The following is a 144,179-nucleotide window of genomic DNA, read 5'->3' on the forward strand; positions in this document are numbered from 1 at the left end:
CGGAATGCCTAAGACAATTGGAAGATAGGCATGCATATTTGCCCCTACAGGAAGACCCTACTGAAGATCTCATGAGACGGATAAAAATTTTGGTAGAGGAAGACTTAGCGGAGGGTTGGATCACCCCCAAGGAGGGGTCCTTCTTGATAACTGAATTTCCTGTAATGCCTTATTTTTACCTTCTCCCGAAGGTACATAAACCTCAGAGACCCCCCCTGGGAGACCCATTATTTCTGGGTTGGGTTCAGCTTTAGAACCCTTGTCCACGTTTGTGGATTTCTTTTTGAGGCCAATTGTGCAGAAGATGCCGACTTACCTCCAAGATACTAAGGATTTACTGAGGGTACTTCCAGAGAATGATTTCGACCCGGAGAGAGACCTATTGGTCTCCTTTGACGTCGAGTCACTATATACTTCGATCCCCCAGGATGAAACTCTTGAAGTTGTAACATCCATCCTGGGGGATAACATTTGTGAAACTATCACACCGATAGCTTTCATTATGGCTCTAGCGACACTGGCCATGAAAGATAACTTTTTCCGTTTCGAGGACCAAATATATCTACAGACCTCTGGAACGAGCATGGGCAGTGTTTTCGCACCGAGCCTAGCGAACTTATATGTGCATCAATTCGAGCAACAGCACATACTCACACCTACCAACCGGTTTCGATCATCGATTAAATGGTGGAAACGCTATATCGATGACGTGCTGGTAGTGTGGCAAGGGAGCCCTGAATCTGTGAGTGATTTCCATCTTTGGCTGAACAGCCGCAATCCATTTTTGAAGTTCACATATGAGGCCCACAAGGAGAGGTTTTCCTTTTTGGATCTCTCCATTTTTGTGACACCTACAGGCCTGCACAGTGAACTGTAAAGGAAGCCAATGGCGAGAAACTCATTACTTTTATACGAGAGTCATCACCCTAAATCCCTACGGGATAATTTACCCTACGGCCAGTTCCTCAGAGTTCGGAGGAATTGTTCCAGGGTAGAAGGCTTTAAGATCCATGCCAAAAATGTGTCTTCCCAATTAATGGAGCGACACTACCCGTGACCGTTGATTAAGCGTTCCCTTAAGCGCGCTTATAACAACAATCGCGAGGCACTCCTTGAATTACCCGTTCCAAAAACTCCCACCGACAGACTAGCGCTTGTGAGTACCTTCAACACAAGGAGTAACAGCTTACAGAAAATCATCCGGAAACATTGGCGCATCCTTAATCATGGTAATGATAAAATTGCACCACCTCTTTTTGCCTTTAAGAGATCAAACAGCATCCGGGATCGCCTAGTACATACACGTCCCAAGGAGACACCGAAAAGATTGCTGGGTACTTTGTGGGATTTACCACCTGTGGTTGGGCACCATCCATGCGGTAGTTGCTCGTTTGCCCCCAAACTAAACATTCCACTGAAATAAACATAGGCACTGGCAGGCCTTGGCTACAAACTCACTTTACGAATTGTAATAGTGAGAATCTCATCTATCTGTTGACCTGCCCATGCTCTTGTCAATATGTGGGTATGACTACCCGCAAGGTGCGAGTACGTATGCTTGAGCATAAGAGCTCGATTCATTGTAAAAAGTCTTTGACGCACCTAACCAGACATTTCCTTGAGAAACATCATGGGGAATCTGATTTTGCATGGACGGTTCTTGAGAAACCGTTTATACCATCCCATGTCAGTAATGCTTCCAGATTTCTATTTTTGAGGGAGCAAAAATGGATCTTTAAGCTTTCCTCTGACATAGTTGGATTGAATGACCAGATACCTTGGAATGCTCTTTAGTCACCTGTTGAGTTACTCCAACGTAAATATCATTGTTTGACTACTTTACCCTGACAGGATTCCTTGAGGGACTTGCGAATGTAGTAGGTATTCAATTCTAACTTCATATCTACCATCACGTGTCGTTTCTGGAGCATGACATATTACTATTGTAAATTTCCAAACATTAACCCCCACTATGAGAGAATCTTGCAAACTTCACCAAGCAAGTCATTTTTGACATTACACACAATTTTGAGTGAATTTATAAATTTTGCACAGTAGTCTACTCATTTTCTGTGCCAATCTACTGGGTATTAAGTATGACACATGAATCATAGTGTTCTGTTTAAACTACAAAGATGGCCGACTTTTGGTCATTCTGTAGTTCTAGTGGTACATCGTTTATACTAATATGGATCATTCAGTAATATTGTAGTTTGCAGCATATAACTACCCATTATCCTCTAGTTATAATATCAATGAGAAAATGTTTGGTTCATAGCAACATCAATGTTTTACGCGAGGCGAGTGCCATCTACTGGGTATTAAGTATGACACATGAATCATAATGTTCTTTTAAACTACAAAGATGGCCGCTTTTTGGTCATTCTGTAGTTCTGGCGGTACATCAATTATACTAATAGGGATCATTCAGTAATATTGTAGTTTTCAGCATAGAACTACCCACTATCCTCTAGTTATAATACCAATGACAAAACGTTTGGTTCACAGCAACATCGATGTTTTACGCGAGGCGAGTGCCGTCGGAACTACAAGCATGGCCGCGATGACGTCATGTTGTAGTTCCGGCGGAAGGATTTGGTCGCTCATTTTTTAATGTCAGTTAGAACAAGCCTGATCACAACTGGCAGTAAGTAAACTCAGAACCACCTCACATAAGGCAATCAAACACACGAATAACCATGGAAGCATACTGTCTCACCTGTCCGTCGGTGCCACCAAAGTCTCCTGAGGCTTGGGGGAGGCATTGGTGCGGTGGAAAGTAAGGGTATAAATACACTGATACATGGGGGACTACTTTTCTTTCATCCTGCCCTCATCTGTGTAAGCTCATATAAGGATTGTTTAATGAAGCTCAGTGGGGCCCTATTTGAAGTTGTAATGCCCTCAATACATAACTGAATTTCCTGTAATGCCTTATGTTTACCTTCTCCTGAAGGTACATAAACCTCAGAGACCCCCCCCTGGGAGACCCATTATTTCTGGGTTGGGTTCAGCTTTAGAACCCTTGTCCACGTTTGTGGATTTCTTTTTGATGTCAATAGTGCAGAAGATGCCGACTTACCTCCAAGATACTAAGGATGTACTGAGGGTAATTCCAGAGATTGATTTCGACCCGGAGAGAGACCTATTGGTCTCCTTTGACGTCGAGTCACTATATACTTCGATCCCCCAGGATGAAACTCTTGAAGTTGTAACATCCATCCTGGGGGATAACATTTGTGAAACTATCACACCAATAGCTTTCATTATGACTCTAGCGACACTGGCCATGAAAGATAACTTTTTCCGTTTCGAGGACCAAATATACCTACAGACCTCTGGAACGAGCATGGGCAGTGTTTTCGCGCCGAGCCTAGCGAACTTATATGTGCATCAATTCGAGCAACAGCACATACTCACACCTACCAACCTGTTTTGATAATCGATTAAATGGTGGAAACGCTATATCGATGACGTGCTGGTAGTGTGGCAAGGGAGCCCTGAATCTGTGAGTGATTTCCATCTTTGGCTGAACAGCCGCAATCCATTTTTGAAGTTTACATATGAGGCCCACAAGGAGAGGTTGTCCTTTTTGGATCTCTCCAATTTTGTGACACCTAAAGGCCTGCACAGTGAACTGTACAGGAAGCCAATGGCGAGAAACTCGTTACTTTTATACGAGAGTCATCACCCTAAATCCCTACTGGATAATTTACCCTACGGCCAGTTCCTCAGAGTTCGGAGGAATTGTTCCAGGGTAGAAGACTTTAAGATCCATGCCAAAAATGTGTCTTCCCAATTAATGGAGCGACACTACCCGCGACCGTTGATTAAGTATTCCCTTAAGCGTGCTTATAACAACAATCACGAGGCACTCCTTGAATTACCCGTTCCAAAAACTCCCACCGACAGACTAGCGCTTGTGAGTACCTTGAACACAAGGAGTAACAGCTTACAGAAAATCATCCGGAAACATTGGCGCATCCTTAATCATGGTAATGAAAAAATTGCATCACCTCTTTTTGCCTTTAAGAGATCAAACAGCCTCCGGGATCGCCTAGTACATACACGTCCCAAGGAGACACCGAAAAGATTGCTGGGTACTCTGTGGGATTTACCACCTGTGGTTGGGCACCATCCATGCGGTAGTTGCTCGGTTTGCCCCCAAACTAAACATTCCACTGAAATAAACATAGGCACTGGCAGGCCTTGGCTACAAACTCACTTTCCGAATTGTAATAGTGAGAATCTCATCTATCTGTTGACCTGCCCATGCTCTTGTCAATATGTGGGTATGACTACCCGCAAGGTGCGAGTACGTATGCTCGAGCATAAGAGCTCAATTCATTGTAAAAAGTCTTTGACGCACCTAACCAGACATTTCCTTGAGAAACATCATGGGGAATCTGATTTTGCATGGACGGTTCTTGAGAAACCGTTTATACCGTCCCATGTCAGTAATATTTCCAGATTTCTATTTTTGAGGGAGCAAAAATGGATCTTTAAGCTTTCCTCTGACATAGTTGAATTGAATGACCAGATACCTTGGAATGCTCTTTAGTTACCTGTTGAGTTACTCCAAAGTAAATATCATTGTTTGACTACTTTACCCTGACAGGATTCCTTGAGGGGCTTGCGAGTGTAGTAGGTATTCAATTCTAACTTCATATCTACCATCACTTGTTGTTTCTGGAGCATGAGATATTACTATTGTAAATTTCCAAACATTAACCCCCACTATGAGAGAATCTTGCAAACTTCACCAAGCAAGTCATTTTTGACATTACACACAATTTTGAGTGAATTTGTGAATTTTGCACAGTAGTCTACACATTTTCTGTGCCATCTACTGGGTATTAATTATGACACATGAATCATAGTGTTCTGTTTAAACTACAAAGATGGCCAACTTTTGGTCATTCTGTAGTTCTAGCGGTACATAGTTTATACTAATATGGATCATTCAGTAATATTGTAGTTTGCAGCATATAACTACCCATTATCCTCTAGTTATAATATCAATGAGAAAATGTTTGGTTCATAGCAACATCGATGTTTTACGCGAGGCGAGTGCCATCTACTGGGTATTAAGTATGACACATGAATCATAATGTTCTGTTTAAACTACAAAGATGGCCGCTTTTTGGTCATTCTGTAGTTCTGGCGGTACATCGTTTATACTAATAGGGATCATTCAGTAATATTGTAGTTTGCAGCTTAATACCAATGAGAAAACGTTTGGATCACAGCAACATCGATGTTTTACGCGAGGCGAGTGCCGTCGGAACTACAAGCATGGCCGCGATGACATCATGTTGTAGTTCCGGCGGAAGGATCTGGTCGCTCGTTTTTATGAGTATCTGAGTTGCCACGGCCCTGCCAGTAGATTCATTTCAGCGATCGAATATCGCAGGGAGCATGTATTGAGGGCATTACAACTTCAAATAGGGCCCCACTGAGCTTCATTAAACAATCCTTATATGAGCTTACACAGATGAGGGCAGGACGAAAGAAAAGTAGTCCCCCCATGTATCAGTGTATTTACATCCTTACTTTCCACCGCACCAATGCCTCCCCAAGCCTCAGGAGACTTTGGTGGCACCGACGGACAGGTGAGACAGTATGCTTACATGGTTATTCGTGTGTTGATAGCCTTATGTGAGGTGGTTCTGAGTTTACTTACTACCAGTTGTGATCAGGCTTGTTCTAACTGACTTTAAATAGGGGTATTAATTGAACAGTACTGTTTCACCAAGTATTAGTGATATAACATGGTTGTCCTTGAGTAAGTGTGTGCCTTTGAATTATTAGGCAGGCTTACCTGTTATGCCAGTCTAAGGGTTGGCGACCAGGTCGTTGGGGTCGCTCTTTTTACACTGAATAAAGTAGTGGTATAATGGGATACATATAGCAGGGAAGAGAGATAAGCACCATTAGATTCCACAGGAAGAGTGGAGTTTTGATGCTGTCCCCTGTTTGTACTCCTTTTTGTTCCACAGCGCGGGGCCTCGTATACCTGAGCACGGTCCAGGTGAGGTGAGGTCCAGTCCCCTGTCATTCTGGGTAAGCAATAAATCACAAATATTTTCAGATTTATGCATGAGATATTGTGAGCACATGTGTCTGTTTATGTACCAATATGAGTAACAGATGTATATCTTCCTTAGATCACGCTGAGTATCCAAGTGACAAGGAGGATGAGTATTAAACTGTAGGCACAGGTTGTTTTGTTCCTACGCCTATTATTACATTATTTCCTTTTCTTTCTCTTCACTGATTAGTTTGGTGTAATATACACTTGATATACACATTTATTTCTCTCAGATTTGTTACAGTAGCAACATTTAAGAACAGCGGCCCTGATGAAAGCCAAGGGACGTTTTGCCCGTTAGTCAGAAACATGTTGGCCCTTATGCGACAGTCATTCTTTCCATACTGTTGATTGCACTGTTCCTGTTCTTTTAATTAGGGGATGTGCCTTGTTTTCATTAAAGAGTTGTTTAGACATATCACCCTTTTTTAGACTCACCACATTTTTTGTCATGTTGCACTGTGTTTTCACCACTTCTAACCATCATTAACTGGCCAACAATTGGTGGTTCATAATGTACTGTGGACCTGATCCAGCATCACTGTAAGGCATTGGGTCTTGATGATCTAAGGACCCGCCTGGTCACAGTATGGACGGCCAGATGATATGATGGATCACTTGGTTTGTTTGATGGTTATCCATAATAAGCTGTTCTGGATCTTGCTGGCCTGTTTTTGATTATAGATTTTTGAATGTGCATTTCTTACACATGTGACTCATGCTCTCTTCTTTCTGGTTAGGAATTCTCCTTAAGGTGACTGTAGCACCTACTGACATAGTGTACCACATGCCAGTTGGGCCAATATATTTGGCTGATAGACCTCACAAGTTCTTAGCTATTGTCCTACTCACCCCTCCCGGGATAGGCTTTCCCTGAAAGGGCCGGTACCTACAGGTAACCACTTGCGGTAAGTATAGGCCATCCAGTTTACATTTGTCAACGGCACCTTAAGCCGCTCAGCCAGCTCATACCTCTCTTCCTTAGACCCTTCTTTGGACTGCATCTCCCTGTGAAGTAGCTTCAACATTTCAACGTATTCCCCCCTCCACACGCACTCTTTTGTGGCCAACATCAAATGCGCACCCAGGGGCTTCGCTACACAACTTTAGCTCTTTACTCTGTAAGGCTCTTTACCTGGCACCTCCGTCCAGTATTCATGCCACTCTCCACTTTAGTGCCAGATGCCACCACCTCACCAGTCCCCACACCTCCGTCTCTAACATATTTACCCATGTGGAGCTTACCACCCGGCTCCTCCCATACATCTTCACCCTTTGTCTCCACCGACACCATTTTTGGTTTGGCCCGTGGAACAGCCCTCTCACCTTGCTTTTTAACAGATTCACCTTTATGGAGTTTACCACCCAGTTCCTCCCAAAAAGACTTCACCCTCTATCTGTAGAGGATCCATCAAAAACCCACACTGCGGGCCTTAGCCAACCCAACGTTGCCTACACCAGCCCTAGCGGCCCATGAAAGTACTCCTGGTGGGGGAGCCGGCTGTACCCGCCGGTACTCTCCCCTGCGGTGACTGTCTGCAGCGTTCCTGTCCAGTGGCCTTGCTGACTCAGTCCTGTTTTACGTTGGGGCCAGCGAGGTCGCGCCTGACCTTCGTATGCTGGCCACGCCGATCTCCCCCGACGATACGGAATGTGCCGCTCAAGGCTCCACCCTCCCTTCTCCTCGTTGCATTGGGGCCGCACTTCACCCTGCTGACTGAGTCCTGTTTTCCGTTGGGGCCAGCGAGGTCGCGCCTGACCTTCGTGTGCTGGCCGCGCCGGGCTCCCCCGCCGGTATGGAATGTGCCCCGCAAGGCTCCACCCTCCCTTCTCCTCGGTGCATTGGGGCCGCACTTCGCCCTACCGAGTCTGCTGACACGAGGCGCTCCCCAACCTGTGAAAACCAAGTTTGGACTGGAGTGCTGAGAGCCCCCCAAAAATTTACTGGCCTATCTTCTCCCCTGGTCGAAGGACATCCTCCGAAAACCGATCAACACCCTGCCCCGCAGCGTCAGAACTCACCGTACTTACCCGGGGGGTGGCGAAGGGTCCCCTTCCGCCTCAACCCCACTCCCCTCAAACCTCACGTACGAACCAGGCGCTGGGGGAGGGTGCCACGAACGGCGCCTCCCCTCTTCCCTCTCCGGCCCCAACAGACCCAACCCCGCCTCCTCATCACCCCTTTGACTAAATTGCGCCCCATAAAGAGGTCTCACACCGATGGTACTGATCTAAACCCTCCCATGCTTGCACCCCTGCCGCAGTAACCAATTCCACTTCTTGAAAATCCTGTAAACAAAACGGCAAGTGGAGCGCGTTCAACGGTTCCAAAACCCCCTTTCCTCTCCCCCACCGCCTCCGCAGCCGATATATCGCCTGAAGAGAGGTAGCGCGCCGCTTGCCGCACTGACCCCCCCCCACGCTTTCCTTTCTGCGTGCAGAAACAGCCCGCTGCCCAATAACCAAGAGGGGCATCACCACTAAAGGCATTGCCGCGCTCCCCCCTGCCACACTCCTCCCGCCCTCCAGCAGTGCACCGCCTACCTGTCCCATGCTGCCCTCGCCGCTGGCCACGACGCGCCGAACCGGGCCGCTCTTCTAGCACGTAGGCGACCCCGCTCCAAAACCGGGGTCATTCTCAGTCGTTTTGTCAGCGAACAAGCAGCCCCAGCTGCTACGCCTGCCGACGCCTGCCGCACAGGCCGCGCGCGGCCCAGCCACGTCGCCAATTACGAAATCCATGCGACCTGCTGTTCGGAAACCTAAGCGATTCCCGCCCCTTACAATCACCTAATACCTAATTACGAAATCCACTTGGAAATTCTACCACAACAAACTAAAAATACCCAAAAATTACCCTAACTAAATGCTCACAAAAAATTCCCTGACTAAATGCTCCCAGCCACCAGGTCACCAAAGACAAAAAGGTGGCTGGGAGCAGTAGCCCAACGACTTTATACGTTGGGCTACAATTGGGCTGGAAACAAGGAGACCAAACACAAAATGCCCGCCAGTGTTCAGCAAACCCCGCCCCCCCTGCCCCACCCAAACCGCCCGGGGGGACCTCCGTGCGGTCTTCCACCCCCCCATGCCCCCCTTCTGCAGCCCACATAGAAAGAAGAAAATGTCTCACAGGATTGTTTGGTGCAGGAAGCAGCGGTGGTCGGTGCAGGTAAGCACGGTGAGGCGGGGCGGGGCGAGGGGGATGTCAACAGATGACGCAACAGGGAAAAATAAATAAATAAATAATTCCTATTCCGTCATCTGTCGAAATCCCTCCCCGCCCCATAGCGCTTACCGCTGCAGGAAGGAAGGTGCCGCTTCTGTCACTAAAACAATCCTGGCTGTAATGCAGGCACAATTGTGCCATGGCGCAAGTGTGCCTTCATGGGCGTTAGCCAGTAAGTAGTGCACAAGCGCAGGGAGAGCGCGGGAATGCGCCATATCTTTATAGATACGGCGCATTCCTGCTCTCCCTGTCATGCAGCTCAGCGCAGTGCACCAAGTTTACTTGCTGCATTGCTTTGCGTGACTTTATGATAAATATACCACTAGGTTTGTTTTTCGGTATCCTATTGGCATATGATGAAGAGTTTTGCATCCTAGGTCACATACAGCTGCGGGCACCAAGGAGGTGAATCTTGATGACTTCTGCCTTTCACCGTCTTAAAACAGATGAAAATAGGTGGCGTTGCTCGCAGCGTAAGCTAGAAAAGACATCTTTCCTGCGGGGGTAGATGTGTGTCCATACACCACCATGTACGACGCTGGCAATGGGAGGGACCCAGCGCTGATCCTCTGGCTATAGTCTGCCCACTTCCTCTATCCTGACAGTGACAAGCCAGGTGCAGTCAACAAGCACACTGTGCAGTCTCACACAAGGTATGTGCGATGCCCAATGACGTCACTAATTCACTGGTTCAGGGCCTGAGACATGCAGAGGGCTCAAATTGTAGAGGATCACCTAAGCCACAAGGCTTATATAATGCCCACTGTCATCCGATACCTCAGTGGGTTGAGCACTTGCCGTTGAGCTCTGCGATGCCGCTGCCCTCATAGAAGGCAAGGCAAGCAGAGTAAAGAAGCCGCACACTCACACAAAGCATGTATGATGCCACTGGTGTTCAAATAATCTAAATTAGAGAGTTGAGTTATGAACTTTGGAATTGGGGAACAATGTTCGAGTCCCGGTGTCCTGTGATTCTGGGCAAATCACTTAGGGCCATATGTAGGTAAATGGAGAATACCGAATCCTTAATACCGAATTTTACCGAATCGGTATTAAGGAATCGGTAAACGCGATGTAGATAAAATTTCGTTAAAGTTTACCGATTCGTTAAGATTCGGTATTAAATACCGAATCAGAACAAATCAGTAAAAAATTACAATCTGAAGAAAGGCAAATACCGAATCGGTGTTACAGAATCCATTACCGAATCGGAAATACCGATTCGGTAATTCAAAAAATCGTAATTTGTTGAATCAGCCAATCCTGAATCATCCAATTACCTCCCAAACAGGAAGTGGCCACACCCAGCCAGGTGCACAGGACCTGGAGCTCACAGTGAGGAAGGCAGGCAGGCAGGTGAGCTGAGGAGCCAGCAGCAACACAGCCACACAGCCACAAGCAGGACTGAAAAGCTACAACAAGCATTGAAATGGCAAGCCAGGACAGGGAGAAGGAGGGAGGCGACAGAAAGAGAAAACTCAAGTTCAGTGACAAGGAGCTGTAGGTCCTGATCCAGGATGTCAGCCAAGAGCACCACAAGCTATTTGGAGCCCAGTCCCACCAAGTGTCAGAGTCACAGAATAGGCAAATCTGGAGTGGCATCAGGGACAAAATCAATGCCATAGGTGTGACCCAGCGCACCATAGAGGACATCAGGAAGAGGTGGTACGACCTCAGGAAGACAGCAAAGCTGAGAATGGCAGAGAGACAGAGGCAGGCTGGCAAAACTGGAGGAGGGAAAAACCGAGCCCCAGCACCAACACCACTAGAACTGATGGTTGAGTCCACCATCCAGCCGGAGAGTGTGAGCGGCGTGGGAGACGCCGACAGCTCCGCCAGAGCAGCTAGAAAACAAGGTAAGAAGCATGCCCAGCATGCTGTGCTACCCCCTCCCCAACCCCAATCCCCATAGTGGCAAAGGGGCTCCCACTCCACCCCATGTCTTACTGGTTACTTGCAATGCATTATGGGTGATGTAGTCAGAGGGAACTCATGAATAGGACAGTCAGGCTAGCAAACACAATAGCATGGTAAAGTAATTGGCTACGTCAGGACAACCACTGTGCTCTGTAGGCATGTTGTTTAATGTAATTCCATAGCAGACAGAGCAGTGAGTATATCTACATTTGTGTCATTACAGGCGAGTCATCTCGCAGTGCAGCAGAGAGCAGCCGAGCTAAGTCAGCCAGGCCAGAGGGGAGGCAAAATTAAGACGTCAGCATGCCTACAGGGAACACAAGCTCTATTTATCGGCATAGATGTAGACTAGTATCTCACTCCATCACCACGGTATCAATTTATTTGGAGGTTAAAATCCTTTGGCACTCTATTTCAAATCACTGAGACACTGCACGACGTTACAGGAGAGTAAGCTAATATTAAACCTGATTATGTTTACCCCTTTTTCTCCCTACAGGTCTCTTTTTCACTCTTTCACCTGCTCACTTATTTTACTGAGCAGTATATACCACTGGCCGTTTTGCCAGTAGGTACACAGGGGATCAAGGAACGGGTGTGCTTTTTAGGGAGCACACACCCCCTGTCAACCTGTTTTTCCGGTCCTGACGAATACCGGGCAATCGCCCTTAAGGTAGAAACATGTTGACCACTCAACATAAACACATATAGAGATCCCTTGGTCGTAACTCCCCTACCAGGATCTCGCCCTCTTATTTTTAAACATTGTTCAGTTGCTCTATAATTAAAGTTATATTTTTTAGTACAACCAGGACAATTTTTAACATTTGATTTTTTCACACCCACAGTCACAACCCGCTCCACTGTAGTACAGGTGTCGTAGCACACCCTGGTGTCGCTAGGACGCCAGGGTGGACCCCGATGATGAAGCATGTCACCACTAGGCTGGTGAGTGAGGGGTTTTAAACAAAAGGATGAATATTCTCCTTCTTGCCAAAAAACCTGCCCTCCAGATACGTCTGTCCTTTATCTTCATAGGGGATACTCCTCTCTTTGTTTTGATATAATTCCTCCCAGGGGAATAGGAGTGATCTCAAGTCCACATTTGAGTGAACAAACTCCCTTACTCTCTCGTTTGATTGTAGCAACACAAGCTCTGCGTCATCACAGCCATCTATTCCTCGACCACAGCCATCACCACAGCGCCAGGGAAGTCCGCAATCCCCTCTCACACAGTCCCCACTGCGCAGATCACCAACACCCCCTCCAGCAGATGGAGGAGTCAGAGGAGGAGGGCAGAGGGGGCGAACAAAGTGTCATAGGAGAAAGATCCAACAGGGAGAGGTCTGGTTCTGCATCCGAGGGTGCCCACATCTCATCCAGACGCCGCAGGGCAAGGCCGGACAGTCCAGAAGCAGCCGAGCAGGGTGACAGTGTGTTTGCTGGACTGGAAGGCAACATGCTGAAGGTCCAGCGCCTGCAATGGAGAGAGATGAAGTCAATGCACAGGGAGGTGGCACACATAAACAAGCATATGCACAGGATGGAGAAGGGCATCAGTGCTATGGGGGAGAACTTGTGTGCAGGAATGGAGAGAGTAGCTACTTCCGTGGACAACCTCTGCAGCCAGCTTGAGCAGGACCGTCTAGCCAGGCGCAGGGAGAGACAGAGGCTCCAGGCCTATACCAAGTCGGTGAACCGGCTGGCCACTGCAACATCACTGATGTGTCGCAGGTCCATCGCCATGCAGGAGGAGATGGCGCATTGCAGCAGGGATGTGGCCAGGGGGATGGTGTCCATGACCTCAGTGCTAGAGCAAATGCAGAATGCTAAGGCGGCCACAATGGAAGGGGGGGGACAGTGAGGAGGCCACCAGCCGTGGTAGCATCACGCCCTCACCCACCGAGTGCAGAAGGCGTAGTGAACGTAACGTGCCTTCACAGGAACAGTCCAACACACCGGAGAGTGTTGATAGGGAACGGTCACGGGCAGCGCGTGGCCGCAGGAAGTAAGGACCTATGGCTGTTACCATGAATGAGACGGGTGATGTAACCCATGTCCAATTGGACATTGCTCACAATACTGGGGGTGTGACTAATAAACACCTTAAAATGTAACTGTAACTGGCTCTGTGTCGTTACTCACTCAGAAGTAGTTTGCCGTTATCTCTGCCCGTCTCTGTCTCCCATCATGTTCAATAGCAACACCTGCTGCGCAGGGCTCTGGCTGAGGGTTGTCCTCGTCCTCGTCATCTGAGTCAGTCAGTTCCACTGCTGTTCCTTTTTTTGTGGCCAGATTGTGTATCATTGCACATGTAGCAATTATCTTGCAACATTTGATGGGGCTGTACAGACGTGCACCTCCAGTTTTGTGGAGGCAACGGAATCTGCTTTTGAGCAATCCAAATGTGCGCTCCACCACGTTGCGTGTGCTCTTATGTGCCACATTGTATCTCCTCTCCCTTGGGGTGGTTGGGTTGAAATATGGTGTGAGTAGATAAGGCCGGAGGGCATATGCGCTGTCACCTATGTACAGGTGTAAGTGGCATTAATTTGTGTGACCAACTGCTTTAGCCAGGGTGTACATCAGGGTGTGTCACATTTACTTACCTAGTATGTATCCGTCTCCAAATTCACCTGCAAGCAGACGTGTATGGATGCCACTGTTCCGGAAGATGTACGCGTCGTGGCTACTCCTGGGGAATTTGGCCACGATGTCAGTAATTATATACTTGGCATTACATGTCACCTGTACATTGATGGAGTGGGTGGATTTGCGGTTCCTGTATATGTATTCACTTGCTGCAGGTGGGCAGATGGGTATATGGGTGCCATCGATGCAGCCGATGACGTGTGGAAAGTGTGCTATTTGGTAAAACTCCAGCTTGATCCTCTGCAGCTCCGCCTGTGTACTGGGGAAGGAAATGTAGTGTTCCATTCTGTCCATCATGGCATCTAGGAAGGTGTTGAAGAAACGGGATAGACAGCTCTGTGACACTCCACCCACTGCAGCTATCACACCCTGGAACCTTCCTGATGCAAGGAGGTGCATGCAGCAGAGTATCTGGACATGGGTGGGGACAGCGTGGGCCCTTGGTGTCTGATGCTCCAGATAGGGTTTTAAGTCCTGTATTAGGTCCAGGATGGTATCAGGGTGCAGTCTGTATCTTTCATGGATTTCTGCTTCTGTCAATTGGAACAATGTGATGCGCAATCTGTACACCTGCTCTTCCCGTCTCCAGATCCTCACTCCTGCTGCTCTCAAGCGTAGCCGCCTTGCAATGAGGTAGAGGCCCGCCATTGTGTTCACACAGATGCATTTTGGGCCTGTTTTTATGCACTGCACCTGATTACCACCTGCTCTGGAAAAGTGGTAAATACCGATTCGTTATTACCGAATCTGGTCATATTCGGTATTACCGAGGTTTGCTACATCGCTTTTTTGGGGATTATTCCGATTCGTTATTTCCGATTCGGTATTCTTTGTTTCGGTAATTTTAAATCGGTAAATAAGGAAACGGTAATTTTTTACCGATTCCTTATTATCGATTCAATTCGGTATTACGTACATCTCACATGGCTAAATACCGGTCGGTAACACCGAAAACTGGCCTTTTTCGGTGTTACCGACCGGTATTTGGCGACCTACATATGGCCCTTAATCTCTCCTTGCCTAAAAATTAATGTGACCTTAATAGTAATGTACCTGGGGCTGTATTACTGAGGCATATGTGCCCGTTTTGCTTGCCCCCGGGGCACTTTGGTATTGCAGAAATGGGCACAGAGGCAAAGACACTCTCAGGAAGCGCACTGTCAGTGCACCCCCTGAGATCAGGTCTCTGGAGGGTGGAAAGGGGGGCATTGGATCCTCCAGACATCCCCTTGCAGGTGGGTGCAGTCACTGACTACACCCATCTGCAAGGGGATCTCTAATTCCCTTTAAAATTGCAGGCGGATTGCTGCCTGCACTGTGGAACACGGAGCAGCTGCTTCAAAGCCACTCTGAATTTCACTTGAAGACCCTGCCCCCAGGGCAGAACGAGTTTGCAGCTGCCCTGGGGGCAGGGCATTCTATGTAATAGGGCGCACTTTCTCTGTTTGTGCCCGGTGCACCTGTCTTAAGCAGCCGCGGCCGGTAGTGAAAGTACCTGCTGGGCGGTGATGTGGGGAGTGGGAGGGGCAGGGAGGGGGTAGTAATGTATGGATTATGGAGTTTAACAGGTAACTAAACATATAAATAAATAAAACGAATTTCGTTGCGTGCACTACATCCCATTTGGTTATGCAGTGCACGCAACGAAATTCGTTTTATTTATGTATATGTTTACTTACTTGTTAAGCTCCGTAATCCATTCATTACTACCAACCACCCTGCCCCTCCCCCTCCCCATGTCACCACCCGCCCGGCAGGTACTCCCACTACCGGCCGCGGCTGGTCTTAAGGTGTGCCAGGGGCAAACAGGGAAAGTGCGCTCTAATACATAATATGCCCCTTGGTGTTTATGTAAAGCACTCCAATACCTTTGGGTCGAGTTCTTGCTATAAAAACTGCAAAAAAATGTACAGGAAAAGTGGAACTGCTCACGACTTGTTGAACTGACAGTATTTTTTTTCAGTTTTATATAGGGATTTATTTACAGGAAATACAATGTGTAATTGAGATTAGTGAAGAAACGCGCAATACTGTGCTCAATTTTGTGATGGATTGTTTTCACATATTCCTAAAATAAAGTCTAGACAACAAATCAGACATGACCTCTTTCAATGTCCTGACCTTAAATTGGAAATGTTCGCGATCGCACCGTAACTGTGCAAATACAGGTACTTTAGATTGTAAATATCACAGAAAGAGACCTGTCTGCAAATGCAACAAAATATGTACACTAATGATAAACAGTGCCATAAAGATGATGTGTACCTATTGTAAATTACAGACAGAAAGGGACATATTTACAAGGGCATTGCACCAATGGAGGGTCACTTTTTCCGATGCTACGGTGGCACAATTCCCTGCTCCATATTTACAAAGCGGTGCTAAGCTACTTTGGTGGCTTAACGAAGCTTTGTAAATGTCGTACCCTTTGACGCAGGTTTCTGTGTGACAAGGGCGTGCAATGGGTGTTTCTGTGGGGGTTCCACCGCAATACACATACAGCCTGATTCATGTACGGGCCGTTTTGCGTGGCCCTAATAGCGAATCATAGCGACTCGCTATTGAGGACACGCAAAACGGTATTCATGTAGGAATTGCTAAATAAATAGCGATTCCTACATGTTCTCTATTTGCGAGTAGCAATTTGCTACTCGCAAAAAAAGGAATAACTCCCTATTCATTCCTATGGACCAAAAGGCCCATAGGAATGAATAGGGAGTATCCCTTATTTGCGAGTAGCAATTTGCTACTCGCAAATCAGATAGCGATTTAAAGGGTGCCAGGGGTGTCCAAAGGACATCCTGTAGCACCCCTTAAATGCACATTTGAACAGGTGTTGCGCACACACATGTCCAAAGGACATGTGTGTGTGTAACATGCAAAAGAAAAAAATGCACTAAAGTGCTTTTTACACTATTTACGCAATTTACCACCAAGTCAGACCTGGTGGTAAATTGAGACCAAATATAGCGATTTCGCTATTTCTATTTGGTTGATGAATTGCATTTAAGGAATCTCTATTAGAGATTCCTTAAATCCAATTCCTCGCAAATATGCGAATTCTTAAATAGCGATTTTTGCATTTCGGATGATGAATACCAAATGCAAAAATCGCACTCGCAAAGGGCCAGATTCTCAGAATCTGGCCCTTTGCGAGTGCAATTTAGCTTCATGAATCAGGCTGATGGCGTTTTGATGCTACCCCAGATTTACAAGGATCTAAATCTGAGGCAGCGCCAAAAACGAACGCCATTGAAAAGCAAGCGTTAGAGTGGTGCAATGAGGCAAAATACTTTTATTTCTCCTTGTTTTTCGTTCTTTCTTTGTGTGCTGCAGGCAGCACACATAGATGGATCAAATCACTTTAATGATTGTTTCTGTGCAGGAAGGTATCCCTTTCTGCACATAAACAATCATCCCTGCAATGCAGGCATCCTTGCACCATGGTACAAGGCTGTCTGTGTTGACAATAGGCAGCATTTTTAGCACCGGCACAAAGAAAAACACAGGGGTGCACCATATTCTTGTAAATACGGTGCATCCCTGCGTTTTTGAAATGACACAGCGCGGTGCAGCTAAATTGCTTGCAGTACTACGCCATTTCTTTGCAATTATACCCCAAGTGTGAAGAGAGAATTACACACGGTCCGAGTTATAGACACTAATAACGAGCTTCAATACCTTAGGGTCGGGTTGGTGCTAAATAAAAATGTCCAAAAAGAGAAGAAATAGTACCTCAATCATAACCCGAAGAGCCGATGCCCACTAATAAAAATTAAATCAATCTGTACTTGGTTCGTACGCCACAGAAACAAAAGGAAGTGACGCCTCGCACGCACTACCGAATTAGAAGGAAGCCAAGAAAAGAGCTAATGATGCCAATGAATGGTAATTACTGGGCAGACTAAAAGCACCTGTTTGGAGTTTTTTTTCTTTAGACATAATAGGTCGCCAAGCGACAGCGCATACGCACTTCATGCAGACTCGACCTAAAAACTACGATACTTGTTTGAAAAACGAATATTTTTGTGCTACTGAAACTAAATTGCTGCTTGAAATGTTTTACATTAGTAGTTAAAACAAAATGAACCCTTGAACTTTGAGAGTGAATGTGCTAAAGATGAATACAGTTATGGTTATTATTAGGAACAATATTACTGTAAGTGTCTTGTTTTGAGTAAGAGTTGGAATTAGGGTGATATTTTATCTTATTTAAATGTAGTCTGCAAATATGGTGGCCTTAGCTCACATTGAAATCTAGGGGTATATTTACAAAGAAATGACGCAGCGAGGCACTGTAAGCAATTCAGCAGTGCTTCGTCATTTAAAATCCATTGCATGCCCCTTTCACACAAAGTAATGAGTGAAAGGGGGCCGTCTTTATAAGGCCATGAAAAGCCGTGCAGGCCAACTTTGCACAGACTTGTAAATATGGGCCAGCACTGAGTACCAACAGAAGCGTACAAAAAAGTGACACTCAGGTGGTGCTAGGGGCTTGTAAATAATAATATGCCCATTTCTTTTTTAATCCCTTTGCTGCCAGGATTTTTTCCCACCCTGTGCTAAACCTTTTTTGGCTATATATAGTATTTCATGCTTAGACCCCCATAACATTTTGTCCACGTAAGATATCCATTACAAATTTGCGTTCATTTTTTCCAATATCCTGAGGATTATAAAGATATTCAGGGTTTGTGGATTCCCTTGGAGGGGAATGAGAAATTAGCCAAAATGTAGCTACGTTTGGTTTTTTTGGGGAAACAAGTGCTGCAGCACCTGATTTTTCCCTGCAAATTGCATCAATGAAGGGTTTGTGGTGCTAAAATTCCCATCTTCCTAGCTTTCAGGAACAAGCAGAATTGAATCAGGAAAACAAATCTTTCAACACAGTTTGGCATTATACTAGGCCATAGGCCATTTTTCCACATTTTTGTGTGTTCAACATCCTTCCAGTTAGTGGTAGAATTGGCTGTGAAAGCCATGGTAGATCCCAGAAAGCTATACAATTCTGAAAAGTAGATATAATTTCAAATTTAACCTGGGGGTCATATGTATAGATCTTTCAAGGTTTCCTGTTGAAATAAAAATATATTGAAAAACCAGCCATTTATGTCTAAGTTTTCATCTGTAACTTTTTCTAAACATTACATATTTATGAAAGCAATATACTGTTTCGTTCACTTGGCCCTTCTGGTTGCAAGCATATATGGGGCTTGTGTGTTCTCCAAGAACCCGATCAACCCAGAGCCAATAACTGAGATGCACCTTGCAATGGTTTTTAATCGTGTACAGGGTATACAGCAATTGAGTTGGCAAAATATAAAAAGTGAAAAAATGGTATCAAGGGAACCTATGTATTTTTGAAATGAGCACAAGATATGGAGTTTATTTAAGTTGCTCGCCCTGCTTGTCTAGTAACATTTTTATGTTTTTTGAAGGCTTGCGGAGGACGAAGACCAGGGCGGGAACGCCCGCCCCAGGGCCCGTCCAAAGCTTTTGAACCCAGCCACGCAGGGGAAGCCTCCCTGGGCTTATCCCAGCAACCAGATGGCAGAGGACCCTAATTTTCGTTATGAACCCTCATGGCAGTTTGGTAATCAGGACCCCTTATTATACCTTAGATGCCATTTCTGTAGCTCCCAGAAGCAATTTCTAACCTCTAGGCGCCTGTTTCTGTTTTAGTAACATATGTAACATTTTAAGTTGTTCATGTTCAAGGATACAAAGTCACTTCTTCAAAGGAACTCTGAGTCGGGTAAGATTTTATGTTTTTCCCTTTGCTGGAGGTGAGGGGAAAAAACATAATCCAAAGAGTACATAAACCCCTTCACAGTATCTGATCTGAATCTTCACAGTCTTTGGCCCATTTCTAGCCCCCAGCATCTGTTTTAGAATATATTTGTGTCATTTTAAGCTGTCCAGCTTTAAGGGGACAAAGTCACTTCTTCTACCCAGTGCTATGGAGCTTCGAGTCGGGTAAGGTTTCAGTTTTTTTCCCTTGGCTGGACGTGTAGGAAAGAAAAACTTCATCCAAAAGGTAGATAAACCCCTTCACAGTATCAGACCTGAGCCTAAAGCATCTCTGACCCATTTATAGCCCCCAGGAACCAGCTTTAGTAATATTTGTGACATTTTGTGTTGTACAGATTCAAGGGGACAAAGTCATTCCTTAAAACCCAGTACTGTGGAGCTATGAGTCATGTAAGATTTTAGGTTTTTCCCTTAGCTGGAGGTGAAAAATAACTGCACATAGTTCAAAAAACCCTTCACCGTGTCAGATCTAAGCTTTCTAACAAGTGTATTTAGGTCTGAACACGCCCAAGCAGGGAAAGCTTCCCCATGTGCTTTACTGCACAGTCAAGGCCGGTGAAGGGAGCCCAGGGCACTGCTGGGCTGCAGCCCTGGGCCTTCTGGTTTCCTGACCCATGCGCAAGCCTGTCTTGCATGCTCTGTGTGCTTCAGAAACCCTGACTGGGGCATGGTAAGGTGTTTCCAACAAATCAGCCCAGAGCTGCCAAATGGGCTTCAATTCTGCTAGAAACCCAGTGGACAGCCACCTGGAAGCCTTCCCAGCCAACGTGGAGCCAGTTGCAGTGCACCACCATGGAGGAAATGCATCCTTTGGGGGCGGGGTATGCCTGGGCTGTGGGCATAGGAGGGAATCCGCCCTCCTGGGTGACCGACCTTCCTATCGTGTTGAATCCTCTGGGCGGAATGCACAGACCCCACCTGTTTACCTCCCATTGGTTTCATGCCCTCTTGAACTCTATTTTCAATGTTCTTTTCAACTTTCCCTTACAGTACTTGTTGGCTATCGGTCTTGCACCCATATATTTAGCTGTAGATTAAGTTTACCACCCACTTTGGGCTACAATCCCAAGTAACCCGACTCTAATAAGACCTGATCCCGGCACGCCATGGGTCGCTACTGGCCTAACACCGTCCAGGGGGTGAGCCTCAATCAGAAGGGCTTGGTCCCCTGAGGCATGCCAGGGAATCGGTCTTCTGTATGCCACATTCCCTGCGCCCTCTGCCTTCACTTATCATTACTGAGGGAATCCTGTTTAGTTTCTTCTCCTCCACTTAGTAATATGCCTTCAGCTTAGTCCAGAATGAGTGTAAGGCAACTTGTTTTACCAGTACTTAATCTTATAGTGTAGCTTAAGTAAAAAAAGAACCACAAGTGTAGTTATAAAAATATGTATTTATTATAAACACTCACTAACACATTGCAATATCTCCTACCCAGATATATGACACAATACAAACAATACTTTATAATAGAACACATACGTAGGCACAAATACACAGTTGTATCCAGGGGGAGACCAAACCATATACTAAAATAGTGGAATGCGAACCACAACCTAAGTTGCGACTGGACCCAGAAGACGTAGAAGAGCCGGGGACCCAAGGACCACCCAAGTTAAGTATCTTGGAACCCCAAAGAGGTTGTGTGCAGAGTGGGAACATGACTGCATGCTCAAAACAAGTCACTGGGTAAGTCGCTGGTGCAATTTTTTAGTAGATGACTCCTTCCCAGTTGCCACTGAAGAAACTGAAGAAAATGGAAGGTTGGAGAGTCACCCCACCTGTGGATTCCTCAGGAACCAGGATACCTACACCAAGGAAGCCGGGTGCATAGGTGCGAAGTGACGTCGGAAACCGCCATAGACCATAATTGAGGACATCAGTGAAGATGCCACTGGCGAAGAAGGTGAAAGAGTCCGGTGGAACCCGAAGGTATATTCAAGATGAGAGGTACTTGCAAGCAGAGGGGACAGAGTCTATGTCACTCAGGAGTGACCAGGAAGCACGGAAGACGAATGCCCACTGATGTCGGAGATGCAGGAGAGTTGATGGTGCCCATGAAGCTGCAGCTGTGCGGACCTGGCGATGCTGTGGAAAACCAGGAGCTGTTTACGAGCTGTCATAAGTTGGATGTCACGAGCCAGGGGGTCAGTGTCGATCGGGAGCACCAACAAGCCTTGGCAACAGCAACAAATGTACTATGTGAAAAAGTGCAATGTCAGGAACAGCAAGGTCCAAGTGACTCACCACGAGCAGATAAGTCAGAGCAGGCCAGAGCAAGCAGGGGAGACCACTGGAGCCAAAGAAGTCGCTAAAGAGGACCAATGGGCTGAAGGTACAGGATTTGCAAAAAGACCTTGAGTAGCTCACAAAGGTTGAAGGCCCACGGTGCAGAGGATGTGGCTCAGGCAAAGATCTTGGTTGCAGGAGAATGCTTGAGGCTGGAGCTTCTCAGAGCCTGAAGATCTCTGGTGAAGACAGTCAACAAGTCTTGGCAATGGCAAGTTGATGCGGTACACAGGGGTACTGCTCCTGGGATTCTGATGAAGCATACTGGCTTCAAACTTGCTGTGAAGATAGTGCAGGCCCCAAGGGAGTTGCAGAACCACCAACTGTGTTGCTGAACCTTTTGGAGTCTGTGGGAGTTCAGGAATAGCAAACTGGTCAGTTTCCTTGCGGTGCCTGCAGATGCAGGAAGTCATTCCTTCACATCAAGCGTGATTCCTTCAGGTGGCTTGGATATACACAGGCCTGTAGAAGACCTGTATTGACCACAGGCACAGATGACGCAGAAGACTGGCAGGGCGATGAGACCAGGAGCAACAGGAGTCTACCCTGTTGCATTCTCGGTTCCCAAAGCGATGTCCAGTGAATTTTAAAGTACCCAGATGTTTGAATATGAAGTGGTTTTGGATCTGAATCTTGCGCCATGATAAATCTAAGGGACCACCAATACATGTAAGCCCTTAAATACCCTAAGGAAAGGGTTGGGGAGATTCAGGGGTCCTTCTCACAGGAGGGGCTGGACAGTGGGGAGGATACTCCCATGTCCTTTGTCCAGTTTCATGCCACAGCGGGAGCCAATGGCTCCCTGAACTGTTTCCAACTGTAGCATGAAAGGAGGGCACAAAATGTGCCATTCAAATCAGTCTAGTGATGCTGGCAGGCACCCCCACACTGTCCCAATACACTAAGTCTTGTCTAGGAGGTGGGCAGACCTCCCTGTGACATGAATCCTATTGTCCTGCCTTCCCCTGCTTGAGCTTGGCTCAGCAGCAGGAGAGCAGAATGGTGTCTCTGGTCGACAGCAGCCATAGTTTGCGGTCTGTGTCTAGAAGACTGGTACCGGGAGCACTGGGGGCCTCCCATTAGAGTTTTACGGGGAATGGAACCATACCTCCAACACCGTTTATGGTGTTGTGGTATAATTTCCAATAGGTTGGATGCCAAACACAACAAGGTTTGTTACAGCCAGTTTAGAGTTAGCCATAGCATAGTGATGCATGGCCACTCTATGAATCGTTAGGGCTAATGCACTTACAGCCCAGGAGAAAAGACTCCGTGGATTGTAGGGGTGTCTTGCTCATGCAGGGGCACCCTCACACTTATAACCAAGCACCTTGCCTTCAGGATCGAAAGGCCTGCCTTAGGGGTGACTTATAGGTTTTAAGTAATGTGACCTCGGATATAAGGATACTTATATCTGCCGTAAGTGGTGTTAGCACCAGCTTTCACATGCTGCAATGGCAGGCCTGTAGTCAACATTTGATTGGTCTCCCATGGGTGGCATAATACATTCTTCAGCCCATGGGGGACCCCTGGTGTAACTATGCCCTGGGTACCTTAGTACCATATACTGGGGACTTACAAGGGTACACCAGTAGCCAATCTGGGGTGCACCTAAATACTTACCATGTCCAATTTAGGGAAGAAGCACAGAGACTGGGGTCCTGATTAGAAGGGTCCCAATCAGACTAGTCAGAAAAACATAATAACACCAGCAAAAAGTGAGGGTAACCATCAAAGCAGATTCTACTTTCCTACAGTCATCATGTCTGATCTGAGGTCGTAGTCGAATGCCTAAGGGTTGGGGAGCTGGGGAACAGGGGCACCTGGGCTGCAGGGGCCAGGGTTGCAGCAGCAAACTCTTTTTCCCGTATCGGAGACAGAGGCCCGCAGGGCCAGACAAGCACCTGCAGGCCTGGCAAGGGGGTGGCCCTCTCCAGAACCTGGCCGCAGAAGTGGGCCCCAGAAGCGGTATGTGCTGGAAGCCATGGGACACCACAGACAGCAACAAGCGACATGCATCCATGTGCCCCGGGACGTGCCTGGGGTGGACCAGTGTGCAGCATGCCCCCTACTGAGGTGAGAGAGAAGGCTAGGTGCACCAGTGGCATACCTCAGCCACTGGACCGGGGAGGAAGGAATATTGAGACGGGTGATAGGGGGTCTGACCTTGTGGGTAGGTCAAAGGGAGCAGAGCTACTCTGCGACAGCCTTGCCACGCCCTAGGGAAGCACAGGGATGCTTGACGATCGAGCAACCTTCAGACAGACGTAGTCCCAGAGGAACCTGTGGCCTCAAGGTGCTTTTAAATTGTCAATGATCAATGTGTCCTGCATTTCATTCAAATTCTTGCACTTAGCTGCCTTCTTCGTTGGCGAGCAAGCCAAGTTATCCACCGTTAGGAGTCACAGGCAACTTTTTACAATGTTTGCCCACCTGCGGGGGCAGGGGAGGCAAAAAGAAGGCAGCGCCATCCTTCCGTCCACCGCCCACATGGCAAGAAGGCCCGGCGCCCCGCCACGGCTTCCCCTCCGGGAGTCGGCCTTGACGATTTCAAGAGCATTTCCAGGTGCTTGGCCCAGGAGCTCCCGGTCCCCCCACAGGCGAAGGGGGCTCCCGGAGTGAGAGAAGCAGGCAGCCCCACCGCTGCTGGTCCATCCCAGAGGACCGGGAGGGACTGCATGAGCCTAAACGCTCAGCTGGGCTGCATGGGACTGGCATAAACCAGGTACCTGTCAATGAAGGAGGGTTGCCTCACCTGCACGTTAGACATCCGCCACCAGACTCAACCCCTGCAGCATCGAGAGATGGTGGGTAGCCCACCCGTTGCCCTGGTCAGAGGCATTGGAAGGGAAAAGCCAGGTGTCTCCCCATCCAACACACCACCCGTTGAGAGGAGCTGGGTCCCCTAGCGGCCTCAGCTACTTCTCTTCCAGGCTGCCTTGCTGCCCGAGAAGGGCCACTCACAGTTGCCCTAAGTCTGGCTAGGATCAGCAAGGGAGGGCCAGAGGTGGCAGGACCTTCAGAGGCGCTTCCAGCCCAGGGAGGCAATGCCATTCAGTTTATCCCCATGGGGTCATGCTGGGTGAGGTTGGTATACATTTCGGAAGGGCCTACAATTGTGCCTCTCCTGGAGGGCGAAAGCCATCCCCTGTCCCTCACGCATCTGTTGTTCAGGTCCTCCCAAGTTGGAAAAGCCTGCCCAACACCCGGTCCTCACCCAAGCTCCCGGTGGCGCCCGCTTCACCGTCCTGGTCATGTGAGGGCTAGGTCCTGAGTCTATGGTGTGTTCTGTCTGTGAGTTGGCAGAGTGTTTCGGACTGGCGCTGTGAGTCACTCAGGTCATTCCACTGTTAATGATCCTTCCGCAGGTTCACCTACGGAAACCCTGTTACGACTTTTACTTACTCTAGATAGTTAAGTTTGATTGTCTTCTCAGCTCTTCACCAGGGCCTTTGCCGACCCCAGCGAGGCTTATCCGAAGACCTCACTAAACCATCCAACTGGTAGTAGCAACGGGAGGTGTGTACAAAGGGCAGGGACTTAATCAACATGAGCTTATGGCCCTCATTTACTGGGAATTCTTTGTTCATGGGAAATAATTGTAATCCCCCAATCCCTATCATGAACGGGGTTCAGCAGGTTGCCTCTACCTGTTGGCGAAGGGTAGACACACGCTGAGCCATTCAGTCTAGCATGCATGCAGCCCCTGACATCTAAGGGCATCACATACCTGTTATTACTCGATAGTAGCTGAACGCCACTTGTCCCTCTAAGAAGATGGATGTTGACCGCTGGGTGTCGCATAACTAGTGAGCATGGAGGAGTCTCGTTTGTTATCCAGACAAATCGTTCCACCAACTAAGAACGGCCATGCACCACTACCCACAGAATCGGGAAAGAGCTATCAACCTGTCAATCCTTTCCGTGTCAGGGCCGGGTGAGGTTTCATATGTTGAGTTACATTAAGCCACAAGCTCCTCTCCTGGTGGTGCCCTTCTGTCAATTCCTTTCAGTTTCAGCTTTGTAACCATACTACCCCACGAAACCCAAAGGCTTTGGTTTCCCGGAAGCTGCTCTGTGGATCATGGTAATAACACCGCCGGATCACCAGTCAGCACCGTTTATGGTCGGAACTACGACTGTATTTTATCATCTTCGAACCTCCATTCTTTAATAATGAAAACATTCTTGGCAAATGCTTTCTCTTTGGTCTGTCCATCTCTTGTGGAACTATACAAATCTCCCCTGGCCCTCTTTCAGGCACAGATACCTCCACTTTTTACCTGGCTTCAGTGTGTTTTGCTTGTTGTTCACTGGGATTCTGCTAACCAGGAACTAATTGGCAGTGTTCTCTCCTCTAAATTTCCAGCTAAGTAATTTGAACCCCCCCACAATTGGTATACTGGTGTACCACTGTAAGTCCCTAGTATATGGTACTGCGGTATCTAGAGCATTGGTACCCAAGGAGTCTCCTATCAGCTGGAGCATGTATTGTGCCACCCATGGGAGCCCATCAAACTGTGTCTGCAGAGCTGCTATCGCTTTCTGCGTGAAATAGTGCATGCACCTTTCACTTTAGATATACGGCTGTCCTTATATCCCGGTCACTGCACTTTACATCTATAAGTCACCCCTAAGGTGAGCCCTACAGACCAAGGGCAATGTGCATGGTTCTAAGTGTGAGGGTACCCCTGAATGAGCAGGGGGCACCCCTAAAAACTTGAGATTCCATTCTCTGGTCTTTGTAAGTGTGGGCAGCCATTTTAAGGTATGTAGAGGACACTGGCAAGTAAAGATGTCCAGCTACCTAATGGCTACCCCAAACCTGGTCATGTTTTGGTATCAAACATGTGGTAATCATGCAACCACATTGATTCCAGTGTTAATTGCACTATACCATGTACTGGGGGGCTTCTTCGAGGACAACCCAATACCTACCTGTGTAGCCTTACAGTGTCGGCCTGCCAACCCGAACTGCTGCCGACCCCAGAAACTGTTCTGCCCCCTTGCTGATGCTAACTCAGGCAGGGGAAGGTGAATAAATGATTTCCTGCAAACGATAGGTGTAACCACCTTTCCTTAAGAATTAGGTAGGGTGGGGGTACTTCCAAACACCACCAGACTGCACCGACCAGTTTTGCCCAGTTGAGGAGCCCTTGCCTCAAACTCTGGCGTAAAACTACACAAAGGACAGGGGAGTGTCAATCTCCCTGTCAAGCTCCTCCATAGGGAGGTGCCCAGAGCTTCTCCAGGTGGCCACTTGGTTCTGCCATCTTGAATCTCGGCCCCTGGGAGCATCTGACTGGCTAGGCCAGCTGAGTAGCGTCCCTGACCTCCCCAGATAGGTGTATCACCGCAGAAGATGTCCTTTTAGGAAGGTGGATCCTTAGATTCATCATGGACTTTGTCAAGATTTGTCAAGACCTGTCTGAAGACACTTCTGCTGTTGGACACTGGAACTCTGCTGCTGGAATGAGCTAGGACCAAAGACAAGACTGCTCATGGTGGGAAGACTCCTGCTGCAACTATGTCTCCACGCTCTTCCAAATTTCTGCAACTATGTGATTGTGCATTTTCCGAGTCAGCAAGCACTCTGCATGCTTCCAAGCAAGAAGGAATCTCCCTTGGAGTGAAGGAGGGTTAGTTCCCTGCACCTGTAAGCACCTCAATGATGATGACCAGTCTGCTGATCCTGCTGTCCCACGGACACTCCCTGACTCTACAACACAGGTGGTGATTTGTTGGCTCCCCAGAGGCCTGACCAATCTTCCCTGCAACTTGGGAGACTATAATCCCTCTCCAGCTGACCTGAACCACATCCCTGTGCACCTCCTCTGTTTGCCGTTACCAAGGCTTCTTGACTCTCCTCACTAAAGATCTTCGAGCTCCATGAAACCCCAGCCTCAAGCATCACACACCTTCAAGGATGACGTGCATCCTCTGATGTGCTGCTGAGGCTTTCCTACGTCTCACTGTGCCTGCTTCCAGAAGTTCCTCGAGGGGGCTCCAATGATTCTTGCTGGCTCTCATGCATGATGAGGGCTGGCCCTGACTTACCATTGCTGGGTTAGTCCCACAGACCGTGCTGGTCTGCAACAAAGCATATTTTCTTTTGACCCGACTGTTGTAGTTGCCACAGCTTGTTGGTAGTCCTGCTGGCCACTGACCCTCCTGCATCCTTCATCTGTCGTAAGAAAACTTCTGGATCACTCTTAGGTTCCTGTATTGTCGTCTGGGCTCCACAGATGCTTCATCAACACAGTTGTGCTACAGCAAGTACCTCCTACAAGGGGTGGCATTGTGTTCCGGCTCCTACTAACCACCCCCGGGTGGTTTGGACTCTGTCCCCTCTGCTTTCAGGTACTTGTCATCCAGAATCTATGTTTTGGTTCCACCGTCCTAGCCCATGAGTCGTTGTAGCCGCCGGACTTCAGAGATCCTCCATTGGCTCGCCATGGGCGGTTTCGACACCACTTCGCACTCATGCACCCGGGCTCCCTGTGTAGGTGTCCTGGTTCCCTGGGTATCCACAAGTGGGTGGCTCTCCAACCTCTCTTGTTCCAATTGGTGTTCTTGGGGCCCTTTGGGAAGGGTCCTGAAACAAGAAAATGCCAACCACGACATACCCTGTGTTATCCTATGGACATGTGACCTGTTGTATCCACCACTCTGCGCATGGGCGCCTAGGGGTCCCTAGCTACCTAGCTTTGGTGGTTCTGTGCATCCCCTGGGCTTCTCCATCCTTCGGTATCAGACCCCTGGGGGGGCACAAACTGCCAAGCCTGCTCGACCTTTCCTCTGCTGTGTAAGGCCTCTGGAAATGGCACGACTTTGAGTCGGGTAGTCCCTGGCGAGGTGGAAGCTCTTTGCTTGGAACAACAGCTGAGGCTGGCGGCCAAGCAGTCCATTCCTAAATAGAACAAACATGCCCAATCAATAAGACCATACTGCGCTGGCCAGACCACTGTGCACTGAAATGTTGGATTTGTGACCCTGCCTGCTCTCAGGGAAGGCAGGCTCGAAGGAAAGGCTCACTGGGAAGGTCTGTGAGGAAGGCACAAACCCATGCCCCTAGGGAACACGCACTGACAGCACCCGGATGATGACCGCTGGACCTCAAGAGGGTCAGGAGTACCAGGTCCCTAATAATCAAGAGGAAGGCTACCACCCTTTCTTGTAATCTGTGTGCACAGAGTGACAGAGGGAACCACCAGCATGAACATTCCCAACCTCCTAGAGCCCTGCCTGGGCTTGAGGAAGCGAATGAGCCCTCATTGAGACCTTAAGGGCAGCTGGGATGTCGGCTTCATGTCCATGCCTGCTCTCAGGGAAGGCAGACTTGGAAGGGGCTGGGAGGTAGGTGCAGACCCAGTCTCATGGGGAATCGGGCAGGTCTGCCCGGGCCTTGGCGCCACCTTCTTGGGAACCGCTGGACCACATGGGGGACCGGAGTACCCTATCCCTAGTAATCCGGAGGAAAGCTACCTCCTTTCTTGTAATCCATGTGTACTAAGTTACAGAGGTGACCAAAGGCCCAATCACACAGTCCCCTGGAGCCCTGACTGGGTTCAAGGAAGCAAATGAGCCCTTATTGGGATTTTCAGGGACGCTGGGCCATCTGGGTGCGCCATTGGAAAGCATTGCGCACAACCAGATGGCTGAGGAACAGCCATCGGTTTGTGCTATTCTGTAACAAAAGGGCTTCTGTTTGTCATCGGAGGGGGCGGGTAATCTGCCGCCTAGGTGCTCGGAGCCCTGGTTGGGTCTCAGGCACGGGGCTGTAAGGGGGCCCCTGATGGACCTTTGACCTGGGGCCCAGTCAGAGCCTGAGGACAGGGCCCAGGATGGGGACCCCCCCATCAAGGGCCCACTGGGGCCCGGTCAAACCTTTTGAATCCGGCCAAGCAGACAAAGCCTCCCTGGGCCTGATGGACCCCCGTCCAAGGCCCTTGACAGTGCAGCAAAACTGAGGGTGGGAGCACCTGCCCTGGGGCCCAGCCAGGCCTCAGTCAGAGCTCCTGGACCCAGCCATGCACTTGAGGCCTTCCCAGACTTGCAGGACCCTATCCAGGGTGCTTTGCCACACAGCTGGCCTCAGGACGGGGCTCAGGATGTGGGCCCCACGCAATGGCCCACCAGGATCTGGCCAGATATCCTGACCCATCCATGGAGCCCAGGACAGGGGGGACCAACCCCAGAGCCAACCAGGGCCGGCCAGGGCCCCTGTCAGAGCTTCTCAACCCGGCCAAACAGGGGAAGCCTCTCGGGGTCCAATGGACACCAACGCCCAGGCCCTTGGCAGCATGGCAGGCCAGGGGACAGAGCCCAGTTCAGGAGTGCTCGCTCCGGGGCTTGACCGGGAAAGTCATGACTTCTGGACCCAGCTGTGTACGGGAGGCCTCCCCAGGCTCGCGGGACCCCATCCCAGTGGCTTGGCCATGCGGTGTACCACAAGACAGAGCTCAAGACAGGGGTCACTGATGCCAATCAGGGTATTCCCAGACGTGGGTCCCTTGCTCACTTTGCCACTGGATTCTAGCTAAGAAACCGGTCCCAGGATGCTTGTTTCCGGTCCAGGGAAGACATGGCTTGGCAGTTCGGGCTGGACTGTTCCCATGAGGCACAGGGTCAAGACGGATTTGCATATAGCTGTGCCTGAACTGGGGTGACGAAGTGAGCTAAAGAACGATGATGGACTCAACCCAGATCTGTGACTGGGGGTGAGTGTCTGAAAAGTTTCAGCTTTCCGTCCATCATCTCCTTCTGTTCACTGATCCCAGGGCCCGTCAAGGCCCGATCAGAGCTTTTGTATCCAGCCAAGCAAGAGACTCTCCCCGGGCCTGATGGGCCCCGTTCCGGGCCCTTGGTGGTGCAGCAGGCTAGAGGATGGAGCCTGGGGTTGAAGCACCCGCCTGGGGACCTGGGGGGCCCGGTCAGAACTCCTGGTCCCCACTGCATGCAGGGGAAGCCTCCCTGGGTCTGGACAATTGATCACAACTGCTCTACCATTTTTGTTCCCCTAGATTTTGGACCCTATCTCAGCCAGCACCTAGGGAAACTATGCCAACCTAATGCTATCCAGGATGTGCTGACTTGCATGGCTCTCATCACGTTTTATTACCCAGAACTCCTTCTAAACCTCAAAACTTTGACAATAAAAACACATTTTCCTCACATTTCTGTCAAGGAGAGTTCTGGAATCTGCAGGGAGCCACAAACTTCCTTCCACCCTGCCCCTCCAAGTTTCCTGCTACAAATGGTACCGCACTTGTGAGGGTAGACCTAGTGTGCGCAACAGGAAATTGATCCAATCTCAATGAGTCGATCGGCTCATTTCACTTTCAATGTAATGACGGCAGCGTGCCATGGGCGACGATCGTCATTACACTAAAAGAAAAAAATGCCACTGGTGGAAGCTCTTCCACTGCTCCTGAGGCTGAAATAGAAAAAAAAGAAGTCCCTCTGCTGTAAACAACAGACAGAGGGTTTTCCTGGACGTGTGCAGAGGATATAACAGTTACATCCTCAGCTCATGAACACAGCAACTGTGGCGGAAGACGTAGCCATTACATCCTTGTCACAGAAAACGTTAAAATATGAGTGACAGTGAATGAATAATTAGAGTTATGTAATGCATGGTGTGGCGCTTTCCTGTCCAAATATGTATTCTTTCAAATGTTTGTTTATTTGGTTGCTTTTTTACTCTTTCGAGGATCTACATTGTCTTATTTAGTGGTGTCCAAAATGTACTATTTTTTGTGAAATGACATCCGTTATATGGCCGCCAATAACTTTTCTCCCTGATAGTATTCCTAGCACAGAAAAGTAATGAAATACAAGTAAGAGGCTGGTTTGAGGAGACAATGTCTCGTTTGTAAAGATTTTCTACTCCATACAGTTTGCCATTCAAAAGTCATGCAAAAAGGGCAACATTTTCACACAGTTCACATTGGGTGAAATGTGAGATTGATACAAGATTACACTATCATAATATTTTTTTTACAGAATTCTACTTTTCATGATCCTCTCACATTGTAGCTGTTAAGGTACATTGCTTGATCCAAAAATAAACTTGGATGACTATTGCACATTCATTCGAACGAATGTACATTCTTTGGAATAAATGTGCATTTATTTGATCAAAAGTACATTCTTTCGAACTAAACACATTGGGCCCGATTCACAGAACTAACTTAAGATGAAATCCTAAACTTACTACCATTTTGGTATTCACAGAAGGCACTTACTCATTTTGGTATTCACAGAAGGCACTTCCTCATCAATGAGCAAGGGCCTCCTGTGAATACCAACATGAGTAAGTTACTAAAAATGAGTAAATTACTCATTTTGGTATTCACAGAAGGCACTTACTCATCAATGAGTAAGTGTCTTCTGTTAATACCAAAATGAGTATCAGCCTGATTCATGTAGCCAATAGCGCTCGCAAAAGGGCCAGATTCTGAGAATCTGGCCCTTTGCGAGTGCGATTTTTGCATTTGGTATTCATGATCCCAAATGCAAAAATCGCTATTTAAGAATTAGCAAATATGCGAGGAATAGCATTTAAGGAATCTCTATTAGAGATTCCTCAAATGCTATTCATGACACATCAAGAAATTGCGATTTAGCACTTTTGGGGCCGCTATTTACCGAGAGGTCAGACCTCTCGGTAAATAGCAAAAACTCAGAGAAATGCTTTTAAAAGCATTTTTCTAAGTTGCATGTTGCACACACACATGTCCTTTGGACATGTGTGTGCGCAACACCTGTTCAAATGTGCTTTTTGGGGTGCTACAGGGTGTCCTTTGGACACCCCTGGCACCCTTAAAATCGCTATCTTATTTGCGAGTAGCAAATTGCTACTCGCAATTAAGGGATACTCCCCATTCATTCCTATGGGCCTCTTGGCCCATAGGAATGAATAGGGAGTTTTTGCGAGTAGCAAATTGCTACTCGCAAATAGAGAACATGTAGGAATCGCTATTGATTTAGCAATTCCTACATGAATGCCGTTTTGCGTGTCCTCAATAGCGAGTCGCTATGATTCGCTATTAGGGCCACGCAAAACGGCCCGTACATGAATCAGGCTGTAAGTGCCTTCTATGGATACCAAAATGAGTAAGTGCCTTCTGTGAATACCAAAATGGTAGTAATTTTAGGATATTGTTTTAAGTTAGTTCTGTGAATTGGGCCCATTGTTTTTACTCAGTTAAATGCCGTCTGGAAGCATAACATGAATGTGCTTTGTGCTGGCTTTCTTCACATCTATGCACATCGCTTTGTTCATGGAGTGTTTGTACAAGTCTTCATAATCGTTTTGTGAGTACCGTGCATGTCATATTTTCTGAACATTTTTTTTATATGATGATATTATTCTGGACAGGATCATTGTAGGAGCACATTCAGATATTTTTTTTTATCTAACCTTGAGACCGTCATAACGTGAGTAGCGTTTGAATAGATGGAATCTACAAATTAATTGTTAGACGGGATACACTCAGAAGCGAGAGAGATTCATCTCCTGAGGGCACAATTAAGCAATCAAGTGCATACCATGCGAGACCACCCACAGGCAAGTAAGCACAACTCACAGAGGCACAGTAAACCACAGGCCTTTCCAGGGTATAACCATGTGCCATCAGAGGGAGGTGCAACCCACGGAGGCACTGCAAAGCAACCAGGGGATGCGAAATTACACTAAGGGGGAGATTTGCTAAGATTTTGCGCTGTGTTTGCATCACAAAAGTGCAATGGGGGGTGTACCATAGGTGGTGCATGGGCGCTCCCATTGCACCACCCAAGGTTTCTCACTCTAAACCCAATTTACTAAAAACAGTAGATTTGGTTTAGCGTGAGAAAATTGTGCCCTTTTCAACAAGGCGCAAAGAATCCTTCCTTTTCCGACTTTGCATGCGTGCTGCACTGTGCAGCAGGTATGCAAAGTGGGAAAAGCTTTGCATTGTGCCTAGCATAGTATTTTGTACAGGAAGGGTACCCTTTCTGTACAAAACCTATACTACACTCATGCACACACCCTAGCGCTACGGCGCTAAGGTGTGTGCATGGCGCACGTCAGCTGAAATAAGCGCTGGTGCAAGGGAAAGGGGAGGAGAGAGTCATATCTTTGAAAATATGGCTATCTCCTGCTCCCTCCCTTTCGGGCAACAAAGAACAGCCTCGTGCAAACCAACAGAAAAGGACGCATGTCCCACAGCCCACAAACGGGACAAGAAACATATCCTAATGAGGCGCTGGTTTATCAAGCCCATTTAGAGATGCTATTTAATACTCCTACGTGAGGACTTACAAACTCTTAAAGGCGAAATATCATCGGAACTGAAAGAGGTGAAGAGGGACGTAGACGCCATGGGCGGGAGAGTAGCTGATATGAAAGAACAAACCAAGCTCGCGTGGAGGAAGTGGAACAATTGCAGCAGGAGGTGAAACAGCTCAAAGCACAACAAATTGAACTACAGGCAGACGCAGAAGATGTGGAGAACCAGTTGTGTCGGAATACCATTACTGATATTACTCAATACCTACAGGGCCTGTTTCGCCTTATCCTAGAGGTTTCTCAGGACTTTTAAGTCAAAAAAGATCAAGCGCATAGAGTGGGGCTACAGAGACGAGCGCCAGCACCTCCCCCGGATATTCTAGCTTATTTATTGGACTTCCAGTTGAAAGTTGAAAGAACTGATAATATGTAAGGCCCGGGACAAGCAACCTCTTAAATACCAAGACCACCCTATTGCATTGTTTCATGATCTAGCAGCAATAACCCTGCAAAAAGGAGAGAATTCAGGCCGGTGACAACATACCTTCAGAACCAGGGAGACACCGTTTCAGGCTAATATTTAAATGGCAGGGCAAACTACATCAACTCCGTTCACTACGAGACACTTGTCAGATTTTAGGGATCAAACATACAGACCAGGAAGAAAACAGAGGACATGGCCACTCGACATCGCTGTGACGCTGGCAGAAAATAGGAGGAGGCAGTGCTAAGGATTATGCAGGGAAGCCGGACCCCTACATGATAGAACAGGAGACACAAGCTATATTAGATTCATTGTCTGAAGAGAAGACGCCTTCGGAAGGCAACTGAGGGGACAAAAGGCAGATAAGTGCATTGATTATGGCCCGGCTGGCGACAGGGGGGGGGGGGTTCCCCAGGAGTGGGGGGCCTATACCGGATTGACCACACCATGTACCCAAATTCTTTTTGCACCATGGACACATGGGACCGAACTGCGGGTCCTGGACAATATGGGGAACTGTTGGGATTTCAGTTGGGGTTAAGGAGGGGGAGGGAAGGGTCTGGCATTCATGGTATAAAGGCTATACGATCTACCAGCAGAGGTGGGGAGGAAGTTGATAAAAAGGGCAGGGGACAGAGAAGAGGCATTGGTTCGCAGAGATATCTCTTGATAGCAATATTTTTTATCCACATGACATGTCGTATCACACCTTGAAAGCCCTTACGCTTAATGTGAAAGGACTTATTAAGCCCACAAAAAGAAAAGCTATCCTTTCATATCTGGAGAACCCTGAAGCAGGTTTGTGCCTCCTTCAAGAGACCCACTTAATACCCAAGGACTGGCACCAACTGCAGTCAAGAGTCTTTCCCCAGCAATTATTTTCGTCCACATTAGACAAGAAAGCAGGAGTGGCAATCTTGATGGCTAAGCAATTTCGAGGGGAGGTGAGAGACAAAATAGCAGAAATTAAAGGGAGGCTTTTGGCATATACACTACAAGTGGAGGGACAGACCATAGCGATTGGGTCGGTCTATAGCCCCAATGTGGGTCAAGAAGAGTTTTTTCAGAGGTTCTGAACAGTCAAACCTCTATGAGACTAATCGGGGGAGACTTAAATATAGTTATGGAAGCAGTCAAAGACAGATCGGGGAATCGTTACACACAAGGGGGTGAGTTCTCACAAGAAGGGATTAGATGGCTTAGTTCCATGGGATTGGTGGACCTGTGGCAGGCAAAATATCCTCAAGTATCGCAGTATTTGTTCTATTTTCATGCTCATGGTATGTATGCCCATCTGGATTACCTATTCGGCATGGTGGAGCTGAACAAACTAGTGAGGGAAACAAGCCTAGTGCCTGCAGCACTCTCAGACTACAATGCAGTGACTGTATTCCTGCAATTACTTGTGCAACTGAGACACTCTGTGGGGTGGAGATTAAGAGAAAGCTTGGTATATAAGGATACAGTGATGAAACAAATCACTAAATGCATTAAAGAGTATTTAGAGATGAATGACTCTCCAGACGCCTCTATAGCCATGCTGTGGGAGGCCATGAAGGCAGTGTTTAGGGGGAAGATAATTGCAATTACGGCTGCAGAAAACAAGGAGCGGAAAGAAAAAAGAGACCAACTATCAGCACAATTCTTAGAATTGGAACGAGAGCATAGGTCGACAGGAGCGCCCAGGTTATGGAGGCAGCTTAAGGTGGCAAGGATGAAATTACCAGGGTTAGACGTCAACAAGGCTGAATATGCGGCGCTACGGCTAAAATATTCCTACTATATAGGGGGAGACAGGACGGGACGCATGTTAGCGAGCAAGCTTAGAGCCCAGACACAACAGACTAAGATCCAGGCTGTTAAAAATAATAAAGGTTAGGAACTCACTGATGACGAAGATATACCTTATGCTTTCAGGGACTTCTACACGGAACTATACACGGGGAGAATAGATCCGAAGAGCTCATGACGACATATCTAGATGGCGCCCACACATCGAAGATAGCTCAGGAACAGGCGGAGATGTTAGATGATCCTATTAGACTGGAAGAAGTGATTGGAGCGATTGCAAGACCTAAACCTCTTAAACCCACAGAGCCCGACGGGTTCTCAGCGGGGTTTTACAAATCGTTTTGTCATATCCTAGCACCAGTTTTAACCCGGCTGTTTAATTCTATTGGGGGACCAGGATAAATACCTTCCGGAATGCTGTCGGCAGCAATTGTGGTCCTACCCAAACCGGGAAAGGATAAAGAGGCGTGTGTCTCTTACCGCCCGGTGTCCCTTCTCAATGTGGACAATGTTCACAAGCATACTAGCCTCAAGATTAGGTCCCCTGATGCCCAGGATTATTGAACGAGATTAAGCTGGTTTCGTTCAAGGACGGAAAAGTGGAGATAACACACAAAAAAGGTTTTCACATTTAATAGACAAAGCACACCAGACACGTATGGATGCTCTAATACTGACTGTGGATGCCAAAAAGGGGTTCGATTGAGTAGATTGGGGATATCTCAAGCAAACCTTAACTCCCTTTGGTATAGGACAACTTTTCCGGTCATGGATAGCAGGATGCTATAGTTCTTCCACAGCCCAATTAGGGTTAATGGTGTCTCCTCCCGGCCCTTCTCAATCCAACGGCGCACCAGGCAAGGGTGTTCGTTGTCACCACTCTTATTTGCCCTATATATTGAACCGCTAGCCCAATGGGTCAGGGACAATCCTGAGGTAAAGGGCATCCCATTTGGGCGAGAACAGTAACCATAAGTTTATATGCTGATGACATACTCGCTTCACTGGAGTCTCCCGAGAGATCGCTCCCGGCCTTCTGGGAAGAAATGGAAGCTTTAGGGTGAGTCTCTGGGTTCCGAGTTAACGTTGGGAAATCACAGCCTGTCCACTTAATGGGATCACTACTAGGCTCGGTAGCACAGGGACACCACGCTTTCAGGTATTTAAGCAGCATATTCTATTCCCTATCTGGGGAACGAACTAGCTTCGACGGAAACACAAACTGTCACACTTAATTACTCCAAGCTAAATCGGCAGATCACAAAAGAGCTAAATAGTTGGAAGCATCACCGCTTATTGCTTTTAGGCTGCTTGGCTGCTGTTAAAATGTCAATTTTGCCAAAGGCATTATACCTATTTCAGACGCTTCCGGCCTCTTCACCCAAGGGAACGCTTACAAAATTACAAAAAGACGTATATCATTATGTTTGGGCAGGTGGATGCCCGTGTATGCAAAGCGATTTGGGCTATTTGAAACCAGAGGAAGGAGGTCTGGGATCCCTATTCTCCTGGAATATTTTAGGGCTGCCCAATTAAGATACTTAGTAGAGTGGAATAAAACGGAACCAGAGAAACTCTGGTTATTCCAGGAGAGGCCATTGGCGGGGTTACCTTTATGGAAAATACCATTTTTAAAGAAGGCAGATAGACCACAGAGTCTCTTTAGTTCACCTGTTACAAAGCCACTGCTAGAAGTATGGGAAGGGGTAGCTACCAAGAAGGGGCTCACGTCTTTTCCGTCTCCGATGTAACCATTGACAGACAATCGAAAATTCACGCCAAGGTTAGATACACAGGCATTTGCGGCGTGTCAGTCTTCTTCTTGCAGAGTGGCAGGCCATCTAGTCGACATTGAGGGGATCATTCCATTCACACAGCTACAACAAGACTACTCAGTATCTCAGTCAGAGCGATATCATTATATGCAAATTCGGCATTGGTTACTACACCAAGAGGTACAGCCAAAGGTCAGTCGAAAACTGACCAGATACGAGAAGTGGTTGGTCACAAAAAATTCAGATAAAAAATTGTTTTTCAAGCTTTATGGTATGCTGTGACAAACAGCCCCTCAACAACTCACCACTAGTCAGAGAAGATGGGAAAAAGAACTAGGGAGAGAATTATCAAAGAAAAAATGGGGATACATTTACTACAAGACCAAGCACACATTACGGAACATGACCAGTAAAGAAACAGCTACATATTGGTACTTAACACCAGTGCATCTCAATAAAGGGAATTCAAATCTTAGCCCAACGTGCTGGAGAGGATGCAAAGAGCAGGGAATATTACTGCATTTATTATGGGATTGTCCACATCTATCAACGTATTGGTCCAAAATATTAGATGAAATAGATTTAAGGTTTGACACACAGATCCCACGACTCCCGACGTACATTGTTCTAGGGCTTCCTAACCCCTTAATGTTCCCATTGAAATCTCGCACGGGGAAACAAATGGGTCTGGGGCTGCATTTCAAATTATCTTGGCACACTGGGGAACACAAGTAACACCCACATATATAGGTTGGCTCCACAGAATGTGGTATACCTTGGGGATGGAACATGTACATGCCTCAATGACAAACTCTGAAGTGGCATTTAAAGAGTTATGGAAACTACTTCTTACCCTGTTGTCAGCGGAATTTCATGAAATTAGATGTCTGAGAAACTCCGGCTTCTTCGGATAACAAATACAGGAGAGACCAATATACATATTGAAGCCTGAAGCTAGGAAGAAAGTGATAAAACAGATCCAGAATAGCAATAGACAATGCCAATGCCAGGGGGGGGAGGGAGGGGATTTGGTAGAATTTTGATTTTGTTTCAATTTTTCTATTTTGGTTTGTATGTCTTTAACACCGTTAAACGTAGATGAGGATTGTAATAGAGAATTTCTTAAATATGGTAAGGGGTTCAAGAGATGCTGATACTGTCATAAGCTGATGTTTTGTTGATGACATTAATTAAAAACAACAGAGTTAAACCTAAAGCTCTACACACCAAAATAAGGGTTCTGACACTCTGGGAGTAGGCAGAGTGGTGCATTCTGGACTAGCTAGATGTCACACATCACAGGATTCACTGGATTGTGGCACTTTGCAGGTTATTGATTTGTTACCCTTTGCAAGCATGTAGGCACATTTGTGGTGGAGTTAGAGATACTTTATATGTCACTCAGACATGAGTTGTGCTGGCACGTTGTGGGTGAATGGTGCACATTAAATTGTCTTTTTTGGTGTACCATTCTTATGTTGATTCTGTTATTTTACATATTACTAGATCTTTCAGGGGGGTGTACATTCTGTATTTGATTTCCACCACTGAGTCCTGATGATGGTCTCATAGACTTTTTTGCTATGAGAGATGGTACCATTGTCGATTTATGTTCTCTACCAACACCTAGAGAAAAGTTGATTCATTGGATTGCATTTTTCTATGAAATTAGGAATGGACACTTTTTGATAAAAAATTCACATTTTGTTCGGTGATATACCTTTCTGTATTGACTATTTCTGAATGCAAAAGAATCTATTGGTCTGTTCAATGTGGGATGGCAGTGCTATTGAAAAAAACATTTGTATTAAAAACCCTGATTGTATTTCGAAAATATATGTTGTGTCTTGTAATATGAAAAAAGGTTGTACCAAGACTTGCCGGCATCTCTGCTCCTTGGGCTAGCAAAGAGAGGACTGTGCCTCTGGTGCCCTGCTTGAGGAATAGACATTTCCGAGTCTTAGACAGAAGAAGTGACTCAAAGAGTCAGTTGCCTGATTTCCTGCTACAGCTACAGGGCCACAAAAGCTGAAGAAGCCTACCTTGGTTAATTGGTAGCCAAAAATGCCTGAGCATCGCTGAACGCCAATGTGCAGCATGCAAGACTGAGTCCCGATCCTCAAAAGATTCACCCATATCAGCTAGACCTGGAAGAGTCATTGAAGTGTGGTTTGGTTGCCCAAGAAGGGTTAGTAAGCTAGTGGCAGCTGTTTTTTGGCTGGACTTCAACCATACTTTGAGGGGTATTGACCCCTGTGGTCAAAGTCACCCCACAGTGTTTGTAGATGGAGGAGTAGGGCCAGGAAGACCCTGTCTCTGGATCAGCATCCTCAGCATTCTTCACCATCTTCATCATCCTGTATCCCTTGCATTAGCACCACTCCATTAAAGTCTAAGGTGGATCATGCACAGAACCTGGACTGGGACTGGGGACTGGGGACTGCTTTGACTGTGATTTAACTGCTCAACTGAGCATCTTTGGCACCTGTAACTCGCTCCCTGCCAGAGGTAGTAGTTCAAAGAGGGCCAAAGTAGTACTTTACCACTCTATAAAAGGTTTCCAAATTTGCAAAGTTGACCGCGAGAGCTGTTAATTCCAGCGATTTATTGGCTGAATGGAAAAGCGGTTATTTATTGTTCTTTTGAAAATTCATATCTCTGGAACCATCTGATGGATTTGTCTCCTTAAGGTGCCTATTTGAGCATATAAATGAAACCTCATTTTATACATGAGGGTTGGATTTTTATTGAGTCCTGTTTCTTTCTTATTCAGCTGTGTTGTGTTGGTACTTCTTTTCAATTGTTTCTTTGATAATTCTTGATTGCTCAGAGCCACTACTACCCAGGGTTGAGCTAAGCACTTTCAAACAAATTAGACTTGACCCAGTATGGGTAGTTAGTTAATTACACAGTGAGGTCTCCCAACCATACAATATAATAAACCACTTTCCTCACAGTCAGCACCCACTTTCTATATTTCCATTTAAGCACTGCAGAAATGAACTGCTGAACACACACTCCTTTGAATCGTTGTAGATTTATAAGTTTAGGAGTTGTATGCAAAACAGAATGTTCCACAGTGGGGAAAGGCAGCATGCTGTGTAAAAGCATATTTATTAGTTTTTTTGTTCTGTGCATTAAGAACATTTTTTATTATGGAGAAAACCCCCTACAGGTATCGATGTCTCGGCTGTTCCATTCCCCTTATCACCTCAGAAGGGTCTTACTCTAGCCCCTTCTTGTAGTTAATCTGTGACCATTCTGGGAAAGGATCTGAGAGAGGAATGTGAATGCCAACAAATTCATGGGTTTGTGGGCATTTACAAAGACAAACCATACCTTGATCAGCACGTGATCAGGCATTAGACTAGGCTGCTTTCATCTACGACCCTCGCTTCAATAAATAATTATACAAAAATAATAACAATAATAATAATTATTCATTTTTTTATTATTTTATTTATTTCGTCTGGTCATCATCGTTATTTACACAAACTGAGGCATTTCCATTTACAGAGGTATTCTTCACAGCATATGTGAGCTTTTTTGTAGTACCATAACTAGGCTTGTCATTTCGTACAGGCATATTTACAGTTGAACATCATATTATATCACAATACAGCAATAGCAGCTTATTATCTGAAGTTACAGCTTATCGGGCATCAATAGATATTACACTACAATACACATGAGGTTAAGGCATGTGTCCTCCCCTCCCCCCCCCCGAACTGTTGAAAGAGAGAAGAGGTCTTGACCAAGCATCATTTATGTTTTACCTTGTCAGTTATGAACATATATTACTTGGCCTCCTGGGGCACCAAGAGGTACTGTTTTAGTGGTCCCCAGAAGTCCCGGGGTCTCGATGAAATCGGTAGTTCTTCCGCATACATCTCCATGGTTTCCCTGCAGTATGACATGTCCGTGAGCCATTCTTTGAATCTAGGGGGGCGTTTTCTTCCCCATCTAATAGCTACTCGTCGTTTCACCAGTAGCAGTGCCACAGCCAGAAACTTCCGCCTTCTTGTCGGCGTTAATTTATATATCCCCAATAAGCACACAAGAGGCGTGTTTGGCACGTGTTCGGTTAACATTTCGTTTATTGCGCCTATGACGTCGTGCCAGTATTTATGTACCTGTGGACATGCCCATGCCAAGTGCAGGAAACCTCTATTCAAAGCGTTGCATCTCTGGCATCTGTCATGTGTTCTGAGACTATATCTGTGGAGTTGGGTTGGGGTGTAATAAAATTGGTGGAAACATTTAAAATGTATTATCCGTAAATTACAGTTGGATGTCAGTAATTGTAGTTGTGTGCAGCTATATTCCTAATCCCTCTCCTCAATCTTGTCTCCAAGCAGAGTTTCCCATCTAGATAACGATCTATTTCCCACCACGCTTTGTTCCGATTGTGACGCATTATATAAACGGGTAACTAACTTCTGGCGTGACGGAGCTATGAGTAGAGCCTGCAAAGCTTGTAATGTTGGCGGCTCCTCCGGGTAGGTGTCATATAGTTCCCAAACCGCTGTTTGCAGTCGCAAGTAAGCACACTTTCATTGGTGTATTGTGTGTGCTTAGCGCTGGGTAATTTCTTTGTATGAATCTGCCCTGTGGGAAAACATCTTTCATAGTGGAAAGTTTCATACCACCTAGCAATTCCATCATGCCCTTTTCCTGGGTTACCGATAATTTCGGATGATTTGCGATGGGTAGCGCTGGGGTGTATATAGGCAGTTTATTGGCCCTTTGTGCCAAAGTATGCCATGCATGTGAGGTGCAGTGCACAGGTTGTATCGTATACCTATACGTGTAAGGTCTCGGGTTCGACACAAACACCATCAGTGGAGTGGGTTGTGCACTGTCTGTTTCCACTGCGACGTGCGAAACATATGCATGCCGTTTAGTCCAGTAGTGAGCATGTTGCGCCTGCGCACAGTAGAAATATAGCTGAAGGTCCGGTGCTCCAAACCCGCCCATATAATATGGCTTTGTCAGTATAGTCCAGCTAATCCTAGCCTGTTTACCAGCCCACGTCAGCTTCTGTTTTGCCGACCGCAGCTCTGCGGAGTAAGCCTGTGTCAGCCATATTGGGATATTAATAAATAAATACAGAAAACGGGGCAATATAATCATCTTCTGCAATGCTATTCTATCTGCTAACGTCAGGGGCATCCTTAACCATGCAGTTATTTGCTCATCCAACTTAGTCATTGCTCTGCCATAGTTTTCCCTGATGACCAGTTTTGGGTCTCTGTGTATCCACACGCCCAGGTATTTCACCGGGTCAGTTTGCCATTTCAGGGGATAATCTAGTTCTGGTTGGGTCGTGACTGGCGTTAGTGGTATGATCACCAATTTGTCCCAGTTGATCCGTAACCCTGCGTATTGTTCGAAGCGAATGTATTCTCTGATAAGATTGTTTAAATGTATATTGGGGTGCCGCGTAAATATCACCATGTCGTCAGCGTATAAGGAGATGTTGAGGGGGCGTAGGCTAAACTGTAAGGCAGCTTCCCTGTGACACTGACGGATTCTACAGGCCAGAGGTTCCAGAATCAGGGTGAACAGGATCCGTGATAGCAGGCAACCCTGTCTCGTCCCTCTGTTTACTGCTATCGAGTCAGACACTTGTCCATTCAGTCTAATCCTAGCTGTTGGGGCATGATATAGGATCTCTATCCATTTGAGAAAATGTTCGGGGAACCCCATCCTACGTAATACCACAAACATAAATGACCATTCCACTGAATCAAAAGCCTTTGCAGCATCCAGCAGTGCTGCCTCTGCTGGCAATTCTGGATCTAAATGATGGTTTTGGGTTGTAGATCTGGTGGGTACAAATCCCGCTTGATCAGGCAATACCAGCTTCTCCTGCAGGAGCTGTATTCTGGTTGCCATGACTTTGGCTAGGATCTTTGTGTCTATATTTATCAATGACAGGGGGCGATATGATTCGCATCTTGACAGATCTTTATCTGGTTTGGGGAGCGCCACTAAGAGCGCTTCTCTCAGCGATATGGGGAGTTTACCTTCTTCGTGTGCTTCCCCATACATTTCTGCTAAGTGTGGAATTAACAGGTCTTTATATGTTTTATAAAACTCCCCAGGGAGCCTGTCTAACCCATGAGCTTTGTTATTTGGCAATGAGTTTATTGGGTCCGTGAGTTCGTCCTTGGTAATGTGCTGGCTAAGAAACTTGCGGGGTGTGTCTGAGCGCCATGCAAGAGTCACGTCCTGGAGGTAATGCTTGATTTCCTCCGCTGTAGTGTGTGTTTTTTGGGCATAAAGTTGTGAGTAGTATTTCCTGAAGCAGTTAGATATGGATGTAGTGTCATATAACATTCGATCTGCTTCATCCCTGATCTGTGTTATGTAGGACGTCGCGTACGAGGGTCTGATCTTACATGACAGAGCTCGCCCCGGCCTACCACCCTCCCCGTAGTTTCCCGCTGTATATCGTTTTGATTTGTATTTTACCTCGTCCGCAGCATACCTCTGGTAATCGTCCATTTTCCCCCTAATTTGAGCTAATAGTGCTGGATTTTGTGTCTGTGTGTGTTCCGCTTCCAGTGTACTTATGTCTTTCTCTAATATATTTATTTGCTGTTGGATATCTTTCAGGATCCCAGCATGCTTGTTGATACAGTGACCCCTAATCGTTACCTTAAATGCTTCCCACAATGCCCCTGCACTTTCCACTGACCCGACGTTTAACTCAAAATATTCAACTATTGCCTGTCGCAACTCTGTTTGTAATACTGGTTCTAATAAGGCAATGCCCTGTAATTTCCATGTAAAATGCCGGGGTATATGTGTGGGAGTATCCAAAGTTAGGCGAACCGGGGAATGGTCTGATAGTGTCTTAGGCAGGTGTTCAACCGCGCGTGTCCATGTACACGCTTCCGCTGTAAGCAACCAGTAGTCTATCTGGGACCATGTGTTGTGTGTTGTAGATGTACATGTGCCCTCCTTACGGCCCCCATGTCTCATCCTCCATATATCTGTCATTTCCCATGTTGCCATACCATCCTTTAGGGCTTTGGGTGCTTGTTTACCATATATTTCATTACCTGTCGATCTGTCCAGTGCTGGGTCTAGACAAGTATTAAAATATCCTCCACATATTATTGGTGCACTTGGAAAGTCTCTAAGTTTGGCCCATATTTCAGCATAGAACCCAGGGTCATCTATGTTTGGACCATAGGAGGTTATGATCGTTAGTACATTTCCTCCAAAATTACCCTGCACCATTACATAACGGCCTTGGTCATCATGCAGCGTGTAGAGCAACTGAAAAGGGGAATTCCGTTTAACCAACAGTATTACGCCTCTTGCATACGTGGAGTATGAAGATGCTATGCGGTATGTAGCCCATCTTGCGCCCACACTCATTTCGGTTGTTGGGGTAAGGTGTGTTTCTTAAATACATGCCACATCAATACTGTGTCTGTCAAAATATGCAAGCACGTTGCGTATTTTCTGCGGGTTTTGCAACCCCCGTATATTCCATGTCAGAAATGTCAATTTCCGACTCTTCGTTTTAACATCTGCCATGTACATATGCTGTTGTGTTCTTCGTATGCCATATGTGTATAACATCAGCTGTGGGTAGTGTCCCTCGTTTCCAACCAGACAGTTTCTAATTCCCCTTACCCCTCCCCCACCCACTCCGCCCTGTACCCAATTGCGGAGGCATTCCCAATTTGATTAAGGATGAAAGAACTAAAAAAAGGAAAAGAAAACCTTACAATAACCTAGTGTGGTATACACGTGAGGGCGGTGGCTGCCAGCCCGTTTCCTGTGGGTAGTCCCCACATGGGCAATGCCCTGCAAAAACATGTTCAACTAGACCAAGCACAGCATATTACGTTGAAACAAGTGTATCCGTTGAGGCCTAAGTAACAAGGGAACGTCTCCAGTAAGGGGAGCCGAGTGGAAACATGTCCAAATTCAAAACCCAATATAACAATGTACAGGTTTACTCAAAGTTCAATAGTGTTCAACTTATCTGAGTTTTGTGTCTGTCCTCCCAGGTGCGTCTGTCGCTTTCTGTTCGCTCAACATTCCAGTTGAACCCTAAAATCTAGTGTTCAGTTGTCCATCATCTGTCCACATGTAATAGTTACATCAGTCTTTCGGCGGTGGTGGCCATTTTCCCCCCTCTTCGCCGCCCTGGGCTCTGCATAGCTGTCAATGTCTCGTTACTCGACATCTGAGGTTGTACGTTGTTCCTCAGCTTCCCCCCTGGGGGACCTCCATCTTGACTTTGTGTGGTCTTTTTGTTGTAGATATTTTAGCACGTCTTTTGGGTCAGTATATATTTTCACCTTCCCTTCATCTGTCATCCTGAGCCTCGCCGGATAAAGCATCGCATATGGAATATTGAGGTCTCTCAATTTCTGCTTCACCTGCCCAAACGTCTTTCTTGCCTCCTGTACTGATATCATAAAATCAGGGTACAGTGATATGTCCATACTCTCATGAGTCAACTTCCCCAACTTTCTGGCCTTTCGGAGCGCTGCATCTCGGTCCCTGTAGTTTAATATCCACGCTATAATTGGTCTGGGTGGTGAGCCGGTTGGTGGTTTTGGCGCCAAGGATCTGTGTGCTCATTCAACGATGAAGATCTCAGAGAAAGTGTCCCATCCCAACATAGTAATAAGCAGGCTTTCCACGTATCGTTCCATGGGGTCCGTGTTTGTTGTCTCCGATATACCCGTCAGGTGGATGTTATTTCTGCGGGATCTCGCTTCCAAATCTTCCGTCTTCGCTGATATAGCCGCCATTTGTTTGTCCATTCTCGACTGCTTCACTTCCATCTGCACATGAGCATCCTCCGCTTCAGGGATTCTGCGCTTTTCCTTGTCCAGCCGTTCGGTATGTTTGTCCAGGCGCTCCGACATTCTGTCGACTCGATATGTGAGAGAGTACATTTTCCCATTTATTTTAGTGAGAGCAGCTTGTATAGTGGTGAACATGGCTTGCACTTTGACATTTGTAACTCCGCTGGATGCTCCCGCCTCCTTCTGCTGCTGCGACTGCTCTTCTGGTCCACTGTCCATTTGTTTTTTAGTGTTCTCAAACTTTATTTTCGGCTGGGTTCTATCTGGTTTACCCATTATCGTTGCTTCCTACCAGCTCTCGCTCCTGTTTCCTCGGGAGTTCGCAATGCCAGATGGGGAAATGTTATCTGTTTCCCTTCAGTGAGACTGTGATTAGTGTTCTTCATATGTGGGGTTTCTGCGGGCGGCACAGCAAATACGTAGTCCAGTAGTCAATGGAGGCTTGTGTAGAGTATACTAGGAGCAACTTCCCATGCGTCCACAAGTGAGTCCCGTACCCCCTGCCACACCGTTCCCTACTATCCCACCAGGGTTCCTACAGGTCGAGGATGCCCATAAATGCCAGCGTTGTGTTGTATCTCCTAATGAAGCGCCTGACACCCAGGAAGGCCTGACTTTCATTCATCGACGCGCCCTCACTGAAACTAGTCTGTTGCTTGACAGCTCTTAGGAGGCACTACGTAAGATATCCTGTGGGTGTTCTGTATGGTCAGGCGCGCCAGATGGCCTGGGCTGTCCAGTATCTTCCTCGCCTCCTGGAACTGGCTTCTTTGGTGTCACAGCCACTTGTTTTGGAACCCAGTAGAGCTTCCACATCCCCAGCTTAAAAAACAAGACAAGTGGCACCACATTTATTCATTTATAATAATGCATAATATGTAGGGCGGTACCTTAGAGCTGGGTTGTTCCGTGTCTATTAGATGCTGTCTTTTTTTTCCCCCCTTTCCTGCTTGGCTAGCTCTGTATTCTTGGGCTCCGCTTGCACACTGAAGCGCAGCACGCCAGAATGGAGAGCCCCAGCTGCCACACTCCACCCGGGGGGCCGCAGTTGACAGCGGCCCTAATTCCTTGCAGTTAGGCCGGTACGTTAGTCCTTCTCCCGCTGCAGATTCTCGCCACCCCCGGCCTCGCGACACTACCGCACAGGGGTCTCCTCCTCAGTGTAGGCCTCAGGGCCTTTTCGCGCTGCAGGTCTATAGCGGCTTTCCGCTCCCCTTCCGCGGCAGACCCTATCAGACTCCAGACGTGAGGCGCGTCTCAGCTATGTCAGCCGCATTGCCGTCAGCGCCGCACGTTCAAGGCCTCTTTTTTTGTCCACCTTCCTCTGCAACGGCTGGTCACGCGACCCTACAGCGCCCAGCTCACCTTGGCAATGCCGTAGCCGCCGTCCAGGATTTCGGACCCAGTATGTAGGTTCCACCGGGCAAGGGTCCCAGTCAGAGCTGGTGTGTGCTCTGCATTACGGCACTCGTCACAACTTTAGTACGCCGCTTCAGTTTCGATTTTGTTCAGCAGGGCCTGGGCGTCTCGATCTACAAGTACGTCAGCCAGGGATGGTAAGCTCGCTGATTCCAGGACACAACTAGTGCTTGTCGACCTGCTGGCCACCGGTTCACCTTTTTGCGTCGATCAGGTCTAGGTGTGAAGGATTTTTAAAGGATTAATAGGGCATTAGCGAGGAGCTCGCCTAAGCTGCGGCCATCTAGTTGCTTGGCTAGCTCCGCCCCAATAATTATTATTATTACTAGCAACATGAATATGAATGCAACTAATAATTCCAGTACCACTAATTCTACTATTACTACTACTAGTAATAATTACATGCCTCCCAAACAATGATGATGATGATAATAACAATAATGATAATAATATTTATCAAACTATGTCTAAGTAGACTTTTAGCAGTGCTGCTCAATGAGAATCAGAAAATAATGTTTTTTAGATTGTGTGTTGAATTTATCAATGTTCAATTCATGTGATAACTCTGTAGAGGGATAGTATGACCAACAGGGTCCAACCACCCCTAACCTACATGCTAAGCTTGGTATCTCCTGCAACCAAGTAGTTTTTTCTGAGCAACGTATTATCCAAGTGAAGTGCTTGAAATGGAAATATAATAGATGTAGGTACTCACTATTCCAGATTGCCTTTTTGCTACTGAGAAGTGCTGGTACTCTCTTATTAAAAGTATTGGACCTCTTTTTAGAAGTGCAGGTACCCTTTTAAATGGGAAAAGTGCAGGTGCTCTGTACCAAAATAGTTCCTGCACATCTATACCACTGCCTAAAGGTGATACCTAGTTAGATTTTATTGATCAGTTTTTTTCATGGTCTGTGCCATTTCTTTATGTGGTAGGCAAAGATATTGAAAGGGGGCTTCCAGTGTAGAGGAAAGATTCTCCTTACCCTGTCTGAAATCACTAATTTTGGTAATTCCAGAATGTTCCTTTGCTTTATCAGGTCTGCTTGGGTTTTAAAATCTGTGACATCCCACCCTGGATGCCCCCTTTAAATGCAACTCTTTCTCCACTGAATGCTAGCGGAGGGTCTCCCGGGTGTTGACTGGGAGACACTTGAAGATCTTGCAAAGCATGCGAAGGGTGTGTAAGTAAGCGGAAGAGACTGCTTTGACTTGTTTCTGAATGGAAAACTTGTTATCCAGGATGATGCTGAGGTTGCGGGCATGGTCTTTTGGGTTGGGGGGGTGCCGTTTTTCATGGGCCACCATGAGTCCTTCGACAGTGAGGTGTTGTTCCCAAAGATGAGAACTTTCATTTTTAACAAGTTCAGTTTAAGACAGTAATCCAGTCCTCAACGTTCATCATGCATCTGTGGAGGGATCTTCAGGCAGAGAGATGACGAGCTGTGTGTCATCGGTGTAGGAGATGATGTTGAGTCCATGTGATCTGATGGTTTCAGTCAGGTGTGTCATGTAGGTGTTGAAGAGGGTCGGGCTGAGGGACGAACCTTGGGGGACTCCGCAGATTAACCTTTTGGGCACTGAGGTCAATGGTGGGAGCCAGATCCTTTGAGTTCTGCCAGTGAGGTACAAGGAAATCCATTTGAGGGCATTTCCTTGAATCCCGATGTGGTGGAGTCTGTTGATCAGGATGTGGTGGGAGACTGGATCAAATGCAGAAGACAGGTCAAGGAGGATGAGTGCTGCTGTTTCTCCATGTTCCAGGAGGGCTCTGATGCCATATGTGGCTAGGGTCAGGGCTGTCTTAGCGCTATGGTTAGCTCAAAATCTGGATTGGGAGGGTTGCGACTTTCCAGGTGTTGGGTGATTTGCTGGTTGATTGCTTTCTCGAGGACTTTTGTTGGGTATAGGAGCAGTGAGATGGGTCGGTAGTTCTTCAAATTGGAAGGGCCAGCGGATGATTATTTTAAGGAGTAGCCTCATTTCGACATGTTTCCATCCCTCTGGGAAGGTGGCAGTGGTGATGGAGATGTTCAGAACCTTCCTGAGCTCGTCACGGATTGCCTTGCTCCTGAGGTTAAAGACACGGTTGGGGCAGGGTTCTGTGGGTGCCCCAGAGTGTACGGAGTTCATGATGGAGATGGTACCTTGCGTGGTGAGGAGTTCCCAGTGGGTGAGCAGGTGTTCAATGTTTGCGGTAGTCGATGTGAGTCGGTTGATGCTGTCTTCTGCGGGGGATTGGTGAGTGAAGGTTTTGTAGATGGCCGAAATCTTGTCGTGGAAGAAGTTTGCTAGATTGTCGTACAGTTCTTGGGAGGATATGAGGTAATTCTCTGTGGCTGCGGGATTGATGAACTCCTTCACGATGTGAAGAGTTCTTTGCTGTGGTCTGTGCTGGCTTTGATGCAGTCTGCCAGGGCATTCTTCTTGGTTTCTATTAGGTGGCGGTGTTACTGGTTGAAGGCAGTTCTGTAGGAGGTGTTGTCTTCTATTTTTTTGCTGATACGTCACTTCCTTTTGGGTTGTTGGCAGTTGAATTTGGTGGAGTGCAGTTCCTCTGTGAACCAGCTTGCTCTTGTGCTTTATTTTATGGTCTTTGCCATCTTGTCAGCACACTTGGTGACCTGCTTGGAGAAGTTCTTTGCTGTTTTTTGGGGTATTGGGAAGAGTTTGGGAGATGGGAGCAGAGAGTGTCATTCCACTAGTATTCTAATACCTTTTTCCAGTTTCTGCACTTGGATCTGAGGGACCCAGTTCCGTGGTGGATGGGCCCTGTCATGGTGAAGTGTACGCTGTGGTGGTCAGACCAGATGAGTGGAGTGGTGCGAATGTATCTAACTCTGTCGCTGGAGGGGAAGACGGGGTCAAGCGTGTGTCCTACAAAGTGAGTGGGGTCAGTGACAAGCAGCTTGAAACCAATGTTTCTCATGCTTTCCAGAAGGTCGATGGAGTTGGTGTTGCTGGGGTCACCAAGATGGAAGTTAAGGTCTCCTAGGAAGATATAGTGTTCTGACTATATTGCAAGTGGGGCAATGATTTCCTGGGTGGTGTTACAGAAGCTGGGGCATAGTCCTGGTGGTATGTAGGTGAGGGTGCCTCTGATAATGTTTTTCTCATCTGCATAGAGTTGGAAATTAAGGTATTCCATTACCAGTGTAGGGTCACCGGGGAATGTTATGCAGCAGATGGTGTCTCTGTAGACGATAGCGATAACGTCTCCTTGCTTGTTAATTCGGTACTGGTGCATTATCTTGTAACCTTCGGGGATGGCAGTGGCGATCGTCAAGGGTGAGGGAGGAGATCATGGTGTACACACGCCACTGATGACTCATGTGGTAATTTCTCTACTTGCCCCCATTTCTACATTACAGTTCCCATACTATTCTTCCTCACCTTGGGTCACGGAGATATTCAACATGGTACCCACACTACATTAACTCTAACTCACCACTCTACCATGCACTGTGGGACTTATTTATACATCACTTTTGAACCACGTAAAGGAGCACATGTGTGACGCAGGGCTCTCAAAGATTCATGAAGCCGCACAAAGCCACCCTGCATGGCTTTGAGTGGCCTCATAAATCATAAGTAAGGGAAAGCAGGGCAAATCAATGCATTGCCTTGCTCTGTGCCCGGAAGGCGTCCCATGGGCTCTGTGGTGGGTTTTCCTAAGCAACAGCCATGGAATTTGATGCTGCACCAGATTTACAAACTGTTGTAAACTTGGGGGAGCGTGAAATCTAAATGCATCCCGAGGTGAGTCATAACGAGGAGATATATGTTTATTTCTACTCGGTTTTTCCTCTTTCCATGTGTGCTGCATTCTGCAGCACACATAGAGAGAGAAAACTGCCGTGTAGAATTGTTTTTGTTCACGAAGGTGCCCCTTCCTGCACATAAACAAACCTGCAAGCAAACGGAGGCACACGTGCACCATGGTGCAAGGGTGCGTACATTGGCGCAGTGGCTGTCAAAACCTCACCAGCGTAGGCAGAAATGATAGGAATGCTCTGTATTGGTTAAATACACTGCATTCCTGCCCTCTTACTTTGGCGTAGGGCTGTGCAGCAAGTTGCCTTACTGTGCTGCCCTACTCCAAAAAGTCATAAATGGTGCCCTTTGTTCCAACAAAATATTTTATTTGTGATGTCATAACTGTTCTTGTAAATACTATTATTTTACATATTTTACATAGTATGAGTGAGATAATGTAAAACAGTATAAACAGTGCAGTGAGAAGGCACAAGTTATAGTTAATGCAGTGTGGCTATAGAGTTGAATACATTGTGTGTGGAGGTGAGCATGATCTAATAATTTGAAGTTGTTGCGTGAATTATAATTCAATGGTATGAGGACAGGTTTATACATTTTAATATTTCTGTACTTTAACTGTTGTTTTTTAGCTACAGAATAAAAGTATATATATTTAAGAGTGGTGCATAAATGATCAATTTAAAGAATAATTTTAACTGAAGAATTTCTAATATTTGTGTAATTTAAGATTGGTTTGTATAGAAAGAAAGAAAATTTTCCTAACCATAAAAGAAGTTTAACCTTCGTTTTATTCATTGAACTTTAATGCTTTTTTATTTTTAATAAAAAGAAAATTGAAATTGCAGAGTGTAGAGTCTTCAAGCGTAGTGTCAATAAGTGGAGTGTGGTACAGTAAACTGGAGGTGAGTGTTGCAATGTGCACTGTCATAGAGTAGAGTGTCGTAGAGTTTCATAAAGTGGAATTTGGTACAGTGGAGTGGTGTACAGCAGAATAGCATTGAGTGGTGTGGTGTACACTTAGTGGAGTGTTGTACTGTGTAGTGATGTATAGTGGAGTCTCGTATAGTGGAACGGCATTGAGTGGAATAAAGAAGAGTGGCGTAGAGTGGAGTGGAATGGAGTGGAGTGGCGTAGAATGAAGTGGCGTACAGTAGAAAAGCATACAGTGGAGTGGCGTAGAGAGAAGTGAGGTACATTGTAATAGTGTACAGGGGAGTAGCATAGAGTGCGTGGCAAAGAGTAGAGCAGTGTACAATGGAGTGGCATATAGTGGATTGGCATAGAGTGGAGTGGCATAGAGTGAGATGTCGTAGAGTGTAGTGGCGTAGAGTGGAATAACGTAGAGTGGTGTGGCTTAGAGTGGAATGGCATAGAGTGGAATTGCATAGAATTTAGTGGCAAGAGTGGTGGTACATACAGTGAAAACGTGTATAGTGTAGTAGTGTACAGGGGACTAGCATAGAGTGCAGTGGCATAGAGTGGAGTGCATAGAGTGGAGTGGCATAGAGTGGAGTGGCGTAGAGTGGGGTGAAAAGAGTGGAGGGGTGTAGAGGGAAGTGGGCTAGAGTACAGAGGTGTAGAGTGCAGTGGCATACAGTGGAGTGGCGTACAGTGGAATACTGTATATTAGAGTGGCATACAGTCGATTGTTCAGTGGAGTTGCGTACAGTGTAATGTTGTAGAGTAGAATAGCATACAATAGAACAGCATAGAGTGGAGTGGCGTACTGTGGAGTTTGAAAGAGTGGAGTGTTCTAGAGGTCATGGGGGTATAGTGGAGTGACGTACAATGTAGAGGCGGATAGTGGAATATGGTAAGTGGAGCTGCGTAGAGTGGGGTGACGTACAGTGCATTGGCATATAGTGGAATAGCTTAGAGTGGAGAGGTGTACAGTAGAGTAGCATGAAGTAGAGTGGTGTAGAATGTATTGAGGTAAAATGTAGTTCTGTGCAGTGGAACATTGTAGACTGGAGTGGCGTAGAGTGTAGTGGCGTGGAGTGTAGATTTGGAGAGTGGAATACTATACAGTGGAGTGTAGACTTAAGTGGTGTAGAGTGCAGTGGGGTAGATGGTAGTGGCGTACAATGTAATAGCATATTGTAGAGTGGTGTACGGTAGAGTGTTGTACAGTGTAGTGGCGAATAGTGGAATAGCATAGAGTGTAGTGGCATAGAGTGTAGTGGTGTAGAGTGGAGTGGCGTGGAGTGGAAAGGCATACAGTGGAGATATGTAGACTGTAATAATGTTGTTATTGCTTTACAGTGTACCGACATAGAGTGGAGTGTCTTTTAAATGGAAAAGCATAGAGTACAGTGGTGTAGAGTCGAGTGTCGTACAGTGGAATAGCGTAGAGTGTAGCACAGTAAAGTAGATTCGCGTAAAATAGAGTGGCTTGGAATGTAGTGAGATAGAATAGAGGGATGTACAGTGTAATAGATTGTCATTGAGTGAAGTGGTGTATTGAGGGATGTATGATGTTACTTAGCATGCCACTACTTAGCATGCCTTTACTACGAATTTTTTACTTCGCAAATGCCTTTAATTAGCAGTATTTTAAAACGCATGCCATTACTTCGCAAAATCATAGAAAACCATTAAAGTGGCATTACTTAGCAGTACATTACTTTGCAGGTTTTTACTACGCATACAGATTCTTTATTCTTTTTTTACCCTACACACCAACACTACCCTCCATGTCCCCTACACTTCCCTAAACCCTAAAACACTACCCTCTACACTACGCATACACTACAACACTTCCCTAAACCCTAAAACACTAACCCTACACTACACATACACTACAACACTACCCTTAACCCTAAAACACTACCCTACACAACACATACACTACAACACTACCATAAACCCCAAAACACTACCCCCTACACTACACATACACTACAACACTACCCTAAACCCTAAAACACTACCCTACACTACACATATACTACAACACTGCCCTAAAACACTACCCTACACTACAACAGTACCCTAAACCCTAAAACACTACACTACACATACACTACAGCACTATCCTAAACCCTAAAACACTACCCTACACTACACATACACTACAACACTACCCTAAACCCTAAAACACTACCCCCTACACTACACCTACAGTACACTACCCTAAACCCTTAAACACTACCCTACACTACACATACACTACAACACTGCCCTAAACCCTAAAACACTACCCTAAACTACACATACACTACAACACTACCCTAAACCCTAAAACACTACCATACACTACACATACACTACAACACTACCCCAAACCCTAAAACACTACCCCCTACACTACACATACACCACAGCACTACCCTAAACCCTAAAACACTACCCCTACACTACACATACACCACAACACTACCCTAAACCCTAAAACACTACCCCCTACACTACACATATACTACAACACTTCCCTAAACCCTATAACACTACCCCCTGCACGACCCTCCCCCATTCCCCACTCCTGTCCCTACACACAAATACTACACTGCACGACCCACACTACTCCCCAAACACAAATCCTAGCCCCTCTTACCTCTCTCTCCTCGGTGCACATCCCTTGTCCCCGGCTGCTGTTCTCCACTCCTCACTGCCGTCATCGCTGCCTCCTCGCCCGTCATCACTGCAATCACCCATTCCTGCCTCAAAATCCGGGAGCAGCCATCTCCCCGCCATCTTGCACCCGGGTCCTCACCAGCACCTCTCGTCATCTTGCGCCCGGGTCCTCACCAGTGCCTCTCGCCATCTTGCGCCCAGGTCCTCACCAGCGCCTCTCGCCATCTTGCGCCCGGGACTTCACCAGCACTTCTCGCCATCTTGCACCCGGGACCTCACCAGCGCCTCTCGCCGTCTTAGGGCCGGGTCCTCACCAGCGCCTCTCGCCATCTTGCGCCCGGGTCCTGACCAGCGCCTCTCCCCTGTGTCGAATACAACGCATGTGTAGTAACAGCGCATGCGAAGTAATAACATGCGTAGAAAAGTCTATGCGTTATTACAGCGCATGCGTTGTAACAAATGTGTTGTAAAAGAATGCGAAGAAACAGTTGCGTAGTAATGGCTGTTTACCGTATTGAGGAATGATGTACAGTGGAGTGGCTTAAAGTGTAGTGGTTCACAGAGGAATATCAGACAGTGTAGAGGTGTACAACGAAGTGGCATACATTGGAGTGGCATAGAGTGGAATAGCATAGAGTGTAGTGTCGTAGAGTAGAGTTGAGTACAGTGGAATAGTGTATTGTGAAGTAGCATAGAGTTGGTGGGCATACAGTATATTGGTGAACACCGGAGTGTCCTAAAATGGAGTGGCACACAGTATAATAGCTTACAGTGGAGTGACGAAGAGTGGAGTGGGGTAGAGAGGAGTGGGGTAGAGAGGCGTGGAGTACAGTGGATTTGCGTAGAGTACAGTGGTGTAGAGTTGAATATCATACAGTGGAACAGCATAGAGTATAGCACTGTAGAGTGGATTGGTTTAAAATAGTGTGGCGTGGAATGTAGTGCCATAGAATAGAGGGATATACAGTGTAATAGCGTACAGTGGATTGTCATAGATTGAGTGGTGTACAGAGGAGCGGTGTACTGTGGAGTGGTGTAAAGAGGAATATCGGACAGTGCATTGGTGTACACTGAAAGGGCATACAGTAGAGTGTCATAGAGTGGAATAGTATAGAGTGTAGTGTTGCAGTGTAGAGTTGCATACAGTGGAATAGCATATAGTGGAGTAGAAGGACCTACGCTGTATTGGTATACACTGAAGTGTCTAAAATGGAGTGGCACACAAGGTAATAGCCTACAATGTAGTGGTATGGAGTGGAGTGGCATAGAGTGGAATGGATTAGAGTGGATTAGCATAAAGTAAAGTAGCGTATAGTGGAGTAACGTAGTCTCGGGTGGAATAGAATGTAATAGTGTAGAGTGTAGTGGCAAAGAGTGCAGTTTCTTACAGTGGAATGTGGTAATTGAAACAGATGTTGCTTGAAAGTGTGTTAATGGATGATAAGACAGTATGTGTTTAGTTAATGGCTGTGTTTCCCTAAGGTTAAAGGCAGCTATGTCGTTTTTAGCACATTTTGTCTGCTTTCTGCAAACTTTTGTAAGTTCTGGATTAGGGTTTCAGATCTAGGTAAGTAGTAGGTTTTATTGTTGTTTCCCACCTATTACCACTTTATTAAAAAGTGAATAGGTATACATATGTATTTTTAATTATCTATATATTTTTACAGCAGTTTATGGAGAACTGCACATTTTTAAAAAAAAATTTAAGTACTGCATTAAGTTCTAGGTATTCCTGCAGTACTCTGTAGACTTCTTTTTAAAAAAGTAGATATGATAAAAATGGTAAATACACAACAGTACACTATATTTGTGGAAATTAGTGTATTGCAGTGTATTTATAATTTTTTTAAACATTTTTTTAAATATATTTTTGGTACTGCTGTACTCCAGAGGGAGTACCACGGCACTCCATAAATGTATTTTAAATATATAGACACGTATAAATATTTTTCCACTACCTATTACCACTTTAATAAAGTAGTGATAGATAGGGGACAAATATCAAACCCAACATTAACCTACATCTAAGGCTCAAAAGCAGAACACAGGCAAAGTGTATCTAAAAATCAACATGGCTGCCTTTAACTTTTGTAAAGGCAGTTATTAGTCAATCACATAATGACTTGTCATCATTATGTACTGCACTACTTCTGCGAAATAGTGCAAACTTTCGTGAAATACAGTAACAACAGATATCACTAACTTAAAATGCCTCATAACTTAAAAAAATACTTACCTATAGTACACAAAAGGATCATCTGCGCACCCTAATGTGTGATCCGGCCAAATTTCATGTAAATTCATTCAGCCGTTTTCGCACTATGCAAAATACAAATGTTCCATTGATGAAAAAAGTTTTTGGACCCCTCTTTTATCTTTGCACCCCCTTGACTGATCATTTCGAAACTTTGCATTATCCAGCAATGTAGGAGAAAGAATAGGTCTTCAAAGTTTTGTGATGATTTGTCAAACAGGCGCAAAGTTAGAAATGGTGAAAAATGTGAGGAATTCCTATCTTTGGTAGGCAACTCTGTACTATCTGTTATATATATATATATATATATATATATATATATATATATATATATATATATATAACAAAAATAACATGGTTTTCGATCTTGTGTGTTGTGCGATAAACATGTTTTAAATTTTAGCTTTATCAACGCCTTTTTAAAATACTGATTGCACAATTTACAGTTTTCATGGTAATATGAAAGCAGTATTGTCTTGAGACCAAGCAGTACCGTATTACCAGAAGTTACGACGAGGAATAACCAATCAAAGTTTGAATCCTCTCTTTCCTATTACAATTCCATTTGGTATTACTAGAGCGCGTTTTTTGTTTCACTCTGAACAATTTAGCGAGATGGGTTTTTAAATGAGGCGCTGATTTGGAATGTAAGTGAATAAATTTAAGCGGGTAAGAGATACAAAGACCCTAATGGGGGAAATATTTGTCACAGCACAAATAAACTGGCTGCATCGGGAGCAGCTAATAGAACTCATTTGTCCCAAATCCTCTGCTGGTCTGCCGGCGGAGATGGGGTCAGGCAGGTTGAAGAAGCTGAGAATGAACAGCTGTCGCAAGACTGTTGGGAATACTGATAGAGAGCTCCTTGAAAACAACACCGTCAGCCGTGAGATTAGACTCGCTCGAACAGAGACCCCCCCCCACCCCCTACCTGCAGACGGGCGCGGTAACAGTGGCCAGATCTCAGTCTCTTGAAACTCACATTCATTTTTTCAATTTATTCTTGTGTTTTTTTCACAAATTCCGAGTATTGTTTTTAGAACGAATAAATACAAACTTCTGTAAATGGCCAACACCACCTCAAGGTTGCTTGCACCAATATGGGGAGATAAGACTCTGCTTAATATGTGGTAGCCCGGCAAGTGAGAAACTTATATGTATTCATTCTGTTTTTAAGTATGTTATATGTATATATCTTGATATGTGCATTTCTTTGAATAAATATGTATAATAATTATGTTTTTAAATATATAGATATCCTTTAGGGCTGCTCAACAAACGTACATATATGATATTTGTTATGGTTAATATATATATATATATATATGATATGATTGATTGTAAAATCCCGAATGGACACAATGCGGATGAAGCTTTAAGCGTACACTTGTAACATCTGCAAGCCCTCAAGTGCGATTGATAAGCCTCTCCGCGCTCGACTGTAAACAGTAACCCACCTTTCTGAAACATCTTGATTCACCATCCTTTTGTAAATATACACACAACACTTGGCACTGTACATAGAAAACACACACTCACCACACCTCACTAGTTACCAGTCAGGGAGTGCTTTAAGATCACAACAAAAACTGCCAGTAACAAAATACACTTAGGCTTCCTCTCTCCCAACCCACTATATCAGGCATTCACAATAAGTAGGACAAGGTGGTACCACAGCACTGACAAAGGCCGCTAAACTCCCGCCTCGATTTTTAACGCGTTCACAACAGAACCCCACAATGGGTTGCATGGCATTATGCCCACTGGGGCAACAAACCAAGCACCAAACACAGTGATCATACACGTTCACGGACAGTGCCACAACCAAAAATAGGAACATGGCATCTGCAATAATGCCCACCCGTTCTTGGATACACAAGAGCCTTGTACACTTTGGCCACTGTGGTCACACTTGAGCCATTGGGCGCACACGAGGTTCATTTCACAAGAATCCAAGAAATGCAACAAATTCATGACCGACGGCCCGGCGAAAACATATCTAAGGGCAGAACTAGAAATGCCAGTGGAACACACACAAAGGGCCCTGCAGTAGTTTTTCATACTGATGATACCTTCCCACAATGGGGACCTCAGCAGATGCCACATTAACACCCCAGGCGCGAGACTGGACTCACCGGGCGCTCACCGAATACCCCACACAATGCCACACACGAACATACAGACATGTGGCTCACCTGATCTCCGCGCCATTACAGAATGCGCGCGCGCGTCAATAGTTAAAGCCGCGGAACTCTCTAATTACATGGGAAAGAACACCACATGAGGAAGCAGAGCCTTAACACCTAAGCATACAGCATTGTTCACAATACGCAGAGCAATGTATATGATCGAATCAAGCACCAGCAAGTACTGTTGAAACATTTATTTATTTATATTTATTTTTTATGTTATTGTTTTCTGCAAGGAACAAGTCACTCGAGCCATAAACAATACAGAATCAAAGAAGAAAATAAGATTACAATTCCACAGAAGGTTGTTATACAGTAAAATCAAATTTTTTCATTCGTACAAGAAAAAACGTATGGATGTAGCGGGCTCCTTTCTTGGCAAACTACATACAGCTAACATTACATCAGCTGGAGAATAAAAGAAAAAAAGAAGGATATAGCCAAAAAGGAAGGAAGACAACATAAATCAGAGTATCTGTACATTATATCCATTCTATAATTGGAGCCCATATTTTAAGCCCTTTAGTCCTTCTACGGGTGTTCTTAGTCTTATAAATTGCAGCCTCTATATTGAATGTAGCAAGGAGCTGTGCTCTCCAGGTAAAAAATAACGGAGGATCTGGAGAGATCCATTCCCTCGTGATGCAAGCACGAAAGATTGCCATACAAATAAAAAGAAATGATACCTTCTGTCTAGGTCTACCTTGAGTATTGGACTCCACTCCTAACATTACCATCTCGCCTGAAATAGCAATTGGTGGACCCATTATCTCTATCAAAAATCCTTGGATTAAGGTTAACACCTCTGTTAATTTTAGACATGAGTAGAACATATGTAATGCATGTGCCGCAAATAGGCCACATCTGCTACATTTTGCTCCTACTCCAGTACTTCATTTTGATACTTGTTTTGGAGAATAATACAGATCATGAAGGGCCATATAATGTTGTGCCCTCATTCTGCCGGATATCAAAACCTCTTTTGCCAAAACAATAGATGTATTTATCTCGATATCAGGAGCATTAAGAAGCTCCCGCCATTTATCCTGGCGGGTCTCTAAATCATCTGGCAGCAACTCCATTAAGATTTTATAATAAAAACCAATCGAATTTCTTCTACCCATCCCCTCCATTAACGAATTTTTACTGAACTGCATATTATTTCGCACAAGCGTGTTACAGAAGCTGTGAATTTGTGAGTATTTAATAAAATCCTGTCGTTGTATACCGTATTTTTCTTGCATTTCTGCAAAGGACAAGAACTGTGAATTCGGAAATAGCTGCCCTAAGCGGCTAATCCCTTTCTGACGCCAACCCATTGTGATATGATCCCTGAAGATCAAAGGTAAAATACCGGGTGCATCGAACGGAGTGTAGTAATTTATATTAGTTATACCTAAATGTTTCTTTAAACACTTCCAGATAGAATAGGCTGCCTTAAGAACTTTAAATTTCGTTTTTTTATAATAACTTGGTTCCACAATTCGTAAAAAACAATTATTCGCCTCTATGCCAATCCCAAAGTTATATATTGAAAGGTTCAAGTGCAGTGGAGACCTAGCTCTTTCACCAACCACTAGAGGAAATATAAATTGCAGTGCTGCGGCCCAATAATAAAGAAGAAGATATGAGACACCCCAACCACCTCTATCTTCTGGAATAACCATTTTTTGATGTGCACGTCTATGCCGCTTATAGCCCCATAAAAATCTGCTTGATATACCTTCCAACTGCTTGAAATATTTAAGTGGGAACGCCAGAGGGATTGTTCTAAAAATATACAAAAATTTGGGGAGCACCATCATCTTCAACACGTTTTTTCGCCCGAAGAGAGACAAATGAAGATGGTTCAGTCGCTCCAAAGTAGATTTCACCTTATCCAGAACTGGACTAAAATTAATTTCAGGAATCTTAGATACTGGTGCAGTAAGTTTGATTCCTAGATATGTTGCCTCTAAGACTGTAGTAATATCTTTAGGTGGAGGGCCCCCTACATACAAGATCTGAGTTTTTGTAATATTGAGCCTGTACCCTGAGAAAGAGCCGAATTGTAATGCTAGATCTTGAATTGCAGAGAGAGCAGGAACGAGGTTAGTTGTTACAACCACAATATCATCAGCATACGCTAGGGCCTTGTATTCAACATTGCAGACAGTGAAAGGAGAAATATTAACCGCTTGATTGAGTTTTATTAAAAGAAAATCAATATAAGCAAATAATAACGGGGAAGTCGGGCAGCCTTGTCTGGTACCACGTAAGATTTCAAACGGATTAGACTCTCTGCCCCCTAAACGTATTATTGCCTGGGGAGAATTATACAAGGTTCTTATAGCTTGTAACATCACTGGCCCAAATCCCTTCAAAGATAAAGTCATCCACAGATAGGGTCAAGCCACCCTGTCGAATGCCTTTTCGGCATCCAACAGGGTGAAGCCTATAGGGATCTTAGTAGCTTCCGCCCAGTCCATCAACGCGATAATGCGGCGCACATGATCAGACGTATCCCTGCCGGGTATGAAGCCATGTTGTAGGGGAGATACTAAGGTGTTAATGATGTAAGATATCCGAGTAGCAATCATTTTAGAGTACACCTTGCTATCGGCGTTTATTAATGAAATTGGTCTGTATGAGGAAGGAGAGAGGGGACTTATCTTTTTTTAAGAAAACCGTTATTATTGATTTCTGCCAGGAGACCGGTGGCAGGCCCTTTTGCGATTCCAGACAAACCTCCAAAAATTGGTCCTTAACTTTCTTGTAAAAAGTACGAAAGAATTCTAATGGAATCCCGTCGGGACCGACTGCTTTCCCTGTTGATAGTTTTAGAATAGCTAACTCTAGTTCCTCTGAAGTAATCTCTGCCTCCAATTCTTACCTCTGATTGACTGTGAGCTTCGACAATTCCTGCCCCCCCAAAATTCATGAAATTTGCCTTCTAGATCTAAATCTTCCTCCAAATCATCTGAATACAGATCTTTATAAAATTTGCTAAAGGTATCCAAAATCTTGTCGGGATCAGTATGTGTTATGCCCTGGGAGTCCCGTATAGATTCCACTCTTCTAGCGGCCTCACGCTGCCTTAGCCTTTTGGCCAGTAGCCTTCCCGAATTCTCACCCACCTCATAGAGATCAGAACGATGTACAGCCACCAGGGCGGCAAGCTTGTTAGCAAAGTTTTGGTACACTTTCATTTTTTGAATTGCTAAAGCCTCCCCCTTCTGTTCAAATGCCTGACTAGAACTACAGGTAGCCGTTAGCTCAATTTCTAAAGCATGCAATTTGCCCATCTCCTTCTCTTGCTCTTCACGTATCTTACGTTGCTTATTGATGGAGAAACTAAGTGTCTCCCCACAGACACCTGCTTTAAACGTGTCCCACACTGTTCTAGCTGAAGCAGACCCAATATTAAAATCAAAGAATTCTGGAATCCACTTATTCATATGCTCTAGATACGACTGGTCTACTGAAAGCTGCCGTTCAAATGTCCATGGCTTCCTTTCATTTTGCATCTGGGTTGCTATTTTTAATTCAAATATAGGGGGATTGTGATCCGATATAATCTTAGGTAGGATATCTATTTTAGCTTTAGATAGCAATTCCATGGGGGCAAAAAAGTAATCAATTCGCACATGCTTCTGATGTGGCGCTGAATAATACGTGAATCCCGGCAGGTGCGAGTTCTTATACCACCATACATCCACCAACCCAAACTCCTTAGCAATACCCTTGACTGCCTTAAAAACCTTATGTTTTCTCCTGACATAACAAGCATTATTACACAAATCAAAATCTCCACTTAGGTGTAGATTAAAATCACCACACAATATAAGTGGGACAGGCCACAAAGCGAGCTCAGTGCTAAGCTCGTTAATCATATCTGCATCATCTAAGTTGGATCCATATAGTGTACATATTGTACCATGAAAGCATTCAACCCTAACTTCTATAATCCCCCATCGCCCCTGCTAATCTGCTTTCATACGTATGACCTCACCCCACCCATATTTCTTTGGGATAGCCACCCCACGGGTCGTGGTTCCTTGTCGTGTACATGATACAACTTCGTACCCCACTTCACTCAACCATCCCCTGTTGTTCCACGCAATGTGGGTCTCCTGAACACATATTACCTCTGCCCCCATACTTTTCAAAATTAGGGTCATGACACCCCTTTTCTTCCTACTGTTTAGCCCACACACATTCCACGAACAGATGGTGAATTTACCGATTCTTCGCTATTAGAAAAGTCACATAGAAAGTAGTCAAACACATTGAGGCGAATAAGACTTTTATAAATGCACATTGTGAAATTAAGCTGTACGATGCTTTAATGTCGGTTTCTTTCATATTTTTCCAAATGAACCGAATCTAATACCCCGGTTGAATTATCTGACTTTTGCTCTTTTTGCTTGTTCCTTGCCCCCACCCACCCCCCACCCTGCACACACAGCGACCCGCCCCCCTATACCCCCACCCATGCGAAGCCAAGGGACTGTACAGTCCCTTTAAGTGATGGGGAGATGAAATTGAGTGCCCCCACCACCCCCCGATCTTCACTATCTTTACTTTACATAAAGGAAAAAAGGCAAACGTAAAAACCCAATGAAAAAAGCATCTGGGTGTAGACTGCAAATAATCTAATAAAGAATCTAATAAAGAAAAGTGAGCTCCACCTCTCTCCCAGTTTAGCACATTACAGTGTTTCTAGATAATCCTTTGCCTTTTTTTCCGATGAAAAAAATAAGGTTTTATCCTTAAAAATGATTTTTAGTTTTGCGGGATTTAATAAAAAAGCCTGTGCCCCTTTCCTTGAAAGGGGGAGATGAGTTGGCGGAGATGCCACCTGGTTTGAACAGTGACCTGACAGTAATCAGGTCGTACGAAAAACTCACACCCTTTAGCCTTTCTCTTACGGTCTGGGCGAGCAAGATCATACAATTTCTCCCTTAGTAGAAAAATATTTAGACAAATAAGAATCGCCCTAGGTTTATCAGCTGTACCACCACGTGTTTGGAAAGGGAATCTATGTACTCTTTGGAGCTTACGCTCCCAATTCCAGTCCTTTAGTTCCGGAAATGCTTCTAGACATAGCTCAGTCACAAATTGGCGAATGTCTTTTCCCTCCAAACCTTCAGAGACCCCTAAAATACGAAGATTGTTTCTTCTCGCCCTGTTTTCCATTTCGACAAGTTTCCAGTTCACATCTTCACGTCCTGCATGAAGGGCGACAACCTCTGTCTTACATGTGGAGAAGTCATCCTCTATAACAGAGATCCTCCCTTCGGCCTCTCCCACTCTTGCTGAGAGCTCGGAACAAGACTTAGCTACACGCCTTACAGTATTCTGCAGTTTGCGCACAGCCCCATGTATACGCAAGCTCTCTGCCTTCGTTTCTTCCCGGTGAAGCATGATGGCCTGATATATTGTGGACAAGTTGATACTACTATCCGTCTCACCAGTTAGCGAGTGGGCTGGTAACTCAGCCTCAATTGCGCTTGATACCGGTCTTTGATGTGGCAAATCATTGCTATCAAGATCTTGGGGAGGAATTATCTGACTTCGTTCATGAGGATTTAGGACTGTGTCGTTTACCCCTGACACCGGGGAGAGATTCTCCTCTTCTTCAATATTAATAGAGCTGGATAAACTTCTGTTGTCTGCCCAGTCCAACTCTGCACTGCCCTCTTCCTCTCCTTCTGATACCACTGAAACATCAGACATGAAAAAAAACGGATCATTCAGGGACTCTGCTCCCATTCCAGGATCAAATAATTCAGGTGCAGAACCAGGCTGGCCATGCACCTCCTCAGGGGTAATAATAGCAGTACTCACTAATAAGTTCTGAGTTTCATCTGAAGGGACACTTTGCAAGCTGGGAGCATTATGAGTGACCTCTCTCACAAAAACCATTGGATTGGCACCAGAAGCAGATTGCAGGGACATAGTTTGTACACTGGGCTCCTTTAATATCACAGTTCTTTTTTTATTAAAGATTGTTGGTATAATTAATTTCGGGCAGCTATTGAGATGTTAGAGTCACCATCATTGTTAGAACCAGGCGCCACACACTTCGAAGCAGCTTCACTGCAACCATTTTTGGGCTTACCAGGGTTCTTTGTTGTTTTTGGGTTTGTCTGTTGAGACTCAGAATCTCTCTCAGGGCTGCCACGGGCTACTTGCTCGTGAGTGACCTGCTGTGCAGGTACAGGGCTATTCGCCGCCGCTGCAGCTCTAGTAGTTGCTCCCTTGGCTGCCACGTTTGTATTTGGATTCTTCGGCCCCATCCTGTGCTGCTTCTTCTTCCGCCCCGGATTTTGCATGCAGCAACCGTGCTGCACGCTGGGATATTGAGTTCCTAACTCGCGCGTCTCCCAAATCCTTTCTTCCTCCTTCTCGTGTACGCAAGACCAGCCCCCACTCGGTGAAGCCGTCACTCCGCAGGATGCCTCCGCTGACTTCGATGACCTCGCCCAATTTTTACGAGGCCAGCGCCCCCGGCTAGCGTCGTCCGACACCAGTTCTCCACTGATAACAGGTACTGTAGGCGGCGTTTACTCTGACGGAGTACAAGAAACTTCAGCAGCGTCAGCATCCCCCAGCGCGGTCAGATGTCCCGCTTTAATTCCGCAGTCCCGTAGAAGCTGATGAGACAGGTAAAACTCCGTAAGCAATGAAAATCAGGGGGCTAGCATAGGGAACGACTCAACCCAGCTCACTCGGACACACCAGTGTCCGCCATCTTGCTTCGGGGAAATGAGAAACATTTCAATGTAATTCTACTTTTACATGTCTTTAATGGTATAACTATGACTTGCATTTTAAATGACACAAACTTTTCCATGTCTATCACTAGCTCACATGTTGCCCTGACAACCCACCTGACCACCTAGTGGCTTCTCTGTACTACTATAAATATGCTAATTTCTTTGGTGAACGCAGATGTAGTGAACAAGGCGGACTTGTCCGCTGAAACGCGTCTGGTCGTTTTGGAATAAATTAATATTTGATCTTTAACCCACGGAGTTGGTGCCTGTTTTGATATATATACATATGTATATATATATATATATATATATATATATATATATATATATATATATATATATATATATATACACAAAGAACAGCGCTTCTTCCGGAGTGCTGGAACCCAAGGAAGCTGGCGCAGATACCGGCGAAGCAATCCGGTTAATTCAACACATCCAAAGGAACAAAGAAGTTCATCTTGCGCTCTCAGGCAAAAAGGCAAAGGGATCCAAGATATAAAGTTTGCAGTTTATTACACAACGCGTTTCAGCTAAGGAGCCTTGTTCACGTGTAACTTCACACAAAAGACACCGACATTAAATAAAGTTTCAGTGTTACAGACCATCAGTCGACATAGATGTAGGACTACCACATGGAAATAGCAGACATGTTGGAATGGTGAAATGCTGTCAGCATGGTTCTCAACTCAATTCAGCAATTTCGACTTACATAGAGTGTAATTCATCGCACAGTAACTAAAAATATATATATATATACATTGGTTTAACAGTCTTTGTAAAATACTTTTTTTTTTTTTTTTTTTTTTTCTGGTGAGCATACCACGGATCTGGAATTAGAAAATCTAATACCCATAAATCTCCTTATTATTACTTCCAAATGCAGTGTACTTAAACGTCTAGTGTTGGCAGAGAGTTCTAAAGTTGTTGCTTAATGGCAGACATAGTAGAGTGGCAAAGTGGGCACCTATTTTGAACGTGGTTTGTAATTCATTGGCAATAGATCGACGTAATGTCATACTGCATATTTCTTGATATGTATATTCAAATCAATTCAACAATCTGAGTAAAATACTTTAGAAAGTGCAAGCCCCGAAGTCAAGATTCGGTAATATCACAATGCATTGACTTAAAAGTTCACAGTCCTTCAAGTCATTCTTGATATGTATATTCAAATCAATTCAACAATCTGAGTAAAATATTGTAGAGAGTGCAAACCTCGAGGTCAAAATTCGGTAATATCACAATGCATTAACTTATAAGTTCACGGTCCTTCACGTCATCAAGTAGTAGTAAAATACACATAGTGAGCCTAACGTTACTCCAAGAGCTGTCGGAGTAATATAGTGACTAACCAGAGTTTATGCTCCACAGGTGGTTCACATGACTCCAATGGTCCAAAGTGGTTACCTATTTTGTTCTCATGGGACAAAGCCAATGACGTCCATACAAGCCACGGAATATCCTTGCCAGAGTGGTCTGTCATACATGTTCATAAATCTTGAGTACATATTGTGACATGTCTGTGTATGGTTTCCAAAGTCTATTAGTTGAAAATCAAACCTTGTGTGTCGGTGTCTCAAACTTGTGATTCAACAACGTGCAGTGATTCCTGGAGTGCAAAGGTTGGGTGCACCCGTGCAAGTGAATTCCAGTGATGGGCCCCCTCCTTTCCTCCTGCGGAATAAAGAACAATAACACAGTGCAAGTTAAAAACAATACTACAGAAATTGAAATACAATGTCAGAAGGAGATTATACAAAATTAGATCTCAGTAGTGGTTCAAGCGACTGCTGGCCACCTCCCAGATAATTAACCGTTAATAAACATTATTCTCTTAAATGAATTGCTAGTTCCTCGTCCATGTTAAGACCACCCGGGAATCTAGTTTGAAACTCATTTATGAGCTTAGATTCCCGTTGTCTCAGATTCAATACCCTGTCGCCACCTCTCGGATGCCTAGGGACCTGTTCCAATATGAAGAAGTTTAGATCAGCAGTATTGGAAAAATGTTGTTGCTCGAAGTGGCGTGCAACAGGGTATTTGGGGTCTTTATTTGTAATAGCCCTGAGATGTTCTAAAATTCTTTTTTGGCAGCACAGCTGGTGCTGCCAATATACCAGAGTTTGCAGGAGCATTCGATGGCGTATATTACAAAAGTAGTGCTGCAGGTGAGGAATGGAGTCAGTTTTTTAGTGATACCATTATATTCTACAGATCCCCTGTATTTGCTGTGTTTACAGGCCTTACAATGGCCACAGGGGTAAAAACCAACTAGGCCATGTTCAGAGATTTTGGGATATTGGGTGATGTCATTTCTGACCACTAGGACTGTGAACTTTTAAGTCAATGCATTGTGATATTACCGAATCTTGACTTCGGGGCTTGCACTTTCTAAAGTATTTTACTCAGATTGTTGAATTGATTTGAATATACATATCAAGAAATATGCAGTATGACATTACGTCGATCTATTGCCAATGAATTACAAACCACGTTCAAAATAGGTGCCCACTTTGCCACTCTACTATGTCTGCCATTACGCAACAACTTTAGAACTCTTGGCCAACACTAGACGTTTAAGTACACTGCATTTGGAAGTAATAATAAGGAGATTTATGGGTATTAGATTTTCTAATTCCAGATCCGTGGTATGCTCACCAAAAAAAGTATTTTACAAAGACTGTTAAACCAATGTATATATATATATATATTTTTAGTTACTGTGCGATGAATTACACCCTATGTAAGTCGAAATTGCTGAATTGAGTTGAGAACCATGCTGACAGCATTTCACCATTCCAACATGTCTGCTATTTCCATGTGGTAGTCCTACGTCTATGTCGACTGATGGTCTGTAACACTGAAACTTTATTTAATGTCGGTGTCTTTTGTGTGAAGTTACACGTGAACAAGGCTCCTTAGCTGAAACGCGTTGTGTAATAAACTGCAAACTTTATATCTTGGATCCCTTTGCCTTTTTGCCTGAGAGCGCAAGATGAACTTCTTTGTTCCTTTGGATGTGTTGAATTAACCGGATTGCTTCGCCGGTATCTGCGCCAACTTCCTTGGGTTCCAGCACTCCGGAAGAAGCGCTGTTCTTTGTGGATTTACGGAGGAGTGCATTGAACCGGCCCAGTTAGGTGATTTACACCTGAACAGTGGAGTATCACGAGGACTTCATCGGACTCCCCCTCGTGCGAGGTAAGCGAAGTCACTGTAGGTCCGTCCCTTGTGTGGAGAGAGCGTGACGACGGGTCGGCGGACCCGAGTCAGATATCTCTCCCCGGGGCAGCGGCTGAATGTGCGGCGTCTACCGTGACGAGGGGTGTCACTAGAACTTTACCGTTACTCTTCGACTGTGGAGGAGTACGGCATCAGCCCTCGGATTTTATCTCTTACAAGGGCATATTATATATATTTTTTTCGACTGTGGCAGAAGTAACTTCCCATCATTGGGAGGGGGCATTTTGGCAAAAGGGTATCACATACGGATTACGTCATCTGCAGTTTTTCTCGAGCACAATCATGTCAGAAGAAGAATCAGTGAGAAGAGCGGCTGCTCTCGCTCTTTTTTGCAGGAAACCTGGTGTTATGACAAATGCTGGTAACACCAAAGCATCGGAACCAAAAAATCAACCGACTGAAGAAAAACTCAGAAGTTTAGAGAAATTGAAACGTGCAGAAATTGGGAAGTGGTGGGAAGCAATTTCCCTCCAAAACTATGTAGACCAATCCATGGTACCCCGTGGCCTGAGAACTTTCATCACACCCACATATGAGGCGCCTAACCCGCTGATGCTGAAAGATTGGTCTGAACATTCAGCTGTTAGCTCCAAAGGAATGTTGGAGATACTAATTAAATATGCCTGGATAGATAGAGAGACACTTCTCAAAGAGATTGGTGATATAATCTCAGACCTATCCACACTTATGGACGAAGAAACTCTGAAAAAAACACTAGACGCTATGAAAGAACGGCTTACAAAACATGAAGATGAGATCAAATTGCGCAAACAACGCAAAATGAATCGTGATTATGTAGATTACGACTGCGGTAGAATACTAACTTTTAGCCGCAAATACGATCATCTATACAAAAAAGATAACGTCCCCAGAAGCTCTGGAAATACAAGTGGGGCCCTAGATGAAAATCCAACTATCAGCAACACTGAATCTGATGTGACAGTGGGGAGTGCATCTAGTGAGGAAGTCGGACGCAGAAAGAATTTTTTAGACGAATTCCGGGTGATGCAGGAAAATCGCCACAAAGAGAAACACAATCAGATGGAATATTCGTCTCCAAAACCGAGAGGACGTGGACGCGGAAGGGGCAGAGGCCGGGGAAGAGGAGAAACCGGAAGAAACGACTTAGACAACGGTGGGAACACAGACAAAACAAAGGGCGCAGTGGGAACCAGAAAGACACGCTCAAACAAGAACTATTAATGGATGCACAAACGGTAAATAAAACTGTAGTGAATTTATCTAAAAGATTTATTTCTGAAACTGATAAAAAGACATTATGCTTGGGCCTTTCTTTCTGCCCTACCACCGGTTTTAACTTCACTGACACGAGAATAGAGGTCTTCAAATTTGCGCGGAAACTAAAACTGAGAAAATGGCACAAATTAAAAAGACTAGGCCGAAATAATAACACCAATAATTACAATAAAGTTGTTTCCTCCAATTTAATAATTGGAGATGTTGATACACTCTTAGCTATGTCCGATCTAAATGAGAACAGTGACACTACTAATGAGGACCGACCTACTCTTATTACCCAATGTCTTGATGACATGAACCTGACGCAAGATGCACATGCAAAAACGGATTTCAGAGTTAAATCGACCTTCATGCCTTTACTCCCACACGATTGCATAGATACTTTTCATGAGTGCATCGTCAAGGGGTTGGTGGGCTTAAGGAAAAAGAAAAACACTTGTAGACACAGAGGGTTTAGAAATAATCTATCATTTACCCAAAGAAAAGTACTAACGGCACTGTATGAAGACACCAATATAGTGATACGCCCTGCAGACAAGGGTGGTAACATTGTTATTTTGGATCGGGAGACCTACATAAATGAGGCACAAAAACAACTCAGTGACACTTATTTTTACATACCGGTTAACATTGATGTCTATAATCAGAGCATCACAGACATCTGGGAGAAATTAGAAACATGGAAAGACAAGGGGCTCCTTGTTTGGGAGGAATATTGTTACCTAAAAAAAGACTTCCCGAAACTTCCTATTTTATATCTACTACCCAAACTCCACAAACACGCCACTAATCCCCCTGGACGCCCCATAGTTTCCTCTATCGGCAGTATTAGTGAAAACATTTCAAAATATGTGGACCATTTTCTCCGAGATTTTGTCATCCAATTACCCAGTTATATTAAAGACACCAAAGATTTTCTTTGTCAGATTGAAAATATAGCGTGGGAACCTGAGTTTATGTTTATTGTTTTAGATGTTCAGTCACTATATACGATAATGAATCACCAACATGGTCTTCAGGCATGTGATCACTTTCTGAGGAACAGACCATTATGTTACCGTGAACATTCTAAAATGGTAATGGAAATGATGCAGTTTTGCTTGACTAATAACTTTTTTTCCTTTGATGGCGCCCTCTACAGGCAAATCAGTGGTACTGCCATGGGTTCTTGCTTTGCCCCAAGCTTGGCTAATCTGTTCATGGGATTCTGGGAGCAGGAAATCCATGGCAGTGCTACCCTGGCCAGGGATTTTGAGAGGGTCGTCGTGTGGCTCCGCTACATCGACGACCTTTTCATTATCTGGAAAGGCACCAAAACTGATGCCGAAGACTTTATCACCAAGCTGAATTGTAACAGCTACAACATTTCTCTATCAGGTAACATCAGTAATAGCCAAACTGAATTTTTGGATGTAAAGCTTGAGATTAAGGACCAAAAAATCTGTACCTCACTATACCGTAAGGCCACGGCAGGGAACAGTGTTCGGCACGCCCACAGCAGCCATCCCGAAGCTCTGAAATGGAGCATCCCCTACGGGGAGCTGCTGAGGGCGAAAAGAAATTGCAACACCATTGATTCTTACCTAAGAGAGCAGGATACCATAATGACTAGGTTCAAAAGCAGAGGCTACCATAGTTGGGTCCTCAAAAAGGCCAAAGAAAGAGCTAGTGGAATAGAAAGATCCCAAACCCTAGAAGATAATCCGGTTTCTGATAGCATTGAGAATGACGAGTCCACCAGACTAATTCTAACCTTGAACTCTGAAGTAGAACAAGTCAAAAAAATCCTTACAAAAAACTGGGAGATCCTCAAAACTGATTCCATTCTGGGTAATAGCATACCAGATCGACCTACCATCACATACAAGAGAAGTAGGAATATACGTGATCTAGTGGTCAGAAATGACATCACCCAATATCCCAAAATCTCTGAACATGGCCTAGTGGGTTTTTACCCCTGTGGCCATTGTAAGGCCTGTAAATACAGCAAATACAGGGGATCTGTAGAATATAATGGTATCACTAAAAAACTGACTCCATTCCTCACCTGCAGCACTACTTTTGTAATATACGCCATCGAATGCTCCTGCAAACTCTGGTATATTGGCAGCACCAGCTGTGCTGCCAAAAAAAGAATTTTAGAACATCTCAGGGCTATTACAAATAAAGACCCCAAATACCCTGTTGCACGCCACTTCGAGCAACAACATTTTTCCAATACTGCTGATCTAAACTTCTTCATATTGGAACAGGTCCCTAGGCATCCGAGAGGTGGCGACAGGGTATTGAATCTAAGAGAACGGGAATCTAAGCTCATAATTGAGTTTCAAACTAGATTCCCGGGTGGTCTTAACATGGATGAGGAACTAGCAATTCATTTAAGAGAATAATGTTTATTAACGGTTAATTATCTGGGAGGTGGCCAGCAGTCGCTTGAACCACTACTGAGATCTAATTTTGTATAATCTCCTTCTGACATTGTATTTCAATTTCTGTAGTATTGTTTTTAACTTGCACTGTGTTATTGTTTTTTATTCCGCAGGAGGAAAGGAGGGGGCCCATCACTGGAATTCACTTGCACGGGCGCACCCAACCTTTGCACTCCAGGAATCACTGCTCGTTGTTGAATCACAAGTTTGAGACACCGACACACAAGGTTTGATTTTCAACTAATAGACTTTGGAAACCATACACAGACATGTCACAATATGTACTCAAGATTTATGAACATGTATGACAGACCACTCTGGCAAGGATATTCCGTGGCTTGTATGGACGTCATTGGCTTTGCCCCATGAGAACAAAATAGGTAACCACTTTGGACCATTGGAGTCATGTGAACCACCTGTTGAGCATAAACTCTGGTTAGTCACTATATTACTCCGACAGCTCTTGGAGTAACGTTAGGCTCACTATGTGTATTTTACTACTACTTGATGACGTGAAGGACCGTGAACTTATAAGTTAATGCATTGTGATATTACCGAATTTTGACCTCGAGGTTTGCACTCTCTACAATATTTTACTCAGATTGTTGAATTGATTTGAATATACATATCAAGAATGACTTGAAGGACTGTGAACTTTTAAGTCAATGCATTGTGATATTACCGAATCTTGACTTTGGGGCTTGCACTTTCTAAAGTATTTTACTCAGATTGTTGAATTGATTTGAATATACATATCAAGAAATATGCAGTATGACATTACGTCGATCTATTGCCAATGAATTACAAACCACGTTCAAAATAGGTGCCCACTTTGCCACTCTACTATGTCTGCCATTAAGCAACAACTTTAGAACTCTCGGCCAACACTAGACGTTTAAGTACACTGCATTTGGAAGTAATAATAAGGAGATTTATGGGTATTAGATTTTCTAATTCCAGATCCGTGGTATGCTCACCAAAAAAAGTATTTTACAAAGACTGTTAAACCAATGTATATATATATATATATTTTTAGTTACTGTGCGATGAATTACACTCTATGTAAGTCGAAATTGCTGAATTGAGTTGAGAACCATGCTGACAGCATTTCACCATTCCAACATGTCTGCTATTTCCATGTGGTAGTCCTACGTCTATGTCGACTGATGGTCTGTAACACTGAAACTTTATTTAATGTCGGTGTCTTTTGTGTGAAGTTACACGTGAACAAGGCTCCTTAGCTGAAACGCGTTGTGTAATAAACTGCAAACTTTATATCTTGGATCCCTTTGCCTTTTTGCCTGAGAGCGCAAGATGAACTTCTTTGTTCCTTTGGATATATATATATATATATATATATATTACCTACTGGCGGTCGCCAGTAGGTATATATAGTTAGGATTTTTTCTCTATGGGTTTTTTGAAAATTCTATGTCTAATAACTTTGGCGTTTGTGGACGGAATTGGCTGAAATTTTCAGGAAAATGGCACATTTTGTTTCTGAGCAGCCCTTGAAAATTTGGGGGGGGTTCGTCCAGTGGGGGCCGAGAAAAAAGGGGGGTCCCAAAACGTGTTTTTAACATTGAGTTTTCCATAGGGCGGTTGGCCTCACTTTTAGCCCGAACGGCTGAATGGATTTGCACGAAACTTGGCAAAATTGTAGGGACTGGTAGCCCGATGTGCCTTTTGTAGGTCTCAATATATGTGCTCCAGTGGATTTTGAGAAATTAACGTTTAAAAAAAGATATATATCTGTAACAGCGGACCGGGCAGCGCACTGGTTCGCGGACTTTTCGCGCAACGGAGCTTTGTGAAGCGAAGCTGATTGGTTCTCCGGCGTCTGTCAACATTCCAAACAGTCCGTAGCGGCCGCCATCTTGTCTCTCGGTAGGATCGAGAGACAAGAGGAGGTCAAAACAAAGGGGGAAATAACTATAAGGGGGCATAGTAGATCCTCGCTGACCCCCTAGGTTTGATGTGGAGGTTTTAAAAGGGCCCCGCGGGGCAAAAAAAAATAATAATAATAATAATCGAACGGCTGAATGGATTTGCACGAAACTTGGCAAAATTGTAGGGACTGGTAGCCCGATGTGCCTTTGCTAGGTCTCAATATATGTGCTTCAGTGGATTTTGAGAAATTAACGTTCAAAAAAAGATATATATCTGTAACAGCGCACCGCTTCGCGTACTTTTCGCGTTACGGAGCTTTGCGAAGCGAAGCTGATTGGCTCTCCGGTGTCTGTAAACATTCCAAACAGTACGTAGCGGCCGCCATCTTGTCTCTCGGTAGGATCGAGAGACAAGAGGAGGCCAAAGCGAAGGGGCAAATGACCATAAGGGGGCATAGTAGATCCTCGCTGACCCCCTAGGTTTGATGTGGAGGTTTTAAAAGGGCCCCGCGGGGCAAAAAAAAAATATAATAATAATAATCGAACGGCTGAATGGATTTGCACGAAACTTGGTAAAATATTAGGGACTGGTAGCCCGATGTGCCTTTGCTATGTCTCAATATATGTGCTTCAGTGCATTTTGAGAAATTAACGTTCAAAAACAAGATATATATCTGTAACAGCGCTCCGCTTCGCGGAGATAAAATTATATCTGTATTACCTAGCTGTTGCTAACACCAGTTAGCGACGGCTAGTAGGAGATAGCGACCATCTTGGGTCCCACTTTGCATGTGAGTGATATTTATCACTAATGACATGCAAAGTGGGCATGCCAAGATGTTAGCGACTGGAAACAGTCGCTAACATCGCTATCTCCTATTATCAACTTTTGGAAATATTCGAGATAAGCGCGAATATCTCCAAAAAGTAACAGCTGCCCTGAGCAGTTCTTAGCCATGTTATCCAATGGGAGGTGGATAACATGGCTAAGAGCATTAGCTCGGTAATGCATGAATATCGCGGAGTTTTCAGCGATATTAATGCATTGCGCTCGTTTTTTATCGTATTTGCGATAAACCTTGATAATAGCAAGGTTTATCTGCGATAATTTCTGACGGTAAAAAAATCTTTGCAATGCATCGTTAGGGATAAATATCGCTTAACTTTGGTAATATGCCCCAACGTCTGTTAACGTTCGATTCGAAGGAAATCAGGAATTGTTGAAAAACATTGTGTGCGCCATCTTGTCTTTTTTCAAATGCCACACTTTTGTCGTGCACGGCAGCCATTTTAGATGCCTTGACCAGACCCACTCTGTGCACGCTGTCGATCCTTAGCATGGCTCCCCACCCTCGCAAGCATCTCACCCAGGCAGTGGTCACCCCCGCTCTCTGTCTTATGCATGGGTAATAAACCTCCCCCCATCTGCGCTGCTCTTCCCTGAGAATCACACCCTGTGCCCGCCCGACACCTCCCTTTCGCCCTATTCACTACCGCACCCTCTGACACTCCTTTTCCTCTGTGTCCGATTGTCCAGGCCGGTCCTAGGCTATCAGCTAGCCCTGCAGATGTAGTTTATGGCCACAGCTGTAAAGAATCACCCCTCTTCAAAGGAGTTATAGTAGATCAAGGCCCACACTCGATGAGATCCGTCACAGCAGAAGCGTTGCTATTATCTGAAAACCATCCTGTATTGTGATTGGGGAGGGGACCGAGCGTGAAGCGGAAGATTCCAGGGATGACTCTTTGTACATCAAAGTTTTTACAATTATGTGTCACATTAAAAATATATAGCACTCCGACAAAGTAGTAAGATTATAAAACTTTAATAATTTATAAATATATACAAGAAAACAAAAATAGTAATAACATATAAACATTTTTAGAGAAAAACAACGAAGTAGCGGTCGGCTGTGCGAATAGTCCCAACGCAGCACAACGTCCAGATTTCCGGCGTGGGGCGTCGCGGGGGGTGGGTCATCAGTAGCAAACTGTTGTGCGAATAGTTCCAAGGCAGCAGAACGCGCCGAAATCTAGATGACACGAAAGTGATGTCTAGTAAGTTGCCACCCAGCAAATAACGGCGTGGGGCGTCGGTCATCAGTAGCAAACTGTTGTGCGAATAGTTCCAAGGCAGCAGAACGATGGCACCAAGGTGATGTCCAGTAAGTTGCCGCACTGGTTTTGGTATCCTACAATGCTGCTCCGAATAACGGCGTGGAGCGCCCCGGGGGAGGCGGCGTGAACGGGCCTCTCCAGGTGGAGTCTCATCTGTTTTAGTGGGGCGCCCCTTTACCGTTTCAGTTGCCATTCCGTCCGCTTTTGGTCCACTGTGTCAAAATCCGCCATTCAGCTGAGTTGCGCCCACTCTTGCGGTGCAGCGATAGGCGGCTGCCACAGGACTCTCAAAATGGCGGCAGGCTCTTTCCTTTTTGGGCGTGGTCCACTGAAATGGCCCTGGGACACCTTGGAAATCGGACGCTTGTCTGCTAGGTCTTGGACCCCATTCTCGAAAGCGTCCCCTCCGCCTTGAGAATTCATCAAAAGTTTTGGGGGCCCCGACTCCTGCAGGCTTCTGGTGGGGAGCGGCTGCCATGATTGCTCGCGGAATGACCACGACGGAGCTACGAGATGGTGGTGCTCTCATGCTGACGCCAGTTTAGTCTGAAACATCCAGAAACAAGGTGGGGCTTTCATCGTTTGGGGGGAAAAAAAAGTTTTCATCCAATGAAAAGTGTTGTTTTTAGGTCATATGATCAAGCCTTCCATCATTCGGAAACCAAAAGTAAAATGAACCAATGAAAAGTTTTATAAACAAGTCACATGACCTGTTATGCGGCATAGGGTATAAAATGCGGAGAAAATACGTTGGCACGTGAGGCGGCGTCAGTAGCGGACCGATGTGCGAATAGGCCGAAGGCAATACAACGCGCCAAGATCCGGATGGCACCGAGGTGGTGTCATAGTTGAGAGTTCTGAGCAGCGGTTGTAACACTGTCTGAAGCTTATTTGCAGCTGCTGCAGCTTCACTACGCGCCAAGATCCGGATGGCACCGAGGTGGTGTGTAGCAAGTTGCCGCACTGGTGTGGCCATCCTACAATGCTGAAAGTCGGCGTGGGGCGCCCCGTTGGCCTGTGAGTTTGCGTCAGTAGCGGACCGATGTGCGAATAGGCCGAAGGCAGCACAACGCGCCAAGATCCGGATGGCACCGAGGTGGTGTCTAGTAAGTTGTCGCACTTCTGTGGCCATCCTACAATGTTGAAAGTCGGCGTGGGGCGCCCCGTTGGCCTGTGAGATGGCGTCAGTAGCGGACCGATGTGCGAATAGGCCGAAGGCAGCACAACAATATTTTCTGACTGACACCACAAGGCGCTGAGATGCCAAGATCCGGATGGCACCGAGGTGATGTCTAAGTTGCGGACTGATGTGCGAATGGGGCCAAAGGCAGCGTAACAATATTTTTTGTATGGAAGATACCACTAGGCGTTGAGATGCCAAGATTCGGATGGCACTGAGGTGATGTCTAGCAAGTTGGTGTGGTCATCCTACAATGCTGAAACTCGGCGTGGGTCGCCCCATTAGCCTGTGAGATGGCGTCAGTAGCGGACCGATGTGCGAATAGGCCGAAGGCAGCACAACGCGCCAAGATCCGGATGTCACCGTGGTGGTTTCATAGGTGAGAGGCACTTCATCTGCAGTGGGGCGCCGAGATCCGGATGGCACCGAGGTGATGTCTAGCAAGTTGCTGTACTGGTGTGGTCATCCTACAATGCTGGAACTCGGCGTGGGTCGCCCCATTAGCCTGTGAGATGGCGTCAGTAGCGGACCGATGTGCGAATAGGCCGAAGGCAGCACAACGCGCCAAGATCCGGATGTCACCGTGGTGGTTTCATAGTTGAGAGGCACTTCATCTGCAGTGGGGCGCCGAGATCCGGATGGCACCGAGGTGATGTCTAGCAAGTTGCTGTACTGGTGTGGTCATCCTACAATGCTGAAACTCGGCGTGGGTCGCCCCATTAGCCTGTGAGATGGCGTCAGTAGCGGACCGATGTGCGAATAGGCCGAAGGCAGCACAACGCGCCAAGATCCGGATGTCACCGTGGTGGTTTCATAGTTGAGAGGCACTTCATCTGCAGTGGGGCGCCGAGATCCGGATGGCACCGAGGTGATGTCTAGCAAGTTGCTGTACTTGTGTGGTCATCCTACAATGCTGAAACTCGGCGTGGGTCGCCCCATTAGCCTGTGAGATGGCTGTTCTTTGGATTTGGGCCTGGTCCACCAAAATGGCCCTGGGACACCTTAGAACTCGGACGCTCGATTTTTTTTTCCTTTCCTGTACATGCAAAAAAAGGTAAATGCCCGGTACGTTACACGCTTCATCTGCCACGATGAACTCTCCAGAGGAACCGAAAAAAAATATAGTTGTGGTAACTATACCATGCATCGTCATATGGAGAGGTGGCACCAATTAATTATAGTGCTGCATAAAAGAGAGATTTGGAGGAGAACCCCTGACCTGCTAGTACATTCATCAAAGAAGTGGCACTGAGAGCTTCAGAGGCAAGGGAAACGGTCCCAAATATTTAGAAGAACTTTGGAAAGATTAAAATGACATGTTTAGATTGTGGCAAATTAATTTCATGTGGACAGATGAGTGTTACTCTAATAAATACAGCATATGAACATCATCATAGTCGATGGTTGGTAGAGACATTTTGACTATATCCTGGACCTGCCCGTCCTCGCCCAAAATGGCGCCAGAATAAATGGGACTCGTAACTCCTTGTTGTGTACTGGTTGCAGAACCTTGAAATCACGAGATACGTATGCAGTTTTGAAGCACATGGCGGGCGGGGACGAGAATTGATTGAATATTTCGACATCCCTATTGATATTAAGTTCTGATGTGTTATTGATTACTGTACTGTTGAAAGTTCGAATTAACGTCACCCATGGTACTTGCCCGCAAATGTATATCTAGATAATTTTATTGTAACTGGCCCTGTCGTATTTTAATTATAAAATGTACGTCCACCGATTCCGTAACTGTTAGACACCTTAGTTCTTGCAACCTAATGGCCCGCCCGTTACGTTCCTCTACAGTGTAAATGTCTATTCATCATATACGATTACAGTTTGCTCTGTGGCAGGCCCACGTGGTTATAGGCTCGTATTTGTATAATGAAATTTTCTCAATAAAGGTTTTTAAAAGAAAACATGGTAGTAGTATATACATTGGTAAAGTTTTTAATAATAGTGACTGTTTTAGAATCATTAAAAGGCAAGTGAAATAAAGCAGACCAATTACATGAAGGGTAAAAGGTATAATACGAAGGAACGCAGTAAAGATAAATGGTCAAGGGCTGTTGTGTTTTCTATTCCTGCAACATAAAGTGATCGATAAGAATCTCATATTCAGGCGTATCGGCGACTAAGACAGCAGGTCGACCCTCTTTTGCTCAACGGCTCCGTCATGGGACGAAGAAACGCTCTTTTTCTCGAAAAAAGAATATATTTTACTTGCAGGACAGTTGTAAAATTTCCGGGAAAGTACATTAGCCTGGAACATTATAACATATATTTAAGAAAAAATAATGTTCGGAAGTAATGAAAAGCGTAATTTTTAGGTCATATGACCAAGCCTTTCATCATTACAATAAGAAAAGTAAAATGAACCAATGAAAAGTTTTATTAACAAGTCACATGACTTGTTATGCTTACGTTACGCGCTGCGCGCCCCGGATGACTTCCGGATGCGCTAACGCGGCGCGTCATATGACGCATTACGCGACAACGCAGGTACAGAATATAGTCAAAATGTCTCCACCAACCAGCGGTCGGAACACAACCCCTTTCAGCAGGCTAAATAGTTCTGTTAAATGACAACAGAAGGGACAGGCAACAAGAACCATCAGTCAAAGAGGGGAGAGCTAGTTCTTCTCTACCGGGTTACATTGGGGCGCTACCGGAACTGATCGAATTGGTAGTCTACAGTGTTTCTGGATGTTTCAGACTGAAGCTGGGATTAGCATGAGAGCAGCACCATTTCGTAGCTCCGTCGTGGTCATTCCGCAACCAATCATGGCAGCCGTTCTTTATCGTTATTTTGGGCGGGGTGGGTGGCGGAGCCGAGCTGTTTTGCAGCCATCATTGTGTGGAGTTCAGTTCATCTCACTAGTTTTGTATTTGTCATGAGGGGTTGTTCCTAATGTTTCTATTTTAGCGAGGTCAAAAAGAGATCCCATTAGTGGCCTACTGATTTTGCTCGATTCCTTTTCTTTTTTTTTTACACGATTTTTCGTTATCTGCAAAGACTAAACAGAGTATTGCGACTCTGTGTTTGTTTGTAAATAGAGAATGAACCAAAGAGAACTAATTCTAAAACAGTAAATACTTGGATAACAATCAATCAAATGGAGAGAGAAGCAGGCACGACGGATTACAATGGGGGCAAAGACCTGCGTTAACTACCTTTCACTATCTGCAAAGAGAGAGTACTCCTAATAGAAATGAGGGGGGGGGGCACCATTCAAAGCAGATCAGTGTGCATAAACACGAAAATGTTTTCACTTACCACGTACTTGACATTCGACAGCTTATGATATTTGCTATTAAAAAACCATTGAAATTCACTGAAAAAACCATAGGTTATAGACCATATATAGTTAGGAATTAGCATTTACAAAACCTTGAAAATTCACTGAAAAAAACATAGGTTATAGACCATATATAGTTAGGAATTAGCATTTAAAAAACCTTATTTTACTCACACAAAACCATTGAAATTCCATATATAGTTAGTTGCACTAACTATATATCGCGCACCTGCAATCCACTGCTGATCATGTCACATATTACATCATTCATGACATGGTCAGTGACATCACTGATGACATCACTGATGACATCTCAAATGACATCACTGATGACATCACTGATGACATCTCATTTGACATCATTCTTGTGCTAATACGATAAACCTCTTCAGACTCTAATATAACCTTAGATACACTCAGTGTATACAGACACTCACACACTTCCACTCATCCATGGAGTTACTCACACACCCAGTCAGTCATGCAAAGAAACAATCTCATCTCCATTTCTTCAACTATACAGTTAAACACACCTTACTTATTGAAACATATACTAACACATATTTACTCTCTTATACAATCCCTGATACAAGTTCACAATGATCGATACAACCACTCACTCATTCGGTGGCTCTCATGCACAGTTATTTATATATGCCAACTCTCACATGTACTGTGTTTTACATATGTACTTACTATGACATGTAGCATTGAGATATCCATTCACTCATCAATACACTCATGCACACAGTCAACTGCCCATGTAGCTGTTTCCACATGCACTCTTGAACTCATACACCTAGTGAATAAACTGTTCACACATCTATGCATAGAGTCACACACCTTCCAGCCACCCCCACACAAACTCAATCTCCCATAGAAATACTTGGGCAAGCAATTAATAACACATATAGCCTCTCGTATAGCTAATGATCAACACATGCAGCAGTTTACAGAACAACAGACATAATGATGCACAAATTAAGACAGTTTAGTCACTAACCCATGCATTCAGTGAGACACATTTAATCACTCACTCATACAGTCAGTCACGCACCTACTAAATCCTTCATCCAGACACTTATACATCCACTCATTCTTCAATATGTAAGATATATTTTAACTTTACAGAAACATACAGTCACTGGATGTTGTCATCAGTGATGTCATCAGTGATGTCATTTGAGATGTCATCAGTGATGTCATCAGTGATGTCACTGACCATGTCATGAATGATGTAATATGTGACATGATCAGCAGTGGATTGCAGGTGCGCGATATATAGTTAGTGCAACTAACTATATATGGAATTTCAATGGTTTTGTGTGAGTAAAATAAGGTTTTTTAAATGCTAATTCCTAACTATATATGGTCTATAACCTATGGTTTTTTCAGTGAATTTTCAAGGTTTTGTAAATGCTAATTCCTAACTATATATGGTCTATAACCTATGGTTTTTTCAGTGAATATATATATATATATATATATATATATATATATATATATATATATATATATATATATATATATATATATATATATATATAATATAATTCTATGCTTAACATGGACATAGGTCACTCCATAGTTTTCATACAAGTTATTTGATTAGATGTTTATGTTTCTCCATTTATTTATTCATCACAATATGTAAATATTATCATAAATATTAAGCTACAATTGCTTCACTATTGAAATATTTAAAAAAAATTAATAACATTATACACCAATAAATTAGCTCAGAAACACTTGAAAGTCTGAGTTTATTAAATACAATTTAAATATTGATATATTGCCTTCCTTACACATGTATACCCTCCATCTACCTATTTATCTATATATTTATGACTTTACTCCTACTGTAAAACAAAACAAATTAAAAATGGAGTCTCTGCAATTCACTACTCTATGTTTCACCCTATACCTCTCTCAATATATCCTCTACCTCCCCTCTCTGACTCAATCAATACCTCATTATACTACTATGATCTCCAAAATAACCCTTTCTAGACTCCTTCCTCCTCTATCTCTCCTTGGCTCACCACAAACCTCATTTTAATACTGTGATCTCCGAAACAACCCTTTCTAAATTCTTCCCTCATGTATCCCTCCTTAGACTCATCCGAAAACTAATTTTGCTACTATAATCTCCCTAATCCATTGATAAAGACTATTCCCTCCTCCATCTTTCCTTTACTCACCCCAAACTTCCTCTTCTTACTATGATGTCCCTATAAACACTTTCTAGACACTTTCTACCTCTATACCTCCATTATCATTTTTAATCCAACTAACAGACTCACATGTCCACGGCTCAAATTAACTCATATTTCCCTATACTAATTCACCACTAATCCTTTTTGCTTTCCGGAGTAGAATGCTAAGAGCTTCAATGCCTCGACAGGGATAGTAAGCGCTATATAAATACAATTACAATTGTGTAACGCATAAAGGGTCCGAAAAAGATGTTGGTCGGAGTCATCTCCGACTGACATCATCCCTTATTCTGGACCGACCGACCTCTAGTCGGCAGTCCTGACTGCATAAATATGACGCATAAACCCTTTTCTCTATGGGAGCTTGTGTTGTGGCCATAAACCGGCTGTAGCAAAAGCTCCCATAGAGAAATAGGAGTTTCTATTAATCCCTGAACCATGTAACAGGTACCATGGGTGCCTGCCACACGGTGCAGGGATCAACAGAAGGGCACCATAGGTGCCCCCTCAGCCCCCAGCCAAAGTCAGCAGGGCCCCCAAAGTTGCTTTCTGACAGTCTTTCCATGTTGTAAAGCCTGACATGGAAAGCTTGTTGGAAACTGACAATGTTATCCCAATGGCGGAAACGCTGTCTTCAGGGATTACGGTGAGGCCTCCAACTGGCTGAAGGGCTCCTTGAGCCCATCAGAATCCAGCCGCAATGACCAGCCGGGTTCACTTCTTATTGCATGCATTGTAATGCAGCAGTCGGAAGTGAAACCTCCGATGTGACTCGAAAGCCTCCGATCTGCGGTCGAAGACTTTCTGAGTCACATCATAATCAGGCCCTTAGAGTTCACAGAGTAAATTCTAGGTCTTGCCTACCAAACAACTTTTAACTGTGATAGGTGAAAGCTTCTTGTGGACCATACCAAAAACTTACAGAGGGCTCAGAGTACACCTAGGCTTTTATTATTCCACTGCCCACATTCAGGGAACTACTTTTCTAGTTTTTTTTAATGAGTGTGCATTTGTCTTCTAGCTCTCACCCTCATGTGTTCCCTCTATGACAAACAACTTCCCCAAAACCCACACACTGTGTTACTCCCTCATTCCTCCCCCAAGCTCATCCTATGCTTCCCCATCCCCTACCTCGTTCCCCCTTTTTTTAAAGGCTCCTGCAGGCCCAGACCAAAAAGCCTATTTTCGTCCCTCACCCCTCCCTGTTGGATCCCCCCAGCTTCGGCACCCACTCCTCTGTTGTTTTCTGAACGCTTGACAGACCTTTGCCATTTTTTTGGGAGGATCTGACAATGCAGAAACGGCTTTTACACGAAACAAATCATTTTCTAAATGTACCTATCCCATTAGCTCCCACTATCTTGAATAAGAAACAAAAAAAAAAAAGTAGATTATGCCTGGGTCATTCTACAGTCAAATGAATGCTTGGGAATGCATGTATGTGCCATGGAATGTTACAACTGCTAGCAGCTGCCACATCCTTGTGTCTTTATTCTTTTTGCTTTCTTTGCTGACGCTGCAAAACATTGCATAAAGCATTTAGCTTTTCCCAAATGCTGCACAGCATCGACAGAATTCATTCGCATAATCAATAGGTCAACAAGTCGAGACCTATTGCTTTGCATTGCTTATTATTGTAGCACATTTTATAATCTGGGTTTGGCCCATTTTGCAGAAACCGGGTTGGCCTAGATCACACAAACCAGAATGTGATGGGACTGAAGTATGAAACAGCACAATGCACAGTTTGCATTTTGCATTTTTACATTTCACATATTTATAATTTGGAGCCCAAGGAAATTAAGGTCCTCATTAAGAATGTGCTGATTACTTAAAGGTAATCTTCATTACTTCAGTAATGCTTCCTCGTCCCAGTTTTGGTACAAAAGGTATTTCCACTTACCTTCATGGCCTATGCAATGTAGCCAAATATAAAAGGATAACCGTACCACTTTATTTTGACCTCCTCCACCAGCCTCGCCCTTCCCAACCACAGTGAGAGTCCATAAAATGAAGAAATTCTGTTGTAACGTTCTGCCATCACCAATCATTAGTGATCAAAGCTACTGTCATGGGGATGTGGTAGGTTGTAAGTACTGGGAAGAGAAAAGATAACTGAAGTTATGGAAGATTGTCTGTTAATAATAGGTACATTACTTCCTCAACCCCTCTCATCCCAGTCCTTATTATATGAGGATATACTTATTTAGTAAATCCATGGCTTGATGATCCAGAGTGCACATCACACCCTAAAGCCAAGCAGGATGCCATTAGGGCAAAAAGCATAATATTCAAGGAGGGACAGAGCTAGACAGAAGGCAACAGGGATCTAGCAAAAACAGACCTAGAATTCTAACTAACCAAGGCTAACTTCAAGTAGGAACTGATAGTGGAAGAATCCCTAAAACCCGGCAGAGAAGCACATCTTAAAGGCTGAGCAACACAGCTAGGTCCTAAAAGCCAGGCAACAGAGAAGCAGACTGGTCCAATCATACAATAGTAAGGGATGGTCCAGGATTTTCAGCCCTAAAAGGGTTTGATGGGGCTGTAACAATGGGACCAAGAGATAACCATCAAACCCTACACTTTAAAGGAGAATGGCAGATGACTTCACATGTGAAAGGGACCCAAACAAATACATCCGAAAGATATCAGCCATGACTTAATTCATGACTCAGCATGGGCAACTGAGGAACAAAAGTCAAGTAAAGCGAAACTTCTGAAGATGCCCCTCCCTATCATCTCATCACACAGGACTAGATTCTAAACAAGAGGCCACCAAATAAGGAGATCACTGACAGAATGTCCCAAGTTGAAGCCACTTCTAAGGCAGAAGCAGTGCTGTTGAGCTAGGTCCAGAGGAACACAGAAGTCAAGCCACAGGTTCCGCAGCAATACCCAATAGAAACTACTCAGAGGAAGTAAGGACCATAATTGACCATGAAAAAGAAAAACACTCGACCAGAAATAGACCGACACTGAGGTCCCCATCCTCAGCTCAGCAATGGACAGTCCCTAGCGATGCATGAAGAGAACCAAAGAGTGCACCAGACACAACCGACCAAGTGCAGACTAAAAATTACAGTTGACAGTGCCCCCACCAGTCAAAACTTCCCCCATCTGAAACCAGGGAAGAAGTTAACATACAAAAAGTCCCACACAAAGTTACCAGAACCCATCATCCTCCCAAGACAAAAGTCAAGGAGGAAGTGTGTCAACACAAGAGGGAAGGGATCTCTTTGAGATAGGCGGTTACGGCGAATCCCGCCTCACATAGCCAAAGGTGACCGCATTGCCCCTCCCTCCTGTCTCCGAGCTGATTCTGATGCAGGCAGTGAGGTGGGGAGATGCCGAGGAGATGCTGAGGCACAGAGTCAAAAGCCTGTTTAGAGTGTGCTGCCCGGGAGGCTCTGCCGGCATTTTTTCACTTCTGAATGTGATCCAGCGGGCTATAGAAAATATATCATAAACTACGCTACCCAATTTCATAACCTATAAACAAAATTCTAAACTATACATGGACCCATTTATGAACCTGATATATTTTGGGCCTACTGAATCAGGTGGTCAAATAAATCTATATACACATTATTTACAAACTATAAACATTTTATACATTTGCAGAAAGAATATTGTCATTAGAATAAAACCCAATCATTTAAATGACCACCGTAGGCGACGTGATCTAGCTAAAGGTAACCTATACTTCTAAATAACCAAGACCAGCTTGTTTGTCAAAAGTAAGATTTTATTTTCTAAATAATAGTATATATGTTGTAAGTTTTATGAATGAAATTTATTTGCAATAAAGCAAGCATAATGGTAAGAAATAAGAAAAGTACAATTTAAGCAATTGAATCAATTTAAAGAAATTATATGAAGTTTAGCATTTCTAAAACCTATTTCCCTAACTAAGCTAAATAGACAGAAATTAAAGTAAAGTTCTTTGAGGATTCTTACGTGTTCCACGCAAAGTCCAGCAGCACATCACCCTCATCGGAAAGTCAGAAAGCAGCAGCCAGCCCAACCCTAAGGGCATGACTTTTTATACCTTTCTACGCTAACTAAACTAGCGAAGGAAAATTTTCAGAAATACTCGACGTCCCATTGGCTGAGAGTGACAAGTGACATGTCACCCGATTCTTAAAAAGTTCCACAAAATCATGTCTTACAAAGACCATTGTCTCTTCCACGTGAAGCCAGAGGCTTCCTGCGATTGCAACTTTGTTTTAAGTCATCCTCGCAGCTTCCATAGTCTTTCAGTGCAACTTCCGCGGATGCCAAGTTAAGGACTGACAAAAAGTTCACTTTCGACCTTGGCCATGTCCGACAGAATGATGTCAGCTCATCAGTTTTTGCTTTGTGAATGCAGCTTCAATAAACGTTTTAATTCAGAATGGGCGTCTCGTGACTTTCTGCAGAAATTCAGATCAGCTTTTATTTTGCGGCTCAAATAGCTAGGCCTCAAAAGCAGGCAACTTATGATTTCTAGTATAAAACAAACACAAAAAAGTATTAATGTAAGAAATAAAGTATATTCTGTATCCACCCCATGGTTTACTAAATAATTAACCCACCCGATTAATCAAAATGTTACCTAGCCATTGCAAACAAATAAAGCAGCGTTTATATTTACCAGTCTCCGTTTTTCAATGAGACCCATATGCACCTAGAATAGTAGAAATGACATCACACAGACAAGAAAAAGCAAAACAAGCACATGCTTATTTTAAGTATGCAGCAGTTAGTAATGACAAAAACGAAAACAATAAATTATTTTATTATTTTGCACGAACAAAAAGATGCAACATTTATGCACGTTTATGAGCACACATGTTAGTCCCCCCACGTGTAAAGTTTAATCTAGGTTGTATTAGCACAACATATCACAAATCATTAATAATTTTATTCATGTTATGGAAATGTGACTTTGCGAGTTTAAACAAAATTTTGTTTTCTATCTCGCTCCATCAACTCCCTCATCTGGTGATTAACAAATCACCACACCAGCACTCAAAATTTTGGTAAATTTAATTTATAAGAAATCGATTCAAATTCAATTGTATTAGTAAACCTAAAAGTCTGTTTCAGCATAATCCTTGCAATTAACATGACGCTCTCTATGTAACTCCTGCAACTCAATCTCCCTTTCCTCTTCTTTTCTGAGTTTATAAATTCTCTTCTTTTCTCTCAAATGCTTCTTTCTTTTATGCAACAAACAACCTACTTTAGTCAAAATAAAAATGAATATAATTATAATCAAAGGTGCCAGAATCTTGCCAAGAATTGAACTTCCGATATTATGAAACCAGTTTTTAATTGCTTGAAACCTATTTGAAAGTTTCCCAGTAAAATCTTCTTCTTCTAAAGGAATTATTTCAGAATGCATCTGTGTAATATTCTTAATATACATTTCAATATTTTTACTTTCATCCGGTATATATGTACAGCAATGTTGGACATGTAAAATGCCACAGACTCCTCCCTCTTTTGCTAGGAGTATGTCTAAAGCAAGACGGTCTTGAATTACCATGGATCTAATTGCAATAACTTCAACATTCACTAATTGAAATCCATCAGCAGTGTCAGTTGATAATCTATCAACTATAGTGGACAATTTTCTGATTCTCCCCGCATTTAGGGTTATACCAACAAAAGGTATTACAGCTTGAAAAATATCTCCCAGAACTTCAGTAAAAGTTTCTCTTTTAGCTCTATTTACATAATTATGAATTTTAAATAATCCTTCTGAATCTCTGTCAACATGAAACACTTTAGGAAAAACAATTCCCACATAACAAGTTCCATACCAATGGTCTGGAAGGTTGTAGTAGGCTTTGTCACCACAAACAAAATAAATTCCAGGAAAGATAGGATCTTTTCCACCTTTAAATCCCCAACCTCCCATAATCTGATAAGTATCTTCACAGTTGCTTGCACCTACAAAATAATTATCAAAAAGTGTGTTATCTCTTCTAATGCAAAGCTTTCCACTAACAGGTTTGTCTATGTGAATTGCAATATTTTCAAGCATTTTGCCATTTAGTTTCTCATCCTCTTTTTGCCAGAATGATGACTTAGTCTGCTTGACTAATTCATTTCTCTTATAAATTGCTCTTCTCTCCTCAACCATATTCAAAAATTTCTTTCCTTCAGCACTTAATTTACATGTTAAATTATTCTTGTAAGCATACTCATAAGTGAGTTCGTTAGTAACAAGGAAATATTCTCTCAATTGTTTAGCTTTCTTATGCTTATTTAAAGCATTATCAATCTTGACATTAGCAAAAATCTCATCATAATTTGAATAGTAATATTCTAAACGACCAGTTTGATAAAATAAACTAGTTAATACACTACATGTAACAGCATAAGTGAGAGGAAGCATATTATATGTTACTCCCTCAGAAACAGAAGCGGGTAACTTAACGCATACATAACAATCCTTTGCATCCATTACCTTTACATATTCACTCAAAAGCTTTGTGAAAGTATTGCTTGAAAAATCACCTATTGATTTATCTTGATGAATGTTAGGCTGATGATCAATTACTTTTGCAGATGCACTATGTTCAGTTTGGCTAACCAGAGCTTTGCTTGTTAAATTAACTTTGTGTAATTCTCTATTCATTTCTAAAGGTATAATCACAGCTAATACCAACCAGAGCAGAACTAAAATAAGCAGACACACCAGAGTCATCTTACAGCATCTTTTAAAAACAGAGCATTTTGAAGTGCTCTCCTTAATGTAAGGCATTTTAGGTTAGTTTTAGCCTCAAAAATAAAATTAAAAATAAAAATAAATTTTAAAATTTATATACACCCCCCTTTTAAAATATATTTTTCTTTTATAACCCTAAACAAGATTTCTTCGACCTTATGTCATACATAAGTTTTTCTTCTACTAGACAGTTTTTCTTCGACCTTGTGTCAACTAACAGGATTTCTTCAGCCTTATGCCAATTCAATAAATTTGTACTTCAATCATTGTCACTAATTTCTTGGATTTCGTTTTCTTCTTCACTACTATCATATATGTCAATAACAGGTGGAATCACTAAGTAAGTCCACTCAGGAGACTTGTATTTCTGGTTTGGTCTAATTATTCTCTTCCCTTTTCTTGATATCACTTCTATTTTCCTTCCAACTCCAACCTCTTTTCCAGGACTCTTTTGACTACTGATTTCTTCAACTTGTTCTATTGGCTTTTTGATCAATCTGACTCTCAATCTTCCACCAGGCCAGTAGTCTGCTTTTCTCACGTACTTTTTCTTTGGTTCAGAATTATTCGATTCAGATTTCCAAGTCCTTTTCTTTCTGCTTTCACTTCCACCTTCCACTTCACTTTCCTCAGTTTCGTAGTCTGAAATTTCAATTGACTCAGGAACTTCTCTATTCGGCAATTTCACTCCTTCAGGAACTTCACTTTGTCTTCCATCACTGGTACTCGGTAATTCGTTCTCTTCCTCTTCCTCAATTACCTCTAGCTTCCCAGATTTCGGATTTTTGTTCCTTACTTCAGAGCTTGTTCTCTGCCTTTCGATACTCTCCTGGTCTGAAACTTCTTTTGGTTCAGCTTCTCTGTCTTCAATATAGACAACCGAATCCTCAGTTATCTTTCCTTTTAGCAGATTCTCTTCACCTTCAGAATCTATTTCAATTATTTCTAAGTCTTTTCTTGTCAGATTTCCATTCACTGGCACAGTTTCCAGATGTCGACTTTCTTGTCGATCTTCAGAATCTGGAATTACTTCACCTTCTGTTCTGTCTTCTGCTTCAGAATCAGAGTCATCTGTGGTATCACTTTCAACATCAGAACTCTCAGGAGTTGGTATTGGAATAGTATGACTTGGATGAATCCAACGCTTCAATCCTCTGCACTTTACAGCATTAGTAGTGATCAAGATTACCTGCCTAGGTTTCTGCCATCTAGGAGATAGACAATTCCTCCTCCGATGTACTTTCGTTCTGACCCAGTCTCCAGGTCTCAAATCATGTGTCAAAACTTTGTCATTTGATTGTGCTTCAGTTCCCACCTGATTAGACACAGAAGTTACCATATCAGATAACCTTTTACAGTAATCCAAAATTGCACTGTCATTTATGCTCAACAGTTTACCTACAGGTACAAAAGCTTGCCTCATAACTCTTCCCATCAAAATTTCATGAGGACTCAAACCTGTCTTTTTATCTGGTGTACTTCTTATTGACATCAAAACAAGTGGAAGAGCATCAGTCCACTTAACTCCTGTCTCTAGACACATTTTTCCAATTCTGTTTTTGATAGTTCCATTTATTTGTTCAACTACACCTGATGCCTCTGGTCTGTATGCACAGTGTATTTTCTGCTCAATACTCATAGCTTCGCAAATTAATTTCAACAGTTTGTTATCAAAATGACTTCCTCCATCACTCTCAATAGTGACTGGAAAACCGTACCTTGGGATGATTTCTCTGAGCATTAGTTTTGCTACTGTAATTGAATCACAATGTCGTGTAGGAAAAGCCTCTACCCACCTTGAGAACAAGCATACAATTACAAGTACATATTTCAAACAGTTGTGTAAGGGCATTTCAATGAAATCTATTTGTAACCTGGTAAAGGGACCACCTTCTCGACCAATTATTCCTGTCCCCACCACTGATTTTCTGTTAGGATTCATTTGTTGGCATGATAAACACCTTTGACAAAAAGATTCTGCAATGGTTCTAAATTTGGTATTGAACCATGTTTCTTTAAACAGTCTGACCATAGAATCTCTTCCTAAATGTGCAGGACCATGATATAATCTGGCCATGTCAGAAATCATGCAATTTGGTAAAACTACTCTCCCATCTTTGTAAACCCACACTCCATCTTCATCACGTTGTCTACAATCTGATCTTAACCACTGATCTTTTTCTTCATCATCTGCTTCGTTTTGTAAATCTCTAATCTCATTCCATGTTTCTACAATAGTTGTTAGCATTAATGAATTTGAATCAGTTTCTGTACTTCTATTCCGATTGTAAGAATAATTTTTCCTTGCGCAGTACTTTGCTGTTTCATCTGCGAAGGCATTTCCTTTGGAAATATAATCAGTTCCTCTAGTGTGCGCTGCACACTTGACTATGGCAATTTCTTTTGGCAATTGTATTGCTTCAATTAATCTTCTAATGAAAACAGCATTTTTAATTGGTGACCCTGTTGATGTCATGTATCCTCTCTGTGACCAGAGTTGTCCATAATCATGCACAACTCCGTACCCATACTGACTATCAGTAATGATGGTAACTCTTATATCCTTTGATACTTCACATGCACGAATTAAAGCAATCAATTCAGCTACTTGAGCTGAACGAACTCCTTCAAGACATGATGCTTCTTTAATGTTTTCGACTGTACAAACTGAGTATGAAGCTTTCAAGACACCACCTTCGGATCTTAAGCATGAGCCATCTACAAAGTAGACAAAATCCGATTCAGGCAAAGGTCTGTCTTTGATGTCTTTTCTTGGTTTTGTGCAGAATTCCATGACATCTAAACATTCATGTTCTGTCTCAATGTCATTAACAATTTCTGAATCAGGCAGTAATGTAGAAGGATTCAGATTCAAACATCTTGAAATCGAAACATTATCTGCTCCCAGTATGATTTTCTCATACTTTGTCAATCTGCTACTTGTTAAATGTTGAGTCTTACCTCTTGTCAGTAATATTTCAACTGAATGAGGCACAAAAACTTTCACAGGAAATCCCATAATAATTCCTTCACTTTGTTCAAGACTGATACTTGTAGCTGCAACTGCTTTCAAACAACCTGGTAATGCTTTTGCAATTGGATCAAGAACTGCAGAGAAATATGCAATAGGTTTCTTTAGGTTTCCATGTCTCTGAATTAACACAGATAATGCACATCCTTCTCTCTCACTGCAATACAGTTCAAAATCTTTCTCATAATTTGGCATACCCAAAGCAGGAGCTTGACATAAGCTCTTTTTCAGGTTCTCAAAAGATTCCATCTCAACATCATTGAGAATAATTGGATCTTTTACATCTGATTTGGTCAGTCTTTGTAGTGGTTTCGCAATTACTGAAAATCCACTTATCCATTGTCGACAGTAACCTACCATTCCCAGGAACATTCTGACCTGTCTTTGTGTTCTTGGCGGTAACATTGCTTGAATCATTTTTATTCTCTCTATTGTTACTTGTCTTTTTCCCTTTGCAATTCTGTGACCAAGATATTTCACTTCCTGTTTGCAAAACTGTAATTTTGCTGGGGACACTTTGTGTCCTTCTTCTGCAAGGCGATTTAACAGAATTATTGTGTCTGTTACACAATTTTCTCTTGTCTTAGCAGCTATTAACAAATCATCAATATACTGCACCAACGTAGACCTACCTGGTAAGTCTAAATCTTCTAATGATCTTTTTAACAGTTCGTTAAAGATTGAAGGACTTTCTGTATAGCCCTGAGGGATTCTTGTCCATCCAAGGGTCTTACCTTGGAATCTGAAAGCAAAGATTTCATAACTGTCTGGGTGTAGAGGAACAGTAAAGAATGCATTGCAAAGGTCAATGACTGTGTACCATTCAGCATCATATGGAATCTGAAATAGAATCACTGCTGGATTTGGAACCACAGGACAACATGGAATAACAATTTGATTAACCTTTCTCAAATCTTGTACGATCCTAAATGTTCCGTTAGCCTTTTTAACTCCCATAATTGGTGAATTACAAGAGCTACTCTTCATTTCTTCCAATACACCTTGCTTGATTAATTTTTCAATTACAGGTGTAATACCTTCAATTGTCTCTGTTTTCATTTTATATTGTGGAGTGTTTGGAAATTCTATTCCCTGCTTCAATGCAATTTTAACAGGATCTACGTTTTTCATCAGACCCATCTCATTCCCAGTAAAATCCCATATTTCAGATTTCACTGTTTCTTTTAGCTCTTCAGGTAAATCTTTTTCTTCAAATGCAGGAAACAATTTTGTTTCTTCTGCTTCCATCATCATCATTGTCATTCTGTACAAACCATCTTCCTCCATTGTTTGTAATTCAACTCCTTCAGGAGAACAATATATTCTGCAATTCATTTTACATAGGATGTCTCTACCTAATAGATTTACTGGACTACTATTACAAACCACAAATCTGTGTTTGTCTCTGTAATTTCCAATTTCAACTGGTACTGGATCAGTTAAGTCTGTTTTAATTTGCTGATTACTTACTCCCACAACTTGGATGGTATCCCCAGAGAGAGGTAGGTTTTCAATTTCCACTGATCTAACAGTAGAACGGGTAGCACCAGTGTCCACTAGAAAAGTGATGTCTACATCATTAACTTTCCCGTTTACATAAGGACCAGACTGGTCAACCTCAAGAGTGGCTCCAACAACACACTCTTCCTCCTCTCTCGGGCACCGTCAGCAATAATCATCAGAATCACTGTCTTGGCTTTCTGTTAATAAAAATTGTTGTGAAGCATTTTGCATTTGAACCCTTTGCTGCTTTTGCTGTTTTTGTGGTTTTATTACCTGTTCACATCCCTGAAATCCCACGTTTGGATTATATTTTTGAACTCCCCCACAATTCGGAAAAGGTGGTTGTGGCAATTGGTCCTGACGATTATTCACCTGTTGTTGTTGCTGTTGTTGTAATTGTCGCTGAATATTAAATTCATTTAACCCCTGTTGCATCTGTAGCTGTTGCTGCACGTTAACACCATTCTGCATCTGTGGATTCAATAAGGGATTCTTTAAGTTTCTAGGAGGATGAGGACACTCGTCCCTCCAATGTCCAATTTCGCCACAATTAAAACAAGGTAATCTTTGTTTCAGCTCTTCTATTTTTGGGCTAAATTTCTTTTGGAAATTATTACCTTTAAACTTTCCTTGTATCTGGTTCGTATTTCCAGTTTGAACAAAATTAGTGTTCTTATTTCCCATGCTGGCAATCTGTTGCTCAGCCACTTTTACCTGTGCCCACATGGCTTTCTCCTTCAGCTTTTTCTGTTTTACTTCTAATTCATCGCTACAATATTTTGCTTTTCTCAGAATATCATCAATAGATAGTGCTTGCCATCCGACAATACTAGTTCTGATCATTTCTCCAATTTCAGGCTTTAGTCCATAAACAAATCTATAGATAAAATGACTCATGTCTTTCTCATCTAATTTTTCATAACCACTGTATTGTTTAAAGATTAACAGTAGTCTTTCATAAAAAGAATGAACTGATTCTTTTGTTTCCTGCTCTGTTCTTTCTATTTTAACCCAATCAACTTCTTTGGGTGGAATTTTGTTTTTCATCCAAACAATTACTTTCTCGTAAAAATCCATTACGAGTGGATTTGGGGCACCTGTTTCTTTAATTCGCTCAGGTTCTGTTTTTGGCCAACTAATAGAAATTTTACATTCTGTCCAAAGATCAGATGGAACAACAATGTCAAAAAATCCATCCAAATCAATCCACAGAACTTTTGACACTTTGATAAATCTATCGACTTGCCTGTACCACTCAACAGGTTTCTCTCTTAATTTTGGAAAGTCATTTGTGAATAACAGAATGTCCTGTCTCGACCATGGGACATGAACATATCCTCCACCTGCAACTTCTCTCATTGGAAATTGTTTTGACATTCTTTCTAATCTTTCATCTTCCTTCCTTTTAGTCCATTTCACTCTCCATTTGTTCAGTTCTCCTAGCTTTTTGATATAGACAATTAAATCTTTAATGTGAACTATTCTTCCCATTGAGTTCAAACTCTCAATGTCGCTTTCTGAGAAATCTAATCTGTAATGTTTTGCAAAATTCTTTTGTTTACTCACATCGATTTCAAGTTCTGCAGCTAGATCCTCTAATTGATCATATTTATTTTTCGTTTTCCATTGAATACTTTTGCAAATGAATAGTAGTTCATCATCCCGATAGTAATTTAAACTATCTGGGCCAATTGTTCCAATTATTAATTCTTCAATATTTGCTTTTAATTTGGCCACATCAAGCTTTGGTGTAGTTACCCTGACTTCAGGACTTCCTACATCTGACATAGCACCCATTGGTGTTTTTGGAGATAAATCCTCATTAAAGGTTAAATCAGGCATTCTCGATCTAGAAGTGTTTAATTCAGTCAAGTCTGAATAAAATTTTTCAGCAGGCTTTTGAATTTCTGTATTTAAAGGAATAGTTAATCCAGTTTTGTTTGTATTTCTTTGATCAAATACAGGTTGAACAGGACCTATTGTTACTGGAACTGTGACAGCTTCCATGCCTTTTGTCATTCTTTTAATTAATTCTTCTTTAGACCTTAAGTATTCATTATAATCATCCTCATCAACATTTCTTGTCTCTCTTGTATAATCTTTTGGAGGTTCCCTTGCTCTTGGAGTCATTGAAAAATGTCTACCCTCATTTCGAGCATTCTCAAATTCTGGTCTTCTAGGAGTTTCAGTGATTTCACAATTATTTGGATAAAGTTTAGGAGCTTCACTAATTGGAGGTGCACTCGGTGAAGTTTCAGTAGAAACCACCGGAGTAGACCATGATCTAGGAGGTCTCAAAGACTGATTAGGCTGTTTATTTTTAGCAGTTGTATATATTTCTTCCATAATTGCATCCTCAGATTCACTTTCCATAGATTTTCCTGTAGGAGAACCCATTACCATTTCATGAATTAAATACAATCCTTCACTCATGTTTCCCTGTCTCCACATTCGTAATCTATCTTCATGAGTTTCTCTTTTCCATGATGGATTTTTAGAAGGTCTTTTAATTCCACTAGCTTCTCTTTGTAACTGATACATCTCATCTTCCCACTCAACTAAAGCTTCAAATTGAGTTGGTCTCGGTTTAGGAACAAGAGCATTCATTTTCTCTCGTAAGTTTCTTAAAACTCTTACATTAAATGAACCATCATCAGGCCAAGCCAAAACACCATCGTTTTTAGTATAACGTTTCCAACTGTCGAACCATAAGACAGTATGATATCCGTATTCACCTTCCATGTACGCTGCAGGTGTTTTATACTTATGAAGTAGTTTACCACCTCGCGTTTCGATTTTCTTGTCAGGTGAAAATAAATTCTTAAATTTTTGAAATAATGTTGTCTTTTTCTCAACATGTTTAAAATGATAACTCATTTTCAAAAGTAAAATTTAATTCACAAAATCGTTCGTAAAATATTTCCGGGATGTTCCGCAAAACAACCAATCCGTGCGCGAAACACACCAACAAGCCAATGGCAGTTGAGCTGTGTCACTTTTCAGCTCGACCAATAATTTTGGAGATTTTCCAAAGGACCAATCAGCTCACAGGCCGTCAGAGACTCAGGAGCCAATCAGAATACAGCTTGTGACGTAGGTCACCCAATCCCAGCGCGGCTCTGTGACGTACACAGCAGCTGCGGTTTCTCGTTTCTCTCTCCTGGCGCTTACCCCTCCTTCACAAAATCTTTTCACAGCGCCATTTTAAGAACACTTTTCAGTGTAAATTAATTCTTAACAATGACTTATAAAGACAACATCTGTTCGTTTCACTAATTAGGATAGTTTACACACATTCAAGTATCCACACTTCGGAATAGACGGCGCTATTCACACTAAGGATAATATTCAATTGTCAGTAGAGTAACCTTACCCCACCCTTCTAACACGTATAATTATGAACTCGCTTTGCTCTGAACCCACCGCGAAGTGAAAGTTCTAAGAGTTCCACTTGAACATAAAATACAATTCAAACTCGCACTTTTACACGGAAAATTCCCTAAATTCAAACACACACGAAATCCGTACAGGACTCTCACCTGTTTATAGAAATCATGCACCGTTAGCAAAATAACGACGTTATCCGTACAGGGCTCTCACCTGTTTATAGATATGAAACATGTACCCGTACAGGACTCTAACCTGTTTATAGATAATCATGCACCGACGTTAAATTTTACCCTTCATTCAAGCTCGGATATAACTAATACTCTCATCACAGTGAGTTTTATGGAAGGCGCTTTGTCCCTATTCTCATGCTGCTTTGATTTCTTAGAAAATCCTCACTATACAAGATTCAGACCTAGCCCTAAAACTGTGCTGCTCGGCGACAACACTATGGTACACGGCGATACCTCTTGTGATACTCGGCGATATCACTACAAACGAACAGATGGCTTGCGTGACTAATTTCTCGCCACACAATCTATACCGGTATAGCTTACAGATAGGCACGAAAAACGAACTTAACGAGTGTTAAAACATTAATCCTATTTGCATACCATGACGCAATCCTTAGCAACCAACATGTTACCTTGGTTACCGCTTAGCAACCATCAATTTCTGCTACCAGATAATTGATCCAGCGGGCTATAGAAAATATATCATAAACTACGCTACCCAATTTCATAACCTATAAACAAAATTCTAAACTATACATGGACCCATTTATGAACCTGATATATTTTGGGCCTACTGAATCAGGTGGTCAAATAAATCTATATACACATTATTTACAAACTATAAACATTTTATACATTTGCAGAAAGAATATTGTCATTAGAATAAAACCCAATCATTTAAATGACCACCGTAGGCGACGTGATCTAGCTAAAGGTAACCTATACTTCTAAATAACCAAGACCAGCTTGTTTGTCAAAAGTAAGATTTTATTTTCTAAATAATAGTATATATGTTGTAAGTTTTATGAATGAAATTTATTTGCAATAAAGCAAGCATAATGGTAAGAAATAAGAAAAGTACAATTTAAGCAATTGAATCAATTTAAAGAAATTATATGAAGTTTAGCATTTCTAAAACCTATTTCCCTAACTAAGCTAAATAGACAGAAATTAAAGTAAAGTTCTTTGAGGATTCTTACGTGTTCCACGCAAAGTCCAGCAGCACATCACCCTCATCGGAAAGTCAGAAAGCAGCAGCCAGCCCAACCCTAAGGGCATGACTTTTTATACCTTTCTACGCTAACTAAACTAGCGAAGGAAAATTTTCAGAAATACTCGACGTCCCATTGGCTGAGAGTGACAAGTGACATGTCACCCGATTCTTAAAAAGTTCCACAAAATCATGTCTTACAAAGACCATTGTCTCTTCCACGTGAAGCCAGAGGCTTCCTGCGATTGCAACTTTGTTTTAAGTCATCCTCGCAGCTTCCATAGTCTTTCAGTGCAACTTCCGCGGATGCCAAGTTAAGGACTGACAAAAAGTTCACTTTCGACCTTGGCCATGTCCGACAGAATGATGTCAGCTCATCAGTTTTTGCTTTGTGAATGCAGCTTCAATAAACGTTTTAATTCAGAATGGGCGTCTCGTGACTTTCTGCAGAAATTCAGATCAGCTTTTATTTTGCGGCTCAAATAGCTAGGCCTCAAAAGCAGGCAACTTATGATTTCTAGTATAAAACAAACACAAAAAAGTATTAATGTAAGAAATAAAGTATATTCTGTATCCACCCCATGGTTTACTAAATAATTAACCCACCCGATTAATCAAAATGTTACCTAGCCATTGCAAACAAATAAAGCAGCGTTTATATTTACCAGTCTCCGTTTTTCAATGAGACCCATATGCACCTAGAATAGTAGAAATGACATCACACAGACAAGAAAAAGCAAAACAAGCACATGCTTATTTTAAGTATGCAGCAGTTAGTAATGACAAAAACGAAAACAATAAATTATTTTATTATTTTGCACGAACAAAAAGATGCAACATTTATGCACGTTTATGAGCACACATGTTAGTCCCCCCACGTGTAAAGTTTAATCTAGGTTGTATTAGCACAACATATCACAAATCATTAATAATTTTATTCATGTTATGGAAATGTGACTTTGCGAGTTTAAACAAAATTTTGTTTTCTATCTCGCTCCATCAAATGGACCCCTAGATTCGGAAGGGGATCCGCGGAAAAGAGAGCGCTGTGGTGGTGGTGGGCTCTCTGTTTAATGCTGAAGTCGGGCAGTGAAGTAAGGGATAGAGGCCATGCTGTTCCCTCACAGACTGTGAACTCAAGGTAAGCGAGCGCTCTAGGCCCCCCAGAGACATTCAGCTTATGTGGGTTTTTTTTGCTGCTGCTTCCGGGGATGCCCCAGAGGTCCCTTAGGGAACACCAATTTGGTCGTTTTTGAAATACTGTCATGTTGGAAGAAAAAGCAAATGGGAGCTAAGCCCTGGAGGTAAAAAAAGAAAAGGAATTGTGGCCTGCTTTTTATGATTCTTGCAGTTATTTTCTGGCTCTTTTGGCTCTGCAAAAATCAAAAGGAGTATTAACTGTTAGCAGGGGCTATAGAGCTGTGAAGTTATACTCTGAAGTGGAGAGTGCTACTTGACTTTTTTTCCTTTTTTTATTAAGGTTAACAGTTAATTTCAGTGTTGAATCTGAGAAAAAGGTATATAACTTTGCATATAATGTTCCATATTCAGATGCTATTGGGGCAGCTATTTTTCTTATGAGGAAAATATATTGCGTTTTTACTTTTCACCCCATGCCATGACAGTGAAGCATTTAAAGATTGCCAATGTAATGGCTCATTTTGACTCAAGTGTGGATTTTAAATCTAAATCCCGAACAGCTCAGACGAAGTCAGCTTCAGCAGCGGCAAGAGCCGAGCAGTCGCAAAAAGCTTGCTGAGGGTCAGCCCCAACACCAACCCCTCTGAGCTCAGAAGAGGATGTGGAGGAGCACGGAGTGGGGGTTAAAAAGGGGGTGATCAAGCCTGGAACCTTCTCGGCAGGGAAGGTTGGCTGAGGAATTCGACTATGATGGGTTAACCCCAGGCTCAATATGGCTTAGCCGGTAAAGTTGTCATTTCTAACGAAGACAGCGGGATAATGGGGAAGACCAGATGAACACAATGCAGCACCAGGCTACTCTGGATAAAAAACAGAAAATCTTACTCTAAAGTAAGCTGGAGGAGCTGGAAAACCATTCATGAATCTCCAACCTGCGGCTGGAGGGGGTTCCAGAAGGTTACAAAGAATCACAAGTGCATCAATGGGTTGAGATATTTATCGAGGACAATCTGTTGCCAGAATTCTTAGGAGATCTTGCTGTCACAAGAGCACATAGAGTCCCAGCCCAGCCATATCCGAACTTAAAGCTGCCGTGAACAACCTTAGTGAACTTTAAAGAACTTCAGGTTAAAGAACAGATAGTGACCAGGGCCATCCAAAAGAGACAATTTTCAACTCACTAAGTTCCTAGCTGCCGCATTTTCTCCGACATATCAGCAGCAACGGCCTGGCGTCAGAAGGAATTTTTTTAACTTCTGTACTTGTTTAAGGCACAAGGAGCTCAGGCAGCTACAGCTCAGCAATCTAAGCTATGAGTCTTGGCGCAGGGGAAATTTTATATGTTCGCAAATTCTGATGAGGCCCAGGAGCTGTTACAGAAAATTACTACTGAAAAGTAGATAAGGAAAGAGAATTGGGGGTGGTGTTGTTTGTTTTATTTTGAATTAGTTTTTTTTTTTTTTGATTTGATGAGATGAGGGGGGCAGGTCACGTTAGGGTGCAATATCATAGCACCCAGTATAGGTGTAATCCATGGGAGGGAGGCAGGGGTTATGGTGGGCTATTACCCAATTACCTGGGGTTGGAGGGGACACTGGGAGTTGGTGAGGGTCGGGGAGGATGGGGGAGCGGGGATTGTATGGGGGCAATAATGAAAAAAGAGCAGAATTATAGAGGAAAGAGAAATCATGAGGTGACAATACAACAACAATGTATACATTTTCTTTGGAGATCCTTCAAGTTAAAAATGGCTTGGTTACTGTTTTTTTCCTATTATCCTTGAGTCTAAATGGATTTTAAAGTAAGTATAATCTCAATTAATGTAAATGGAGTGTCCAATAAGCCAAAATATGGTGGATTGATTAGATGGCTAACTTCTTTCTCTTCTCAGATTTTATATCTTCAGGAAACATATTTCAAAACAAACACACCAAACCTTTGTATCCCCAAATATTATTCAAAGGCGTTCTTTTCCTCTGCTGGGTTAGCAGTACGGGGGGTAGCCATCTACTTTGGGCAAGTGATTGATTTGGAGATCTCTCAAGTTTTGAGAGACCCCCAAGGTAGGTGGAATTGGGTTACTGCAAGGGGTGAATGGGATGCTCTTTAATTTTGTAAACTATTACACCCCAATAGCAGATCATCCTAAAGTCCTCATGAAGATTATTCAGTTGGTTAGAGGGATTGTGGGCCTACAATCCTAGGGGGTGATTTTAACTTTATTCAAGATTTGAAAAGGGATACCTCAAACATAACTAAAAAACAACTGAAGCCTAAGACTAATAAAGTATTGGATTGTAAAAAACAGGATTATAATTTAATAGACCCATGGTGTAGGGCTCATCGAGATATTCCACAATTTACTTGCTACTCCTGCCAATTTCAGTCAGCTTCTCATATTAGTTTCTTTCTTATCCCTTGATATATTAATTGCTTAAGCACATAATTTGGGGACAATTAATTCTCAGATCATTCATTGGTTATAATTGACATTAAAATTGAGGCAACAAGGAGAGCGAAGTCCTGGTGGCAGATCGATTGTCTCCTCCTCTCGAATTTCCAATGTGTGGAGGATATTAAAAAATGGCAAAAAACATTATTTCAGGAGAATAAGGGCACAGCAGCTCTATTTTCGGTCTGGGGGGCCATTTAGGCCACATTGCGAGGACAAATGGTGGCTTTTGCAACCTCGCAGTCTAAAGCTCGGAGGACATGTATAGCTGAATTACAACAGGCAGTTGATGCTGCTGTAATGCAGAGAAATAGTGGTTCAATCATTGCTTTGTAGCTGAGGAACAATTAGTTGAATCTAAGCAGGAGTTCAGAGAATTTTTTATTCTGGAAGACATAACTATTTCATGGACGTTCCAGAAGCACGTGTATGAAGAAAGTCAAATGGTGGGGAAACTGCTTGTTTGGTCAAGCAGAGTTAAGCAGGAGGCCGCAGTGATACAGAACTGGACAAACCAGAGTCAGGGGCTTGGTTACCGATTAGAAAAAGATCATAAAAAACTTTCTTGACCACTATCACCAGCTATATGCAACAAAGTATACAGCTTCAAACGAGGTCATAAGTCAATATTTCGAAGGTATTAAGCTTCCGCAGTTGCCAACCAAGCAGACAGAGGAAATAAGTGCTGAAATTACAATTACAGAAATAAAGAGCGCCTTAGCTTCAATACCCGGTGTGAAGGCCATAGGCAATAATAGCCTTCTAGCTGAGTTTTATAAACGTATTTTCAGAAGAATTTGCACCTTTTTTTGGTGGAGCTTTTTAACTTGGTGAAAGTGGGGGGCGAGGTTCCATCTATCTTCAAAGAATCTACCATAATTTGCAACGTTAAAAAGGATAAGAGCCCTAAAAATGTTAACTCATACAGGCCAACAAGCTTGCAGAATGTGGATTATTAAATACGAATGAAATTTTTGGGTGAATTGATTTTCTCCACTAGCACAGAAGATAATACACAAAGATCAGACGGATTCGTCTTGGGAAGATATATGTCATCAAATACTGGGTTTTTAGTTCAAGCACTTGATTTCTTTGAACACTGACAAATTACCAGTTTTAATAATGATGGTTGATGCTGTAAAAGCATTTGATCTAGTTAATTGGGATGCTATTTTTTTACGGTTTTAGTAGGTTGGCGTACCCAATACAAATAATTCATTTGCTAGGAAACGTATATCAAGGGGCCCAGGCTCAAGTTTTTATAAATTCTCATTAAGAAGGGAAGGTGGATATAAATCGAGGATCTCGACAGGGCTGTCCCCTATCCCCCGCATTGTTTGCCTTTTTCATAGAACCACTTGCTGCTAGCATTAGGGCTAATCAGGAGATAAAAGCACCATTAGAATGTATGCCCAAATTTAAACTGTTTGTAGATGATATTATTCTCTATCTTAGACCTGAGGAGCATAGCCAAAAAATAATGTTGACAGAGTTTGTGCAGTTTGAATCTATTGGAGGATATAAAATCAGTCATTATAAAACCGAAATCCTGCTACTGACTGCCAAATTCTTCTGAGTTATCTGCAACAGCAAGCTTTCTCCCCTGAGCCAACTCGATACCTGGCGATATATTTTACAAACCGTTATGAGGAACTTTTTAGATTGAATTACAGAGTGATGGTTATTAAGATCAGAAACCTATTAGACAGATGGACATTTCTTCTGCTTACATTAGTTGGTTGGGTTGCACTTATAAAAATGTCTATCTTACCATTATTAATTTTCTTTTTACAAATGTACCAATAAGAATTAATATGTCATATTTTAAGGAGTTGGAAGCCAGACTTTGTCAATTTATTTGGAGGAAAAAGGCCTCAAGGGTAAAATTGTCAGTACTTTGACTCAACATCAGTCAAGAGGGGATGGCTACTTTTTTTAAAATAATGGCTCGTATGTGAGATGGCAAGGCATCGCTGAATAGTTTTTCATGGATAAAATGGTGCAGGAAGCAGAATTTCAGATTCCGCCAAGCTCCCAATGAAAACTAGATGTAACACACTACAGGACTTTGGGGTCAGATTACAGGTGTTTTATTCTATGAAGACTCAGACAGTGAGATATGAGTATTTGAAGCTCAAAGAATGTAAACATTTGGGCCTGTAGATGCAGAATAGCCAGATATGATTTGGGGAATGTAATAGTTTTGGGAACTCTGTCATTTTATTGTAGGGGGAGGTATCTAAAATGGCAGGAGCACTTGGCTAGGTGTGGAACGTAGTGTGAACCCCTTTTTTTAAGGGGTTATCCAGATTATGCAACTTTTGAAAACATACTGCTCCCCATCTGTTTCCGCTTCAATGCCCGTACTAGGAGCCCTCTAAAGAACTGAGATAAGGGGTGTAGGAAACCGGTACACGATTTTGCGGAACCAAAAGAAATGTTCTACAGTAATAAGCTTTTTAGATAAAATTTCCCAAGAAACACATTGCACTTTCTCAAAGCTTGAGTGGCAGAGGATTTCGTTGCCGGGCAATAAGGCATTAAGAGGGGCATATTTTAAAAGAATGTCATTTTTATCCCGCTGGATGGCCTACTATTCACCAAGAGCTTTACATAAGATACATACAGAAATAGAAGATAGATGCTTTTGTTGCCATCAACTGGGACAGGGGGGATAGCTCCATATCTTTCTTACTTGTCCACTTTTAACCCAGATTTAGGAGAAAGTGTTGTCTGCCCTCAGCGATGGCTTACAAAGAAAATTAAAACCAGAGTCGGAGATAGCACTTTTTAGGGTAGTAAGGCAGACCCAAAATACAATTTCCAAAGTGGGGAAGCATTTATAGGAACATCTTCTTTAATAGCACAGTTCCCAATCCTTCAGAATTGGAGAACAACTAGAGTCCCAGTTTACTTAAACTGGCATAAAAAAATGCTATGCACAAGAACATTTGAGGTAGCTTATGCAAAAAGGGTAGGTGCTGTTGGATTCAAGCAAGCCTGGCTGAAGACGGCTGTAATGCCAGAAACCAGTCCTAGGAAGCTTGTTTCCGGTCCAGGGAAGGCATGGCTTGGCAGTTCGGGCTGGACTGTTCCCATGAGGCACAGGGTCAGACTGATTTGCATATGGCCATGTCTGAACTGGGGTGGCAGAGTGGACTAAAGAACGGTGATGGATTAAACCCAGCTCTGCTGACTGGGTGTGAGTGTTTGATTGGTTCAGATGCTCCGTCCATCACCACCCCCTTTTGTACCGTTAAAAGATTTTCAGCAGTTTGGCAATATATGGACAAAGTAGGTCAAGTGTGAATCTAACTTAGACAATATAATTATATTAGTGGAATCGTTGAAAGCACTGCACTTTATTCGATAATATTTCATGGCTACTCACATGTAGGGATAATGAGGAAGGAGATCTAAATGGCACAGAAGTATGATGCGGATAGATTTTAGAGGGGAATAGATGAGAAAAGCACTTTTGAGGAGTTAAATGCACAGCACTTTAGTTTGAAGAGGGATGTTAAACTTCTGCTTCTATATAAGGTCCATTGCCCTAGGTCAAGAGGTAATAATAAATAGATTATTAAGGAAAAGGATTTTTAAATGTTATGAATTAGGTTACTATGTATTACAATGAAACTAATAATCTGATCATGTATAAGATGTTATGAGTAGTGCTGAAGGTTGTGTGGTTTGGGGACTTGAGGGTTTTATATGCACTCTAGGGCTACCTATTTGCCCAATAAATTAGCATCATTGTAAGTGTTTCTTTGTCAGGTATATAATATAATATAATAATATTCCACATTTGTATAGCGCACAATCACCCGTAAGGGTCTCTAGGCGCTGGGGGCCCTCGGGGAGATTAAGCGAGCTATTGCCCAGAGTCACATGGTGCTGGGCTAACCTGCCGCCAAGATGGTATGATTAGTGCTGAAGGCTGTGTGGTTTGGGGGCTTGGGGTTTTTATATGCACTTTAGGGCTAGCTGTTTGCCTAATAATTTAGAATCATTGTAAGTGTTTCTCTTTGGGGAGTAATCAAAATGAACCAATATTCCAATGAATTAGTCTCTTTATCGGAATTTACTATTTTTATAGACTTTGTAGAATGTTTTGGAAAAACTCATATTTTAAGCTGACTTGGTATTTGGATGGATTAGTAGCACTGCACTTTATTATCTGCAATTTGGCTAGGCGGTGCTACGGTGGTACTACGCTTTCAAAGGAAGAAAAGTTAAAAATGGTTGATTTCCGGGTGTAAGATAAGAAAATATATTTGATTTTATGAGTTATAAATAGTCATATTCATTGTGATTTTTGAGGATGTTGGCATTTGTTATAATTGTGCTCAAAAAATTATTATTATTTTTTTTTTTAAGAGAATATTGCCCTTCAGGGGAACAAAACCAGCACAGCAAGAAATGACCGGACCACATGCCCAATCAGCTCTATTAGAAACTCAAAACCACTACTGACAAAACCTCAATCTCCCAAAAACTGGGATGTGTAAGCAAGACAAGCAACCACGGGGACAGAGCCAGGGCACAAACCTGCTATCCCCAAGTAGTAGGAGCGAAAGCCCAGTGACAATCTGTACCCCAGTAATCAAATGTCTACAGTCTGAGCGAAAAATCATGAACACATCTGTCTCATAGATAACCGGGAAAGCACACTGAGCATGCACAGCTAAGCTTATCAAGGAACCAGGGATTCCGACACCTAAGCAAGGGGAAGGTCAGATAATGCTGCTAAAGAGTGACAGAGCCAGCACTCCCCACTTCCCCACTCCCCCAACTCCATGCCCAGCTGAGAGCGTAAAAAGAAGCAATAACAGTCAGACCAACTATAATCAGTACTCAATAACGAAGCACAAACAATCCAGGGGACAAGGAAACAAAATGAAGAAAGAGTGGAAGGGCAAACAGACTAAGAATGCCACACTGCTCATCCCAAGAAAAGAGACTCAAACGGGGAGTTCACACCAAAACTTAGAGCGGGTCAGAATACATGACATTAACACCAGAGTACACGTGTGTGGCCAAAGAAATAGCAAAAGATCTCCCAGGAGGCCATGCAAGAGATCCCCAGGCACAAGATCCTTCAGCAAATCGGAGATCCAAGCCCAGAGGACCTTGGTCAGAGCCTATTCCGCATCTAAAAAGCCTGAAGCGAAAATAGAACAGCCTATCACAACTGGTACTTTACATCCAAAGAAGATAAGCCACCAAAGTAAAAGAAACAAGAAAAGGCGCACTTAACCTCAGGTCAAAGGACCAGAATTAACTGGGATGGACTAGGGGAGGGGTGAGTCAAAAGCAGGAGAAAACACCAGCCTAAGCAAAGACCATGCATAAATGTAAATCAGACAACACTTTCAAGGCAGTACAAAGATGCTCAAAGACATAAAGTAATGTCAGGCTCAGATGAACCTAGCAATAAAGAGCACCAAAGAACACTTGGGGACCACTACCATTGTGGAACACAAAATGAGAGAATGCCACTGAAAAACTCTGCAACTGGAATCAAAGGCTCAAGGCTTACCATAGGACTGCAATAGAGAAAATAAATCTCTCAAGGGTACCATGATGTCTCATGTTAACCCTGACAACCATCCAAAACTAGCAGACAGGGTCCCACGCTGGGTTAGGATGAAAACCACAAAGCCCAAGAAATGCAACTATTCAAATCACACATAGCATTAAGGCATCATCCATAATGTTCAAATCTATCTTGGGAGCACTGTAGGGAGACCAATATCAGACTGTTTCCCAACCATTGCTGGACGGGCCAAACCCACAGTACCGGCCTACTCTGCCTAAGGCAGCACTGTGGAGTCTAACCCCACCTACCCCTCCCTAGGAGGTATGAAACGGAGCAAAATACTTGCTTACAGAACAAACTGTCCTATAGCCTCAAGCCCATCAGCAAGTCATCAAAGGGCTACCCAGAAGGCAAAAGCATACCATCCAACCCTTAAGACCAGCAGCGCAGCCAAAGATAGGGAAACCACAATCCGCAAGCCCCCCAGAAGGGAGAGCAGAAAACCTATGGACAGAGAAAGGGCAAGCAGTCAGTAGCCATGGGAAAGGACAACCAACCCATGTTCTCCTTTGCCTCAGGGGGCAGAATTGGAAGCCTAAGTTCAAAGATAAGGGGCAACAAACTGCATGCCCTGAATCCAGCAGGACATGGAGGTGTAGGTAACCCAGAACTAGAGGGAGAAATATTAACTCACCCAGAATTCCTACTCCCAGCAGGAGGTATAGCTTATCTGGTAACACATGCATACTCCTCAAGCCCAGTAAGTGTCAAAGAGAGCAGTGCAAGGCCAAAGCAAGAGAGACAAAGCCCCAAGCCTTGCAGGACAAGTCTTTAAACAAGACTAACTTACCACAGATCCAAATAAATCCTCCTAGCACCTCCGCAAGTCAGATGAAGTGATCAGCAATTGGGTCTTTATTAAGGTAGGATGAAAGTATTTTATAAAATTAATTTTCTAGATTAAAATCACGTAAAAGTAATTAAGAGAACACATTTTTTTTCTTTTGGTTGACCTCTTACATTACAATAAAACATTTTCTAACTAAATATAGCCCCGTACTTCAGCCAACATGTAATTTGTTCACAGTTTGCATGTACTTTCTCACGATTACTATCATATTTATTCCTAAACCTTTCAGGTGTGAGTTTTGTGCGCATATTCCTATACAAAGTGCTTGGAACAGAAATGTGGAAGTGCAGGTACTAACACTCTCAGATCACATATCCAACCCTAGGAGGAGTCAGTAATCTCCTATTAAGCACTGCACCGCCACAATGAAGTGCAGATACTTTCACTTTCATGCTAAATAGGTGTACATACTCAGTACCTGACAGTACCTGCTCACATTAAACAATGCCTGTGATACAAAATACATTGCATATGTTTGTGAAGATAGTGTGGGTTTTCCTTTCATTTGCATTTGCATTGCATCCCACAACCATCCCTACCAATGCACAGTGGCCAAAACCAAACTGCAAAACGTGAGTGGACGCATTTGTGGGAACAATGTGCACATGCTGTCAGGGCCAAACTGAGTAAATAAAAGCAGCCCTGGCAAAAAAGCTCAAACCAGCCTTGCTCCCTTTGCCTCCTCGCATAAACTCTCTCTCCAGCCACCCCGTCTCTTATTTTCTCTCCTCTTTCTCTCAGGTCGCTTTCTCTCTACCTTCTACCTCTCTCTTTTAAAGCCTCCCCTTGCCTGCAGCAGTTAACCTTGGGGAGCTGGGGAAAGTGACAGATGCACCAGTAGGGGTCCTGGGCTTGCAAAATCAAGGGCTCCAGCCCCCCAGGGAAATGTCGGCTGGAATAAAAAACCTGTCCAGCCCTGATTGCTGCTAACTTGCATGTATATGTGTTTGAAGCTTTGTGAGCTAGTTGTTTACTACGCATGCCTATGTTAAGTGTTTCTCAAGCCATAAGTCTTACTTAACAGCTGGAAAATGCTTTGAGGCTGGTTCACTAGGCCAGTCAGTATTGTTTTACCAAAGCAAAGAGCTCAATTTATCTCTGTCAGGCATATAACAAAGAATACCTGCCAAGTGTACATGGATTTATGACTGTGCATTTGTATTGCACAACTGCCGAATAAAAAGGGGTAGAGTCACTCTATTCCTGGGGTCGAAAAGGGAAGAGAACCTCCAAAATTTCTTGGATGTCTTGTATAAGGGATTACTCCTTTGGAAAAACATTTTTCCATGTAGAAAAAATGAGAGGGAAACAATATGTTAATTTGCATGCACTCAGACTTTTTCCGCTGTAAAATTGCACCCTGCAAACAATTCCTCATAGGTGAAATGACAAATATCACAGGACGTTCCCATTAGTGTGCCTGGAAAGCAGCAACTGGCATATGTACATGAATTTCCAAAACTTGTAAATCCACACACGTGCGTACAGATTTACAAGTATTTTTTGTTAATCTGACCCATCATGTACAGGGAGGGGCTTCAGACCAACTACATCCATACTGACTGTGAGATCGCTGGGCATTACAGGGATGATGAGTTTGACTTTGTCAACGTCTACATGCTTTATTGACCTTAACGAACTTTGGACATAAACAGATTTGGTGAAGTTTGAATTGAACAAAAATTAAAATTTTCACAAATAGTAGGGTTTGTGGAGAATTAAATCTGCCATTTTGTGGGAGAATTCACCTTGAAAAATATTTTTGCAAGTATAATATGTATTTTTTTATCTTGGTTAGGAAATGTGTACAATGGTACCAAACCTGGAAAGTTTTCAGCTGTGCCCAACTTCACAAGCTCAGTGTTAGACCTGTCAATCTTTTTGTCAAACTTTTTGTCTTTTCCCCTACTGTTTTTCTGAATTTATTTTTGTTAACCCTAGGACTCTGTGCTCTTTACAACCGCTAACCAGTGCTAAAGTGCTTGTGCTGATGCTCTAAAACATGTTAAAATTGCCTTACCCCCAACCGGCATAATTAATTTACTTATAACCCCCCTTGTAAAGTATATGATATATCCAGGTCTGATGATTTAAATGCTACTAGTGGGCTTGCAGCACCTAATGAGCCACCCACTTAAGTAGCCCCTTAAAACATGTCGCAGGCCATTGCAGCATGTCTGCAGTTTCAAACTACCAATTTTCTCCGGCAAAATAAACCTTTTAACAAGCCTAAAACTCCCTTCTCAATACATATAGGTGACGTCTAGGTTAGGCCCTAAACAACCCAGAGGGAAGGGTGCATCGTATTTAAAATGATGTACATGTACTTTAAAATGTTATATGTCCTGGTAATGAAAAACTCAAGTTCGTTTTTCACTACTGTGAGGCCTACCCTTCCCATAGGATAACATTGAGTTACCATATTACATTTAATGAGTGATAACTTTTGTCTGGGAGCAGTGAGAAATATCATGCTTAGTGCCTAAGGAATTGTAATTTAAAATCCTCTTTAATGGTAAGCTAGAAAGGTAAGTTACAGTTCTGAAAATGGCACTTTTAGAAAATTGGCATTTCCTTGTCTTAACCATTTGGTGCCTTCAGCCTGTTTCCTGGGTCACATGTCCAAGTGTAGTTACCAGTTGGCTTTTGTGTGTTAATCCAAGACAGCCACACAATAGGGGGACCGGGTGTTGTCAGGATGGGCCATCCTAGCAGGATAGGGGGAGATGTGCACAGCCCCACCTGCATTTCAAAGCAGCGGTCTGAGCCCTCACACAAAGACCTCCACACTAGCCTTTTGTTCCCCCAGAAATCCTAGGACTTGGGCAGGGTGGCTTCTGTTGGGGAAACACTCCAGAAGTTTCTTCCACTTCAAAGTAGGCACTTAATATAAAATGATGACCCTCAGACCCACTCTTCAATTCACGTCTGGACCTGTGGAGGACTCTCAGAGGACTGCCCTTCTGCATGAAGTCTGCCATGTGCTCTCAAAAGATTGCCCTGCTGCTTGAGATCTGCTTTTCTGCTTGAACACAGGACTTCCAAAATGACTCTTAGGGCTAGTTGGCTAGCCTCCTGAACAGAGTCTCAAGGCCAAAAAAGGCTCCAACTATCTTGAACCCACACCGCAGCCTATGTGAGTCCTGATCCTCTAGGTTGTGCCTCTCCATTCCTAGACACTTGAAGGTGGTGCTGAAGATGCTCATATAGCCCAGATCAAAAACTTGGATTAAAAGTGCCCTAAGATCAAGAGGAGACTTGTAGCCACATACTCGCCTATCCACCCAAGGTGCATCGCCAGTCAGCCTGACTTTGCAGAAGCTCCTGCTACGTTCACTGCAGCAGCAGCAAATCCCGTTTAGCGGCTCCTTGGACAACGAACAACTCAATTTCTCACATTGAAACTCAGCGGTGGGTTTAAGCACTTGTGTTTGAGCAGTGCAATTCAGTCATTTTGTGTAACATTTAAATTCCATATACACAATTTGATATCAATTCGAATGTTTTCTATTCTCTTTTATTGACTTTCTTTAGTTTTTCCAAATTCACTCCCATTCCACCTTAGTTTGTGTGACTCTGCTGTAAAGAAGGAGTTTGAGCTCAACACCCTGTAGAGCTACACTGTGGCTGAGCTCAAGGGATTCTGCAGTTAGAGGGGGCTGCCAGCAACCAAGGGCTCCAAGAAGCAGGAGATCCAGATGGCCATGAGAGCCTGGGAGGAGGCTCAGCAGTTACAGGCAAGAGCCCCGAAGCAGGAGGAGATTGGGGAACTAGGCTTGGAGGAGGAGGAAGACCCAGGCCCTGACCTTGATCAAAAGCAGCCTGAGGATGAGGAGGACAATGGGTAAACCAGGTGCAGTGGGTCCTCCTACGGCCTGTCCCCTGAGGAGTTGGCAGACAGCAGCTGGCCAAACTCATGATCTAGGAAGTAGCAGCCAGAGGGCCCTGGAGAAAAATAGGCTGGCCATGGAGGAAAAGAGAATTACTCATGGGAGGAGCCTAAAGGAGCCAAACAAGCAGAGTCCAGCAGAAGTGGTGGCACTATGCAATCAGTGAACTCTTGAGAGGTGAGAGTCTGCATGCCAAAAGACCTGGTGCCCAGGTTCATGGTGAGGGATGACATAGATAAATGGTTTTCAGACAAATGAGTTAGACCTTAGAATGCAGAGAGAGATTGGGGGGCTCACTTGTTGAAACACATGCCCACAGTGGGAGGAGGGTGGGGGGGCGGGGACACCCTTCTGGCACACTAGAGATGGAAGATCAGATAAAGTATGCTTCTATGAAAGCCATAAACCTGCTAAAGTTAGACTGACCCCTGAGAGGTACCACCTCAGGTTCAGGGAGGGAAAGACATGAACCAATCTTGGATAGATTTCTCGGACTATCCAAGGGCTCGTGTGGTGAGTGTGCAGTACAACCAGTCGTGACTATACTGGTTATGAGCACTAAAGTAGTACTCTAAGTGCTAAAAAAACTGACCCCATAAAGTGTATCCTCATATTTAGGAACCACTTTATTGTTTAAAAACGAGCTATTACCAACACTAGCTTATGACCTTTATTCTATGCTGTGGGTTTGCTCACATTAAAAGGACACTCTGTTGCCTCTTTTCGTCATAGAGGGCCAACATGTTTCATTGCCTGTTGATTTTGAGGCAATTTCCTCAGGGAACGGGTCAGTACCACTACTCTACTTTCCTTTCATAGTTAAGTGTATTCCTAGGGAATCCAGTGGTTACAACCCTGTTCTATGATGCCTAGAGAATAAGGTAGTTTATACGTATAGTCTGGTATGTTGGTCCCGTACCCCCATATTTGAAAACCTAACAGGAAAAGAGATTGCATGTAAACTAAAACGTTTGTATTTTCATTTGTAGATCATGTTCTCTTAAACAATCCATGATCCTGACACATGCGCAATCCCCTGCCAATTGACTCCAGTACCCATGACCATCCAAAGTCAGCAGAACCTCACGCAGAGAACATGCACCATAGAAGACCCAGTATTGTTTGTTTTGTCCCTTGTCCCAACACCCCTTCCCTTTGGGAACTCACTGGGGTGCAGCGTATAGTTCCTTGCTACCCCCGTTAGTTCTCACAGAATTTGGGGAATATCATTTACGGTTCCGCAAACATCTAAAGACTATGCTGTTCCCCTGAGCCGGCTGCTTTGCCGCAGTTTTATGCTTGTCTCCAGTGCTGGGAGGCCTTTGGTAGCCATGCGCTTTACAAGTGTACACGCACTCACTCACTCATCGGATTCACCTGAAGTTTCAGGTGAGTGGCTCACAACCGGAGGCTAAGTCACAACATATAGTGTTCCCTTTGGGTAAAGACAGCGTGGATCCTTTAATGCAAGTCACAGCTGAGGTCCTCTCTGATATAGAACAGTTAACTACACTTATACAAATTATGCATGTGGAAACAAAACAACTCAAAGAAGAAAAACGAGATCTTAAGGCGGTATTAGAGCGTCAGAAACCCTTTACAAAATAGAGAGACACTACACAACAGCACCTTATTCTCAACCCCCTTAGTTTGGAACAAAGCACATCAAAACGGTCACGACCCCGAGTACAGGCCACCCAGATCACAACTTACATGTCACAGTTACCACTCCAACGTCAGTACCATTAGCAAATCCAGAAAGCTTTACTGGGGATAGTGTGCATTTCAATGCCTTTATGAGTCAAGGTCAATTGCATTTCTTATACAAACCATGGGTTTTCACTTTGAATGCTGCTAAAGTTGCTTTTATGATGTCTTCCTTAGGAGGAGTAGCGGCCAAGTGGTTAATTCCCCTCATTGAGACTAACAATCATATTTTGTATAATTTTACCACCTTAAAGGGAGCCATGAATTGATTGTTTGTGAAACCTGTGTTCATAAATCTAGTGATAATGAGCTGTTAAATCTACAGCAGGGATCTAAAGATCTGCTAACATATGTCACCACTTTTAACCACCTCATAACAGAAATCTATTGGACACAAGAAAAACAGAGGGCTGAGGCATAATCTTAAAGATGGTTCATCACATTTAGTGGACTTACCAAAAGATTGCGCAGAATTCATAGATTTTGTTGTCAAACTAGATCACAGATTGGGTGAGCAAAAAACTGAGTGTTCCCGAGGGAACATTCGAGTAGTGGTACTGAAAACAGACAAAAGTCCTGATCAAAAACCAAAGCACAGCGGAGGAATTAGGGGACCTTATCCCAAGAGGAAAAAGAAAGGCGATGGAAAGCTAATGTCTGTCTCTACTGTGGCAAATCAGAGTAAAACTGTTGTTTTGAACTATTTTGAGGATCAGCAGCCAAATACTGGCAACAGCTTATGTGCAAACTAAATTCCATTGATGAATATTGTTTAGGACTTGCACAGACTGTGTGAAGCGTGATACTCGCTGAGGGTTATTGTGAGATAATGCCTCCATTTCCATGTTTGTGCACAACTATGTTTTTACTGTGAGATAGTGCTTCCAATTCCATATAAGTGCACAACTATATTTTCAGAATATCACCAAATCATGTCTCCAGTGCTTCCAACCCTGTTCTATAATGCCTAAAGGATAGGGTAGTTTATACGTATCGTCTGGTACATTGGTTCCAGTACCTCCATATTGTAAACCCTAATAGAAATGGAGACTGCATGTAAACAAATGCCTTTGTATTTTCAATTTGCAGATCATATTCCCTTGAACAATCCATGATCCTGACACACAGGCCAGCCCCTGCCTATTGACTCCAGTACCCATGCTCATTCCGAAGTCAGTAGAGCCTGACGCAGAGAACACGCACCATAGAAGACTGGGTATTGTTCTCTTTCTCTTACATTCCAACCCCCATCCCTTTGGGAACTCACTGGGGTTCAGTGTATAGTTCATTGCTATCCATTAGTTCTCACAGGGATTCAGGGAATTTCGTCACCCCATTGGAACCACCTGGAGCTTTAGGTGAGTGGCTCGCAACACTTACACCCAACTGGCACATTTAATTTACTTGTAATTCCCTATTAAAGTGGAATTACATATATCCAGGGCCTGTAAATTACATTCTATCAGTGAGCCTGCGGCACTGATAGTACCACCAACGTAAGTAGCCCTCTAAACATGTATCAGGCCTGTCATTGCAGCTTGTGTATGCAGTTTTTAAAAAACCATGTCAACCTGGAAAAAATCAGCCTTTAGCCAGGCCAAAACCTTCATTTTTAATACATATAAGTCCACCCTAGGGCAGGCCCTGAATAGTCTGGAGGGTATGGTGCAGTATATTTAAAACTTTGGACATGTACTTTGAAGTGTTACTTGTCTGGATAGTGAAAAACTCAAAGCCTCTTTTTTCACTACTGCAAGTCCTACCTTTCCCAGAAGATAGCATTGGAGTTATCTTATTACATTTAATAAGCTGTAAGTTCCAACTGGGAACAAGTGGACAGGCCAAGTTTGGTGTTGAAATAATGTTAATTAAAAGTGTGCTTTAATGGTAAAGTTGGCTTTTTAATCATAATTCTGAAAATCATACTTTTAGAGAGTTGGCATGGCAGGAAGGCAGTGCCTGACACCTCAGGGGGCTGTAAACATCTGGATGCTTCATCCACTTCAAAATGGGCACCAGGTATAAATATTGAACCCTTAGACCAACTCTTCAGTACAATTCTGGACCTGTGGATTATTCTAGGAAGAAGGAATGCTGAGCTGCTTAAAGGACTGTCACTCTGCTATGCTGCTGCTCTGAAGAACTGCTGCCCTCATGTGCTGACCTGTTGCCCTGCTGACTTATTTCCTGGCCGAGAAGGACTGGACTTGTTATTCTGAACCCAGAACCCCAAATTGACTCCAAGGACTAGATGGCTGGCTTTCTCATCAGAAGCCTCAGGGACATAACAGACTTACAAAACCTTGAAACCAACCCCTGGACTCTGCCATGTGTGAGTCCTGCCCTCCCACATGGTGCCACCCCAGTCCTCAACCTTTGGAAGTGGGCCTGAAGTTGCTCTGCCAGCCCATCTGTGGGTCGAGCAGAACCAACGCATCTCAGTGGCCAACCCGGCGACCAAGATGGCTGCATGGCAATGAAGCTCCAGTGCTCCCGGCCCGACTTTTCAATGGAATGGGCCTAATATTATTATTATTATTAATTTAATTTTATACAGCGCAACAGCTACCCGAAGGTTTCCCGGCGCTAAGAACACTAAAGATGTATAAAAGTATTAGATAGAAAGGGGGTACAAACTATTGGTTAAAAAGCCATGTTTTTAAGTCCTTGCGAAACTTTTGGTACTGAGGTTCGATGCGCAATGAAAGAGGCATTCAGTTCCAGAGTACTGGGGCCAAATAGGAAAAAGAACGTCCTCCCATTCTTGTTCTTTTAATCCTCGGGATTTGATAGGTGTGTTGATTAGCTGATCGAAGTGATCTTGACGGGTGGTATTGATGCACGAGCGCCTGAAGATAGTGTGGTGCCACTCCTGCATTGATCCTATGCATGTAGCAGAGAGTTTTGAATTTAATGCAGTTATCAATCTTCAACCAATGCAAGTCACGTAGCGCAGCTGAGGCAGATGTTCTAGTTGGGAGATTACAGAGCAGTCTGGCGGCAGCATTTTGGATTACCTGTAACCTGTGTAATACTTCCTTTCCCACGCCAAGATATAGAACGTTACCGTAATCGAGCCTGGATGTAATGAGAGCTTGGACTACCGTTCTTTGAGTGGGCAAAGGGAGCATCCACAGGATTTTTTTCAGCCACTTCAATATAACAAAGCAGACAGAGGCTACCTTGCCGGCTTGTTGTCTCATATTTAGTTGATCATCAACTATGAAGCCAAGATTCCAGGCTGATTGTACAGGAATCGGAAGTGGTGCCATTTGGGTGGGCCAGTGTTGGGGGCCCCATAAGGTTTTATTTTTTCCAAAGAGCAGAAGCTCTGTTTTATCACCATTTAATTTGAATTTGTTATTGTGCATCCAGTCTGCAATGTTTAACAACCCAGCTCTCAAAGAAGAGGTGTTACTGTTTGGATTGGTTGAGAGAGAGTAGATAAGCTGGGTATCATCGGCGTAAGAATACACCATGAGCCCTGCTTGTTCCGCAATGACAGCTAAAGGGCTGACATAAATATTAAAAAGTAGAGGGCTCAATATTGAGCCCTGAGGCACTCCACATTGAAACCCTCGAACCTCAGATTTGGAAGAGGCAGAGAACACCTGGAAGGTCCTGTTAGTCAGAAAACTGGATAGCCATTTTAAGGCTAAACCAGTGACACCACATGATTGAAGAGTATTCAAGAGGATAGGGTGGGAAACAGTGTCAAACGTGGCACTTAAATCAAGAAGAATAAGTGCCACGGTTTCACCTCTATCAACTTGTCGACGGATATTATCCGTAACTCCCAATAGTGTGGACTCCGTAGAGAAGCCTGCACGGAATCCAGACTGGGAGCTATGCAGGAGATTATGTGACTCAATAAATGTGGTAAACTGGGCATTTATGTGCTTCTCCAAAATTTTAGAAAAAGTTGGTAGAAGAGAGATCGGACGGAAATTAGACAGAGTATCCGGGTCCAGGTTAGTTTTTTTCAGTAATGGCATAACCATAGCATGCTTCCATGTAGCTGGTACTTCAGCCTCTAAAATAGAAGAGTTCAGTAGTTGCATAATTAAGTTTTTATTCAGTGTGCTTAAGATTTGAAGCACTGAGGGAGGAAGCAAATCGTTTAGAGAGCTAGATTTTATGCTGCTCAGGATTTTACAAAAGGAGATGATATCCATTTGAGTCCAACAGTCTAAAACAGTGTTTTTATTTGAGGCCGACATATTCCTCGGGATCAGTTGTTTGGGAGAAGATGAAGCAACTGATGCCTGTTTTGCGAAGTCAGTATAGATAGTACTGATCTTTTCCACAAAAAAATCAGCTAGATCATTACAGTTTTTAGTGTCCAGGCATGGGGGTTTGGGCTGACATGCAGCCCGAGAAAGCTCTTTAACTACTTTAAAGAGTGCTTTTGAACAGTTTTGAGCTTCCTGAATAGTCCGATTTGCATGTTCTGCCCGGGCATTTCGGCAAAGAAGATGATAATTTTTCAGACCGGACCTATACTGTAGTTTAATTTTAGGATCATATAGTTTCCGCCATTGTCTCTCTAAATTTTTACATTTTGTTTTTTCATTTTTAAGGGCCTCAGAAAACCATGGAGCAGGAGTATAGTGATTGTTAATTTTCCTTTTAACAAGAGGGAGACATAGGTCAATAGAGGAATTGAGCCAAGAGAGCAAAGTTGCTTCTTCTTTCAAGTTGGTAATTGAGTCAACTGGTTTAGTATTTTCAAGAAGTGAATTGAATTTTATTGCATCCAGATTTTCCCAATTCCTGCCCTGTGCCTGCCCCGATAGAGAAATATTTCGTTTCTGCTGCTCTTTAATTTTAAATTCGATCAGGTAATGGTCGGACCAAAGAACCGGGATGGCTGGTTTACACAGGACAGTGTCTGTATTAGAAAAAATTGGGTCAAGTAGGTTTCCTGCCTTATGGGTGGGACCTGAATTATGAAGAATCACGTTTAGGGCTGCTAAATCCGCTATAAAATTAGCATTAGTTGGTTGAGACATATCGTTTAACTGAAGGTTCAAATCACCCACTAATATGAAATTGGTGGCTTCAAGCAAAAGTGGAGAGCTAAGATCTGGAAAGGATGCAGCCCAGGCAGTGGCTGGACCTGGAGGGCGATAAAGTAATACACCAGAAAGAGTAAAATTAGGAGAAAGGTATATTTTAAAAAAGCCAGCTTTGCAATCAGAGTAATCCAGATTGCTCCATTTGCATTTGTATTGATTCTTGTAAATGACTGCAATCCCACCTCCCTCCTTGCCCACCCGGTTCTTTCCCAAAAGGGTGTAGTTAGGTGGGAGGGCACTGGCAATATCAGGACCTGAGCCATCATTTAACCACGTTTCCGTGAGGAAGATGGCATCGGGTAAAAAGCCTGATAATAGGTCGTAAATGTCGTTCCTGTGCTTCACAAGTGACCGACAGTTAAGACTGAAAAAGATGTATTCTGAGTGTTTATTGTTATTTTTGATTACACTGGTCTTAGAGGGTTTACAAGGTATGGAGGGAAAACTACACTCATGACAAAAAAAAGGCTCAACATCGCAGTTTAAATATGTAGAGGCAGTACAGATATTATGACGAAGAGATAGCAGCGTCTTACGCGTATATTTGAGTAGACCATCTGATCCTTGATCAGGGGGTATGGCCCCTGGCCCCGTCCCGCCGCGGACGGGCGCAGACGGGCTTGCCTTTGGCTTAGACATGGACTATTAGGGATTTGGGATGCCTCTTTACACCTTCCCAGCTGCCGGCAACCAGATGTCTGCGGTTAGAGGACAACCATGCACCGCCTGAACGACCGCCTCTATTAGGAACATGTGGCCTAGCCCTACCTCGGAGGACCTACGGCAACAGGAGCTGCGGGCAAACCTGAGGTCTTAGGCCATTGGGACTAGCTGAGCTGCCTGGTCTGCTGTGACATCTCTGGCCCTCCGGCGACCATGCCACTCTGTGGCAGGCTAGGACCAGCCTGCTGGGGACTATACAACATCTGCGTGGTGCAGGCCGTGCAGTTCAGTGGCGCTCATTGTGGTCTCCAACATGCCTGATGCCATTCTGTGCTCCCCTCCTGATGATCTTTGGCCCCCCCGAGGATATGCTGCCATCCATCAGATACGAACTGCCTGCAACTGTGCCATACTCTGCTGGTAATGCTACAGCGGTGTCCCCAGCCTCCACCTGATTATGACTGCACAGACTGCTTGGGCCTACAACCACACCACATCAGGATCCACGGGGTATGGCCCACTTACACCACACTGCGTTCAATTGCCTACACCCCACAACTTGCACCAACACTGCCCCCTTGGGTATTGCTGTCCTCATCTGCCCTGTGCCAAATGCTACAGACTGTGTGAGGGGTGGCCGTTTCTTCTTTGTCCTGGGCTGCAGTGACTTTGCGGCAAACGCCCAGGCCCCGGACACATACCCAGCCACACCACGCCATATCAGTGCCACCACACCTCTGTGAGCTGCTTAGTGGGATTGGCCTGGATGGATTTGGCCGGCAGCACTATTGCACTGGGTCCCTGTGGAGGTGACCGCTTCCAGTCCCCGCCACCCTACGGTCTGCACGGGCCCAACCCTGACGATATTCCTCCCGCAAATCACCTTTTTCCTTTTCTGGACTCTGTGGGGATCGACAACCTGGCCCACACTTTCCTGCTGAGACATCTCCACAGCATATGCCTCCATCCTCCTATGGGTGGCAGTGCATCCTCCACCCCGCTACAGCCCATGGCCAGCCATTGGCCCCGCCTGATGAGCACATCATCCCTTCTCTCATGGTAGTGACCACTGGGGCCTGACCAGCCCTGCTACAGATCCCTCAACTCCCCCCGTTGCTGGTCCACTGCTTGGGGCCTCTATCACCTGGCCTCACCAATGACTCTTTACTAATTGAAGCTTTCCTGGCTTGTCACTTTACTACCTCCACTTGTACTTTGCCTGCCTACTCCCAGACATGAACAGCATCCCCCATGCAGACCCATCCAGCCTTGTTGCGAACTGCAGACTCGTCCTGGAGTCATTCTTCATCCAGTCATGGTGCGTGATGACCCTAGTCAGCACAAGTTACCGCACGACAAATTAAAATCCACCCATGCATCGGAATCTGCACCCTAGATGCAGCCGGAGGTGACTGGGGGCCCTGGTTCTGACCAGCAGTCTGATACCGACCACCTCATGACGGACATCGAGCAGGCTTCCACACTATTGACAGCAGATACTACACCCTTGCTGGCCACCTTGTTTTCATGGGGGAGCAGCTGGATATGCACCACACCCAATTGGAGGCAGCAGAGGAACATATCTCCAGCTTAGATGACAGGACCTCCACAACAACCAAACAACTGGAAAAGTTGGAACGTCTCCTCAAATCAGTGGCTATCAAGAATCAGACCCCTCGGGGCATGGGGTCACTCCGCAACAACATCTGCATTCTGGGAGTGGCGGAATCCACCACCATTGGATGCCTGTATCTATTTGTTGAAGGTTTGCTGTCTGATCTCCTTGGCCGCCAGAACTTCACCTTCCCCTTCATTGTAGAGAGGGCCCATCACTCTCTGGGTCCGCACCACTACCCTTTCACTCCACCCAGACCAATGCACACTGGATCCGTAACGTCCATGACTGGGATATAGCGGTGAGACTTGTCCAAGAACAAGGCCCTCTACAATGGCATTGATCTACAATGTCCTTTTTTTCAGACTTTGCAATGGTGGTCCAGGACTGAGGCATATCAGAAATTTGCAGACTCTGGGGCTGCGGTACAGGATGCAATACCCAACTCGACTCAGAGTTGATGTCCACGGCAAAGCCCTGTTTTTTTAACACCCCATTGGAATCCCTGAGTTTTTGCAAGCAATACACTAAGGAACGTTCCGCCTCTAGTAATACCACCGGAGCAATTCCCACCAGCTACATATTCCACAACAAGTGCTGAACTGTTTCGTCCAGACTGAACCTGTGGCATGACCTTGTCTGTCCTGGGGTACCCTCTGAGTGGATCGTTACATTCCCACTTTCGCCCCTCCTTTGCTGATTACAGTGGTTGGTCCGGATCACACCTCATCGTCATTCAATAACGGCACATTCCCTTTCACTCCTACAGATCGTTTTTGCAGACATGGCCAGTCCACTGAGGCGTTGCCACCCCCAGTGTTACACACATTCAGGCCCGGCTTTAGGGCAGTGTGACTGGTGCGGCTGCACTGGGCGCTAACCTGTGGAGAGGGCGCCAACCTCAGCGGGGGGCGCTGTGTTCAGCAATAGCTTATGATTGGAGAGATGAGGGGCTCTTTTGCCTGGTGGTAGTGAGAGAATCCGAGGAGGTGGTCATGGGATGTGGGGGTGCCAAAAAAGATTGTTGCACCGGGCGCCACAAGCGGTAAAGCCAGCTCTGCACACACTATGGTGACTTTGTCCTTCTTTTTGTATTTTGGGTCCCTTTCTTGGGATTTTCTGGACTTGGTATTGCCTAGTGTGGCAGGGTGAGATGGGAGGTTGTTGTTGGTTTCTTCTTATTTCTGTTTGTTATTTAGCTACACCCTACACCCTCTCATGATAATTTTCAGCATGCATACACACCAGTGCCATATACTGTCCATCATAACTAATGGTGCCATCACGAGGCCAATAGGGGCCTGGAAGCGAAATTCACATTTCTCTCTTGGAACATCAGGGGGCTCAACAATTCCCACAAGGGTAAACAGGTGTTGCAATACCTCTCTCGACATGGAGCCCAAGTGGCATTTCTGCAGGAAACACACCTTCCCCCAGTAAAACCCACACATATGCCTCCGCATGGGGCACATATCAATACTTCTCATGCTACTGCACATATTCATGTGGGGTATGCACTCTAATTCATACAAATGTCCCCTTTCACCCCTCAGCCACTTTGTTAGATGAGGGCGGTAGATACTTGCTGGTGACAGGAACTCTAGCGGGGCACCAGCTACTATTGGCTAATATATATGACCCCAACGTTGATATCCTAGGATTTGTTTCAAACACTCCTGCAACACATAGGGCGCTTGGAATACTACCACATCATACTTCGGATCCGGATCACCAACCGACCCCTGCCCACACCACGTCTTCAACAAAGCCGACGCCATCATCGCACCCCATCTTCGGGACATCATCAACACCTCCTTCCACACCGCCACCTTCCCGGAGAGCTGGAAGCACGCCGAGCTCACCGCCCTCCTGAAGAAACCAACGGCGGACCCCACCGACCTCAAGAACTACCGTCCCATCTCGCTCCTTCCTTTTCCTGCCAAAGTCATCGAGAAGACCGTCAACAGACAGCTTGCCGCCTTCCTCGAGACAAACAGATCCCTCGACCCCTCGCAGTCCGGGTTCCGGGCCAACCACAGCATCGAGACCGCCCTGATCGCAGCCACCGACGACATCAGAGCCCTGATTGACAACGGGGAAACAGCGGCCCTCATCCTCCTGGACCTCTCTGCGGCGTTCGACACTGTCTGCCACCGCCCCCTAGTGCAGCGCCTCAGCAACATCGGAATACAAAAGAAAGCACTGGAGTGGATCATCTCGTTCCTCGCCGGAAGAACCCAGAGAGTCCGCCTCCCCCCGTTCAGATCCGAGGCCCCCGAAGTCATTTGCGGCGTACCACAGGGATCCTCACTCAGCCCAACCCTCTTCAACGTCTACATGAGCCCCCTCGCAGCCATTGCCTGCCAACACAACCTCAACATCATCTCCTACGCTGACGACACCCAACTGATCCTCTCCCTCACCAACGACCCCGCCACCGCCAGAGCCAGCCTACACGAAGGGATGAAAGACGTCGCCGACTGGATGAAGAACAGCCGCCTGAAACTGAACTCAGACAAGACGGAAGTCCTCATCCTGGGATCATCACCCTCCGCCTGGGACGACTCCTGGTGGCCCCCTGCCCTGGGCACCGCTCCCAAGCCAACGGACTACGCACGCAACCTGGGCTTCATCCTGGACTCCTCCCTCTCGATGACTAGACAAGTCAACGCCGTTTCCTCATCATGCTTCAACACCCTGCGCATGCTCTGCAAGATCTTCAGATGGATCCCCACAGAAACCAGGAAGACCGTGACCCAGGCACTCGTCACCAGCCGACTGGACTACGGGAACACCCTCTACACCGGAACCACAGCCAAACTTCAAAAAAGACTCCAACGCATCCAGAACGCCTCCGCACGACTCATCCTGAACATCCCCCGACAACGCCACATCACCGGACACCTGAAAGACCTGCACTGGCTCCCCGTCAGCAAGAGAATCACGTTCAGACTCCTCATCCACGCACACAAGGCTCTCCACGACCTGGGCCCCAAATACCTCAACGACCGCATGACCTTCTACACACCCACCCGCCAGCTACGATCGACCAGCCTCGCCCTCGCCACCGTACCACGCATCCGCAGAGCCACCGCCGGAGGTAGATCCTTCTCCTACCTGGCAGCCAAGACGTGGAACTCCCTCCCCACCCACCTTCGGCGAACCCAAGACCATCTCACCTTCAGGAAGCAGCTCAAGACCTGGTTGTTCGAGCAGTAACATACCCTCTCCCCCAGCGCCTTGATACCCTCCCGGGTGAGTAGCGCGCTTTACAAATGCCATGATTGATTGATTGATTGATACTATGGGGTGACCTTAGTCTTCTTATTGATCCCTTACTTGACACCACTGCTATCGCACTGATGGGAAAACCATGATCACTACAAATCCCTCAAGACCTTTGTGACACATATCTGCTTGAGACCCCTGGCACCTGCGACATGCATCTGCATCAGTATACACACACTATTCTGCGCCACTCGACACCTGGTTCCGTACTGAGTACTGGCTAGTGTCCACTACCTTGGTCCCATGACTGGGCATTATTTCAGACTTGGCCCACATGCTCTCAGAGCACTTTACCGTATGGATGTCACTGCATTTGCCATTTGGCTATGGTCTCAAGTGACAATGGTGCTTCCCCCTACCCGAACTACATGGCGAGTTGTTCCTCTGCAAACTCCGTTCAGCTGTGGTACAATATTTTGCTCTCAATGCCTGCTCCATCACTTCCCAGGCCCCTCATTGGGAGGCCTTTAGGGCCTATATTAGGGCCATATGTATATCAAAAACAACAGTTGATGGACAGAATGAAGAACAATGTCATACATTCACCCCAGTACAGAGATCTGGGCCTAAATCCATCGTTTCTTTTGCTTACCACACCACCCCAGTTCAGACATGGCCATATGCAAATCAGCCTTGACCCTGTGCCTCATGGGAACAGTCCAGCCCGAACTGCCAAGCCATGTCTTCTCTGGACTGGAATCAAGCATGCTAGGACCGGTTTCTGGCTATCAGCCGTCATCAGCCAGGATAGCTTGACTCCAGCTGCGCGGAGAGCACGGGATTCACGTCTGAGCATACCCGTCCCACTCGGGGTGACAAATGCAAAAACAACGGTTGATGGAAAGAATGCAGAACAATGTCATACATTCACCCCAGTACAGAGATCTGGGTCTAAATCCATCGTTTTTTTGCTCACCACACCACCCCAGTTCAGACATGGCCATATGCAAATCAGCTTTGACCCTGTGCCTCATGGGAACAGTCCAGCCCGAACTGCCAAGCCATGTCTTCCCTGGACCTGAATCAAGCATCCTAGGACCGGTTTCTGGCTATCAGTCGTCATCAGCCAGGATAGCTTGACTCCTCTCTGTACTGGGGTGAATGTATGACATTGTTCTGCATTCTGTCCATCAACTGTTGTTTTTGCATTTGTCACCCTGAGTGGGACGGGTATGCTCAGATGTGAGTCCCGTGCTCTCAATGCAACTGGAACCAAGCTATCTTGGCTGATGAGGGCTGAAAGCCAAAACCGTTTCTAGGATGCTTGTTTTCAGTCCAGGAAGGACCTGGCTTGGCAGTTCGGGCTGGACTGTTCCCATAGGGCACAGGGTCAAGACTGATTTGCATATGGCTGGGTTCAAACTGGAATGGCATGGTGAGCAAAAAAACGATGGACTTAGGCCCAGATCTCTGTATTGGGGTGAATGTATGACATTGTTCTGCATTCTGTCCATCAACTGTTGTTTTTGCATATGTATATCAAAACATTCCGGGGTGTGCTATGGGACATATGCAGAAGTCTAGCCTATATAGAAACGGAACTGACCGATTTAGACAGCGCAGATGCCCAGCAGCACCACGAGCCACAGACACTTAAATGCACCGCCGTACTAGCTGAATATCGGGACTTATTTGAGCGCAAAGTGCAACTCCTGGGGAAGTAAGCAGATATGGAGAGGAAGAGAGACTGGGCTGCACACTAGCAAGATTGCACAGGCCCACCAAAGGATCCTGTTACATCCCCGAACTGGTGTTAGTTGATGGTACACGACCAACAATGAGGGAGTCTTGGCCGTTCTGCTTCACTACTACACGCAACTATCCCACACACGATTGACTGAGGACTGTACTGATCATACATCATGCAACAATTCCTCTGTGAACCAATTTAGTGCGAGGAAATTGAACAGGCCATTAGCTCTCTAGATGGCTCCAAAGCCTCCAGCCAAGACGGTTTCATCTGGACTTTCTATAAGCACTTTAAACATCTCAATCCTCACCTACTTGCCATGTATGCCAATTCATTGGAAACCAGAGCACTTCCCCCCGACCTTGTGCAAAGCAGTGATCACCCTGCTGCTAAAACCCACCAGTGATTCACATGAAGGCACCTCTTATCAACCCCTATCACTACTCAAATTCGATAATAAGATATTGGCTAAAATCCTGCTATGAACCATTTTCTCCATTCTCAATAGTATTTCCCCTGACTCCCCGGCTGACATGGCCCGACTATACTCTGAAAAGCCCTTTGACTCTCTAGAATGGCTCTTTTTACAAGCCACCCTCCCTAAGTTGGTCATACTACATGGTTTGATTACCTTAATCATGCTTTTATATCGTACCGATGGCCCGGATTCAAGCCAATGGCTCATTGATGACTCCCTTCGCTGTCACAAGTGAGACACTGCAGCGATGCTGCCTATCTCCTCCGCTCCTCATCGTCGCCATGGACCCCCTGGTGTGGCATCTCCAAGAAAAGCACATACACCGTGGATTACAATTTAAACCTGGTCCCTTGCTCCTTTCCCTATATGCAGATGATATTTTGTTAATTGTGCGATGTCCCCCGATAACTTGTCACCTATCATTCATGAGATAGTCCACTTTGGAGGGTTCTCTGGACTCCATATCAACTGTGCCAAACCCAAACTGTCCCCTTTATGGATGCATCTGCACCTTTCCAATGCGTATTTCCTCTGGCCTGGTGAAATCGCCCTGTTAAATAGCTGAGTACCTTGCTTCACCGAGGCAAGGAGCAGGTGATCAGACTGAACTACAGCCCGCCGTTGACAAAGTGACCCCTCAGGTAGAATGGTGGACCCGTCTTCCCCTTTTAATGGTTGGCCGCATTGCCATCATTAAAATGGTGGTCCTCCTTTACTTCTTATATCTCATAAATATACCAATTCCACTTACTGACTCCTATGCCACAATGCGGGCCTACTCCTGAAATTAATCTGGGTTGGTCGACTACCGTGTATCAGCTGGGATACCCTTTTACTTCGGTATGAGTTGGGCAGATTCGGAATACCACACTTTAATTTATATTACCCAGTGGCACAATGACAGTTCATCCATCATTGCTTCCACACCAACTTTATCCACCATGAGTTGGATGTGGGAGAATCTTCTTCACTTCTTAGGGGGTGAATTACTATACTCTCCTACATTGCAGTTAGAGGATAACCCCTGGCTCCCCATCACTCAGGAAAAGTTGGTCCAGCGCATGCTCACACATCATGCACTAGACACTTTCAGCGATCCCTTCCCATGGGCCACGTTATCACTCTTTCTGACTATGTGTGATGCATCCACAGCGAGCTGTGAGCCACTAATCTGACATACCCTCCGGCCACTGCCCAAAATCCCCCTTGTCCCTAGTAATCACCCATGACTATGGGAGACGATTCATCTCCAAACTGTACCATATAAGTGTTGCCATGCTGGCCCCCGGAAATTAAACACTTCGAAGCACCTGGGAAACTGGTCTGGGTTGCCCACTCACTGATAATATATGGGCTCCTGTCATTTTCAGACGCACATCATTTCACCAAATCACCGCCACCTACTCATGTATATCAAATTCCTGCGTAGAGCCTATATTGCACTTAGTGTCCTGAAGGGGGCAGATTCCTTGATATGCATTAATTGCCCCAAAGGTCTTACTCCCGGGGCTTATTCTTTACATCTGTCCTGGACGTGTAGCCATATTGAATCCTACTGGTGCACTGTATTCTCCCTTCTGGCCCAGATGATACTTACTAATCTTGGTCCTGATCCGTTGTTAGAGCTATCGGGTTATCTGCAGGATTTACCAAAAAATGCCCGTTTCTTTAGTGCCATTGCATTACTTTTAGCCAAGCGCAAAATCGCACTCCATTTTGGCAGTAGATGTTCACCCACTACTAAGGCATGACTCGATAGCTGAGTGTTCTGTGTCACTACCAGTGAACTACATGCCTCTTTGCAACCTCCTACATCCATGCCACAAGGCATCTGGCAGCCCCAGCATAACTACCTCTTGACAGTGGAGACCACCAGCCAAGACTCTTGGGGGCAGATTTACAAGCCCCATACGCCACATTTACGCCGCCATTGCGTCACTTCTGTGGCGCAGCGGCGGCGTAAACCATGCGCCACGTTGTGCCTTATTTACAACGTGACGCATCTAGGGAGATGCGTCACATTATAAAGCTCTGCCCCACATGAAACCTGCTCAGGTTTCATGTGGGCGTTCAGGCACAGGGTGGGTGTACCGTCGCAGGAACAGCTCGTAAAAGTGTAGCAGTGAAATCTGCAAGATTTCACTGAGTTACTTTTACGTCCATGCTGCGTCAAAACCCAGCTCCTGCTCGAAGCAGACGTTAGGAGTGATGCAGCATGTTAGGCATAGGGAGCCCCTGAGCATTTCTGGAGCCGCGTCTTGCATGCGACACTACTCCAGCAATGCGCCGCCCTTACACCACAGGATGCAACACGCATCACTATATCCTTGCGCCACAGTGCGCCACATGGTAAATGCAATGCATTCGTGGTGGCACAGGGAGAAAATGGCGTGTCTCATCTTTTTTGGCGCATCCCTGCTGATTTGCAGAGATGCGCCAGAACTCGTAAATCTGCCCCTTGATACATAGTGCTATACTAGAGAGGATTGTACACAACTTGTAACCCCTGCTAACAGCTTTCCAGATGCAACCTGCTTCCAAGTACCTCTGACTGCTCACCACTAGTTGCATCATCTATATCTGACATGACTCACTGTTTCTGCTGCATTATCTATTGTTGTGTAAAATGTGTTTATACTACTCTGCTATTTTGTACTCACCAATGTGTTTCCCCTCATGTAGGGGCTCATGCTTGTCTCACTTTTTCTATCTTGTTAAACTAAAAAATAAAGTAAAAATAAATAAATACCCAAATTATCTCCTTCTCAGTGCGATATCGCCTCTGCTGCTCAACGCATCAGGAACAGACACCTCGCTCTGCTGCACCGACTTTCCTGACACAAGGACTCCACATCACCTACAGCAGTCCATTGGAACTGTCATTGCGTGATGCATCTCCATGCCAGGATATCGCCTCGCCCAGCGTAGCCCATCAGCACTGCCGCTGCTCGACGAATCTCCACGCAAGGACATTGCCTCGCCCAACACAACCCATCGGAACTGCTGCTGCACGCTGCTTCTCCACACAAATACATCACCTTACTCTTTGCAGCACCCTGGAACACCTGCTGCAAAATGCTTCTCCTCACCCGTACCTTTCCTCGTCTATGCACTGCAACGCATCCTCCACACGGTACTCAGCATCCCTTCACAACCAGGATTTAAGATATCCTTGTTCAGCGGGCTTAAGTGAGTCCCTATAGCTGGCCCACTCTCCATCACAGTCAGCTTCAACTAGTTACTTTGACCCGGTCTGGTGCAACTGTAAAGCCACAGTTGGCACTTTGTGCTTTTTGGCACTATTTTCACTTAAATCTTTAAAATTGTATTTCTCCGGTTCCAATGATTGGATTTTGATTGTTTTGGTCTTTATTTATTCAATCAAATTTACTCTGTTTCTCTAAATTGGTGTGGGGTTTTTCTTTTGTTGTGTTTTCTCTTTACTACTGTTTGAAGTGCTGCATAAATACACTACATATTGCTCTAAGTTACGCCTGACTGCTCTGTGCTACCAGAGGGTTGAGCACAGGTAAATTTCGGGTTTACGTGGGACTTCACCCTGACAAGGATTGTGGTTGCTGCTTGAGTAGGGTTTAACCCCTTCAACCAGTACCTCAATTTCGTACAACGGTGATCAGCGGTGAGGATAAGGCCATGTGTTTGTGCAGTGCCATAGTTTTGTATTAAACTGAAAATCCCAGATAAATAATTGGAGACCAATTCAGGTTTTAAATTCTCCTTGATTGGACTTTTTTGCTTTTTCCCAAATTCACACTTACTCTACCTGACTATTTGGGACTGTGGCTTTACCTGCAAACATGGAATTTGAGCTCCTCAATCTGGAAAGCTACACTGTGGCTCAGGTCAAGGATTTTTTTCAGGAGAGTCAGGAGGGGTGGACTCCCAGGGTTCCCTGAATGCTCTGATTTCTGCGGTGCTGCGCTTCCAAGGGGAGGGTTGAGAAGCCCAAATGAAGGATCATGATCTGGTATCTGTCTACAGTGGGAGTACCCAGTAGATCAAGGGTTGCCAGCTCTGAGGACAGTGCACCCCAAGACTGATCCTGGTGGGGCCACTTCTAACCTGGAAATGCTCCCTGCACTGTCACAGATACAGTGGGCTGGAGTCCTGCATCAGAGACACCCCTGAAGGACACAGGCTGTGTGCCACCCTTGAGGGAGATGGTGGTGTTCCTGGAAGTCCTGACTCACCAGACATCCTTTCACTCACAGGGTACAGACCATGAGCTGAGTGGTCAGTTTTGGGCTACCAATCCTGGACAGGTGGGAAGGAGAGTGGAAGAATGGTGCCTAACTCCTGTGCTGTACCCCCCACTCTGAGAAACCTCAGGTCAAAGAACCCTGGATAGTCTGGTGCCTGTCTCTGGACACTGACTACTGTCAGTGGCCTCTGTTGGTTGCTGTCTGCATGAGCAGATTTTTCCTTGGGTTGGGTACAGAAGACTGATCCAGGGGTTGAATGGGCTACATCACTTCATTGGCCATGATGGTACTGTCGGAGAGCAAGTTACTGTTAGGAGTTGCTCAGACCCACAGATGAGATGAAGGGTTACCCATGAGTCAGTTCAGTGTCTCAGGAGAGAGTAGACAGATGGATTCAACCTAGTTCAGTGCATAACAGGGCGTTTATCCACGTTCTGTCCCCTAAGCAGTGCATACCATCAAGTTATTGATTAGTATACCCTGGCTTTTAGTCGGGGGCACATTGGACTTGGCCCTCTCTGCAGGGTCATCATCAGACTTTTCCTTTTTCCTTCACTGTCATGTTTTCTTAACCCCTTTTGTGTTGGCCTTTAGGACTCTGCTCACTTTACCACTGCTAAACAATGCTAAAGTGCTGGTGCTCGCTCTTTAAAACACAGTAGAATTGACTTACACACAAATGGCACATTTGATTTACTTGTAAATCCCCAGTAAAGTTGTACTACATGTATCTAGGGCCTGTAAATTAAATGCTACTAGTGGGCCTGCACCACTGATGGTGCCACATTGTTTTTAAACTGCCATTTTGACCTGGCAAAAAAATAATTTACCCGATCCAAACCTTCTTTTTAACACATATAATTAACCCATAGGGTAGGCCCTGAACAGCCCAGAGGGCAGTGTACAGTGTGTTTAAAAAGTTGGACTTGCACTTTTAAGTTTTACATGTCCTGGAAGTAAAAAACTCTTACATTTGTTTTTCACTGCTGCAATGCCTACTTCTCCATAGGATAACATTGGACTTACCTTAATAAATGTAAGAAACTGTAACTTCTAATTGTAAACAGGTAGACAGGATGAATTTGGTGTCTAAAGAATTGAAATTATAAGCCCTCTTTAATGTTAAAGTCAGATTTCTAATCACAATTGTGAAAGTTCCACTTTTAGAAAGTTGTCATTTTCTTGTCCTAGCCAGTTGGTGCCTGCACCCTCTTCTTGGTCCCATAACTAGGTGTAGCTGGCAGTTGGTCTTTCTGTATCGCGGCCAGACAGTGAGACAAAGGGAAGCTAGATGTTGGGAGGATGAGCTACTCTGAGACAACAATAGGAAGGAGCTATCACCTACCACGCATGCAAAACACAAAGACTCTACCTGAATACTCTCTCAAAGGGTTTGACACTGGTCTTTTGTGACTCCAGACATGATGGGGCCAGGACAGCGAGTAAGAGGATGCCTGACACCTCAAAACTCTAAAAGCTTCTTCCACTTCAAAGTGAGCTTCAGGTATATACATTGAACCCTTAGACCCAACTCATCAATATACTTCTGGACCTGTGGACTTTGCCAGGAATGGACTGATGTGCTACTGAAAGGACTGCTGCCCTGCTGTGCTGACCTGCTGCACTGCTGTCCTCTTGCCTCATCTCTGAATCCAGGACCCCATATTGTCTCCAAAGTCTAGTTGACTGCCCTCCTGATCAGCAGACTCCGGGGACATATTAGGCTTCCAACAACCTTACACCCAGCCCCTGGACTCTGCTCTGTGTGAGTCCTGTCCTCCCAAGTGGAACCACCCCAGTCCTAGACCTTTGGAAGTGGGCCTGGAGGTGCTCTGCCAGCCCTTCTGTGGATCCAGCAGAACCAATGTATCTCCTCCACAGTGCAGCACGTCTCCCACAGAACCGGCGCATCACCTCTGCTGCTTGACGCATTTCCCTTGGTGCTGACACATTGCCTCTGCTGTGGTGACTTCCCTAATGCAAGGATTCTGCCTCGCCTACAGCAACCTGTCAGAACCACTGCTGGTTGAAGCATCTATACACTAGGACATTGCCTAGATCTACTCAGCCCATCGGAGCTGCTGTACTACGCATCTTCATGCAAGGACATCACCTCGCCCAAAACAGCCCCTTGGACCTGCTGCTACACAAAGCATCTCCACACTAGGGCATCGCCTGCAGGCCCCTCGTACTGCCACTGAGTGACATCTTCTCACCCAGACCTGACATCGCCTCTGTTTCACGGCACATCCACGACATAGGTTTTAAGGTACTCTTGTTTAGGGGGTCTAATTTGGTCCCTGTAGCGGCCCCATACTCCATCTCAGTTGGCTTGAACTTGTGACTTTGTCCTGGTCCAGCACAACTAGATAACCATAGTTAGCGCTTTGTGCTTTTTGGCGCTGTTTTCATTTAAATCTTAAATATCACACATCTACTGATTGGATTTTTGTTCTTTTGCTCTTGATGTATTTATTCAAATTACTCTTCTTTTCTTAAATTGATGTGGGATTTTTGTTGTGTTGTGTTGTTACTTTATTACTGTTTGAACTGCTGCAGAAATACTTTACACATTGCCTCTAAGTTATGCCTGACTGCTCTGTTCCAAGCTATAACAGGGTTGAGCACAAATTAATTTGGAGTTTAATTGACTTTACCTTAGCAAGTATTGTGGTTGCTGCTTGAGTAGTTTTTCACCCCCTCAACCAGTAACCCCTTTTCTTACAAGGGGTATGGCAACGTTGTTGACCCTTTGACTGAGATGACTTCCATGAAGCAGCCCAAGCAGATTATCTAGACAGAGGCCAGCTAGAAAGTTGACACTCTCAAGGAGGCCATGTGTACAGCATCTGTACTCAAGGCCCCTAACTTCTCTCATGTATGGTCACAGTTAAATGAGGAGGGCCTAGACCAACCTGTAGCCTTCATCAATAGGTAGTTACTCCACAGGGGACAAAGGTGGAGTGCTTTTGAGAGAGAAGCTGAGACCATATCTGTATGGGACTCCCTTTCGAGTACAGCAGACCACAAGCCCCCTCAGATGGCTTAAGTAGATGAGGGGCGAGAACCAGAAACTGTTGAGGTGGTCCATTTCCCTACAGGGACTGGACTTCATGGTGGAACACTGCCCTATGTTAGACCACTCTAATCCTGATGGTCTCTCCAGGTACTTCCGCCTTAGTGATGAGAAATCCAGGAGGGTTTCACATTCATCAGGGGGGTACACATTAGACCTCTCAGCAGAGGTCTTGTGTTGGGCCATGGATGTGTTCCAAGGTAGGTGCAAATGGGTTTGCAATTACATATAAATGAAGATAGCCTGGAAGCGCGAAATGTGCGTTTCAAGGCTGTCTTCATTTACATGCAGCTGTTAAAGGCCATAAAAAAAAGGCGTGAGGACACTACTACTGAGTGGCAAGGTGCAGGGTCAGTGAGTCTGAAGATGAAGTCAAAAAACGTGGCTTCGGGAAACTGCTATAGAAATAATCAAACACCTCAAATGAAAAATAAATGCAAGTTAAACTAATCAAAGGGAAATGTATTCTTTGACCATATGAAACCTCAGTTGGCTAATCTGATGACTGTAGATATCTTTGTGTGTGACCAGAGAGTCACTGAATAAAATCCCGATTGACGCAGTGAGGAATAGTGATTGTTTATAGTGCTAAGAGGTCCCAGTCTGTGATATAAAGCACTATGAATGTAATTATTTTAAAATTGGAGTACACTGTATAAAACAGCCTGCTGTAAAATACTGTTTAAGATAAAACAAGTGCTTTAAAAATATACATTTTAGTGATGAGCATTCAGACTCTAACTAGTGTAAATATTGTATATGTGTCCATTAAAACTGTGCACTCCTTTTAATGGACACATATGTTGCCTCTTAAAAGAATAAATATTGGTCTCCATGAAACTGAGTGACTCCATTAATAAAAACCTAGAGTGGCTCCAAAGGAGCGTTTATATTTGGTGATTAACCATTACAAACATTGACAATTTTGTTTAAGGTAGGGGGTGCCTTGGTGAGAATGCATGTTTCTTCTTTGGTTCTCTACTATCTGTTTCACAGCACAGAAGAATCCCCCACACTCTGTGAGTGGGCACTGGACCCCAGTTTTGGCAATTTCTCTATGAAAAAGAACACGGGAGGCATTTTCCTTGCTATCATTAAGGCCCAAGTCACCATTGTTGCACACAGAACAGGGCCCAAGCAATGGGGGAATGGTAAGTGGACCTTTTTTCTTGTTATGTTTTACACAAAGGGTCAGAACGCCTGCTTTGGGCATCTGGTCTAGAAGTAAAGGCCCTGCTAAGTGGGAAGAGTACACAGCCTACTTTGCAGAGCTGTAGGGATCGTTGGTGCTGCAGATCCATTAGAGGCCCAGGGCATATTTCAGAGGGACGATGAGAGATGGGAGGGAAAGGGAAAGGGATGGTGTGAGAAGGGAGATCATGTTGTTAACAAACATCAGATGTGACAGCAAGGCACTAGCTATCACTAGTGAAACAGATGCAGTGACACTTTTGCCCAGGGGCCCACTACATCACAATTATGAATGTGTTTCAATTAAAAGTGGGCATGGGGACTCATTTCCTTGCTAGCATTAGGGCAGATGGTGCCCTTCAGAAAGTGACTGGACTTGTTTTGAGATTAACGTTATGGTCAGACATGGTGTAAAGGTGTGAAAGAAGAGGAGATAGCCGGCTTCTCAGGGCTACAACCAACACTAGTGCAGCAGGTGGAGGGCATTCGGGCCAACAGATCCCCAATTATGTTCAGTACAGTTTTTGATAAAATCTGTTGTTGTTTGATGCTGTTGTTTTTTATAAGACTCACAATTAGAGTAGATTTCAAGATACAGAAAAGCACCCCATAAATGATCCCTGTCCCTATGATCATCCCTCCCACTCCCCGCATTGCTGCTATCTAGTTTTGGAGGGGGGCCCAACTTCAGGAACATTTTGCTTAGGGGGCTCAAGGCAAGATGGGGGCAAGATGGCCGCCGAGGCGCTGTGGGAGTAAGTCGCACTCAGACCCCTCTCCTGCCGATAAGTAAAAACTTCGGGCGCTAATGGAGAACTGTAAGCAGTATGCAATCCGCAGCTTTGATGCACCACGGTGGAATTATTAGCCTTACAAGCATATTCAAGAGAGCGAAATTGTGGTACTCCAGACTCCTTAAGGCATTGATGGCAGAAATGGGCACTCGAGGAAAGGAGAAACAAACACCCATGCCTGGCGCTACAAGTAAGGAGACATCACAGAAGGAAGCGAGCAGATCGGGCGCTATCCCGAAAACAAAGATGCCACCTAACAGTAAAAAGACAACCCCCACGGTCTCCACCTTAACAAAAACACAGCTACGCAAATTGGAGAGAGCCGGCGAAAAGGAGAAATCGCTGAATCAGAACAAAAATGCGAGAGGCGCTAGTACTGCACCAATGGTCGGGGATGCAGCAGAAAAGAAGAGAAACGATACCGTATATCGGCAACCTTCAGTGTCCGAGGTCTTCGGCGCCAAAACTCAAGCGGAGGCATCAGGAGCTTCAGGGCCATCAGGAACCCCGCAAAACACGGCAATCATGCCGCCCGTAGGCTCTGCTCAGAGCGTCCTCGTGGACGCAAGCCAAAGCGTTGCTAAGCAACCGGGGGTTACGGAGCGCACGCTTCCCGCGGAGCATCTAGCAGAGCGTCAGACAGCGGCTCAGACCCAGGCAGACGGCATCGCACTGGAACAAGAGCAGACGCAGGGGTTACAGGATGGAATCCAAGAACCGGATAAAGAGGTGAGAGAGGCCAACGGTGGGGATGTGATGTCGAATACAGGGCAAATGCTTGAGGCCCTTAAAGAGGTGGAAGCTGAAATACGGGAGGAACAGCTACAAGCCAAGGACAATGAGAATGTTGTGCTGGGGACACACAATGTCAATCTGGCAGATGGAGAGGGGTTCTTTTCTATCCCTGAGGAAACAGAGTCAGAATCAGCATTGGCAAGCAGTGAGGAAGAGAGAGACTTCTCAGACTCATTCTCGAGCTCTGAAGCTAGCGATAGTTCTAGGGGGAGAGACACGCAAAAAAAATGCAAAACAACATCTAGAAGAACAGGCCCCCCCCAGAACATGCATAAGGGAACAAATAAAAGGCTAGTCTGGGACTATTCCGCTACCTCTAGTATATACAAAGAAGATGAAAAAGAGACACAAAATGATGAAGGGAAGCTGGACTTAATGTTTGCCACGCTGAAACAGATACAAATGGAGGCAAGGGTTGAAAGTCGGAGGGCCAGGCATGACACGAAAAAAATCCAAGCCTCAATCAGGAAAATAAATAAAAAGTTTGAAGAAGTGGAGGAAAAAATCACTGAAGTTGAAGAAAGAACTGGTCATCTAGAAGACGAAGTAACTGATTGGCAGACATCTAGAGAGGGACAGTCTAAGATCATGGAAGATTTACAGTGGAAGGTGGAGGATTTGGAGAATCGCCAGAGGCGCAATAATGCCAGACTCCTTGGAATAGAGGAAGGGATTGAAGGCCAAGACCCCAGAGCAGGGCTTAATTTGTGCCGGGGCTTGCCGGTGCTTAGCACCGGCACCTAATTATCAGGGCCGGGTCTACACAGTGAGTTACGCATCCCATTAAGTGAGTGCACCGTCCGCACGTCAGTTACATGATTTCGTCAGAGCATGTGTGCTGCTGGCTCAGCTGCTGTCACTTAGTTACCCGTACTGGTTGTGTTGTTTGATCATGATGAGTCATGACTCTGAACAACTTACAGTCTTCTTAATGGTGACGAGTCCGACTCAATTTCTCCTCCTCACTCGTCTAGTGTTTTTCACTGACTGACAACAGACTTCCGGGCCGGGCCGGCCCAGCGGAGGAGGTCACGCGGATCAGTGTTGCCGGCCCTGTGGTCCGGTGGGTGGGACACTGAGTTGGGCAGGGCTTTGGTTTGCCCTGGGCTGGGCTGGTCTTCTTCTGTGGGGGTTGGGGCTGTGCGCGGCAGAGGCAGTGACGCGTGCGCAGATTTTGCAATTGAATGCGCGCGCGTTCACTTGCCAGGGCACGCCCCAGCATACCCACATGGCCACGGTCGCATCATTCTCGTCGTCGTGCTCACCACCAAGTAACTGGTGGTTGTGGTTGAACTTAAACGCCGCCGGTGAAAGTAAAGGGCGTCGGACCTGAGGTTGGCTGACTCGGTAGAGGTAGAGACTGACTACAACTGCAGACCAGCTCACCAGGTGAGGGGCGGCGGTGCACGGCCTGGGGTAGGCCGGCGGCCTAATCATCTGCATCAGGGCAGGGGGCAGGGCCTGGCAGGCCGCAGGCGCCGTGATTACTGTCTGCTTAACATTTTATGTTGATTATTTATTTGTTGGGTGGTCTGATCATAATGGCCTGCTGGGGTAGGCCGGCAGCCCAATCATCATTTAAAAACGTGAATAAAAAAAAGCTGCGCAGCGCAGGTGAGCCTGGCAGGCGCAGGCGCCGGGATTACTGATTTACTTCTTTTTATGTTGATTGGTGAGGGTCCCGGTCTCTCCAGTCTGATGATCATGATCAGATGATGAGGGGCTGCGGCCATTAGTTTGGGGCCCTTAGGTTGATCATCATGATCATGTTGCCAGGAGGAGTAGTGTGTGGCTATTGACTGTTGCGCAGTTGCAGGCCGGCCCGGGCTGCCTGGATGGATCAGACAGTACTGGGCTAGCCCTGGATTCAGTTTTGGTTCAGGCTCGCTCGTCACCAAATCTGCAGGGGGTTGGTTGGGGCTGTGCACGGCAAGCAGCGTGCGCAGATTTATTTTCCACATTGCAATGTGGGCGCATTCGCTGCTTTGCCACACCCAGGGCCCAGCATACCCGCACTGCCTCTCAGGCTCTGAGGCTCACCACCAGTCACTCACTACCATCGTAGCGGCGATGATCCCTGGATTGAATGTGTCCCTTGTTGTGCACGGTTCACACAGTATGTTAATGGAAGAAGGGTCCGTCCGACTCCTCCATCATGCCTTCTTCTCCCCTCCACACACCCCAATGCCACCCTGCTTCCTGTCACCTGCCAGTGCCTTCTAATCCAGTGCCAGCTGCACCCCTGCCGTGCACCATTCATTTCTCACTCAAACAGGGCCCTGTGGAAAAAGCGGCCTCTACCTTAAGATAATGATGGCACTCCAGCCATAATGTAACTGCGCAGTGCGCACAATCTCGGGGAGCTCGACTGGGCTGCGTTTTTTGCCTTGTAGTTGTAGGTTATACAACTACTATTTCACTTGCTGCCTGCTACCCACCTTTCGTGCTACTCTCATGCTAATGACTGAAGTGCGCCAGCAGTGTTGCCTGAACCCGCGCATTTGTCCAAGCCCAGCCTGAGCCACCTCTGCCCTCTTCGCACCGTGGCCCGTCCGCCCAACCTCACACCCGCACAGGCTCCGGGTCTGCGCGGGTGAGCACTGGCCAGGCATGCAGGGAATAAAGAAATGTATTTCATCTGACTACTCTCCGCACATGTTTCCCTGGCTCGAAATTGACTGAATTGCGTGAGCAAAAGCCGTGCAAGGCTCGAGCATGAACTGCGTCCAAACATCTCTTTCAGTTCTCCCAAGCACAGTCTGATAGCTCCTTACCCACTACAACTCGGCTGAATCACTACAATTTGTCAACACCTGCTCATAATGCTGACAATGTCCTGCGCACAACGTTGCTGTAGCTCGTTTTCCATCCTTGAATCCCTTCACGGAGATTCACTGGAGCTCAGGGTTATTCTCATTCTGACCAGTTTCATGTAAACTGACTCAAAAGCATCGTGTGAGCCAAGAATTTCACCAGCATGGACCGAAAGGCAGTGTTCCCTTACCAAGCCCTGGCACTTTTATCTCGCGATAATTAACGCATACATTTGTGTTCATCCCAGCAAATAACAGAATACATGGTCTGCACTTCAATCTCGCACCCTTTCGTTATGTCCGTCAAACACAAGTTACAACTGATTATTAATTCACTTTGATATTGTATACAGTGTTAAGTAATTCGCTCACTGAATGATGGCAGCCATTGTACATGTTCTGGAGAGTACCCATGGTGTAATAATTGAAGCAAGAGGAAGCAAGTAGATGTTAAAAAGTAGCAGCAGGGAAATAAGGAATCCTCATGGGAGTTCTCCTTTTACCTAGTGGGATGATGAAAGAAAGTCCCCAACCACTGTTGGTTATTGTTGTGAAGAAACATTTGGGTCCATTCAAGGGCTGACCACAATAACCCTACACATTCCTCAAGGCTGCTCCAGGCAGGTATATATTACATCTGGCTTTTAGCGGTGCCAGTTTAAGATGTGGGTAGAGCTAATATAATAAGTGGGTGGAGGCAGTGGAGGAAGTGGGTGGAGCCTGGGGAAAGTGGGTGTGACCTCCGACAAACATTTGAGCACCTGCACTTCATATTTTACAAATTAAGCACTGCCCCAGAGGCTTCGTCGTCAAGCTGCTAAAGGGAGCATTCCCAGAGGTACCATGGAACTGGGAACAAGAAGTGCAGAGAGCCCATAGATATCCAATTTTTGTAAGAAAAACTCAGAAGGAAGGTTCAGGAACGCTACCCAGGGCTATGCTAGTTTTTTTCGGAAACTTTCTGGCAAGGCAAGAACTAATGGAGAGAGCCAGACCGGATGCCAAAAAAACGGTGGAAGGGATAACTTTTTTTGCGAGACCTGACTTTTGTCACATAACAGTTGAGAGGCGCTGGAGACTAAGACAGTTGATTAATGCGTTTCAGTCCCAAGGAGCAGAGGCATTTCTAATGTTTCCAGCAAAACTGAAGGTTATTGTAGCAGGTCGCACTAGAATGTTTTTCTCTGAAATAAAAGCGGGGGAATTTCTGACAGAATTGAAAGAGCAAGGGGGAGCTCGAAGGAAATAATCAAGGATAACCTACTAAGCCTGACAGGCTAAAGTAGTAGATGATAAGAGGGGAGGAGAGGGGGAGCGACGCTACAGCGTTAAGCGGACACGCATAGGTCAGGGATGACCTATTTGCCTGTCACAGGGGGGGGCAATCAGGGAGGGGGGGCTTAAAGGGGGGGGGGAAGGAAGGGAAGTAGTCACGGGTGAAAGGTGGTGGTGTAAAATAATACAGATTTGTAAAGTTTGTAGTGAAGCAGATAAAGTATGCATAGAAAAAGATAAAAAAGTAGGTGTGGGGTCGGCAAATGCTAAACTAAAATTATGGCAGTCAGGATAATGACGATCAATATTTGTGGGCTAAATAACATGGAGAAAAGGCAGAAGCTCTCTTCACTGCTGCGATTCTGGAAAATCGATATAACTTGTCTACAGGAAACACACGTAGCAGTTGAAGATAAGTTCTTGCTTGGTCAGATGGGATTTGAGGTTCTTGCTAGCACAGGTCAAGAGGGAAGAAATAAGGGGGTGGCAGTTCTGGCCAGAAAAGGTGTTGTCAAAATTAAAAAGAAAAAAGAGGATTCTGAAGGGAGATGGGTGATGCTAGACATAGAAACAGCTGCGGGAAGATGCACTTTGGTTTCACTATATGGTCCAAACGAAGATGAACCGGAATTACTAGATTTTATTGATAGTGAGCTAGCCCTGTGGCCAGAGCCTGTGATCTGTTGTGGGGATTTTAATATCAATGGATTGAATGGAGTAATGGATGCAAGTGGAGGCATATACCAGGGAAGGAAAAAAAAGGTGCATAAAGCAGTACAAAACCTTGCTAGACATAATGCGCTGGTGGATATATGGTTGGAATTTAATCCCCTAGGCGTAGGCAGCACCTTTTATTCAGCGCCACATCAAACAGTAGCCCGAATGGACTATTTCTTTATTTCTAGCTCATTAGTCAGCAGGGCCAAA

General features: G+C 44.5%; 2 pseudogenes; both read right to left on the minus strand.

Moving 5' to 3' along the window:
- Positions 1-24,240: 24,240 nt before the first annotated feature.
- On the minus strand, positions 24,241-24,393 carry LOC144825709 (5.8S ribosomal RNA; annotated as a pseudogene).
- A 955-nt stretch (positions 24,394-25,348) lies between these two features.
- LOC144825461 (18S ribosomal RNA) lies at positions 25,349-26,028 on the minus strand (annotated as a pseudogene).
- Between the last annotated feature and the right edge of the window lie 118,151 nt (positions 26,029-144,179).

This window comes from Lissotriton helveticus, chromosome 3_1, assembly GCF_964261635.1.
Source record: "Lissotriton helveticus chromosome 3_1, aLisHel1.1, whole genome shotgun sequence".
Lineage (NCBI taxonomy): Eukaryota > Metazoa > Chordata > Amphibia > Caudata > Salamandridae > Lissotriton > Lissotriton helveticus.